This window comes from Gorilla gorilla, chromosome 8, assembly GCF_029281585.2.
Source record: "Gorilla gorilla gorilla isolate KB3781 chromosome 8, NHGRI_mGorGor1-v2.1_pri, whole genome shotgun sequence".
NCBI classification, from domain to species: Eukaryota; Metazoa; Chordata; class Mammalia; order Primates; family Hominidae; genus Gorilla; species Gorilla gorilla.
Window position 1 is genome coordinate 103,748,140 of NC_073232.2, and position 144,179 is coordinate 103,892,318.

A 144,179-nucleotide genomic window follows, 5' to 3' on the forward strand; every position below is an offset into this window, starting at 1 on the left:
GGGTCTCCAGAAGCACACTGATGGCAGTTGGGAATGTGTCTCTCAAGCACACCACGAGTTCCCCCAGAGCTATAACTCTACAGCTTTCCAGCAGGCCCCATTCCCATTCTCCAGCCCCCTCCTGGACTATGTATGAGGGAGGGATGAGGTGGTGGATTGAGGACATTCATTTAATAAGAAGTAAAAGGAAACATGAACAAATTATCATTTTTTACATGGAACTCACAAGCTAATTAATCAGAGAATTTGTTAAGAAATGGGTTATCTACTCTGGTGCAGTAGCAGAAATTAACATTTCTGACTTGCCTTGTTTTGCCAATATTTAAGCAGTTTGTTCTATTGAATGTGACTACATGTACAGACACACTTTTATTTAGTCTCACACATGAAAAAAGAAAGCAGAAGGCCTGTTATCCAAGTGGTTTCTCATCCAAACATTTTTATAGCAAATTACTAAATCTAGTTGAAAACAATAGGAAAGAGGATACTTTTCCCTCTAGTATTTGTTCTATCAACCTAGACTTAGCACAGAATATCTGGAATTGCAGTTAAAATAAAGGCTTCATTTTATAAAATAACATTTGAGTTGTTCCTGTATCCATGATCAGCATACAGACCTGCTAAAAGCAGAAAATAATGTTATGTTCCTCTCTATGGGATGAGTATTTCAGTAGTTTTAAGAAGGAAAGAAAATCCTGAAAAAGAATTTAAGAAAAATATTAATAGAAAGGAGGAGGATGCTTCAAAGTAATGCCGACATACATCATTTTCCCTCCAAGGCTATTAGCACTGAAATACTTTTTGCTGACTATATGGCACTTATTCTATACCTTTTGTTAATTAACAAGTAAATAGGTGGCAACAGCAACTATATTAAAGTAGAAAGCCTTTCTATAAATGAGTCAGAATTCAAAATTTAGAAGGCAACATTGTTTGCTTCAGATCTACTTGTTACAAATTGTGGGTTTGAAAACATGCAAACTTATGATGCACCATAACTAGTATTTAGTTATACTAATAACTCCAAATTATGTAAACAATAGATACCCCGAAATCATATTTGGGTTTGTTTCAGAGATATTTTTGGTTCTTATATTTGGACTTAGGTACTCTTGATCTAAAAATTCACTCAACCTCGAATAAAATAATGAAGGCACAGATAAAAAATCTGACAGAGCTGAATATCGAAATTCCTTGCTTTTAACAGGCGATACAGCGCATTCTTACTCCCTTTTCTCCTAGATCAGCAGGTGTTCCCGCCGCTCCAGTAGACTGAGAAAAAGGAAAAGGAGGGGGCGACAAGAAAGGAAAGGAAATTGTCTAGGTGTCCTGGTGGTGGAGGTGGGGGGTATTTTAATTTCATAATTAAAAGCTCTCTTCTTCGGCTTTCAAGTTTTTACTCCTATTTGTAATGATTTGATTGAGGACTGTGCAGCAGAGTTTGGGTATGTACATCTCTAACATAAACGGAAAGGAACAAGGAAGGGACGGATAGGAGACAGCAAAGGGTTGCGGGGAGAGAGCAAAACGTAGGCGCATGGGGACGGGAAGGGAGAGGCGGATTTGGCAGTCAAAGAGGGACGAGAGGAACAGGAATGGAAAGTGTGGACTGGCCGTCCAATCCTATGGGGGAAGGGGAAAGGGGGGGCCCACCACGTCGCACTCCTCCCCACCTCCAGGCTTTTCCTGTGTAGGCTGAGGCCATCCAGGCGTGTACAAAAGGGTCGGTTGCTGAGCCAGGAAGGCTGTCTCCCCGGGCTGCGCAAGCTCCGGGCCGCCTCTCCTGGGCTCAGGAGGGCGGGCAAGGATAAGAAGGCAGAAGCCCCAAGGCGGACAGCTTTGTGGGCGCCTGGAAGAAGGCGAAAGGCCACCAGCCCAGACCCCGAGGGCGCTTGCCCGCGGGACTCGGCGCCGCAGGCCAGGGCCGTCCGTGAAGGGTAGTCTGTGCCTACGTCCTGCCCTACTGGTACCACTCGGACACTCTATCCCCGTCCGACCCTTTGCAGGGCTCGACTTGTCTCCCCGACTGCCCGTCCCTAGTCCAGGTTCTCCTGCGCGGCCCGGGTGCGGGGTCTCCTCGTCATCTCGGGCGACACTCTGCAAACAATATGGCGGTCGGGCGTCGACCGTGTCGCCTTCTCTCCGGGCCCTCGGGGTTGACGAGGGGGGCTACCGCCGGCGCTCCCGACCCGCGACGCGCGAGCCCCGGGCGGGCGGGGGAGGCGAGAGCAAGAAACCTGTGGGACCTGTGGGGAGCCGCGTCCGCGGGGCTGGCGCGCGCGGGGGCGGCCTCGGGCTCGCGCGCAAAGGCGCGGGCGCGGGCGCGGGCGCGGGCGGGGGCGGAGTGGCGGCGGCAGCGGCGGCTAGAAGCGGCAGCCCAGAGCCCTCTCGCGGCCGCGGCGGCAGCAGCAGCGCCAGCCCCAGCAGCACTGAGGCCGCCGCCGCCGCCTGGCGCACCCGCCGCCCGGCCCGACATGAGTGAGGCGGTTCGGGTACCCTCGCCCGCCACTCCGCTGGTGGTGGCGGCGGCCGCGCCTGAGGAGAGGAAAGGGAAGGAGTCGGAGCGCGAGAAGCTGCCGCCCATCGTATCGGCGGGAGCCGGCGCGACCGCGGTAGGTGGTGGGCCGGGGCCGTCTGGCGCCCCGACGGCGGGAGTCGGGAGGGACGGCGGCCGGGCGAGGGCCGTCAGGAGGCCCGCGTTTACCCTGGGCACCCCCTGGCACTCCAGGGAGACGCACTCAGGCCGCCCTTCCTTGGGCAGAAATAAAAGAGTTGTGCCTCGTGGACAGCCCCGAACACTTCGCGAGGTACACCTACCACCCTCGGGAAATGTTGGGGGTGGTCGGTTCCGCTGGATGTTTGGGTTATTTTCTGGGGCTTGGGCCCTCACTTTCTCTAAGAGAATGACCTGCATCTTGAGTCGGCATGATCTGTTGGATGAGCATAGGTGTCAGCAGGCGGGAGTGGGTTTTCCACGGAGGTGCCTGCCTACCTGCCTTGGAGGCGCGCAGATTTTTGTCCTTTTCTTCGCTTTTCTTTCCCTTCCCCCTTCAGATTAAACAGGCTCTGCGGCGAGTTTCCACTTAATTGTGACCTTTCCGTTGCTGTCAGTGTAGTGGGAGGTAGATGCATCAGTGATGGTTTTATTTTTCATATGGTACAGACATGTGACTCAGGTGGGGGGAGGCTTTTTGAACCTTTTATTTAAACCCAAGTTATCTAAGCTTGACAGGGATGATTTCCCAGCTGTATCTTCGTAAGGGTTATTTGGAGAGCGCTGTCAGGCTTCAAACTGCATATTGCCAGATGATGTCATGGGACAGCCCCCTCCCCCTCTTTCCCTATTTTTACTGGTGGTTGTGACTGGTTAATTTGAAGCACAATTTAAAAAAAAAACCTCGGATTTTGCAATTTTTTATTTTGACATAATATTTAAGTACTTTTTGAAAGTTTGCTTTGATATATTTAAAGATCATGACTTGTCATGCAGCTGTGTGTGACAAAATAGTAAAAGTTTAGTGAACATTATACATTTTCTTTATTCCTACTTGCAATTCATTTCTTAAAACCTCCCTCTTAAATGACTAAGAACTTACTAAAATAGCTCACTCTTCGTTAAGTACTGTATTGGTGTTAGGAATAATTTTTGGATTCGGTAGGTTTTTCAAAAATGTCTGAGGGCCCTGATAACTGGAAATTGTTAAAACAAGCTCTTTAAATCAATGGAGCAAATTGCGAACAGTAATGATACACGTTTAAAAGCGTAGCTACAATTGATTGGTAGATTGGAGCTGGGGTTAGGGATTACCCTAGAAAATGCTTTGAAGGAATTTGTCACCCAGCTGCTTGGAGACCTGGTTCCTGCTGCTGGTACCTTAGGTTTTCAGATTTTATATAGGAAGTCTTTAACTCACAGAATTCCAGCAGTTCATTTCTAAGTTGGTTGTTTAAAACAGTAAATGTATGTACTTATAGAAACAGTTAAATGAGTGGGTTTAGGTCTTCAAGCAAACGCTCTCCCAAAAACCTATTCATCTCAGTGTAACTGAAAAATTGCCGTTTTGGAATAAAAATTTGCAAGTGTGGATACAAGTCTACAGTCTGCTTTGGGATTTCAAGTTTTTCAGATTTTAGAAAGGTGATTCGGTACATATATCATATATTATTTAATACCCACAGTAAGGTCCTAGCCAGTTCTCTCTAATCAACCATATTAATAACTGTAATGAAATTATGTGTTCATGCTAAAGGGAAAAAGTCAGTAGCGTCATGTCATTTCAGATTAGGTGCATGTTTTTGCCACCAAATGAGTTGCAAAGACACTTCAGTTTCAAGAATGTATAGGACTTTGAAATTGTAAATAGAGGATTATGGACTTGTACTACTAGACAAAGAGAAGAATATATTCAAGAAAAAATTTAAATCTTGAATTAAACTTTGAAAAGATATGAGTTGGAATAGAAGAGGATAAGGATAAATATACAAAACTTGAGGGTTTTTGTTTTTTTTTTTTTTTTTTGAGACGGAGTCTTGCTCTGTCGCCAGGCTGGAGTGCAGTAGCCTGATCTCGGCTCACTGCAATCTCCGCCTCTCGTGTTCAAGCCATTCTCCTGCCTCAGCCTTGCTTGTGCCTTATAAAGTCTTTCAGAGTCAGTACCATTGATTTCTTATTTTTTTTTAAAAAAAAACAGAATTTATGACAGGATCTGTGGCAGAATGTGTGTGTGTGTGTGTGTGTGTGTGTGTGTGTGTGTGTGTATTTGTCAAAGAGAGACTTCAAAGCTAGAATTCAGAGCTAATAGCAGTGAAAAGCTTAAGTGTACAAAATCTATGCTTGGTCCTTAGTCCATCCAAAGGATAAGAAATCCAGGAGAACTGGGGTGGTGATTGACTTTCACAGCAGCTAGGAAGGCCTTGGTATGTGTGGGGAGGGGAGGAGGTCTTGATGTGTGAGGTAGGTGGGCAGGGAAGTACAGCTTGTGGCCTCTTGAGTTGTTTTTCAGCCTCCTGTAGATTAAACAGAGCTCCTAGAGGTTTGCTTAGGAACCTAATTGTCATCAATAACTTTTTCTTTGAGACATTCCAGTGATTGTTCCTTTTTGCCCCAGCCTAATGGTTCTGCCTGTCTAGTTTGTGTCTATGACTCAATTCGTGACCCTACAATAGTGGCTTTTTCAGAAAATCATTGTACCGCATTTATAAATGAATATATATGAATAAAATAATATAAATATTATAAATAAGTAGAAGGTCAGTTTACAGTGGCCCTAAATAAGGTTGAAGAGTTAGGCTGTATCCTTTATGTTTACAAAAAGGTACAGGGGTGGGAGAAAGAATGCTGGAAAGGGCAGCCCTGAAGTGTTTTATCCTAAGACCATCTAAACGTGAAGGAAGTCCATTCCAGCTAGTAAGGAGGTGCCTAACACAGTGGTTTCAAGCCTGACTGACCACAGAGTTACCTTGGTAGCACATTAAAGTCCTCATTCCTACATCTCACCCTAGAGCACCTGTTTTCAACCTTAGATGCACAGTAGAATTAACTGAGAAACTTTTAAAGCCATCATTATCCAGGCCCAAATGCAGTATTGTTAAATCAGAATTTCTGGGGATGTTGCTCAGGCATCTTTTTTTAATTTAATTCCCTGAGTATACCAAGATTGAAACTTGACACTCTATATACTGAATTAAAAGCTCCATGGGCAAGGTGTAGGAATCTGTATTTTTTAATTACCATCTCCCAAATCTACTTAGTTTGTGGAGCAGCGTTTGAAATGGACTTGTGACAGGTATGGATTAAGTGAACAAGAGACAGTAGAAATCAGGCGTGGTGGGGAATTGAAAGAAATGGCAGTGGCAGTGGTTCCAGTTAGAAATGCTCAAGAGGCTCAAGATGGAGCCCTCAGAGACTTTCAGTGTTTGGGTCTTGGCCTTGCTGCTGTGGAGAGGTGATGCAAATCCATGGAGTCAAACAGAATAAAGAATTTGAAGTAATGTATGGATATGAAGGGCTGATGATGTGAATATTAAATTTACTGAGGTTGATGGATTGGAGTGGAATATTATAAATTAGTTACTGATGTATTACAGATGTTTAAAAAAGTGGTGAATGAGAAAGAAGAAAATGCTTAGAGGTGGGGCAGAAATAACAGTGGCAGTGAGGATGAATTTGACTGTCTACTTCTACACCTAATCAGGTGAACAGAAAAGAGAGGTTCTACATGGGGTAGAACCCTCTGGATAGGGTACCAGTACAGTGGGTTCAAGAAAGAGCTAGATTTGACTTAGATCAGAGAGGTGAAGAGAAATGGGAGGAATTTAGTTGAGAATTTTAAAGGGATGTTAGCCTATAATGGAAGACAAGGGGAAGAGCTTGAGGGTGAGCATAAGGTGTGTCGAGAGAATTTGATGGAAAGTTTAGTAACAAGAATGAGAAGTTTGCTTATCAGGTGTGTATAAATGGGGTTGATGGAGTCCCTGGGACAAAATGTAACTACCAATTATTGAACATCTGTTATGTTTAGCTTTGTGCTAGGTGCTACAAAAAATGCAAAAAGACAAGGTTTTAAAAAATGGTCTCTGCCTCAGGGTATGCAGGGTTAACACATGAAAAGCAAAGCAATATGTAAAAGCCACAATGAGCCATAGAAACAATTGGTACTATCAGAGATGAGAGAAAGGAGATCACTGTGTGCAGAACTGTGAAGAAAGGCCTTGAAGTAAAGGTAATTATTTAAGCTGGCTGGCCATTGAAAAATGATAGGATTTGGATAGGCAGAAGAAAGTGGGCAAAGTAATCCAGTGACGAAAACAGCATGAGCAAGGCTTAAAAGGAAAAATTAGTGAGTAATAAAGCGAGCCCAGTGGAAGCATGCTGGGAACTTGTGGGAGGTAAGAAAGATTGCATGGGGGCTGGAGCCAGATCACTAGGCAGAAAAGCTTAGACAGTTTTTTTTCCCCCTGCGGTTAGTGGGAAGCTATTGGAATTTCTGAAATAGAGGAACAACATAATGAAATCAGTGGTAGTGTATAGTTAAACTAGAGGAGGAAGAAAGTGAAGAAAAGAGCTTTGTAGCTCATGCCTGAGGCAATGAGTGCATCCACTAAGGTGGTGGCCACAGGACAGAGTGTAAGGGATGGGAGCATACACACCATATGGGACCTAAGTAGACAGCAGAAATGAAAGAGAAGAAAGATTAATAAAGGAAAAGGACTCAGGTTTCCAGATGAGGTCAATAGCATTCCAAATTAGAGAAAGTGTGTGTGTGTGTGTGTGTGTGTGTGTGTGTGTGTACTTAACAACAATATGCCCAGCTAGGTATTTGGAACAATCTTGTATGGAAAATGTTGTGCTCTTTGTTCATTATGTTCTAAACAAGAGGTGAGATGGGAAAGAATGAATGCTATGGTGATGATGTTTAAGTAATTGAATAAACTACAGATATTACAAATATACAAAATAAGTGTTTATAACAATAATAGCTACTTATTGAGTGCCTCTGTGCTAAGCATTTGCCATGTATTCTTTTATTTAGTTAAATAATGCAACCAAAAGCAATCACAACAACCCTGTGAGGAAGATATTTTTCCACTTCACAGAAAAAGAATCTGAGAGTCAGGTTATGTGTACCTTGCTAAGGAGTAAAATGGCTAGTCAGGGACAGTGGTTGCTTTATAACGGAGATGTTTCTGACTTATGTTCTTTGCCCAATTCTGAACACTCGGCATTTGTGGTCATAGGTAATAGGGACCATGTGGTACAAAGAAGCTGCACCTATGGCAGTATTTCTAGTTTGAAAAAGAGCATGTTGTCCAGTAACAAATTCGTTCAGATATTTGTTACTAGAGATAGAAAAATCATGGGAAAGATATGTTCTAGGATATCTAATTGCTTTTTTATGGTATGAATAGATCATTAAATTATGTGTAAAATCAATCTGATTGAAGCAAAATAGTCCAAGAGACTTAGTACATAAAAAGGGAGGGCTATGGCTTTATATACCCAGCATGTCTCTAAGTTTGAGTGGGTTGTAAAGTCTCTTTGTCAACTTTTTTTTTAAACCACAAAGCCATAATGTAGTGCTTGCTTATTTTCCCCTTCATGAATAACCCATTAGGACACAAATAATTTATGACTATATTTAACAATTGGAGAAAAGCGGTCATTATAAATTGTGAGCCAGAGAACCTCCAAAAAAGTCAAGTATGATTCTGCTTTGCTGTTTATAACTCTCCATCTATAAAATGGTGAAAATAATAATTGAACCTACTGCATAAGGTAGAAATGAAGTCTAAATTAACACACATAAAACATTTAGAAAAAAACCTTGTACAAAGTAAGCACTCAGTGTTAGATGAGATTATTAAAGTCGTGTGTCACGTAACAATGTTCTAGTCAATGACAGATCACATAATCTGAAGGCAGTCTAATGCCTTTTCTGTTTAAATATGTTTAGATGCATACTTAGTGTTACAGTTATCTACAGTATTCAGCATGGTAACATGCTCTATAGGTGTGTGTATCCTGTGAGTAATAGGCTATATCATATAACCTAGGTGTGTAGTAAGCTGTACTATCTAGATTTGTGTAAGTACACTCTGTGATGTTTGCACAGCTACAAAGTTGCCTAATGAAGCATTTCTCAGAAAATATCCTCATTGTTAAGTGACACATGATTGTGTTTATAAAGCAACATCTGTAGCTGAAAAGCTGTTTGTAAGCCAGCCAGCCCTTACTCCTCTACTCCTGTCCTGTGGATTTGGTACTTTCCTTAACAGCCTTCTGTATCAAGCCTCAGGCCCTGTATGTATTGCCTTTGCCTTTATAAACCTCCACCGTCCCCCTCACCTCCGAGTTATTATCCTTCCCACCACCCCACCACTCCCCAGAATTAAGGGATGTCATGCACTCTCTGAACTCTTTGGGGCTGGTATATGTCTCAGTTCATATTAATTTCTTTTGAAAGGGAAAAGAAAGAGCCTTCAAAAGGTGTACAGATACTATTGCCAGAGTAGCAACTTCTTTTGGCATAGTGTTTGGAAATTAACTATTTTTGGTTAAAGTTGAAGAAGAGTAGAGAAAGATCAACAGAAGATGAATGAGGAAGTAGGTGGAGATGAGAAAGCTCTGAGAGGCTTTGATTTCCCTATTTTTTCTCCTTTTTTTATAGTTTTGTAGTTAACTCTGAGTGAAGAATCCCTTCTTGAGTGGTAAAATGTTATACTGGTGAGCTATATGAATAACTACTTACTCTTAAGTTGATATTTGTAACTTGGAGGATATCTGTGTGACATTCTAGTGAGCCATCAAAAAACATGTTTTGAAATAATGAAATGAATGTGCCCTTTTTTTCTGCTTTAGAGACTGCATTTATTCATTTACTTTTTTCTTTTTTTTTATTACACTTTAAGTTTTAGGGTACATGTGCACAACGTGCAGTTTTGTTACATATGTATACATGTGCCATGTTGGTGTGCTGCACCCATTAACTCATCATTTAATATTAGGTATACCTCCTAATGCTATCCCTCCCCCCGCCCACCCCACAACAGGCCCAGGTGTGTGATGTTCCCTTTCCTGTGTCCATGTGTTCTCATTGTTCATTTCCCACCTATGAGTGAGAACATGCGGTGTTTGGTTTTTTTGTCCTTGTGATAGTTTGCTGAGAATGATGGTTTCCAGCTTCATCCATGTCCCTACAAAGGACATGAACTCATCCTTTTTTATGGCTGCATAGTATTCCATGGTGTATATGTGCCACATTTTCTTTATCCAGTCTATCATTGTTGGACATTTGGGTTGGTTCCAAGTCTTTGCTATTGTGAATAGTGCCGCAATAAACATACGTGTGCATGTGTCTTTATAGCAGCATAATTTATATTCCTTTGGGTATATACCCAGTAATGGGATGGCTGGGTCAAATGACATTTCTAGTTCTAGATCCCTGAGGAATCACCACACTGACTTCCACAATGGTTGAACTAGTTTACAGTCCCACCAACAGTGTAAAAGTGTTCCTGTTTCTCCACATCCTCTCCAGCACCTGTTGTTTCCTGACTTTTTAATGATCGCCAATGAATGTGCCTTTTAAAAATAGAAATTATTGAGATTTTACCAATTCAGCTGAATTGAAAAAGTCAGTCTGAAATTTGAGTCTGCTTAATGTATTTCAAAGTAACTTGGTTTTGTTCTAGATGTTTTTGTTAAAAAAAAGAACAAGACTCTTAATTGGTTGAGGAATTTTGACTGGATCAAATTGCATATTTTAAAAGTAGTATTTTACTGTATAACCATAATGTATTCATGTATTTTTATCTTTTCCTATATTATAAAATAAATGAATAAAATCTCTAATGCCACCTTGCCTTCCTAGTGATAAATGAACTGAAATTTCTGAGCTTCAGGACTAATGTTTGTAGGGCTAATTTTCAGTCATGTATATGATCAATTGCGTTGTTTTTTTTTTTGTGACAAAATTTTGTTTCAGAATCCACATCCTTATTTCCTAGTCTCCATTTAAAGATATGATTTATATCACTTAAACCAATTCTACTTGGGCTGGTGCTATTTAGGTTGGGAGGGAAGTTTGTACCTTGAAAGTAGCTGACTTTTCATATCTTAGTAGAAGGATGTAGAACAAAGTCAGCATTTCATGATTTTGTAACCCACCATCCTAATAGGGAACTGTGAAAAAAAAACATACAAAAAGAGAAACAAAATATCTTTACCCAGGATCAAGGCCTAAAATAGTCTCTTTGTAGACTGTAAATTATATCGTTGGCTCCAGGATGGCTCTGATTGGTAGTTTAGGTCAGTTTATTAAAAATTGGTAAAGTAGGGTATCTTAAATGTTTTCTATTTTAACTTGAAACCTATAAATATATGTTTATTTATCAGTCTTTTGTCATAATAACCTTTGCTCAGTATCTCAGGAAGCTACTCATTCTTTTGAAAAAGTAGTTTTTATATGCATCACAGATTCTTGGACTCATTGAGACTAAAGGATGAATTTTATAGACATAGACGTTCAATTTAAAATATTTTAATTCAGAAACTCTAAGATAGTGAGATACGGCTTTTAAAGCATTTCGTGATGGAACAGCCAGCACTTACTCCTTTTTTCAAGGATTGGGTTAGAATGTGAAGAAAAATGTTGATCTTCTAAGGCAACTTTTGGAGTATAGAGGATGATCAAAGTAAATTTTACCAGAATTTTGAATATAGTACCACTTGTTAGTCAATTCAGAAGCGATCATGGAAAACCATGGTTATTCTTCTTGTTGGCATTGGTAGAAAAATATGACGAAGAAATTGGAAATTTAAGATTCAGTCTGTTCCTCAGTAGAGGTTGAAAGTAGGAACTCATGTATTCAAATAAAATTTAAAATAAGGTTGAAAATATTTAACTATATGTTAATAGCAGAACAGGTACTCTAAGTATTTGTCTGTTTAAATATCTTGAGATTATTTTATATTATAATCTTACATATAATCTATGTGATTATATCATCAAAAAGACCATTGAAGCCCACATTAGGTACTTGTGAAATAAGATTTTTGATTAGTTATTGTAATTACTACGTTTTTCTGCTGTTTGCAACGTTTATTGAATTCGAGTTTAATAAATGTATGGTCAGCCTCTGCCTAGAGAGTCAGGTCTATTATTTATTAGGTTGAAATAAATAGATATCTGTTATTTAAAGGTTGAAATATTTTGGGTATTTCTTTCCCTCAAAGAATTCTTAGTGTTTTTCCCTGTGTTATCTATTTGTACTTATCTTCAATCTGGAACAGCTGGTTGAGTATCCCACTACTATTCCTCAACACCCCCAGCCCACTGTTTGTAGGCTGGCCACATTCCAGGCCGTCATCTTTAGTGTTCTCCTGTAGGACTCATAGATAACGTATACAAAACTCACGAAGCCAGGTGTAATAGCTGTGGTCCAAATTTCAGAAGGTTTGTAAAGTAATGTTCTTTAACGTTTAATTTAGTCTGGAGTTTGGTGTCGTATTAATACCCAGTAACTTCTTGATTTGATTCTCTAATATTAATTATTTTGCCATTGCACAAAATGATGCCCGTTTTTTTTCTCATGAAAGTCTTAGGTTGTAAGATTTCTCTTGTATGAGCTGATGTGGGGCAACCAGTGTTTTGAGGATTGACTTTTATTATTCTATCAATGTGTGAAAGTGTCTGATTAATTTCATGTCATCTCAAATATAACGTGTCAAGAGCACAATTATTTTACAAACAAGAGACTTATTAGACCAAGGAATTTTTTTCTATGTTGTTTAAGCTTTTATGATTACGAAAAAAAAAAAAAGAAAATCAGGCTGGGTGCAGTGGCTCACATTTGTAATCCCAGCACTTTGGGAGGCCAAGGCAGGTAGATCATGAGGTCAGGAATTCAAGACCAGCCTGATCAACATGGTGAAACCCCATCTCTACTAAGGATACAAAAAAAAAAAAGCTGGGCATGGTGGCATGTGCCTATAATCCCAGCTACTCAGGAGGCTGAGGCAGGAGAATCAGTAGAACCCAGGAGGCGGAGGTTGCAGTGAGCCGAGATCGTGCCACTGCACTCCAGCCTAGGCGACAGAGCAAGACTACATCTCAAAAGAAAAAAAAAAAGAAAAAAAGAAAATCAGTCTACTATGCCTCCTTTTGGCAAAAGAGAATTTATTGGAATGAGGCACATAGATTGGAAGCAGAAAGCAAAGGAAGAGAGACTGGCTGTTTTTTGTGCCTCTGCTATTCTCTTTTAGCTAGTCAGTCTTTTCTATATTCCTCTGTCTAAAATCTGGAAAGACCTCTGATTGACATACTAGGAAGCATCAATGTCCATCATTGCCAAGCCAGCTAATACATGGCTACCCTAATTGCAGATGGGTTGCCCCTTAGTTGAGTGCCTACCTCAGCTCTAGTCCACAGCCATTCCTGCACAAAGAATAACAGCAATGCTATGGGGACCATGAGTGGGGCAATTTAAATATAAGGGAACATTAGATGGCAGCCATGGTAATGTGCATAGTAGATCTTCCCTCAAACCTTTGCATTCTTCCCCCCTCAGGCTTTTTTCCCCTTCAGTAAAGCTTCTGAGTCATCCTTGCTCATTGCTTTCATTTTCTAACTTCCCATTCGTTTGTCAATTTATTTTGTATAGTCCCTGCCACCACCATTACCCTAAATCTGTTACCTCAGCTGTCCTCAAGATTCATAGTTGCCCATTTCAGTTAGGCACATTTTAGACCTAACCACTCTTCATTATTTAACATTATTGACCTTTTTTTTTTCTTGAAACTTTATCCTCCCATATTTTTAACACATCACTTTCTTCTGGATTTCTTTGGTCATTCATTCTTAATCTCCTTTGCCAGCTCACATCATACATGCCAATATTTCCCACAGTTCCGTCCTTATATTATCAGGTGTGTCCAATCTTTTGGCTTCCCTGGGCCACATTGGAAGAATTGTCTTGTGTCACACATAAAATACACTAACACAAACTATGGCTGATGATCTAAAAAGAAAAAATCACAAAAAAATATTTATAATGTTTTAAGAAAGTTTATGAATTTGTGTTGGGCCACATTCAAAGCCATCCTGGGCTGCATGCACCCTGGGGGCTGTGGGTTGGACAAGCTTGTTGTAGGTTTTCTGTTGCTATATTACAATAACCCTGTTATAAAAATTCATTATTTCATCATGCGAAGCATACTTTTGCCTAGTGAGCATTGGTTCCTTTAGTAGTTACTCACAAATCATGTTGATAAAACCCAGTCTAGAATTTTCTTCAAAGATGCCCTCTTCTATACAGTGAGGTGTCAAAATATGCCTATTCTTCTGAAATTTGAAGAAAGCATTTTACATTGTTTATTTCACTTACTTTATAATTTATGGGAGGGTTTGTTCATTTTCATTATGCTTCAGACTTACACCTGAAATCGCTGTTAACAATTTGGTCATTTCTTGGCCCAGGCTGTCATTCCTCTTCATTCCCTATTATTACTATCTCTATTCAAATTTCATGTCTTCCAGTAGGCCTGGTTTAGCTTCCAGTATTTCTGCCCTTTATTCTATTCCCTAGACTGCTACCATAGTGATTTTTTTCTAAAATACAGATATGATCATGTCATTTCTTGCTTAGAAGTCCTCAATGATTTTTCTCTATCTCTGTTCAGGATAGAATCTATACTCTGTAGCCTGAAGGCCTCATAATATGGCCACTACCTACCTTCCCAGTCATATCTTGCTGGACCATTCTCCCTTTCTGATTCTATATTCCAACTTCACTGCTCCCTAAATCCTACTGTTGCTTAGTCTTAGATAACGTTCATGACAGTTGTCAATGAAAAAATGCCTTCTATGTGTTAAATTATTGTAGATATTTACAGCTAAGTTAACAAAGGTCTGTTGCTGAGGGACCATTTATTATACAAGCACGGCTAACCTTATTTTACAAATTGGTTACTTTCTTATAACTGTCAAATTTGTGTGTCCAATTTGGCATTTGTTCGCACTATTATTAAGATTTTCTGACAACAAAATATACAAATAAGCAAACTTAGCCCCAGTCATTAATAAAATTCTTATTTAAGCATCCTAATACATATAAGGAATGATTTACTTTTTCAAATATGTAACCTGTTTATATTTCATTTTCCTAATCAACACACCAGTTTTGTGTACCTGAACAAATTGCTTTAATTTACCAATATTATGCAAATTACATAATTTACTGACTATTTTATGGAAAGGTATTGTGTATCACTGTCTTACCTCTCTTTTCAATTTTCTGTCTTATCTTTGAGACTGTAAATCCACTAGACATTAGAACTGATAGTTGTTGAATAACTGTTAATTGAATTCTTAATTTTTATTGTTTGGAGATCCCACAAGTGAACTAAGCAATATTCTTTGAGACTTCTTTTATTAAGAAGAGGTGAAGGAAGGGGGAAGAAAAGAAAATGTTAGTCTTTCCTAGATGGCTTAGGACATCGAAGTTTCCCTAAAGTACACTTAGTTGTTCTGCTTATGTAATATTCTCTGGTTAGGTGAATTGCTCCTAAAGCGATTAAATTTAACTCAACATACATCTATAAAAGTAGAGATTACATCAGCCACAAAGGGTTGTTGTGAAAATAGGCTGATGTGTTCAACACACCTACTGTCACATGCTAAACCCTTAATTAGTGACAGCTGCTATAGTGGGAGACTGTAATATAAGTGTTAAGAATACAGATTTCATGGTCATTCAAACTGGAGTTTGAATCCTGGCTTCCCATTTATCAGCTCTGTGAACATGGGCATGGAAATTCAATTTCCTCATCTATAAAATGGGGCGTAAATACATATAGGAATGTTATAATGTATTAAAGTAGGTACTGTATTAGTAGGTGTATAACAAGTACTCAACAAATGACTTGTTTCCTAACACAGAAATATTAACCCAGACATTACTGAGCTGAAATCTGGCCAAGAATCAAGGACCAAGCAAAAACAAATTACAATAAAATCTATGAACAGGCAAAAATGTCACACCAAAAAAATGCATATGTGTTTTTACTTTACTCATGGAAGTGTCCCTCAGGTTCCCATGTAGTGTCCATTACATCTCCATTGCTTGTTAGGTCACTTTAGGTGAGTCTCAGACAGTTCCACTTTCCTTTCTGTGAAATGAAGTAGTTAACTAATTTCTAGAAGTCTCTTAATTCTAGAGACTTTTTAATTCTATGTGTATAGTGTCTGAAATTTATTCTCTTTGGGCTCTTAGTTTCTTTAAAAAGTAAATTTAAAGTGTAGCACCTATGCACAAGATTCACTGTATGACAAGCTCTGTGATGAACTTCTAGTCCAGCATGAAGGGCCAACATTAAAATGATTATAATTTTAGTGGAACAATGTAAATAAATTACAAGAATAAATAAGAATGATTGGTTTTATAGAAATGGTGAACACTGGAAAAAGCTTCAGAAACAAGTTGTGATAGGCTATTCTGCAGTTACAAATTAGCCCCAAGTTTCAGTGTTTGAAAACTATTAAGGTTTATTATTGCTAATGATATAGTCTAACATTGGTCAGGATTGGCTCTGTTTCACATAGTCACTCAAGAACCCAAGCTAACAGATGCTCTAACATGTCAACTCAGCCTGGATGGTTGCCACAGTCGAGGAAAAGAGAGAAGAGCTAGAGTTTTGCCCCAGTCTTAAATGCATTGGTACTTTCTGACTCAGAAATGACAGACGTCATTTCCACTTGTGGCCTGTTAGAATGAATCAGATGGCTCTACCTAACTGTAAGAGAATGGGGAATTTAGTGAGCATAAATGCTTCTGCTATATTATATGAGTGAATTCTGAAAAGGTAAATGGCAATCAGTCTGGTGAATTAAGAAGGAGGAGATGAAAAAGAAACTCTTCCTCTACTGTGAAAGTGAAGACGTTACCTTTAGAATTTAAAAGTGGATGTTAAAGAAGTTAACTGCTGTATTCTCTTAAGCATCTGGAAATTGGAACATAGTATAAAAAGATCCCAGAGAGCTGAGAATAAGCCCTGAGGCAGCTCTATAGTTTAATCTTGCTCTTCAAAGTATGTGTGAAGATTTTTTATATAATTACAAAATACTGATTAATTAAATAAGTACTATGAATTTTATAGAGTTGTTATTTTGTAAAAGATGTGATAATTGTTAGATTCCATGTTTTAGAAGATTGCTATTACCTGTGCCTAAGGATCCCAAGTGCTTAGCACTACTTCTAAAAAAAAATGCTGGTATGCCCAATCACAGTGCTTAGAAAAACATAAACTCTAAAGGGTTATCTTTTTACCTGAACTTGTAAAGTTGCATCAAATGAGAGGATAGCCTTCAGTGAATCAGCCTGTAAGGTATCACATGCATCCTATTTATTAAAAATAATATTTATGGAGGTCACAAAAATAGTATTTAAATACACAGTTAAAATAGTAGTTAACATTAAAGGAGGGTGTATAATGTGCAAGGAACAATGCTAATTATGTGCATTATCTCTGTTAAATCTTACAGTAACTCTATAAGATAGGTACTGTTGTTATTCCCATTTCCAAACTTCTCAATTTGTAATTGGATACATAATAAGGCTGTTTTATATATGAGACAGTTAAGTCCTAGAAAAGGTAAGTCAAATTTATATACGTTTTTATCTATTATCTACTCGTCATCAAATTAAAATCTCTTATAAATGTTTGTGATTTTTGCAATAAAATAATTTATAGGTAGTAGGAAGTATACTGCAATGTTAACTTTTCTGTTTTTAGGGTTTGGACAGAGGAGCCAAAGGCCAAATTTCCACTTTCAGCAGTTTTATTTCAGCTGTTAGCCCGAAGAAAGAAGCTGCTGAAAACAGAAGTTCACCTGCACATCTTGTTTTCCCTAACATCAAGAATGGTAAATAATTTTTAAATATATTTTGGCTAAAAGTATATTTTTAAATTATTTTTAAAAGCAGACATTAATTATTCAGCATTGTTCTGATAGGTCTAGTTAATACAACAAAAAGAAGCTGTATACATATTTACCAGAAGCAGCAAAATCTTTATTTTTAGGTGAATGTTACCTAGAGTAAGAGAATGAAATACAAAACTCGTGAATAATAAGCAAATTTGATTAAAGAGGTGGCTACATTATAAATAAAATAATATACATATATTTTCTATATTATATAAATGTATGTATACAAATATGTAATGGACATCCCATATTTGAGCAATAATCAATTAGAAGACTTTATGGAAAATATATGAAATACATAAAAATAAACCTAAAAGGAAATGTATAAAATCTATTTGGAGAAAGCTATAAAACTGTTATCTAAAGACCAAAAGGTAGTTTGAATGGAAAAGCTTATAGATGTTATAAAGATATAACATAGGTAAAAAGATAAATGGAAAAAATATACATTATTTATAGTAGTGATATTGGAAGCAATCTATATTAGTTAACTAAATTATGTTAATCTATACTGCAAATACTATGCTTCTATTAAGAAGAATATGATATGTATGTAAAGTGACTAGGAGAAATGCCCACAATACATTGTAAAGTGAAAAAAGTAAGTTACATCATTATAGGTAGAATATGAATCCAACGTTTTTAAGTGCAGGGAATCCTTTTGTACTTTGAGCATAGAGGGGTGCTTACCGATCTGTTAATGGTTTCCTCAGGGAGGTAGAATTGTGTATATAGTATTAATGTTTCTTATGTAACTCTATATTGTTTTATCACGGGAAATGTACATTACTTAAATACTTCTAAGTGCCACTCACTTTGTAACAAGACAAAACAAACCTTTAAAGGTTTAAATGCCCCTCACACCCTAACCAAACAAAACAAACCTAGAAATATTTAAGGACATGGTTTCTGGTAAATCACCCATGTCCATAAGCTGCACGTGGTATAAATTATTCTTGCATAGAGATTTTCTGTTTGACACTCTAAGCCAGTGCTAGACCTATTCTACATTCTTATAGGTTAGTATTTATATTGCCTCATTTTTGAACATTTGCCTTTGATAACTTCTTTCTTTTATTTGCATACAAACACACACACACACACACACACACACACACAAGCACACACGCACCCCTCCGTCACGCCAATATTGCCGTAAGGAGGCACCTTTGAGTTCACACTCTGATTTCTATCTACTCCATTATTTCTATACTAATATCTTGATCTCTGAAGTCAGTTTGCCAACTCGTATGCCTACAAGTTTTTGATTGGCCTTATTGACTCTCAATATGGTCCACTTATTTGAGCTTCCATCAATGTGTGCTTCCCTCTCATCTGTGCCAGTCTTGTGGAATCTGGACTTAACCCAACTTGAACTTGGGGTATTTTTTTTTATTATTATACTTTAAGTTTTAGGGTACATGTGCACAATGTGCAGGTTAGTTATGTATACATGTGCCATGCTGGTGTGCTGTACCCATTAACTCGTCATCTAGCATTAGGTATATCTCCTAATGCTATCCCTCCCCCCTCCCCCCACCCCACAACAGTCCCCAGAGTGTGATGTTCCCCTTCCTGTGTCCATGTGTTCTCATTGTTCAATTCCCATCTATGAGTGAGAACATGCGGTGTTTGGTTTTTTGTCCTTGCGATAGTTTACTGAGAATGATGATTTCCAGTTTCATCCATGTCCCTACAAAGGACATGAACTCATCATTTTTTATGGCTGCATAGTATTCCATGGTGTATATATGCCACATTTTCTTAATCCAGTCTATCATTGTTGGACATTTGGGTTGGTTCCAAGTCTTTGCTATTGTGAATAGTGCTGCAATAAACATACGTGTGCATGTGTCTTTATAGCAGCATGATTTATAGTCCTTTGGGTATATACCCAGTAATGGGATGGCTGGGTCAAATGGTATTTCTAGTTCTAGATCCCTGAGGAATCGCCACACTGACTTCCACAATGACTGAACTAGTTTACAGTCCCACCAACAGTGTAAGAGTGTTCCTGTTTCTCCACATCCTCTCCAGCACCTGTTGTTTCCTGACTTTTTAATGATTGCCATTCTAACTGGTGTGAGATGGTATCTCATTGTGGTTTTGATTTGCATTTCTCTGATGGCCAGTGATGATCATTTTTTCATGTGTTTTTTGGCAGCGTAAATGTCTTCTTTTGAGAAGTGTCTGCTCATATCCTTTGCCCACTTTTTGATGGGGTTGTTTGTTTTTTTCTTGTAAATTTGTTTGAGTTCATTGTAGATTCTGGGTATTAGCCCTTTGTCAGATGAGTAGGTTGTGAAAATTTTCTCCCATTTTGTAGGTTGCGAAAATTTTCTCCCATTTTGTAGGTTGCCTGTTCACTCTGATGGTAGTTTCTTTTGCTGTGCAGAAGCTCTTTAGTTTAATTAGATCCCATTTGTCAATTTTGGCTTTTGTTGCCATTGCTTTTGGTGTTTTAGACATGAAGTCCTTGCCCATGCCTATGTCCTGAATGGTACTGCCTAGGTTTTCTTCTAGGGTTTTTATGGTTTTAGGTCTAACATTTAAGTCTTTAGTCCATCTCCAATTAATTTTTGTATAAGGTGTAAGGAAGGGATCCAGTTTCATCTTTCTACATATGGCTAACCAGTTTTCCCAGCACCATTTATTAAATAGGGAATCCTTTCCCCATTGCTTGTTTTTCTCAGGTTTGTCAAAGATCAGATAGTTGTAGATATGCGGTGTTATTTCTGAGGGCTCTGTTCCGTTCCATTGATCTATATCTCTGCTTTGGTACCAGTACCATGCTGTTTTGGTTACTGTAGCCTTGTAGTATAGTTTGAAGTCAGGTAGTGTGATGCCTCCAGCTTTGTTCTTTTGGCTTAGGATTGACTTGGCGATGCGGGCTCTTTTTTGGTTCCATATGAACTTTAAAGTAGTTTTTTCCAATTCTGTGAAGAAAGTCATTGGTAGCTTGATGGGGATGGCATTGAATCTGTAAATTACCTTGGGCAGTATGGCCATTTTCACAATATTGATTCTTCCTACCCATGAGCATGGAATGTTCTTCCATTTGTTTATATCCTCTTTTATTTCATTGAGCACTGGTTTGTAGTTCTCCTTGAAGAGTTCCTTCACATCCCTTGTAAGTTGGATTCCTAAGTATTTTATTCTCTTTGAAGCAATTGTGAATGGGAGTTCACTCATGATTTGGCTCTCTGTTTGTCTGTTATTGGTGTATAAGAATGCTTGTGATTTTTGTACATTGATTTTGTATCCTGAGACTTTGCTGAAGTTGCTTATCAGCTTAAGGAGATTTTGGGCTGAGACAATGGGGTTTTCTAGATATACAATCATGTCATCTGCAAACAGGGACCATTTGACTTCCTCTTTTCCTAATTGAATACCGTTTATGTCCTTCTCCTGTCTAATTGCCCTGGCCAGAACTTCCAACACTATGTTGAATAGGAGTGGTGAGAGAGGGCATCCCTGTCTTGTGCCAGTTTTCAAAGGGAATGCTTCCAGTTTTTGCCCATTCAGTATGATATTGGCTGTGGGTTTGTCATAGATAGCTCTTATTATTTTGAGATATGTCCCATCAATACCTAATTTATTGAGAGTTTTTAGCATTAAGCGTTGTTGAATTTTGTCAAAGGCCTTTTCTGCATCTATTGAGATAATCATGTGGTTTTTGTCTTTGGCTCTGTTTATATGCTGGATTACATTTATTGATTTGCATATATTGAACCAGGCTTGCATCCCAGGGATGAAGCCCACTTGATCATGGTGGAGAAGCTTTTTGATGTGCTGCTGGATTCGGTGTGCCAGTATTTTATTGAGGATTTTTGCATCAATGTTCATTGAGGATATTGGTCTAAAATTCTCTTTTTTGGTTGTGTCTCTGCCCGGCTTTGGTATCAGGATGATGCTGGCCTCATAAAATGAGTTAGGGAGGATTCCCTCTTTTTCTATTCATTGGAATAGTTTCAGAAGGAATGGTACCAGTTCCTCCTTGTACCTCTGGTAGAATTCGGCTGTGAATCCATCTGGTCCTGGACTCTTTTTGGTTGGTAAGCTATTGATTATTGCCACAATTTCAGATCCTGTTATTGGTCTATTCAGAGATTCAACTTCTTACTGGTTTAGTCTTGGCAGAGTGTATGTGTCGAGGAATTTATCCATTTCTTCTAGATTTTCTAGTTTATTTGCGTAGAGGTGTTTGTAGTATTCTCTGATGGTAGTTTGTATTTCTGTGGGATCAGTGGTGATATCCCCTTTATCATTTTTTATTGCATCTATTTGATTCTTCTCTCTTTTTTTCTTTATTAGTCTTGCTAGCGGTCTATCAATTTTGTTGATCCTTTCAAAAAACCAGCTCCTGGATTCATTAATTTTTTGAAGGGTTTTTTGTGTGTCTATTTCCTTCAGTTCTTCAGTTCTGCTCTGATTTTAGTTATTTCTTGCCTTCTGCTAGCTTTTGAATGTGTTTGCTCTTGTTTTTCTAGTTCTTTTAACTGTGATGTTAGGGTGTCAATTTTGGATCTTTCCTGCTTTCTCTTGTGGGCATTTAGTGCTATAAATTTCCCTCTACACACTGCTTTGAATGTGTCCCAGAGATTCTGGTATTTTGTGTCTTTGTTCTCGTTGGTTTCAAAGAACATCTTTATTTCTGCCTTCATTTCGTTATGTACCCAGTAGTCATTCAGGAGTAGGTTGTTCAGTTTCCATGTAGTTGAGCAGTTTTGAGTGAGATTCTTAATCCTGAGTTCTAGTTTGATTGCACTGTGGTCTGAGAGACAGTTTGTTATAATTTCTGTTCTTTTACATTTGCTGAGGAGAGCTTTACTTCCAAGTATGTGGTCAATTTTGGAATAGGTGTGGTGTGGTGTTGAAAAAAATGTATATTCTGTTGATTTGGGGTGGAGAGTTCTGTAGATGTCTATTAGGTCCGCTTGGTGCAGAGCTGAGTTCAATTCCTGGGTATCCTTGTTAACTTTCTGTCTCGTTGATCTGTCTAATGTTGACAGTGGGGTGTTAAAGTCTCCCATCATTATTGTGTGGGAGTCTTAAGTCTCTTTGTAGGTCACTCAGGACTTGCTTTATGAATCTGGGTGCTCCTGTATTGGGTGCATATATATTTAGGATAGTTAGCTCTTCTTGTTGAATTGATCCCTTTACCATTATGTAATGGCCTTCTTTGTTTCTTTTGATCTTTGTTGGTTTAAAGTCTGTTTTATCAGAGACTAGGATTGCAACCCCTGCCTTTTTTTGTTTTCCATTTGGTTGGTAGATCTTCCTCCCTCCTTTTATTTTGAGCCCATGTGTGTCTCTGCATGTGAAATGGGTTTCCTGAATACAGCACACTGATGGGTCTTGACTCTTTATCCAATTTGCCAGTCTGTGTCTTTTAATTGGAGTATTTAGTCTGTTTACATTTAAAGTTAATATTGTTATGTGTGAATTTGATCCTGTCATTATGATGTTAGCTGGTTATTTTGCTTGTTAGTTGATGCAGTTTCTTCCTAGTCTTGATGGTCTTTACATTTTGGCATGATTTTGCAGCGGCTGGTACCGGTTGTGCCTTTCCATGTTTAGTGCTTCCTTCAGGAGCTCTTTTAGGGCAGGCCTGGTGGTGACAGAATCTCTCAGCATTTGCTTGTCTGTAAAGTATTTTATTTCTCCTTCACTTATGAAGCTTAGTTTGGCTGGAGATGAAATTCTGGGTTGAAAATTCTTTTCTTTAAGAATGTTGAATATTGGCCCCCACTCTCTTCTGGCTTGTAGAGTTTCTGCTGAGAGATCTGCTGTTAGTCTGATGGGCTTCCCTTTGTGGGTAACCCAACGTTTCTCTCTGGCTTCCCTTAACATTTTTTCCTTCATTTCAACTTTGGTGAATCTGACAATTATGTGTCTTGGAGTTGCTCTTCTCGAGGAGTATCTTTGTGGAGTTCTCTGTATTTCCTGAATCTGAATGTTGGCCTGCCTTGCTAGATTGGGGAAGTTCTCCTGGATAATATCCTGCAGAGTGTTTTCCAACTTGGTTCCATTCTCCCCGTCACTTTCAGGTACACCAGTCAGACATAGATTTGGTCTTTTCACATAGTCCCATATTTCTTGGAGGCTTTGTTCGTTTCTTTTTATTCTTTTTTCTCTAAACTTCCCTTCTCGCTTCATTTCATTCATTTGATCTTCCATCACTGGAAAGATACCCATTCTTCCAGTTGATCGCATTGGCTCCTGAGGCTTCTGCATTCTTCACGTGATTCTCGAGCCTTGGCTTTCAGCTCCATCAGCTCCTTTAAGCACTTCTGTGTATTGCTTATTCTAGTTATACATTCGTCTAAAATTTTTTCAAAGTTTTTAACTTCTTTGCCTTTGGTTTGAATTTCCTCCTGTAGCTCGGAGTAGTTTGATTGTCTGAAGCCTTCTTCTCTCAACTCTTCAAAGTCATTCTCCGTCCAGCTTTGTTCCATTACTGGTGAGGAACTGCGAACTTGGGGTATTTGCATAAATGACCCTGACTCTTGATGAGTAGACCTTTTAGCAGACTTCCTTTATCTTATTAGAACTCCTGGTACTGAATTTTCCTAGCTGTTCTATCTGGATGCCACCTGAATTCAGGTGTGGCATGGAGTTTATTTGTTAAGGGCACTGCAGAGTAATTCTTTTATTGAATAGAAAGTTAGACTACATCTTCCAAATGTAAGCATGTTTATAGTTCCTTGATGTTTTGGGAAGCCTCTCTTACTTGCCAATAAGATTGTTTTTTCAAAGATGCCTCATTCTTGGCAGTTATTATAATTTTCCTCCCTCTTCTCTGGTAGTAGGACCTATGCTGGGTATTCTCTAACAGCTTGTTTCCCCGTCTGATCTTCAAGTGATATTAGGGAAACTGCAGAAACCCAGCGTGGGTTCACCTAACAGCTGAGGAATGCCTTTCCTCCCTGTGGATCACATGACTAGGTATGCCTGTCAAATTGGCTGTCCTTTTAAAAATAAGTGAGAAGTGTAGGAGTTTTACCTACTGTAACAGCTGCTAGTGATGATATCTCTTCAGAGAAACAACCTGGATGATAAATGATAGAGGAGAGGAGGTTAGCACTACATCCTCCCTTACTCTCTTGTGTCTTCCTTTTTAAAGTTATGATGCCCCTTTCACACTTAATTGAAACATTTTTAAGTAGCACAGAATATCTTTAAAAGAAATGAAGCAATTCTTCCCCAAACTTTTAAAAAAAAAATCTTTCCAGCCTAGGTAGTTCAGAAAAGAGTAGCTATGAACTCTGACATTTACCTTGAGAGCAAGCTCATAGCCAACTCAGCCCATTTCATGAGTTTAGTAGAACCTTGATATGACATAATGAATTCTGTAGTTTTTACACCCCCTGGAGAAAAGCATACTGTGATCTTTGTCACTCTGAAATAGCCAGGGAAGAACAAGTGGTCTTCAGCTGAAATCGCAATTGGATCTGTGTGTGAGTCCTGTGATCTTCACAGGTCAAGTACTCCAGAGTTTTACATTTTCTCTAAGAGCAACTTGAGGGGCAGGTGTTAGAAGAAGCATAGCACAGGGCTTGCTATTTGCAGAAAGCAAAGGACTTGCCACGTAAGGATTCCTACCTTAGAAGAAGTATTTTCAAGGCCCAAATAACTCCATCTACAGGTTTCCTTAAAGAATGAACTGATTTTAGACTAAATCTCTAAGATCTTTCCCTAGGTCAGAGTGGGTAACTTGGATTTGACTTTTCTTAACTCTTCCTATGGGAAGAGTTATTTTTTCTTTTTTATATTAAAGATAACTTTTTATTGAATAGGTAACACATCTATGTGTTTCAAAAGTCAAAACTATAAAAATAAATATGTTTCAGACATCTCACTTTCACTCTCTTTTCTGTTATCTCTTGTATTCTTTCCTGTGGTTTTTTATGCAAATGCAAGCAAATATAAATAAATATTCTCATTTTCCACCTTTGGTAGGTAACTATGTATGCATTGTCCAGAACCTTGCTTTTTGTCCAGTTCATGTATTCTAGATATCTTTCTGTATCAGTACATAGAAAACTTCTTTATTATTTTTTACAAATATATTCCATTGTATTGGATGTGCATTTGTATTGAAGTAAGTAAACTGGATTTATTTACTCAGATCCCTATTAAAATAAATGATTTGTGTTCATTATTTTGTTATTGCAGACAGTGCCACAATGAATGACTCTGTACATATGTCGCTTTGTTCATCTGCAGGTTTATCTATAGGATATTTCTAGATGTGGGGTTGTTGGGCCCAGGAGTAAATGCATGTACAGTCTCCTTGAGTTTGAATCCATCTGTTTGTTTCCAGGACCTAGCATTCGTGGTGCATGTAGTCTATACTTAGTTAATAATTTACTGAATAAGGTAATGAATGGAAGGCACTTTTTCTGGGTTTCTGGCATGCTTACCCTGTTGGAATGTCAAACCCATCTCAAGGCTGTAATAAATTCTGTAAGATATGTCCAGATTAAGACATCTGTTTCACTAAAGATAACTTTATAGAGAGGGGACTTTCAAATATTTCTATAACTAGGCTCATAAAAGAACATTTCACCCTTGCTTTTATTACAGTTTTATAAACACACATCATTGAACTTAGTAAAAAGTACATCTCTAAAATCTAATGAATGTATTTGCTTTATTTGGCTCTGATGGCTAAAGTCCTGTGAGTCAGACTTTTTTTTCCTGTCTTTCTTCCTTTCTCTCTCCCACCTTCAATTTTATTTTTTGCCAAATGTTCAGAAAAGTCATCCTATAGACAATGATGTAAAAACCACTTGTTATGACTAATCCATTCTGGTCTTTCCTTGTTTCAGCTGCCTGCCACTACTGAAGCAGTCATAAGCAGTACCAAAGTACTAAACTGATACAGGGATCCTTCAACTTGTAGCTCATTTATTATTACCTGGCTGGTACTCACACGTTGTCAGTTAAGAACTGAGTCTTTGACTCAACTACTACCTGTAACCACCAACGTGACCTTAAACAGATAACTTAGCCCTCTTGTTTTTTATTTTGTCAAAACATTTATAGAATGAGGAAATTGGGCATGTTGAGTCGTAAAGTGCCATTTTACACCTATGTTTTATTATTTAAATGGTTAATTTTCCACTATATTGATTTTGCTTGATGCTTGTTGAATTTTTTTTGTTCTTCTTTTTTTGGGACATCTTATAGTTTAATGGCTCCTACACCCATGTGAATTTAGTTTTCCATTTTATTATTTGTTTTTATACATAGTATAAGGTTTGGCATTGTTCAATAGTGGGAATAACATGAGTTTTGTAGCTTCTCAGGCTGGGTTTGAATTCTGGCTCTGTAACATACAAACTGTACAATCCTAGAAAATTTATTTAACCTCTCTGTGCTTATTTTCTCATCTGTAAAACTGGGTGATAAAGAAGCTACCTTATGAAGCTGTAAAGATATGTATGAAAGCATTTAAAAAGTATTTAATTCTATATCTTAGGAAGTTCAGTACATGTTATGACAATGTATGTAGATGAGCAGTTTAGTTGTGGAGGAAGGTATCATGGGGCAGGAACATTACTCTTAGCAACTGATGGCACACATTTTAAAAATCCAAAATGTGTTATACATGCAGAAGACTATAATCAACATTTCTATACATTTTAATAATAAAATTAAAACCCAAGAACTCAGCAATCAAGAGCACTACTGGCACTATAAAAGCCCCAGGGAACCCACCCCAATCACTTTGCCCTACACTTCTGTCCAGAGGTTAACTATTGTTCCCTTTTTTATAGTTCCCTCTGTGTGAATGAGTCCTGAGAAACAAAGGACACCTCTTGGGACATGTGGCAGAGCTGCAGTTGAGACTATTAGATGTCTGTCAGAAAGACTCCTCCAACTGTCAAGAGTACTATAGGTTCAATCTGTGAGGTGACCTGAGTGTCCTCAGCTGAGTCAGCAGAGAAAGAGGAGAGCAGGGACTTCATGACCCCGCTGGCAAGCCAGGAATAAGAAGTAGGCTCATCTGTACATTCTGTCTTCAGTTAAAAAAGAGTACAAAGGCAGTCAGGGTCTTGGTGATGACGAGTATCAACATTTCTAAATTTCAGGCCACTCAGTTCCAGTCTTTGTGGAGTGCAGCTCCCACCTCAGGCCGCTGTGATTCCTGTTCCTTTGAATCAGATGTCTCTCTACCTCTGTCTCTGTCTCTCTCGAAGCTTGTTGAGCCATCTCTTATCTTGGAAGTTTTGAAATTGCACAGTGTTGTGCCTTGGTGTGGGGTTTGTATTCATCCGTTGTGCTATATACTCGGTCTAGCAGCTTCATGTCCTTAAATTCCAGAAAATTTTCTTGAATTATTTTGTTGATGATTTTCTCTCCTCTGTTTTTTCTATCCTTTCTTTCTGGATCTCCTGTTATTCAAAAGCCAGACTTTCTGGACTCCTAAATTTTCTTTTTTACTTGCATTTCTCTTCTCTTTTGCTTTATGATTTAGGGAGTATTCTCAAAACTCTTCTATTGAGTATCTTACTTCTGCTATTATGCCTTTAATTGTGAAGAATTTTTTCCCCTCTGAATCTTTCTTTTTTATAGTACCCTTTTATTTCATGGGTATACTATCTTTTATTCCTCTGAGAAAGCTAGTAATAAGTTTAAAAATTTTTTTCTTTTCCCTGCATGGTGTCTGATTCTTCCACGTTGCTTTTGTCTGTTTGTTTTGGTCTCTGTCCTCCATATTGGAGGCTGTCATCAGAAGTTTGGTAGTCTTTGATTTTCTGCTCATGGTTAATGAGGGAACCAAGATGGATGATTGGAAGGTGAGGCATAAATAAGATTTGTTAACCATAAGCTTTATTATGAGGCGATTTGGGTAGCCTGTTGATTGAGGAACCCTGATGTCCACGTCTTTAGTTATTTCTTCTTAGCCTAATCAGATTCCCCACGAAAGTGTCTTCCAGTCTTCTGTCTGAGGGAGGGGCAGGGTAAGTATTCTGTTTGTGGGGAGAAGGAGATTGGGAGTCTTTCTTGATTGGTCAATCACTTAGTATTCAGTAATTAGTTGTTTACTGCCACTATGTCTTGGTATAGTTTTTATAACCTCATCTGTGTCTGGCATTCCCTAGTCCAAAGCACCTCTTTTTTACCCTCTCCAAATAATAGGAATTTCCAGACTTTTGCTTGGGTAGGGATGGAGGAGGGATAGTCATGTAGTGGCAAGGGAGAGATCTAGGGAGCTAACTTTTTATTCAGTTTTTACCATAGTTCTTATTTTTGCCTTCCCCCTTATATTCCCAGTTCCTGATTCTGTGCCCTTTAAGAATTCTGCAGTATAAATCAGTTACTTTGTGATTTCCTTATTGGGGCTTGGTATTTAGCTGTCTCAGGTCTACTAAACCAATTTTCACTGACATCTCTGCTTCCTAGTTTTTTTTTACCTTTGAGGCTATGGCTATTTCACCTGTTCTGTTTGTCCTTATAGACTTATATCTTTAAAACAACAACAGAATCTTTTACTGTAGTTAAAGTGGAATTTCGGGAGGAATTAAAATATGCTCAGTCTGACATCTTAACCTGAAAAACCTCCCTTTGTTTCTTTAACAGATAAGGAGTATGAGATTCTGAGAGATTATGTGATTTCTGTTTATACATGTTCCAGTATCTATTGAATATATAATAGTAAACCTCCCCTAAACTTAGTGGCTTAAAATACCAGCAATGTTTATTTTATTCACAAATACGTAATTTGTGTGGGGATCAGTGGGGAAAGCTCGTCTTGGTTCTCCTGAGCATTAGCTGAGGGGGCTTGAATACTGAGAGCTGGAATCACCTGAAGGCTTGATCATTCCCATGCCTGATGATTGATGCTGGTTGTAGGCTTGGACCTTAGATGAAACACCTACATATGGCCTTTTTCAGGTGGCTCTTGGCATCCTCACAGCATGGTGACGGAATTCCAAAGACAAACATCTCGAAAGAGAGAGCCAAGCACAAATGTTATTGCCTTTTAATAACCTACTCATGCAGCTTCACTTCTGCCACTTTTGTTGATTAGCAAGGAGTCATTAAGCCTGGCTTATATTCAAAAGGAGGCAAATTAGACTCCATCCTTTGTTGGGGGGAGTATAAAATAATGTACAGACATAATGTAGATCCAGAAAAAGAAAAAGAAGACAAGTTTGGTTGGATGGTTGTTCTTTTTTTTTTTTTTGGTTGTTTTGTTTTTTTGTTGTTGTTGTTTTCAGATATTTTCTTATACCGTGTTTAAGGTAGAAATTCATAATTAAAAATCAGTTTTTTATAATAGATGACGTATACATTGTAAGTTTCCATACTTCCTGAATTTCTCTATTACAGGCCGTTATCTAGGTCACACTATTAGAGAATTTTAAAACTTTTTGGTAGGTTTATGAGTCTTTTCCATTTTGTTCTTGAATAGTTGTAGAGATGAAAGTGATCTAAGAAATGATATAAACTAGTGGTTTTTAAACTTATTTTTGTTCTTGTTTTTGATTGTGACAAAACACTTTTTTTAAAAAAACAATTTATTAGAGCATAATTATATTAAGCAGAGTTGCTGTGAGTAAACCTATTCATTCAGCACCATTCCCCTCAGGTAGACCTTGAAGTTCTTTTTTGAAACCTTAGGAACAATTGACTTAAGCCATCTTTTTTTTTTTAAGTTCTGGGATACATGTGCAGAACGTGCAAGTTTGTTTCATAGGTATACACGTGCAATGGTGGTTGCCTGCACCCATCAACCCGTCATCTACATTAAGTATTTCTCCTAATGCTATCCCTTCCCTAGTCCCCCACTCACTGACAGGTCCTGGTGTGTGATGTTCCCCTTCCTGTGTCCATGTGTTCTCATTGTTCAACTGCCACTTATGAGTGAGAACATGCAGTGTTTGGTTTTCTATTCCTGTGTTAGTTTGCCGAGAATGATGGTTTCCAGCTTCATCCATGTCCCTGCAAAGGACATGAACTCATCCCTCTTTATGGCTGCATAGTATTCCATGGTGCATATGTGCCATATTTTCTTTATCCAGTCCATCATTGATGGGCATTTGGGTTGGTTCCCAGTCTTTGCTATTGCAAACAGTGCTGTAATAAACATATGTGTGTGTGTCTTGATAGTAGAATTATTTATCTTCCTTTGGGTATATACCCATTAATGGGATTGCTGGGTCAAATGGTATTTCTGGTTGTAGATCCTTGAGGAATCGCCACACTGTCTTCCACAATGGTTGAACTAATTTACACTCCCACCAGCAGTGTAAAAGCATTCTTGTTTCTCCACATCCTCTCCAGCATTTGTTGTTTCCTGACTTTTTACTGATCGCCATTCTAACTGGCACGAGATGGTATCTCATTGTGGTTTTGATTTGCATTTCTCTAATGACGAGTGATGATGAGCTTTTTTTCATATGTTTGTTGGCTACATAAATGTCTTCTTTTGAGAAGTGTCTGTTCATATCCTTTGCCCACTTTTTGATGGAGTAGGTTGATTTTTCTTGCAAATTTGTTTAAGTTCCTTGTAGATTTTGGATGTTAGCCCTTTGTCAGATGGATAGATTGCAAACATTTTCTCCATTCTGTAGGTTGCCTCTTCACTCTGATGATAGTTTCTTTTGCTGTGCAGGAGCTGTTTAGTTTAATTAGATGCCATTTGTCAATTTTGGCTTTTGTTAGCATTGCTTTTGATGTTTTAGTCATCAAGTCTTTGCCCACGCCTATGTCCTGAATGGTATTGCCTAGGTTTTCTTCTAGGGTTTTTATGGTTTTAGGTTTTATGTTTAAGTCTTTAATTCATCTTGAGTTAATTTTTGTATGAGGTGTAAGGAAGGATTCCAGTTTCAGTTTTCTGCATATGGCTAGCCAGTTTTCCCAGCACCATTTATTAAATAGGGAATCCTTTCCCCATTGGTTGTTTTTGTCAGATTTGTCAAAGATCAGATTATTGTAGATGTGTGGCATTATTTCTGAGACCTTTATCCGGTTCCATTGGTCTATATATATATCTGTTTTGGTACCAGTATCATGCTGTTTTGGTTACTGTAGCCTTGTAGTATAGTTTGCAGTCAGGTAGTGTGATGTCTCCAGCTTTGTTCTTTTTGCTTAGGATTGTCTTGGCTATACAGGCTCTTTTTGGTTCCACATGAAATGTAAAGTAGTTTTTTCCAATTCTGTGAAGAAAGTCAATGGTAGCTTGATGGGGATAGCATTGAATCTATAAATTACTTTGGGCAGTATGGCCATTTTCACAATATTGATTCTTCCTATCCATGAGGATGGAATGTTTTTCCCTTTGTGTCCTCTCTTCTTTCCTTGAGCAGTGGTTTGTAGTTCTCCTTGAAGAGGTGCTTCACATCCTTTGTAAGTTGTATTGCTAGGTATTTTATTCTCTTTGTAGCAGTTATGAATGGGAGTTCACTGATGATTTGGCTCTGTTTGTCTATTTTTGGTGTATAGGAATGCTTGTGATTTTTGCACACTGATTTTGTATCCTGAGACTTTGCTGAAGTTGCATATCAGCTTAAGGAGATTCTGGGTTGAGATGATGGGGTTTTCCAAATATATAATCATGTCATCTGCAAACAGAGACAATTTGACTTCCTCTCTTCCTATTTAAATGCCCTTTCTTTCTCTTGCCTGACTGCCCTGGCCAAAATTTCCAATAATATGTTGAATAAGAGTAGTGAGAGAGAGCATCCTTGTCTTGTGTCAGTTTTAAAAGGGAATGCTTCCAGCTTTTGCCCATTCAGTATGATATTAGCTGTGGCTTTGTCATAAATAGCTCTTATTAAGAGAAGCATTCCATCAATACCTAGTTTATTGAGAGTTTTTAGCATGAATGGGGTGTTGAATTTTATTGAAGGACTTTTTGGTAGTTATTGAGAAAATTGTGTGGTTTTTGTCATCGGTTCTTTTTAAGTGATAGGTTACATTTATTAACTTGTGTATGTTGAACTAGCCCTGCATTCCAGGGATGAAGCCAACTTGATCGTGGTGGATAAGCTTTTTGATGTGCTGCTACATTTGGTTTGTCAGTATTTTACTGAGGATTTTCATATCCACGTTCATCAGGGATATTGGCCTGAAATTTTCTTTTTTTGTTGTGTCTCTGCCAGGTTTTGGTATCAGGATGATGCTGACCTCATAAAGTGAGTTAGGGAGGAGTTCCTCTTTTTCTGTTGTTTAGAATAGTTTCAGAAGGAATGGTAACAGCTCCTCTTTGTATCTCTGGTAGAATTCACCTGTCAATCTGTCTGGTCCTGGGCTTTTTTTGGTTGGTAGGCTATTAATTACTGCCTCCATTTCAGAACTTGTTATTGGTCTATTCAGAGATTCAGCTTCTTCCTGGTTTAGTCTTGGGAGTGTGTATGTGTCCAGGAATTTATCCATTTCTTCTAGATTTTCTAGTTTATTTGCATAGAGGTGTTTATAGTATTCTCCGATGGTAGTTTGTATTTCTGTGGGATCAGTGGTGATATCCCCTTTATCGTTTTTTATTGTGTCTATTTGATTCTTCTCTCTTTTCTTCTTTATTCGTCTGGCTAGTGGTCTATCTAGTTTGTTAACCTTTACAAAAAACCAGCTCCTGGACTCATTGATATTTTTGAAGGGTTTTTCATGTCTCTATCTCCTTCAGTTCTGCTCTAAACTTAGTTATTTGTCTTCTGCTAGCTTTTGAATTTGTTTGCTCTTGCTTCCCTAGTTCTTTTAATTATGACGTTAGGGTGTCAATCTTAGATCTTTCCCACTTTCTCCTGTGGGCATTTGGTGCTATAAATTTCCCTCTGAACGCTGCTTTAGCTGTGTCCCAGAGATTCTGGTACGTTGTGTCTTTGTTCTCGTTGGTTTCAAATAACTTACTTATTTCTGCCTTAATTTCGTTAGGTACCCAGTAGTCACTCAGGAGCAGGTTGTTCAGTTTCCATGTAGTTGTGCGAGTTTCTGAATCCTGAGTTCTAATTTGATTGCACTGTGGTCTGAGAGACTGTTTATTATGATTTCCATTCTTTTGCATTTGCTGAGGAGTGTTTTACTTCCAATTATGTGGTCAATTTTAGTATAAGTGCAATGTGGTGCTGAGAAGAATTTATATTCTTTTGATTTGGGGTGGAGAGTTCTGTAGATGTCTATTAGGTCTGCTTGGTCCAGAGTTGAGTTCAGGTCCTGAATATCCTTGTTAATTTTCTGCCTTGTTGATCTAATATTGACAGTGTGATGTTAAGGTCTCCCACTATCATTATATGGGAGTCTAAGTCTCTTTGTAGGTCTCTAAGAATTGCTTTATGACTCTGGGTACTCCTGTATTGGGTGCATATGTATTTAGGATAGTTAATTCTTCTTGTTGCATTGATCCCTTTACCATTATGTAATGCCCTTCTTTGTCTTTTTGGATCTTTGTTGGTTTAAAGTCTGTTTCATCAGAGACTAGGATTGCAACCCTTGCTTTTTTTTTTTTTTTTTGCTTTCCATTTGTGTGGGAAATATTCCTCCATCCCTTTATTTTAGCCTGTGTGTGTCTTTGCACATGAGATGGGTCTCCTGAATACAGCACACCAATGGGTCTTGACTCTTTTTCCAATTTGCTAGTCTGTGTCTTTCAACTGGGGCATTTAGCCCGTTTACATTTAAGGTTAATATTGTTATGTGTGAATTTGATCGTGTCATTATGATGCTAGCTGTTTATTTTGCCCATTGGTTGATGCAGTTTCTTCATAGTGTCAATGGTCTTTACAATTTGGTATGTTTTTGCAGTGGCTGGTACCAGTTTTCCTTTCCATATTTAGTGCTTCCTTCAGGAGCTCTTGTAAGGCAGGCCTGGTGGTGACAGAATCTCTCAGCATTTGCTTGTCTGTAAAGGATTTTATTTGTCCTTTGCTTAGGAAGCTTAGTTTGGCTGGATATGAAATTCTGGGCTGAAAATTCTTTTCTTTAAGAATGTTGAATATTGGCCCCCACTCTCTTCTGGCTTGTAGGGTTTCTGCAGAGAGATATGCTGTTAGTCTGATGGGCTTCCCTTTGGGGGTAACCTGACCTTTCTCTCTGGCTGCCCTTAACATTTTTTGCTTCATTTCAACCTTGGTGAACCTGACAATTATGTGTCTTGGGGTAGCTCTTCTCAAGGAGTATCTTTGTGGCGTTCTCTGTATTTCCTGAATTTGAATGTTGGCCTGTCTTGCTTAGGTTTGCGGAAGTTCTCCTGGATAATATCCTGAAGGGTGTTTTCCAACTTGGTTCCATTCTCCCCGTCACTTTCAGATACACCAAAAAAACGTAGGTTTGGTCTCTTCACATAGTCCCACATTTCTTGGAGGCTTTGTTCGTTCCTTTTCATTCTTTTTTCTCTAATCTTGTCTTCACACTTTATTTCATTATGTTGATCTTCAATCTCTGATATCCTTTCTTCTGCTTGATCAATTCAGCTATTGATACTTGTGTATGCTTCATGAAGTTCTCATGCTGTTTTTCAGGTCCATCAGGTCATTTATGTTCTTCTCTAAACTCGTTATTTTGGTTAGCAATTCCTCTAACCTTTTATCAAGGTTCACAGCCTCCTTGCCTTGGGTTAGAACATGCTCCTTTAGCTCGGAAGAGTTTCTTACTACCCACCTTCCGAAGCCTACTTCTGTCAATTCGTCAAACTCATTCTCCATCCAGTTTGGTTCCCTTGCTAGTGAGGAGTTGTGATCCTTTGGAGGGGAAGAGGCGTTCTGGTTTTTGGAATTTTCAGCCTTTTTGCGCTGGTTTTTCTTCATCTTCGTGGATTTATCTATGTTTGGTCTTTGATGCTGGTGACCTTTGGATGGGGTTTTTGTGTGGACATCCTTTTTATTGATGTTGATGCTATTCCTTTCTGTTTGTTAGTTTTCCTTCTAACAGTTAGAAGGAAAGGTCTGCCGGAGTTTGCTGGAGGTCCACTCCAGACCCTGTTTGCCTGGGTATGGCACAGCAGAGGCTGCAGAACAGCAAAGGTTGCTGCCTGTTCCTTCCTCTGGAAGCTTTGTCCCAGAGGGGCACCTGCCAGATGCCAGCTGGAGCTCTCCTGTATGTGGTGTTGGTCAACCCCTGCTGGGAGGTATCTCCCAGTCAGGACACATGAGTGTCAGGGACCCACTTGAGGAGGCAGTCTGTCCCTTAAGAGAGCTTGAGCGCTGTGCTGGGAGATCCTCCTGCTCTCTTCACAGCTGGCAGGCAGGAATGCTTAAGTCTGCTGAAGCTGCACAAACAGTCGCCCCTTCCCCCAGGAAGAATTTGTATTTCTATATGTTCCCAGATGATGCTGATGTTGCTAGTCTGCACAAAATACTACGAAACACTCTTCCATGGTTTTAAATGAGAGAACAATGGTGCTGATGACACAGAAGAGTTTATTAAATCTACTTCAGTGTTACAATTTTATATCCTTTATTAAATATGGCAACATCCATTGTCTAGTAATTTCTACTGCAAACACTAATTGGACAGAGGTTCAATTTACAAATAAGTAAAGTTAGGTATCTCCACAAATGGCTTCTTATAGATTATATTTGGCAATCTTTATGAAAGGGAAAGAAAAGGGCATCTCAGCAGAAAATGAATAAATGATAGTCATCTCCTCTCTTCAACACCAGTCTTATTACTATTATTTTTTGTGGCTCCTATAGAGTTTTTCTTCCTCTTTACCAGGCTTACTTACCCTTTCTTATCCCTTCCCACACACTTTTTGCCAACCTGGCTATAAACGCCTACAATTAAATACAAACAGATTCATTCAAATATAAATTAACTTATTCACACACAGAGCATATATACACAGTTTTATATCCACTCATTTTATTAATACCATGTTGAGGTGGAAGAGTGAAATTTGAATTAGTAAAAGAACTGGATTTTGGCAGAGCCTGAGAGTGGAGAGATTCTTACATAAGAGAAATAGTAATGCCAAGGCCAAGAGGATTATAGGGTAAGTTTAGAAACCAGAAGCCCAGATGGGATTTATTTTTAGTTGAAAAGGTAACTTAAACTGAAGAGTCATGCAGAATGTTAACACACTATGTTAATGGAACTTGAATTAGAAAGAAAGGCAGAATCCTTTGCTCAGATTAGTGAATGAAAACCAAACTACAGGATGCAACATTCAGCTATTAAGAAAAGAAAAATAACAGACTGCAGCTGTTCTCAAGTCCCTGAATATCAAGACATTGTTTCCAGAGACAGGCTTTCTGCCTGTTCTCACAGATGGTTATTAAAATACAATTCAAAAAGAGAAAATCAATAACTATGGTGATGAGGGATTAATTAGACCTCAAACTGACATTATAAATAGAGGCAAATCTTTGTTCTATCATATGCAACTTTTTCTGCAATACAGAATATCATAATACAGTGAAAAAAGCCAAAATATATTTATCAGTGAAAATCTATCATTTAGGGTTCATTCAGCGAACTTATGAACACTGTGCTAAACTGATAAGCAGTAATCGTTTTCCCTTTCTTTTAATATACTGTTGCCAATTTTAGCTGGTTGCTTAGAAACATTAAGTAAAACACTAGAAGCCAATGTAAGAAGAATAAGGGCTGCGGTAGGGGTTGGCAGTATATTCAAAAATGTAAAGATCAGAATATAACTATGTGTAAGGGTGTGAGATTATCAGCCAAATTTTGCTAGTTCACTGTTTTCACAGACGTCACAACTCTCGTTGGAAACTTGGAAAATGCAGCTTTCTACAACTACACCCGACAAAACAAAGACTGACATTTTGAATTGGCCACATGATTAGGGGATTGATAACTGTTCCTGGCTAGCCAGCACAGATGGCAACAGCAGCATTGGAGGTAAAGAAGAGTCTCTATGAAGATTGGAGGTTCAGTAGGAAGAACCTGGGCTTCCCTTCCTTATCCCTCTGCCGCTAGAGAGGAAATAGTGATATAAAAAAGTTTCTGCTGGTTACACGCTCTTGCAAAATGCTGTGCCTTGAGTTTCAATATAAATAATTTTTAATTAAATAAGTAATAAGTAATGAAAAAGTCTTAGAAGTATGGGACTGGGTCATATTGCTGGCTGGGTTGTGAAATTTTTAACTTTAGATAAGCAATTAAAGTCCCTGGGCCTCAGTTTAGACATTATACAATGAAAGAAGAGGGAGTGGCTGGCAAGTCAGCCGAATAGGAACAGCTCCGGTCTGCAGCTCCCAGTGAGATCAACGCAGAAGGCAGGTGATTTCTGCATTTCCAACTGAGGTACCCAGCTCATCTCACTGGGACTGGTTAGACAGTGGGTGCAGACTGTGGGGGGCAAGCTGAAGCAGGGTGAGGCTTCGCCACATCCGGGAAGCACAAGGGATCAGAGAACTCCCTCCCCTAGCCAAGGGAAGTCGTGAGAGACTGTGCCCTGAGGAACAGTGCACTCCGGCCCAGATACTACACTTTTTCCATGGTCTTTACAACCTACAGACAAGGAGATTCTCTTCGGTGCCTGTGCCACCAGGGCCCTGGGATTCAAGCACAAAACTGGGTGGCCATTTGAGCAGACACCGAACTTGCTGCAGGAATTTTTTTTTTTTACAACCCAGTGGCGCCTAGAACACCAGTGACAGACTGCCTCCTCAAGTGGGTCCCTGACACCCATGTGTCCTGACTGGGAGATACCTCCCAGCAGGGGTTGACCAACACCACATACAGGAGAGCTCCAGCTGGCATCTGGCAGGTGCCCCTCTGGGACAAAGCTTCCAGAGGAAGGAACAGGCAGCAACCTTTGCTGTTCTGCAGCCTCTGCTGTGCCATACCCAGGCAAACAGGGTCTGGAGTGGACCTCCAGCAAACTCCGGCAGACCTTTCCTTCTAACTGTTAGAAGGAAAACTAACAAACAGAAAGGAATAGCATCAACATCAATAAAAAGGATGTCCACACAAAAACCCCATCCAAAGGTCACCAGCATCAAAGACCAAACATAGATAAATCCACGAAGATGAAGAAAAACCAGCGCAAAAAGGCTGAAAATTCCAAAAACCAGAACGCCTCTTCCCCTCCAAAGGATCACAACTCCTCACTAGCAAGGGAACCAAACTGGATGGAGAATGAGTTTGACGAATTGACAGAAGTAGGCTTCGGAAGGTGGGTAGTAAGAAACTCTTCCGAGCTAAAGGAGCATGTTCTAACCCAAGGCAAGGAGGCTGTGAACCTTGATAAAAGGTTAGAGGAATTGCTAACCAAAATAACGAGTTTAGAGAAGAACATAAATGACCTGATGGACCTGAAAAACAGCATGAGAACTTCATGAAGCATACACAAGTATCAATAGCTGAATTGATCAAGCAGAAGAAAGGATATCAGAGATTGAAGATCAACATAATGAAATAAAGTGTGAAGACAAGATTAGAGAAAAAAGAATGAAAAGGAACGAACAAAGCCTCCAAGAAATGTGGGACTATGTGAAGAGACCAAACCTACGTTTTTTTGGTGTATCTGAAAGTGACGGGGAGAATGGAACCAAGTTGGAAAACACCCTTCAGGATATTATCCAGGAGAACTTCCGCAAACCTAAGCAAGACAGGCCAACATTCAAATTCAGGAAATACAGAGAACGCCACAAAGATACTCCTTGAGAAGAGCTACCCCAAGACACATAATTGTCAGGTTCACCAAGGTTGAAATGAAGCAAAAAATGTTAAGGGCAGCCAGAGAGAAAGGTCAGGTTACCCCCAAAGGGAAGCCCATCAGACTAACAGCATATCTCTCTGCAGAAACCCTACAAGCCAGAAGAGAGTGGGGGCCAATATTCAACATTCTTAAAGAAAAGAATTTTCAGCCCAGAATTTCATATCCAGCCAAACTAAGCTTCCTAAGCAAAGGACAAATAAAATCCTTTACAGACAAGCAAATGCTGAGAGATTCTGTCACCACCAGGCCTGCCTTACAAGAGCTCCTGAAGGAAGCACTAAATATGGAAAGGAAAACTGGTACCAGCCACTGCAAAAACATACCAAATTGTAAAGACCATTGACACTATGAAGAAACTGCATCAACCAATGGGCAAAATAAACAGCTAGCATCATAATGACACGATCAAATTCACACATAACAATATTAACCTTAAATGTAAACGGGCTAAATGCCCCAGTTGAAAGACACAGACTAGCAAATTGGAAAAAGAGTCAAGACCCATTGGTGTGCTGTATTCAGGAGACCCATCTCATGTGCAAAGACACACACAGGCTAAAATAAAGGGATGGAGGAATATTTCCCACACAAATGGAAAGCAAAAAAAAAAAAAAAAAAGCAAGGGTTGCAATCCTAGTCTCTGATGAAACAGACTTTAAACCAACAAAGATCCAAAAAGACAAAGAAGGGCATTACATAATGGTAAAGGGATCAATGCAACAAGAAGAATTAACTATCCTAAATACATATGCACCCAATACAGGAGTACCCAGAGTCATAAAGCAATTCTTAGAGACCTACAAAGAGACTTAGACTCCCATATAATGATAGTGGGAGACTTTAACATCACACTGTCAATATTAGATCAACAAGGCAGAAAATTAACAAGGATATTCAGGACCTGAACTCAACTCTGGACCAAGCAGACCTAATAGACATCTACAGAACTCTCCACCCCAAATCAAAAGAATATAAATTCTTCTCAGCACCACATTGCACTTATACTAAAATTGACCACATAATTGGAAGTAAAACACTCCTCAGCAAATGCAAAAGAATGGAAATCATAATAAACAGTCTCTCAGACCACAGTGCAATCAAATTAGAACTCAGGATTCAGAAACTCGCACAACTACATGGAAACTGAACAACCTGCTCCTGAGTGACTACTGGGTACCTAACGAAATTAAGGCAGAAATAAGTAAGTTATTTGAAACCAACGAGAACAAAGACACAACGTACCAGAATCTCTGGGACACAGCTAAAGCAGCGTTCAGAGGGAAATTTATAGCACCAAATGCCCACAGGAGAAAGTGGGAAAGATCTAAGATTGACACCCTAATGTCATAATTAAAAGAACTAGGGAAGCAAGAGCAAACAAATTCAAAAGCTAGCAGAAGACAAATAACTAAGTTTAGAGCAGAACTGAAGGAGATAGAGACATGAAAAACCCTTCAAAAATATCAATGAGTCCAGGAGCTGGTTTTTTGTAAAGGTTAACAAACTAGATAGACCACTAGCCAGACGAATAAAGAAGAAAAGAGAGAAGAATCAAATAGACACAATAAAAAACGATAAAGGGGATATCACCACTGATCCCACAGAAATACAAACTACCATCGGAGAATACTATAAACACCTCTATGCAAATAAACTAGAAAATCTAGAAGAAATGGATAAATTCCTGGACACATACACACTCCCAAGACTAAACCAGGAAGAAGTTGAATCTCTGAATAGACCAATAACAAGTTCTGAAATGGAGGCAGTAATTAATAGCCTACCAACCAAAAAAAGCCCAGGACCAGACAGATTGACAGGTGAATTCTACCAGAGATACAAAGAGGAGCTGTTACCATTCCTTCTGAAACTATTCTAAACAACAGAAAAAGAGGAACTCCTCCCTAACTCACTTTATGAGGTCAGCATCATCCTGATACCAAAACCTGGCAGAGACACAACAAAAAAAGAAAATTTCAGGCCAATATCCCTGATGAACGTGGATATGAAAATCCTCAGTAAAATACTGGCAAACCAAATGTAGCAGCACATCAAAAAGCTTATCCACCACGATCAAGTTGGCTTCATCCCTGGAATGCAAGGCTGGTTCAACATACACAAATCAATAAACGTAATCCATTTAAACAGAACCAATGACAAAAAACACTTAATTACCTCAATAGATGTATAAAAGACCTCGATAAAATTCAACACTTTTTTATACTAAAATCTCTCAATAAATTAGGTATTGATGGAGTGTTTCTCAAAATAATAAGAACTATTTATGACAAACCCACAGTCAGTATCATACTGAATGGGTAAAAGCTGGAAGCATTCCCTTTAAGAACTGACACAAGACAAGGACGCCCTCTCTTACTAATCCTATAAACATATTATTGGAAATTTTGGCCAGGGCAATCAGGCAAGAGAGAGAAATAAAGGACATTTAAATAGGAAGAGAGGAAGTCAAATCATGTTTGTAGATGACATGATTGTATATTTAGAAAAGTCCATCCTCTCAGCCAGAAATCTCCTTAAGCTGATAAGCAACTTCAGCAAAGTCTCAGGATACAAAATCAATGTGGAAAAACCACAAGCATTCCTATATACAAATAAAAGACAGAGAGCCAAATCATGAGTGACCCCCATTCACAATTGCTGCAAAGATAATAAAATACCTAGCAATACAACTTACAAAGTATGTGAAGGACCTCTTCAAGGAGAACTACAAATCATTCCTCAAGGAAATAAGAGAGAACACAAACAAATGGAAAAACATTCTGTGCTCATGGATAGGAAGAATCAATATCATGAAAATGGCCATACCGCCCAAAGTAATTTATAGATTCAATGCTATCCCCATCAAGCTACCACTGACTTTCTTCACAGAATTAGAGAAAACTACTTTACATTTCATATGGAACCAAAAAAGAGCCCATATAGTCAAGACAATCCTAAGCAAAAAGAACAAAGCTGGAGGCATCATGCTACCTCACTTCAAACTACAAGGCTATAGTAACCAGAATAGCATGGTACTGGTACCAAAACAGATATATAAACCAATGGAACAGCATAGAGACCTCAGAAATAATGCCACACATCTACAGTAATCTGATCTTTGACAAACCTGATAAAAACAAGCAATGGGGAAAGGATTCCCTATTTAATAAATGGTGCTGGGGAAACTGGCTAGTCATATGCAGAAAACTGAAACTGGACCCCTTCCTTACACCTCATACAAAAATTAACTCAAGATGGATTAAAAACTTAAATGTAAAACCTAATACTGTGAAAACTCTAGAAGAAAACCTAGGCAGTACCATTCAGGACATAGGCGTGGGCAAAGACTTCATGGCTAAAACACCAAAAACAATGGCAACAAAAGCCAGAATTGACACATGGCATCTTATTAAACTAAAGAGCTTCTAAACAGTAAAAGAAACTATCATCAGAGTGAAGAGGCAGCCTACAGAATGAGAGAAAATGTTTGCAATCTATCCATCTGACAAAGGGCTAATATCCAGAATCTACAAGGAAGTTAAACAGATTTACAAGAAAAAAAAAACCATCAAAAAGTGGGCAAAGGATATGAACAGACACTTCCCAAAAGAAGACATTTATGCAGCCAACAAACATGAAAAAAAGTTCATCATCACTGGTCATTAGAAAAAATGCAAATCAAACCACAATGAGATACCATCTCATCATGCCAGTTAGAATGGTGATCAGTAAAAAGTCAGGAAATAGATGCTGGAGAGGATGTGGAGAAATAGGAATGCTTTTACACTGTTGGTGGGAGTGTAAATTCAACCATTGTGGAAGATGGTGTGGTGATTCTTCAAGAATCTAGAACCAGAAATACCATTTAACCTAGCAATCCCATTACTGGGTTTTATCCCTTTACCACCCAAAGGATGATAAATCATTCTGCTATAAAGACACATGCACACATATGTTTATGACAGCACTGTTCACAATAGCAAAGACTGGGAACCAACCCAAATGCCCGTCAATGATAGACTGCATAAAGAAAGTATGGCACATATGCACCATGTAATACTATGCAGCCATAAAGAAGGATGAGTTCATGTCCTTTGCAGGGACATGGACGAAGCTGGAAAGCATTATTCTCAGCAAACTATCACAGGAACAGAAAACCGAACACCGCATGTTCTCACTCATAAGTGGGAGTTGAACAATGAGAACACAGGTACACGGGGAGGGGAACATCACACACTGGGGCCTTTCGGTGGATTGGGGCTAGGGGAGGGATAGCATTAGGAGAAATACTTAATGTAGATGACAGGTTGATGGGTGCAGGAAACCACCATGGCATATGTATACCTATGTAACAAACCTGCACGTTCTGCACATGTATTCCAGAACTTAAAGTATAATAATAAAAAGATACAAATTCTTGTGCCCCACTCCAGACCTACTGAATCACAAAGTTTGGGGACGGCCCAGTAGTCCATGTTTTAACAAGCTTTCCAGGTTATTCTGATTTACAGTAAAGTTTGGAAACCATTGCTGTTGTATAAAAAAATTAGCATGTTTATACTATCTTCTAATATGGAAGTTTAAACCCCCACACTAATGAAATTTATCTTTGCTTATTAAAGTTGATGGTAGAGCCAAGGATAGATGCTTGAATAGGAGGGTAGGTAAAGAAGGAAGGAAGACCTTATTAGCTATGTTACTTCTGTGACTATTGATATGCCTGTGTTTGCATAGTTGAAAATATATCCTGATTACATTACAGCAGAATTAAATTCTATATATGTATATTTCATTATTATAGACCTTAAAATCTATAAGATATTAATCATTCTGTTGTTTTAGAAGTATTAATACTTGAGAAAATACAACAATCAAAGTAAAAAGCTTTGTAGATGAGCTCAACAACAGAATGGAGGGGATAGGAATCAATGAACTGGAAGACAGAACAATAGAAATTATCCAGTCTTAACAATAGAAAATAGACTGAAAAATCAACAGAATCTCAGGGACCTCAGATACTATAACAAAAGGTGTTACAGTCCTATTATCAGAGTCCCAGAAGGAGAGGAAAAGACAGTAGGGCTGAAAAAGTAACCAAGTAATGACTGAAAATTTTCTACATTTGGTGAAAGACATAAACCTGCAGATTCAAGAAGCTAAACAAACCTCATTCAGAAGAAATCCAAAGAAATCCACAGCAAGAAACATCATAATTAAACTTGTCAAAACTGAAGACCAACAAAAAGATCTTGAAAGCAGCCAGGAAAAAATGACACATTATAGAAAATGCTGTAGTTTGAGTATTTATTTCCACCAAAATTCATGTTGAAATATAATCCCCAGTGTAGCAGTGTTGAGAGTTGGGACCTTTAAGAGGTAATTGAGTCATGAGGGCTCTGCTCTTTTGAATAGATTAATCCATTCATGGGTTTATGGATTCATGGGTTATCATGGGAATAGGACTGGTGGCTTTATAAGAAGAGGAGGAGATATTTGAGCTAGCATACTCAGCCCCCTCACCATGTGATGCCCTGCACCCCCTCAGGACTTTGCAGAGTCCCTGTTAGCAAGAAGGCTTTCACCAGATGCAGCACCTCAAAAAAAAGGCATTGAAATAACAGATTTCTCATCAGTAACCATGGAGGCCACCAGAAGGATATGCCACTAAATTTTTCAAATGCTAAAAGGACTGTCAATGCAGAATCCTATACCTGATGAAAATATTTTTCAGGAATGGAGGGAAGGGAAATCAAGACATTTTCAGATGAAGAAAATCTAAGAATTTGTTGCCACTACATTTACTCTAAAAGAATAAAGGAGTTCTCTAAACAGAAAGGAAACAAAAGAAGGAAGCTTGAGATGTGAGGAAAGGGGAAAGAAGGTGATAAACAGAAGTATTGATAAATACAATAGACTTTTCTTCTCCTCTTATGTTTTCTAAATTATATTTGGTAGTTGAAACAAAAATTATAACACCAGCGTGGTTCTAAATGTATGTAAAGGAAGTACTTAAGAAAATTATGGCCGAGTGCAGTGACTCACACCTGTAATCCCAGTGTTTTGGGAGGCCAAGACAGGAGGATGGCCTGAGGCCAAGAGTTTGAGGCCAGCTTGGGGAACATAGCGAGAATTTGTCTCCATAAAAAAATTTAAAAATTAGTCAGGCTTTTGGTGCATGCCTGTAGTCCTAGCTACTCAGGAGGCTGACATGGGAAAATCACTTGAGCCCAGATGTTTGAGGCTGCAGTTAGCTATGGTCACACCACCACACCCCATCCTGAGTGAAAGAGCAAGACCCTGTCACACACACAAAAAGAAAATTATAAACAGGGGATGGTAAAGGAGGTAGGATTTCTGCCCTTCATTCCAACTGGTAAAATAACGATATGAGTAGCATGTGATAAATTAGTATAAGTAATGTAATATCTAGAGAAACCTCTCAGAAACGCTATATATAAATCAAAAGAGAATTCTAAAACATGTTTAACCTGCAGAAAGGCAGGGAAAATAACAGAAATGATAAGCAGAGACAGCACATAGAAAATAAAATCACAGACTTAAGTTCTACCTTATTAAAAATTACGTTAAATGTAAATGGTCTAAATAAAAGATATTGTCAGAGTAAACAAAAAACATGACCCAACTGTTTTCTATTTATAAATTCGCTTCAAATATAACAGTATAAGCAAGTTGGAAGTAAATGGGTAGAGGAAGACATTTTATGCAAACATCAATTGAAGGAAACAGAAATGACTGCATTAATATCAGATAAAGTGGACTTAGAACAAAGAAAATTCATGGAGACAGAGGGGAACATTATATAATGATAAAAGGGATAATCATCCAAAATATATAGTCATCACAAGTGTGTACGCACCAAACAGCAGAGTTGTAAAAACTGCAGGAGAAAAACTGGTAGACCTGAACCCAGAAACAAAAAAATCCACAATTAGGTATTGAAGTCTCCAACTGTAAGTGTGTATTTGATGGAACTAGCTAGAAAATCAACAAGTATGTAGAATATAGAATAACTCAGTGCCACCATCAACCAACAGCACATTTACAGCACGCTCTACTCAACAACAGAATACACGTGGCATTTCAAGTGCCAGTGGGACATATAGCAAAATGGATCATATTCTGGGCCATAAAACAACTGAAATTTTGAAGAATTGAGATAATGTAAAGTGTGTTTTCTGACTGTAGTCAAATTAGAAATCAGTAACAGAAAATAACAGGAGCATCTCCAAAATACTTGGAAATTAAACAACTTCCAAATAATTCATTGGTCAAAGATGAAGTCTCAAGGGAGGTTAAAAAATCGATGAGATGGAATGAAAATAAAAACATAATACAACATACCAAAAGTTGTGGGATACTGCTATAGCAGTGCTGAGAGGGAAATTTATAGCAGTAATGCATACATTAGAAAGGCAGAAAGTGTCTTTTTTTTTTTTTAATACTTTAAGTTCCAGGGTACATGTGTACAACATGCAGGTTTGTTACATATGTATACATGTGCCATGTTGGTGTGCTGCACCCATTAACTCGTCATTTACATTAGGTATATCTCCTAATGCTATCGCTCCCCCCTCCCCCACCCCACAACAGGCCCCGGTGTGTAATGTTCCCCTTCCTGTGTCCAAGTGTTCTCATTGTTCAATTTCCACCTGTGAGTGAGAACATGTGTTTGGTTTTTTGTCCTTGTGATAGTTTGCTGAGAATGATGGTTTCCAGCTTCATCCGTGTCCCTACAAAGGACATGAACTCATCCTTTTTATGGCTGCATAGTATTCCATGGTGTATATGTGCCACATTTTCTTAATCCAGTCTATCATTGATGGACATTTGGGTTAGTTCCAAGTCTTAGCTATTGTGAATAGTGCCGCAATAAACATACGTGTGCATGTGTCTTTATAGCAGCATGATTTAAAATCCTTTGGATATATACCCAGTAATGGGATGGCTGGGTCAAATGGTATTTCTAGTTCTAGATCCTTGAGGAATCGCCACACTGTCTTCCACAATGGTTGAACTAGTTTACAGTCCCACAAACAGGGTAAAAGTGTTCCTATTTCTCTACATCCTCTCCAGCACCTGTTGTTCCCTGACTTTTTAATGATTGCCATTCTAACTGGGTGTGAGATGGTATCTCATTGTGGTTTTGATTTGCATTTCTCTGATGGCCAATGATGATGAGCATTTTTTCATGTGTCTATTGGCTGCATAAATGTCTTCTTTTGAGAAGTGTCTGTTCATATCCTTCACCCACTTGTTGATGGGGTTGTTTGTTTTTTTCTTGTAAATGTGTTTGAGTTCTTTGTAGATTCTGGATATGAGCCCTTTGTCAGATGAGCAGATTGCAAAAATGTTCTCCCATTCTGTAGGTTGCCTGTTCACTCTGATGGTAGTTTCTTTTGCTGTGCAGAAGCTCTTTAGTTTAATTAGATCCCATTTGTCAATTTTGGCTTTTGTTGCCATTGCTTTTGGTGTTTTAGACATGAAGTCCTTGCCCATGCCTATGTCCTGAATGGTATTGCCTACGTTTTCTTCTAGGGTTTTTATGGTTTTAGATCTAACATTTAAGTCTTTAATCCACCTTGAATTAATTTTTGTATAAGGTGAAAGGAAGGGATCCAGTTTTAGCTTTCTACATATGGCTAGCCAGTTTTCCCAGCACCATTTATTAAATAGGGAATCCTTTCCCTATTTCTTGTTTTTGTCAGGTTTGTCAAAGATCAGATGGTTGTAGATGTGTGGTATTATTTCTGAGGGCTCTGTTCTGTTCCATTGGTGTATATCTCTGTTTTGGTACCAGTACCATGCTGTTTTGGTTACTGTAGCCTTGTAGTATAGTTTGAAGTCAGGTAGCGTGATGCCTCCAGCTTTGTTCTTTTGGCTTAGGATTGACTTAGCAATGCAGGCTGTTTTTTGGTTCCATATGAACTTTAAAGTAGTTTTTTCCAATTCTGTGAAGAAAGCCATTGGTAGCCTGATGGGGGGGGGTGGCATTGAATCTATAAATTACCTTGGGCAGTATGGCCATTTTCACAATATTGATTCTTCCTATCCATGAGCATGGAATGTTCTTCCATTTGTTTATGTCCTCTTTTATTTCGTTGAGCAGTGGTTTGTAGTTCTCCTTGAAGAGTTCCTTCACATCCCTTGTAAGTTGGATTCCTAGGTATTTTATTCTCTTTGAAGCAATTGTGAATGGGAGTTCACTCATGATTTGGCTCTCTGTCTGTTATTGGTGTATAAGAATGCTTGTGATTTTTGCACATTGATTTTTGTATCCTGAGACTTTGCTGAAGTTGCTTATCAGCTTAAGGAGATTTTGGGCTGAGACGATGGGGTTTTCTAGATGTACAATCATGTCATCTGCAAACACGGACAATTTGACTTCTTCTTTTCCTAATTGAATGCCCTTTATTTCTTTCTCCTGCCTGATTGCCCTGGCCAGAACTTCCAACACTATGTTGAATGGGAGTGGTGAGAGAGGGCATCCCTGTCTTGTGCCAGTTTTCAAAGGGAATGCTTCCAGTTTTTGCCCATTCAGTATGATATTGGCTGTGGGTTTGTCATAAATAGCTCTTATTATTTTGAGATATGTCAAAAAGGGGGAAAGTTTCAAAACAAATATCTAAGCCTTTAGCTCACGGACATAGGAAAAGAAGAGAAAATCAACCGAAAGCAAGCAGGAAGGAGGAAATATAAAATCAGTGAAACTGAAAACAGAAAAATTGAGAAAATCAATGAAACAAAGAGATGGCTCTTTGATAAGATCAATAAAATTGATAAACCTCTAGGAAGACTGACAGAAAAAGGTAGATTGTCAGTATCATAAACGAAATAGGAGATATTACAACAGACCCTGTAAACATCAGAAAAAATAGTAAGGGAACACTGCAAACTCTACACACATAAATTACAGATGAAGTGGACCAATTCCTCAAAAAACAAAAGCTATTGCAGCTCATCCAGTTTGAAATAGTTAATTTGCCTCGTTTTATAACCACTAAAGATTTCTAGTTTTAAAACTTTAAAAAAGGAATATTCACATCCGGATGGTCTCACAAGAGAATTCTACCAAATGTTTAAAGAATTAACACCATTTCTGTACAATCTCTACCAGAAAATAGACGAAAAGGGAACACTTCTTTTTCGTTTTACAAAGCTGGTATTACACTGATAACAAAACCAGAGAAAGATAGTTTAAAAAAAATAAAAGAAGAAATTACAGACCAATATCCCTCATGAATATAGATGGCAGAAGTCCTTGACAAAATATTAGCAAATAAAATTCAGCAATATGTAAAAAGAGTTATACACCATGACCAAAAGGTCACTCCAGGGATGCTAGATGGTTCAGTTTTAAAAATATCAACTAATGTAATCCACCATACTAACATGCTAAGAATGATTCCATGCAGTAAAATAATTTGACAAAATCCAACACCTATTCATAATGAAAAAAAAACTCCCAGAAAAATAGGAAAAGAGACTATTTTCTTTTACTTGATAAACAGCATCTAGAAAAAACCTGCAATTAACATTTTATGTAGTTGTGAAAGACTGAATGCTTTTTACCTTAAGTTTGGGAACAAGGCAAGGATGTCTGCTCTCAGCACTCTTATTCAACATGGTAAGAATCAAAGGGAGTACCCTTATATTGGTAAAGCTTACCCTTTTTCTTAATGGCTAAAGACTTAGTGCTTTCCCTTTTAATAGTGGGAATAATGCAAGGATGTTTGCTCTTACTCTTATTCATCTCAGTGCTGCAAATTTTAGCCGATACAAGAAGGCAAAAAGAAGAAAAAAGACATACAGATTAGAAAATAAGAAATAAGACTTTCCCTATTTGCAGATGGCATAATTGTCTATGCAAAAAAAAAAAAAAAACCCATGAAATCTCAAAAAAAAACCCTCCTAAAATTAATAAGTGAGTTCAGTAAGGTTGAAGAATACACGATAAACATACAAAAATCAGTTATATTTCTTTATGTTAACAGTGAACACATGGACACTAAAATAAAAATGCATATCATTTGTAATCACTTAAAAAAGAATAAAAGGTTTAAATCTAGCAAACATTACAGAATATGTATGCTTAGAATTATACCATGCTGGTGAAAGAAATTAAGATCTAAGTAAGTGTAAAGGCATACTGTGTTCATGGATTAGAACACTTAGTGTAGTAAAGATGCCAATTCTCCCCAAATTGATACAAAAAGGAACTTTATGCATTTCCTGTCAAAATTCCCGTATGTTTTTTGTTGTTGATATAGATAAGATTATTTTCAGATTTACCTGGAAAGGCGGAAGAACTGGAATGGGTAAAACTGTTTTTTAAAAGAATAAAGTTGAAAGAATCAGTCTACCTGGTTTTTATTATATAGCTACAATAATCATACTGAGATAACCATGGAGGAAGAGATACAAGGATTGATGGAATATGCCCAGTTATAATTTGACAAAGGTCCAAAAGCAATTCAATGAAGGAAAATAACCTTTTCAATAAATGGTGCCAGAGTGATTGGACATCTATAAACAAAAAATAATAAACATTAACCCCAAACTCACACCTTATACAAAAATTAAGTTAAAATGGATAATAGACTTAAATGTTAAATTATTGGACTTTTAGAAAAAAAATGAAACGATCTTTGGGCTCTAGAACTGGAAAATAGTTCTTAGACTTGACACCAAAAGTACAATCCATAAGAGAAAAATTTATCAATTTGACTTCATCAAAATTTAAAAGTTTTGCTCTGAGAAAGACCCTGTGCAGAGGATGAAAAGACAGGCTACAAAGTGGAGAAAACATTTGCAAACTATTTTAGTGACAAGGGACTGTTATCTAAACTATATAAGGAGCTTTCAGTACTTAACAGCAAAAAAGTAATCCAGTCAGAACACAGGCAAAAGATGTAAAGAGACATTTCACTGAAGAAGATATATGGATGGAAAATAAGCACATTAAAAGCTGTTCAACCTCATTAACCATTAGGAAAATGAAAATTAAAATCACACAGAAATATTACACAACTATCAAAAATAATGACAACACCAAATGCTGGTGAGTATGTAGAGAAACTGGATCACTAATATATTGCTGGTGGGAATGTGAAATGGTACACCCACTCTGGAAAACAAGTTTGGCAGTCTGTTAGAAAACTAAACATGCAACTGCCATATATTTACCTCAAAGAAATGAGGAATTATTTTACCCAATAACCTCTACACAAATGTTTCTAGCAGCTTTATTTACAATAACCTAAAAACAGATGTCCTTCAGTGGTTGAATAGTTAACCATATAGCAGTACACCCAAATAGTGGAATACTATTAAGCAATAAAAATGAACTATCTGTATATGCAACAACTTGGATGAATCTCCAGAAAATTATGCTAACTAAAAGCCAGTATGAAAAGGTTACATAGGTGTGATTTCTTCCATATAACATTCTTGAAATGACAACATTTTATAAGTGGAGAATCTAATAATGTACTTTTCTGTTTCCAGAAATAAAAATTAAAAGACTTATAGAGGACATAAGTGCATATACAGTCATGACATTTCAGTCAAGAATAGACCACATGTATGACAGTAGTCCCCTAGATTATAATACTATATTTTTACTATACCTTTTCTGTATTTACATATGTTTAAATAAACAAATGCTTATCATTGTATTACAGTTGTCTACAGCATTCAGTACATTAAAATGCTATACAGATATGTGGCCTGGGAGCAATAGGCTATATTATATAGCCTAGGTGTGTAGTGTGTAGTAGGCTATACCATCTAGGTTTGTGTAAGTACATTGTATGATGGTCACACAGTGACAAAATTGCCTACTGGCATGTTTCTTAGAATGTGTCTCCATCATTAAGCAATGTGTGACTATGTTCAAAAAGCTAATAAACATTAAAAACATTGAGCCTCATTGAAATATCCCCGGAAAGATGACTTTTGGGAAGAGGGGAGAGGAAAGAAATGCTAAATTACATTAACAAACAATTTTGAGGGTGAAGGGAAAAAGGGAAGAAGCTATATGTTAAGTATGCACATCCATGTAAGATACAGCCTAATATGTGTTGTGAGTGAAGTGGGGGAATAAGCCCTCCAGTAAATGTCCTTCACTATGGTTGGTTTTTCTTTAATCTCAAAGTGAATGTAATACAAAATAATTCATTTGTTTTCTGTTCATGTTGAATTAATCTTGTATTTTATAATTTTGAAAAGTTTAATGATTCATTATTTTGAATGTGTTTTTATGCTTAACAGTGAGAGAACAACCACCAGTTTGCGTTGATGTTAGACAAAAACAGCGTACATCTATGGATGCATCATCATCCGAAATGAAGGCCCCAGTCCTTCCAGAACCTATTCTTCCTATCCAGCCCAAAACTGTGAAAGACTTTCAGTAAGTTTCAGCTATTATATGTAAATGTATAGTCATCTGCATGTCAGCACTTTACATAATTTAATATCTTTATTTGAGAAATTAACTTTTGGATCACTATAAGATATTAGCCAAGAGGACCTCAAAAGACTATATGTCTCAAGTTGAAGGTGAAAGAAAACAAATATATAAATAACAGGAAGAGTTAGATAGGCTGCAGCAAAATAAAGGAAACAGTAAGAGTCTATGAGTCAAAACAGGCAAAAAGAGATAAAGGTGGTAATTAAATAATAGACTGTTACCATTTTTAAAAATAAGGGTTCATTTATGATGTGACACATACTATAAAAGTTATGTCACCATTCAAAAAATCCAGATGCATATTTGAAGGACTAAGTGGGAATGATAAAGATAGAATGTAAACAAAGTCTCCAGAAGTTTAGCTATGAAGGGAAGGAAGGAGCGATAATTGAGCAACATGTTAAGGATGATCTTTTTTAAAAATAAGTAAATGGGAAAGTTGAAGCTAGATTAATATCTTAATCCAATTAAGAATTATAAATCCATAAACTGTATTAACTGGGACATATTTCTTTATTTGGCTTCAGTATTTTGTATTGCATGTTTGGTGACATTAAAAAGTAATACTAGTTTATCTGAATAATATTTCTATATGTATATACGGTTAATGTGTTTTCATTTTAGGGAAGATGTAGAAAAAGTTAAGTCATCAGGAGATTGGAAAGCAGTACATGATTTTTATCTAACAACATTTGATTCTTTCCCAGAATTAAATGCTGCATTTAAGGTAATTATACATAAAACACACTTTTCATTTCACTTTTAGTTTTAAATTTTCCAAAAATGATAAATTTACCTCATTTTCTACCCAATATTGATTTAAACATGCATATATTATGTATTGATTTCAGAAATTATATAATACATACAATTATGTAATATTATAAATATTATATAAGTATATGGGTTTTTTGAGGGGGTTGTTTTGTTTTGTTTTGAGATGGAGTCTCACTCTGTTGCCCAGGCTGGAATGCAGTGGTGCAGTCTCAGCTCACTGCAACCTCTGCCTCCTGGGTTCATGCAATTCTTGTGCCTCAGCCTCCTGAGTAGCTGGGATTACAGGTGCCTGCCACCACACCTGGCTAATTTTTGTATTTTTAGTAGAAACGGGGTTTCACCATGTTGGCCAGGCTGGTCTTGAACTCCCGACCTCAGGTGATCCTCCCATGTCAGCCTTCCAAAGTGCTGGGATTACAGATATAAGCCATCACACCCAGCCCTTAAATGTTGTTTTTACTTGCTCTAATGTTCATGTTTAACTCCATTCCTTCACTTTTAAAAAAGAAAGTTATTAAAATAATCTTTGTACATTTCTTTTTATTTTCAGAAATTTTGCCCTAACAGTTCTTTTTTATTATCAGACTAAAAAATAATCAAAATTATGAAGGAATAGTATGGTTCAAATTTTACTAAGAATAGTCTTTAAAATGTTGAATATACTTAATTCTTAAATTGAATTTGCAGAAAGATGCCACTGCCTCATTTAACACCATTGAAGACTCTGGGATTAATGCTAAATTTGTGAATGCTGTGTATGATACCTTACTTAATACTGTAAGTATTATGACATGCAAGTAATATTATTCTGTGTCTCTTCTGTATTTCAAAAGCAGCCACACAAATATTGTAAAAATCACCTTATAATTACCTTAGAAACTCTGATACAATTTTATAGTAAATGTAGCTGGAATTCTCATAAAGTTAGATTATTTTATTCTTTTATTTTTTAATTATGAATTAAGCAGCAAATACTTTTATATCCAATCCTTTTTTAGAAAGACTTGCTAAAATCATGCTTTACTTACTCAGCAAAAGGAGGTAAGTTATTTAATTATATTGGAATTACACCGAATCTGTAGATCAGTGGTTCTTAAACATTAGCCTGTATCAGAATCACAAGAAGGGCTTGTTAAAATACAGAATTTCAGATTCAGTAGGTCTTGGGTGAAGCCCAAGAATTTTCATTTGTAACAAGTTCCCAGGATATGTTGATTTATGAGTTCATTTATGATGTGACACATACTATAAAAATTATGGCACCATTCAAAAAATCCAGATGCATATTTGAAGGACTAAGTGGGAATGATAAAGACAGAATGTAAACAAAGTCTCCAGAAGTTTAGCTATGAAGTGAAAGACATGTTAAGAATGACCACATTTTGAGAACCATACTGCTATAGATCAATTTGTGAAAAATTGACATCTTTTCAATTCGTAAGCATACTGTATCCTTTTAGGTACCTAGGTCTTCTTTAATTTCTCTTGGTAATGTTTTGTAGTTTTCTGGGTAGAGGTGTTACACATTTCTCATTACATGTATTTCTAGGTACTTCATTTTTTTATCCTATTATAATTTTATTTTCCAATTGTGACTAATATATGGAAATACTTTCATATATTTATCTTTATCTAAATACAGTTGACCCTTGAACAATGCGAGGGTTAGGGGCGCTAACCCCCTATGCAGTAAAAAAAAAAATCTGTGTATAACTTTTGACTCCTCAGAAGCTTAACTACTAATAACCTATTGTTGACCAGAAGTCTTACTGATAACATAAACAGTCAACGTATATTTTATGTTATATGTATTCTATACTATATTGTTACAATAAAGTAAGCTAAGGAAAAGGCAATGTTATTAAGAAAAAATAAGGAAGATAAAATATATTTACTATATATTAAGTGGAAGTGGACTGTCATAAAGGTCTTCATCCTTATTGAGTAGGCTGAGGAAGAGGAGGGGTTGGTCTTGCTGTCTCAGGTGACAGAGGTGAAAGAAAATAATGTATATAAGCAGACTTGCACAATTCAAACCTGTATTCAAGAGTCAACTGTACTTTGCTATATTCATCCATTAATTCTAATAGTACATCAGTAAATTAACTTGGATTTTCTGTGTACACAATCTTGTCATTTGTGAAAAAGGAGAGTTTTATCTCCTTCTAATCCTGTATCTTATATGGATGTATGTATGTGTTTGCATTGACTGGGACCTCTTTCACAATTGTGAATAAAAGAAGTAATAGCAGACCTCTTTGTCTTATTCCCAATCTGAGTACTTCACTATTAAATATAAACATCCTTTGTCATTGGAGAAATGAAAATAACATTACGCATCCATCAAAATTAATAAAATTGTTTCAAAAACCTTACCAAATATTGGCAATATTGTGGAACAGTTGGAACTTTCATCCCTTGATGGTGTAAGTATAAATTGGTACAACCACTTTGGAAAAATACTTGGCATGATCTCCTAACATGAAGCATATGCATATTCTGTAACCCAACAATTCCATTCCTAGGTACACTTCTCTGAACTTGATTTTTTTTTGACATTTTAATTTCTTTTGAATTTAAGTCGTGTTTTGCAAACTAAGAAACAGAATTAACCTAAGGCAATCTAGTCCTCGAGGGATCCAGGCTGAGTCTTATGATCTTCAGCAGAATGACATCATAATACAAGATGCTAGCAATAGGGTATAAATTCTAAATGATAACCACTTCCCTACATTTTTTATTAGGAAACAGCCAAAAGTCCAATTCTTAAAGGGATGACATACAAAACATCTTAATCTACAAAGGCCAGAATGACCCAGTTATGTACTGAACAACCTATTGGTGAACCAAATCAGAGCTGGCCAAGGATTGGTAAACAGAGAATGTGTTTACATTTTGAACAGTTTCTCTGTGGCTTAAAAAATTCCTGGTTGCTGTCAATAAGAAAGCAAGTAAAAAATATTGCAGATGGACCCACCCTGATACTTGATTTTACCAAGGTATTTCACTGGAACATGACGGTAGAAATAAGTATAAGGTATAAGATAATTATCCCTTATCTCACTATGTTGCCCAGGCTGGTCTCAGACTCCTGGCCTCAAGCAGTCCTCCTGCCTTGGCCTCTGAAAGTGTTGGGATTATAGATGTCAGCCACCGAGACTGGCCAGGAGGACTTTCCTTAAACTAAAGGTCAATGTAGCCATCAACTGTGCTGCAGAGCCTTGAGTATTTCTCTTTACTATTGGGGATTCTGGTAGCCAGGTTGGTACTGGATGCCATCATAACATGCTGACACAGCTACAGTTGGAGCACACACCATGCTACCTGTGCACCAAGGGCTTGGCCATGGTTGGCCTGAGGCCCCATGACACAGCCCACCTCACAGCCACTCAGCCTACCCCAGCATGGACCAGTCCTCTCTGAGTTCTTTTGACTTGGAATATTAATATGTTATATATGTTAAAAAATGAAATATACAGATATGAGGGAAAAAACCCTAAAAGGGAAAACAAACAGAAAATAAACCTAACTGTATTTTGAACGAATACTATAACCATATTTTCCAAAACTCACTAAAAAACTTTCATACATAGTAGTTTAACTATATAATCCTAACTAAAAAAAACACATGCAAAGACTGTAAACAAATCTTTAACTTTTAGTAGTTTGGGTTTTTTTCCCCCCTCAGGGGTATAGACAAATAATTCTGAAATTACATTCTATGTATTGTTGAACCAAACAAACGAGTAAATATATCAATGTTGCTGGGAGTCAGGTTTCTCATTTTAGAAAAGGGAGATATAAATATGGGATGAGAGAGGCTAAAAACAGTTCTGGGAATTGAATTAGAATTGGAGGCATTGTAATGATCTCATGGTTTTTAATAGATGTAGATACATGTGTGTGCATGCAAGTGTGTATGTTCTAGCCCTGTGCACTGAAAGGGCCTACAGCAATAACATCCCTTCACTATACTGAGCACTTCACTATGCTTATCTTGGTTTCTAAATACCATGTCACACTAAAAGAACCACAGCTCCCTAGAGAAATGGCTAATTCTAAGACCAAGGCAGGGAAAGTACCAAATGAACCTGGATCATCTAGTATCTCACCATTAATTATGATGTTAGCTGTAGGGTTTTTTTTTTAGATGTTCTTCATCAAGTTGAGGAAGTTCTCCTCTATTACTTGTTCACTGATAATTTTTATCATGAATGGGTATTGGATTTCATCAACTGTTTCTTTTGCATCTATTGCTATGATCCCATGATTTTTCTTTTTTAGCTTGTCGATGTGATGAATTACATTAGTTGATTTTCAGGTGTTGAACCAGACTTGCATAACCTGAAATAAATCACACTTGGTTGTGTTGTATAATTCTTTTTATGTATTTTTTGGTTCAATTTGCTAATATTTTGTTGAGGAATTTTTTGCATCTGTGTTCATGAGAGGTATTGATCTATACTTTTCCTTTCTTGTAATATCTTTCTCTTTTGAGTATTAGGTTAATGCTGGCCTCACAGAAGGACTTAGAAAGTATTCTCTCTGCTTCTGTTTTCTGGAAGAAATTTTACAGAATTGGTATCATTTATTTTTTAAATATTTGGTAGAGTTTACCATTAAAGCCATCTGGGCCTGGTGCTTTCTGTTTTAGAAGGTTAACAATTATTGATTCGGTTCCTTTAGTAGACACAGGCTTATTCAGATTATCTGTTTCTCCTTATATTAATTTTGGTAGATTGTGTTTTTCAGTAACATATCTAGGTTATCAAATTTGTGAGCATAGAGTTGTTCATAAGTCATAAATTATCCTTTTAATGTCTATAGAATCAGTGTGAGAATGATCTTTCGTTTAGTAATGAGTATTTTCTCACTTCCTTTTGTGATTAGTCTGGCTAGAGGCTTATCACTTTTATTGTTCTCTTCAAAAAAAAATCAGCATTTTGTTGTGTTGATTTTCCCTGTTCCCTTTTTTAAATTTCATTAACTTCTCTAATTTTTATATCTTGTCTTCTACTTACCTTGGATTTAATTTGCTCTTTTGTTTTAGTTTCCTAAGGTGGACACTTAAATGATTAATTTCAGATTTTTTTGCTAATATATTCATTCAGTGCTATACATTTCCCTCTACACACTGCTTTTGCTATATCTCACAAATTTTGATAGGTTGTATTTTTCATTTGTTTTCCAAAGCTAAACATAGGCTTACCATATGATCCCTCACTTACACTCATATGTATTTGCCCAAATGAGTTAACAATTTATGTTCACCCAAAAACCTGCACACAAATGGTTACAACAGCCTTAATAATTACCAAAAATGTCCTTCCATAGGTGAAGGGATAAACAAACTGTGGTACATTCCATATCATGGAAATTATTCAATGATAAGAAGAAATGAGATACCAAGTCACAAAAAGACATGGAGAAACCTTAAATACATATTGCTAAGTGAAGGAAGCTAGTCTTAAAAGGCTGTTAAAAATAACAGTAATGGAGATTTGGAGCCAAGATGGCCAACTAGATGCAGCCAGGAGGAACATCTGCCGCTGAGAGACTGGACATCAGGAAGACTGGCACACTCCAAGCGGATCTTCAGAGGGAAGGCATTGAGATTGGACAGATGGAGGACATAGAAGCTGGGCTGAAGGGAGCTGGGAAACCTGGGTGGGGCTACCAAGTAATGGGATTCATTCATGACCCCCAGCAGCTCCTGTGGAAAGGGTGAGTTGAACAGGCAAGGAGCAGCCTGCTCTTGCCACGGGCCTCCGGAATCCTGGCAACAGGAGATTCCATGACCCCATGGACACTTGAGCTGGCAGGGTGAACTGCTTACACATGTGGGAGGAGTAGGACTCCAGCCTGTGTGGCGCCCAGATGGTTTGGTATGGGAACATCTGCAGTGGAGCATGGCCAGGGTTGCCCATCCCTCAAGGCTCACTGTGCTCCTCCTGGAGACTTTGGCCTTGAGAAGACTGTCAGACCTGGACAGAGTAGGGCGGTCTTGCCTGTGAGATGGTGCCAGACCAATGTGAGTGTCCCCCTGACTGCTGGCCTCTCCCAGGGCCCCAGCCTCGCCACACTCACTTGCAGTGCACCCTCGATGCCCAACCAAGGTACTTCCTGGGGCATAGCTCACCAGCAGACCACTCCTGGCCATCATAGGGTCCAGCAGAGTGGCCCCCACCAACACACACCAGCCTACCTGCAACTTCCCCCCATCAGAACCTCCCCTCCGTAGCTTTGCCAGCATGCATTTGTCCACAGCCACCTTCCCACTGCTTTGCCAAGGTTTGCGAGTGAGTGGACCTCACTTCTCCCCACCAGTATGTGTGCGTACCCCACCAGGCTACTGCTGCATGAGTACATGCTTGCTGCCCCCACTGGCATGTGGGCACCCAATCATGCCACCATTGCTGCTGCAAAAATGCACACGGACACTAGCAACTTGCCCCCCCCACCATGCTGACACCACTGTTGGTGCAAATGCATGTGCACAGAGTCCAGCATTCCTGCCCCCCACCAGCACCCCACACCTACCACACCACCACTGCTGCCAGCTCAAGAGCATGGAGCAATGCCACAAGCCCACTCTCACTAGTACCTTGCCCCAGCAGATGTGTGTGCATCCCATCACATGGCTCTGAGTGGCTGCTGGCACATGCAAGCAAGCATGGATCCAACTGCCACTACCCCAGTCAAGTGTTTTGGCTGACACCACCCATCAGAATGTTAGTGCCAGTGGACCAAGAAGACCTCAGCCCTTTTGGCACAGCAGGTTCCTAACCTTGAGGGGCCAGAGAACAAAGCCAGGGGCTCGGTACCAGCACCCCCCAGAGTTAGAGCATGCAGCCCAGGAGTGCTGAGCTGAGCCTTGGCCCACTAAAATTTTCCAGAAACAAAGCCATTCAGCTGAACCCACTTTATACCACAATCAAACCCACAAATGCATCAAAGAAGATAAAAGCCAAAAACAAAATCCCATTCAAAGGATAGCAACTCCAGAAACTGAAGGAATGTCAACTCACTCAGATGAGAAAGAACCAGCACAAGAACTCCGGCAACTCAAAAAGCCACTGTCTTCTCACCTCCAAATGACCACACTAGTTCCCAGCAATGGTTCTTAACCAGGCTGAAATGACAGAAGTAGAATTCAGAATATGGATAGGAACAAAGATCATTGAGATTCAGGAGAAAGTAGAAGCCCAATATAAGGAATCTAAAGAATACAATAAAATAATACAGGAGATAAAAGATGAAATGGGTTGTTTTAAGAAAGAACCAAATTGATCTGACAAAGCTGAAAAACTCACTTCACAAATTTTACCCCATCTCTACAAAAAAAAAAATTTTTAAGTTAGCTGGGTGTAGTGGTGCATGCTTATAGTCCCAGGTACTTGGGAGGCTTTAGTGGGAGGATCACTTGAGCCCAGGAGTTCAAAACTGTGGTGAGCTACGATTGTACCATCACACTGCAGTCTGAACAACAGAGTTAGACACTGTCTCACTAAAAAAAAAAAAAAACAATCAGAGTACAGTTGCGAACATTAACAGCAGAATTGACTAAGCTAAAGAAAGAATTTCAGAGCTCAAAGACTGATTCTCCTAAATAGCTCAGTCAGACAAAAATAAAAAATAAAGAAGAATGAACAAAGGCTCCAAGAAATATAGGATTATGTAAAGAGACCAAATCTACAACTCATTGACATCTCAGAAAGAGAGGGAGAGAAAGCAAGCAATTTGGAAAGCATATTTGAGGATATCATCCATGAATATTTCCCCAACCTCACTAGAGAAGCCAACATTCAAATTCAGGAAATTCAGAGAACCCCTGCAATATGCAAGATGACCATCCCCAAGACACACAGTCCTCAGATTCTCCAAAGTCAAAATGAATGAAAAAATGTTAAAGGCAGCTACAGAGAAGGAGCAGATCACCTCTAGTGAGAACCCTATCAGGCTAACAGCAGACCTTTGAGCAGAAACCCTTCAAGACAGAAGAGATTGGGAGCCTATATTCAGCATTCTTAACAAAAAGATATTCCAACCAAGAATTTCATATACAGCCAAACAAAGCTTCATAATTGAAGGCGAAATAAGATACTTTTCTGATAAGTAAATGCTAAGGAAATTCGTTACCACCAAACCTGCCTTACAAGAAATCCTTAAGGGAGTACTAAATATGGAAAGGAAAGACTGTTACCGGCCGCCACAAAAATACACTTAAGCACATAAACCATTGACACTATAAAGCAACCACAAAATCAAGTCTGCGTAATAACCAGCTTAACAACATGATGACAGGAATGTAAAAAGGCTAAATGTCTACTTAAAAGGCACAGAGTGGCAAGTTGTATAAGAAGAAAGACCAAACTATATACTGTCTTCAAGAGACCCATCTCACATACAGTGACATCCATAGGCTCAAAGTAAAGCAATGGAGAAAGCTCTAGCAAGAACAATAGAAAAGAAAAAAGAGCAGGGATTGTTATTGCAACTTTAGACAAAACAGACTTCTAAACCAACAACAATCAAAAAAGACAAGAGCATTACATAATGGTATAGAGTTCAGTTCAACAAGAAGACTTAACTATCCCAAATATATATGTACCTAATACAGGAGCACCTGGATTTATAAAGGAACTTCTTAGAGATCTACAAAGAGACTTAGATAACCACACAATAATAGTGGGAGACTTCAACACCCCACTGACAATATTAGATGATTGAGGAAGAAACTAACAAAGATACATGGGACCTGAACTTGTCATTTGACCAAATGGACCTAACAGATATCTGCAGAACTCTCAACCCCAAAACAACAGAATACACATTCTTCTGAACTGTACATGACACATACTTTAAGATCGACCACACAATCATAAAACAATTCTCAGCAAACTTTTAAAAAATGAATTCATATCAACCACCATTGCACAATAAAAATAGAAATCCATACTGAGAAAACCACTCAAAAGCATACAATTATAAGGAAATTAAAACAGTCTGCTCCTGAATGACTTTTGGGTAAGCAGTGAAATTAAAGCAGAAATCAAGAAATGTATCGAAACTAATGAGAACAAAGATAAAACATACCAGAATCTCTGGGACCCAGCACTGTGAAAGGAAATTTTATAAATCTAAATGCCTACATCAAAATGTTAGAAAGATCTTAAGTAAACATAATATCACACCTAGAAAATCTACAGAAACAAGCACAAACTAACCCCAAAGCTAGCAGAAGACAAGAAATAACCAAAATCGGAGTTGAACTGAAAGAGTTCCATCCCAAGATGGAACCAGGAAGAAATGGAAACCCTAAACAGACCAATAATGAGCTCTGAAATTGAATCAGTAAGAAACAGCTTACCAACCCCAAAAAAAGCCCAGAACCAAGTGGATTCACGGCCGAATTCTACCAGATGTACAAAGAGCTGGCACCATTTCTACTGAAACTATTCCAAAAAATTGAAGAGGAGGGACTCTTCCCTAATTCATTTTGTGAGGCCAGCATCATCTTGATATCATCTTTTCTGTGTGGCAGAGACACACACACACGCATGCACACACACACACAGACACACACACACACACACAAAGAAATACCTCGGGCCAATATTCCTGATGAACATTGATGCAAAAACCCCTGCAAAATACTAGCAAACTGAATCTAAAAGCACATCAACAAGCTAATCCACCATGATCAAGTAACCATTATCCCTAGGATGCAAGGTTGGTTCATCCTACACATATCAATAAATGTGATTCATCACGTAACAGAACTAAACACAAAAACCACATGATTATCTCAATAGATGCAGAAAAGGCTTTTGATAAAATTCAGCTTCCCTGCATGTTAAAAACCCTGAATAACTAGGCATTGAAGGAACACGCCTCAAAATAATAGGAATCGTCTGTGACAAACCCACAGCCAACATCATACTGAATGAGCAAAAGCTACAAGTCTTCCTCTTGACAACAGCACAAGACAAGGATGCCCACTCTTAGCACTCCTATTCAACATAGTACTGGGAGTCTTAGCCAGAGCAGTTGGGCAAGAGAAAGAAATAGAAGGCACCAAAATAGGACGAGAGGAAGTCAAATCTTTGCAGATGATATTATTCTATACCTAGAAAACCCCAAACCCTCTGCCCAAAAGCTCCTAGACATGAAGAACAATTTCAGCAAAGTTTCTGAATGCAAAATCAATATATAAAAATCAGTAGCATTTCTATACACCAACATCTAAGCTGAGAGCCAAATCAAGAACGCAATTCCACTCACAATAGCCACAAAAAGAATAAAATACCTGTGAGTATTGCTAACCAATGAGGTAAGAGAGCATTAACAATGAGAATTACAAAACACTGCTCCAAAAAATTACAGATGAACAAACAAATGGTAAAACATTCCATGCTCAAGGATAGGAAGAATCAATATCATTAAAGTGGCCATACTGCCCAAAGCAATTTACAGTTGCAGTGATATTGCAATCAAACAACCAATGGCATTCTTCACAGAATTAGGAAAAAACTATTTTAAAATTCATATGAAACTAGAAAAGAGTTTGATTAGCCAAGGCAATCCTAAAAAAAAGATAACAAAGCTGGAGGCATCACATTACCTGGCTTCAAACTATGCTACAAGCCACAGCAACCAAAACACCATGGTACTGGTTCAGAAACAGACACATAGACCAATGGAACAGAATAGAGAGCCTAGAACTGATGACACACACCTATAACCATCTGATCTTTGACAGAGTCCACAAAATAATAGGGAAAAGATTATCTGTTCAATAAATAGTGCTGGGATAACTCGCTTGCTATATGTAAAAGATTGAAAGTGGACCCATTTCTTTCACAATATACAAAAATCAACTCGACAAATTAAAGACTTTAATGTAAAAACTGAAAGTATAAAAAGCCTGGAAGATAACCTAGGAAATGTCATTCTGGACATAGGCCCTAGCAAAGATTTCATGAAAAAGATGCCAAAAGCAATTGCAACAAAAACAAAAATTGATGAATGTGACCTAATTAAACTGAAGAGCTTCTGCACAGCAAAAGAAACTATCAACACAGTAAGTAGACAACCTGCAGACTAGGAGAAAATATTTGCAAACTATGCATCCAACAGAGGTCTAATATCCAGAATCTATAAAGAACTGAAATAATAAGCAAAAGCAAACGACTTCATTAAAAAGTGGGCAAAGAACATGAGCAGACACTTCAAAAGAAGACATACATGTGTCCAACCAGCATATGAAGAAATGTTCAGCATTACTGATCATTAGAGAATTGCAAATCAAAACCACAGTGACATAACATCTCACACCAGTCAGAATGGCTGTTACAGATATTGAGATTATGAACATGAGACTGTCTAAAATATCTTTGATACCAAATAAATTTTTAGAAGTAGAGAAATTAATAGATTAAACAGCAGATTGGAGACTGCTGGAAAAAGAATTAGTAAACTGGAAGGTAGAAGTGAAGAAGAAATTTCTCAGAGTAGAACTCAGGGAAAAAGAGATAAACTATAAAAATAATAAAGATGTATAGAGGATAGAATAAGAAAGACTAAACTTCATTGTATTTGGAGCCTAAAAATTATGGCACAGAAAGAATGGGGGTGTATATTTAATACCTGGGAGTTTCCCATAACTGATGTAAGACGTGAATCCACAAATAACAGGGGAAACAAAATATATACTAAGCAAGATAAAAGACATGCAGACAAAGTAGTGAAATTGGAACATCGTAATAAAGATACCTTATAAGTAATCAAAGGGAAAAGACAAATCATTCATAAAGGAAAATTATTTGGCTGTCAGCAGACTGCTCCACAGCAATCTGGGAGCCAAAAACCTGAAGTAATATTTTCAAAATACTAAAAGAAAAGAATATAAACATTGATTGATGTAGCCGGAGAAACTGACTTTCAAGAATGAGGGTGACTTAAAGATATTTAAAATAAACAAAAACTGCCCTTACCACCAACAGACGTATACTTAAACTTTAAAAGATATATTTTAGAGAGAAGAGGAAGGATCTGAGATATAAGAAAGAATGATGAAAAAGAAATTCATAAATACAGTTGACCCTTACACATCATGGGTTTGAACTGCATGAGTTCACTCACACACAGATTTTATTCCGCCTCTGCCATGTCTGAGACAGGAAGACCAACTCCTCCTCTTCAGCCTCCTCCTTAGCCTACTTAATGTGAAGATAAAGAGGATAAAGACCTTTATGATAATTGCTTCCACTTAATAAATAGTAGATATCTTTTCTCATGATTTTCTTAATAACATTATCTTTTCTCTATTTTATCATAAGAATTCAGTGTATAATACATAATACATATAAAATATGTGTTAATAAACTATATTATTGGTGAGGTTCTGATCAACGGTAGGCTATTGATAGTTAAGTTTTGGGGGAGTCAAAAGTTATACATGGATTTTTCTACTGCATTGGGGGTCAGCATTCCTAACTCTCATGTTGTTCAAGGGTCAACTGTATTTATGTGTCACCCTAAAAAATGCCTGCATAAAATTGATGTCTAATGTGTGTGATTAAGAAGAAAAAGCCAAAAGATGGGAGAATAACAACACATAAGTAGAGGAAGCTTATTGGAATTAAAAGTATTCTAAGATGCTCTAAAGAAAGAGTAGGATATTAACTTTAGGCTTGTTAACTATGAATAATAAGAAATCGAAAGTAACCTCTAAAACAGTGCAAGTGGAGCAAATAACTTTCTTAACTGGAGAGTAGGGGAATGGGAAGAAGAAGCATTAAAAAGTGAGTTGAATGAAAACAAAAAATAAGATTGCAGAAACAAGTCCAAATATAGGAATAAGTAATTGAATAACGAATATAAATGCACTAAACTCACTGGTTAGAAGAGACTATCACTTTGGATTTTTAAAAATTATATTCCATGCTAAGCACAAGAGATACCTAAAAAGGTTGAAAGTAAGGGTATATAGAATATATACCAGACACCTTCTAAACCAAAGGAAGTTGAAATCGTTGTTACTAACTTCAGAAGATACGGCCTTTAGGAAAGTAAATACTACAGATGATCAGATGAGGGAGAAATCACTGGAGTTGGGAAGGTTATACAGAAGAGGTTGATTTTTATTTGCACCTTGGAAGGATTCAACTTAAGTATACAAAGAGTTGAGCAGTTAGTCAGTGAGTATGTATTGTCTTGGCGTTGGAGATACAGTGTTAAACAAAAATGCATGTCATATACAGCTCTAAGTAGCTTATATTCTAATTTCTACTGGGGGCAGGTTACAGATAGAAAATAAATGTGAAAACAAATGTGAAGAAAGATAATTTCAGATACTGATAAGTGCTTCGAGAAGATAGGACGATGTAATAAGGAGTGATTAGTGGTTGCTTTTAGCTAGGAAGCTCAGGGAGGGCCTCTGTAAGGCAACAGTTGAGGTCTTAATGATGAAAATAACTCAAACCATGAGAAGATCTGTGAGAGCAGCACACTAACAGAAGTGACAGCTAATAAAAAGGCCCTGAGAAGGGAACACAATTGGCAAATTCAGAAATAAGGCTTGTGAGACTAAAGCTTGGTGAATTTGGGAGAAAGGAGAAGACTAGGTTGGTAAGAGATGAGACTGCATATGACCATGCAAGTTTAATTGTATTGTAATGGAAAGTCATTGAGTGTTTTAGGCAGGGATCATTTATAGTTAAGAAAGATCTCTCTAGATGCTTAGCAGAAAATGGTCTGTAGTGTGTCAAGAGAAAGGAGTTAGGAAGGCCTTGTAGTAGTTGAAGCAAAAGTTGATATTTGGATTAGCAATTTTGGCAATGAAAATCGAAATGTTCAGACTCATATATTATGGAGTAGAGCTAGTAAAACTTCCAGTACATTGGATGTGGCACTCAAAGGCAAGAAAGACAGGAAACTGAGTGGATGCTGTTGCCATTTAATTAGATGGATAAGGCATTCGTGAAGAGAGATCAAAGTGTTTAAAAAAGAAGAGTATTCCACCTTGTCAGATGTTGCTGAGACATTTTGTAAGGTTTGGACAGAGAATTGACCATTGTCTTTCATAAGCTATAGATAATTGATGACTTTAATAAGAGTCTAGTAAGACTTTAATACGCCTATTTGGAATGAGTTGACAATGAGAAGAGATAGTACAGATAATTCTTGAGAGCTTTCACTATGAAGGGAAGCAGAGAAATGAGGCGGTAGCTAGAAGATGGCCCAAACAAGATGTTTTAAATAAAGGCAATACATCAGTCAGGGTCCTGGTAGTAAACAGACAACACACTCAAATTGGTAAATTGGGTTATTTACAAAGTTGTTAGCAGAGTAAGTGAGACCATAAGGACAGCACAGTGCCCAGGGGAGAATCTAGAGATGAACTGTGGGTGAGAGGGCTGCTTTACAGGAGATGGGACTTTCACTCTAGGGACACAGCCGACCCATGACAACCATCCCATGGTGACCCTGGAGGTGGGGACCTGAGGGAACAAATACCCCAACTTCACTCTCTTTTCTTTTCTGCTAGTGCTTTCTATTAGCTGAGCCCAATAAGAAGGCAAAGGAGTCTAGTTGATACAGTCCTTCAGAATTGGCCTCTGAGGGCATAGAGCAAAGTGGAGAAGAACAGCAAATCAGTGCCAGTGATGTTAGTCTGCGTTGTTATACTGATAGGAATGTTTTAGTAGAGAGGGAGAAACGGATGATACAGGAGAGATAAGAAAAAACTTTAATAACCATGTCCTTGACAAGATTATGAGAGGGGATGGGATGTAGGACTCAAATGAAGGGATTGGCCTTGGTCAAGTGCAGTTGCAGGCAAATTGGTAGAATTTACATAGGGACAGTGAATCTGTTATCTGGGTGCATCTGAGACCTAGAAAGCTTCCCTGTCCCAGACAGGTATGGAAGCCCAGAGCTCCAGGATCACCACACCTGCCCAATCACCCAGAAATAGGTTTGGAGAGGGAAACAATCATGACACGGACCCCCACGAAGTTTCTCCCTGATGGACTGGGAAGTCTTCTTTGTTGAAGACATTGAGCCAGACTAAGAAGCCCCTAGGCTTCTCAGAAACAGGGCAGACAGAGCAAGAGGGAGGACAGAACAGAGGCCAGAGCCCAGGCAGGATATGGCGCAATGCCACCACCGCAGGCATCCGGGGAGGAGTGCCAAACAGGGGACTTGGCCAGGAAGGCCAGCATTTGAGTGACAGAGATGCTTGCCCTATCCTGTTGCTGGCTTCTTTCTCCGTCCCTGTGTCAAGCTGTGGCTAGATTTCTCAATGAGGGCAAAGGGCGAGAGGAGTGAGAACCGCCTTCTTGAAGTTCTTTGGGCACCTGCCTGCCCTGTGAGCACCTGTGAGGCCTTTGTCCTTGGCTGGGGTGTGGTCGTCTTGATCCTAGCAAAGAGGCTGCTCAGGATGGGGAGGGGATGAAAACCCCTGCGGGTCCAATGCAGATGCCAAGTGTGTAGCAAGGTAATAGCTAGGAATGATGCTGGGAAGGAGGTGTTATAGATTTGAGGAATAAGAAGGTTTGAAATATAGTTGTCTTGAAGTGTAGAGAAGTAAGTGAACTATAGAAATGTTGTGGGACTGTCAGTGGTATTGAGTGTCCTTTTGAGATTTGTGGTCATAAACTTAAAGTATGTCCAGTCAGCACATTTGTTTGGTTTTTCTCCTGCAGCTTTTGTTGCTCAGGGGCAAACACTAAGTGGTTGAGCAGGGATACTCTCTGGGTGTGCGGGGTTACTGTAAGCAGAGGAAGAGAAAGGAATGCTATATTAAATATATATACGTATATGTGTATATGACATAAGAGCTAGGCTGAATGAGTGCTGATAGACATGTCTTGGAAGTAATGGTCGTGGTTTTAAATAAAAGCATAATATATGTGTATTGGCATTTGCCTCTTTCATGTAACATGACACAAATTTTACTGATTATTTGAAGTTTCTTGTTAATGAAGCTTCTATTCTCTTATAAACTAAAGTATTATCTAGATGTATTTTATTTTCATTTATTCTTGGGATGTTTGATAGTAAATAAGATTTTTAGTATTTGGATTATTAAACTAGAATGGTAATATTATGTTAATAAACATGTTACGCTTGGATTCATGTTCATTACTCTGTCCTGTCAGGTCAAGGAAAGTGAAATTGTTTTCCAGTTATATAAAAATTCTGTTGGTCATCAACCACCACCATATATGTTTGTGCATGTTGTATGCTACACATACCAGGGATATTCTCATTGTAATCTTATGTCATTGATGCTCTCTAGAGTTCTTAAATGTAAAATCAGTACTACTGTAAGTGTCAGTCCTGAGTCATCAAGTCTGATTTTAACTATTGAAACAGATCTGTAAATATAATTAACATACATCACCTAATTTGGTAATCCTAATTACCTTACTGTTTTCTTTTGCCTACAGCCTCAAGACGTTCAGAAGACAGTATTAAAGGGAATCATTAACAGCCTGTTACGAGAATGGAAAGGGTAAACTAATATTTTCAATATTTAGCTAATCAGTATAGATGTCTAACTTACACATCATATATCTTTAACATATGTGTATGTATTTTACTCTCAGAAAAGATTTTAGTTGAGTTATAATAACATAGATGAGAAAAGAATTATAAGCCATTTACAACAAAGCTGTATAACTTGAGATTTGTGACCTCTCAATAAGATCTGTAGATGGGCATAAAAAGATCTGTGAATTCTTTTAAATTGTATGTAAAGTTTTTTCTATGCAGATATATATGCTTTACAAAAATGGAATGGGTACTTACATCAGTAACCTAACTGAAATAATGAGCATTAAATTTAGCCTTGGGCTTCCTGGTAGCCAGAGTGAAATTTTTCTTATTTCTATTATAGGGACGCCTAAGGCCAGCTACTAAAATATTTTTTTCTCTCAGAACTAAATATTAGATTCTTATATAAGGAATCATGGGCAATTTAATTGGTAATGTTTTGAACCATGAATATGCATAATATAAAAATGTACTTTTAAAAATACATATTTAAATTTATATTAAAAGTATATTATTTAAATAATAACTTCTATTAAAGCCAAAGGAATGCCAAGTCTAGTTTAAAAGTAATACCTAAGTAGAATTCTTAAATGTAATGTTACATGTACCATATATATTTTAATATTTTAATTGTTCTGATTTTGAAAGAAATTCATGCTTATTATAGAAAATATAGAGAAGGCAGAGAAGTATAAAGAAGAAAGTGTCAGTCTGGCCAACATGGTGAAACCCCATTTCTACTAAAAATACAAAAATTAGCCAGATGTGGTTGCACAGTCCTGTAATCCCAGCTTACTCAGGAGGCTGAGGCAGGAGAATCGTTCGAATCCTGGAGGCAGAGGTTGCAGTGAGCCAAGATCATGTCACTGCACTCCAGCCTGTTGAGCTGTTGAGAATTTCTGTCTACTGCCTTCACTTTTTATATAGCACATTCCTATTACTGTTTTTTTATATATCTCAAAGATGGTGACTGGATTTGCTTGGACACTACTATTTTAATGTATGTCTTTTTAGTTTCTATCTGTAACATAAATTTCAGAATCAATAGAGTGAGACTGTCTCAAAAAAAGAAAGTAAAAAATGTTTACTTTTTACAGTGTTTTTCTAGTCATCTTTTAAAAACAAAATAGTCACATGTATAGTTTCATGTGACTTTTAACTTAATGATCTTTTTCTTAGTTTATTACTCTAGTAATTTGTTTGCATTTTCCTTCTTAAACCACACTTTTAATGTCTGACTAATAACTTAGAATAGGAATGTACTGTAATTTACCTAACCATTCTCCAAGAATGGTTGTTTATGTGAATAATTCCACAGTGAACATTTTGTACAAAAATCTTCTTTTCTGAGCATTTATGTAAAAATTTTTTTAGAAATATAATTACTGCATCAGAGTATAAACATTTTAAGACAATACATTTTGTCAGATTTATTTACAAAGCAGTTATGATAATGTATACTTCTAACAGCAGAGGGCCTGAGACTTCATTGGTATCTTCTTTTAACAAAACTTGGCCTAATTTAATAAATGAAAAGTGGATCTCATTTTTATGTACTTTTCCTTAATACTAATAAGCTTAACATTTTATCATTTGTTGCTATTTTTATTTATCCTTTTATAAGTTTTCCACCTACTTTTGCCATTTTTTATTGCAGATTTGCCTGATTTTCTGTTAGAAACTCTTGCTTGTTATAAGAAAATTGACCTTTTTGTATTATATTTTCCTATATCTCACGTTTCAGAAAATCAGTTACTAGCCTCAAAAAGATGAAACTCCTGTTACATCTCAGTTAAGTGTCTGAGGACTGAAGGGTTAAGGCCAAACTGGGAGTTAGCTGCTTCCTGAATATTATAGTAAAAATATCATTAAAAAAATTCTAAGAAATCAAACCTACTCATACAATTTATTGTGCATGCCTGATAATTTATGCAGGCATAAATGACCTTGCCAAGATTATGAAGCTCTAGGTAGGATAGGAAAGGACTTGGAGGAATAGGTGATATATACAAATAGATCTTGAGCAGGCAAGAAAGAAACACTTGTCAGCATAGAGAATGACAAAAGCTTTAATATCTGGGTTTTGTTTTTCAATCCAGGACCCAGTTAGGAATCATGAATTGCATCTGGTTGTCATAGAGGTGAACCATTTTCAGTTGAAGAAGTTACTTCCAGATATCTGTGAGAATGTACCAAATAGATCTTGAGCAGGCAAGAAACACTCATTAGCCTTGAGAATAACAAAAGCTCTTGGTCAAATCTCATACTATGAGAATTCATATTAAGATGGAAAAAATTACTTACTTTTCATGATTCTTTCCGTTAGAAGCATACTGGATGTATTTAAAGTATGATTTGATTTACAGACATTTCTACATCACTTTAGGAATGAACCTAGAAACACAAGCATATTTTCTTTCTTTAATACATAAATGTTCTTAAGTAAAGATTATCCTTTATTAAAACAAAAACATAAGTATTCTAAAATTGATGATTTTTTTATTACACACCTAACTACTTCCAGAGTTAATCATATTTACCTCACAAAATGTTATAGCCTAGTTAGCTCAGTCTTTAGTTATCTTCAGAATCAGCCTAGGAGAGGCACAGAAGCACTTGTATTTTCAGCATATTATGGACCGTCTCAATAATAATGCATATTAATCCTAGTTTTTGGCTATTCTCAACTCAATCTTCATAGAAAAGTTTATTGGTCTTTTTCATTAGATGCTATGAGATTAAACATTCATCCATAATAAATTATTCTTGTTTCTTTTTCAGTCCACGAACAAAAGATGATCTTAGAGCATATTTTATACTTTTACAGGTAAGAGAACCAGAACCTAGTTGAAGTTGTCTAAGTCAGATCTCAATCCCTACATGTGTATGTGAAATGATATTAAATATTAAATATCATTTTGGGCAACATTATTGATTCTTTTTAGAATTATAGTTACCTGTAACCAGAAGATTTTTTTAAAAGTAGGATTAGTAAGATTAAAAGTAAGATTTTAAAAAGTAAGAAAAATAAGATTAAAGCCATAACAAATAAATAATCAGAAGCTAAATTACATGTGAGATTAAAATTTTGATTTAGTTCCTGCCAGAGTATTCAGGAACAAACAGAATGGAAGCACTTCTTCCTCCTCCATTCAAACCTGTTTCTTGTAACTAGTTTTAACAGGCTTCAGGATTTTCTTTTATTTTCCCATCTAGTAGGTTTTCACTTCACTATGTATTTTTCAATAACTTCAATTAGAATTCTTATGGAAAGATAAAAGGTTTTTTTTAATTTGTTATAAAGCGAAGATGATGAACTTTTTCCTCTTGATAGATACAGATTAATAGATACAAAAAGAAATTAAGATCCAGACAAATGAAAAGCAATTTTTACTTTTTATTATTTTTTGAGGAAGAAATACATTATTACCATAGCTAGCATACTATTAATACATTTGCATTATTCTTTACAATTTATAAAAGTTGTCCATGTATATTATCTCATTTAAAAGTAAGGAAAACTGTATTAAATAAGTATAGTGTATAGTATAATATTATGATATTATAATATCAATATGTCTAATGAAAGAACATATACAGGGTAGGGATAAAGTGAGGAAAGAGGAAAAAGTGGAAAAGGGGGGAAAATGACCAAGAGGTAGTTAAGAAGAGAAATGTAAGGAGGGAAAATAGAGAGGTAAGAGGAGAAAGAGCCAAAACTCAAGAATAAACATATGTAGAGATAGTAAAAGCTAGAAAGATGACACGAAGCTCAGATTTTAGGTGAGTATATTGGTCAGCCATAAGCTCTGCTCGTATTTTGTTCTTCTCAAGAGCCATTACCAGATGAAGTTATCAGCTGAGGTCAGTCCCAGATTTTGAGTTGTTCTGTCAATAAGTCAGTTTTGAAAAACACATGGTGCTCTCTTATTTTTCACAATTTCAGGAGGTTTTTTTCAATAATATTTATTTTTTCCATGATGTGCTGAAATGTACATTGTGCTAGAATTTTATATTTTGGAAACATTAACTAAAGGTTTTTCTTAGTTCACAAGTATTCCTTCAGTGTCCCTTTATCATTTAAAAGTTGTCAGAAGCTGTATGTGGTTCTCCCCTTGTTCTTTGTGATATATGAGGCTAACTCATTTTACAATGGCAAAAGTTTCACAGCCAGCTTTTACTTCGTTTTTCTAGCTTTTAATCAAGGAACACCCAGGTTTTTTGCTTTTAATTGGATGATAGTGATTGGTACCATTTATGAAGGCACTTTTTATGAAGGTGCTTTATATACATTTTCTTTTTCGATACTCAAAACAACCCTTAAGATAGAGAATATCATTCCCATTTTACAGATAAGGACACTGAGAATCAAAGTGTAAGGAACATGCCTAAGGGCATATAGCTAGTAAGTGGTAGAATTAGCCCTCAGACCCAGATCTGTCTTAACTCCAAAGCCCATGCTTTTTTCACTCTATAGCCGCAGTGTAAATGAAAGTCTCTGTTAATTAAGTAACAAATAGGTTATTGTTATTTTATAATCTCAAATTTTGTTTCCTGAATTTACCACGTACTTATTAAGCTTAGTGTCTTTCCTTTTACGTGTTAACAGAATTTTAACACAATTATCTTTAATATCTTTTTCAGAATCCTCAGTTTAATAACACATCTACGTATGTCATCTATGCTCACTTGCTACGACAGATAGCTACCTTAGTGGAAGCTGACCATCATTTCCTAGTTCACTGGTTTAAAAAGTAAATCATTCTATGATATTAAGAACTTTTATAGTCTCACAGTTTTAAGTTTGGTATTAGTAATTTTACAATAAAATATATTTAAATATTTTCAGGTCTTTAGAAATGATGCTTATATTCACAATGCTTCAAAAGCCAGTTACAAAAATCTACTTTAGTACTACATAAAGGATAATTAAAAATCTGTTTTTAATGTAAGTAACCAATTTGTTTGCACAAGCTGTTGAGAATTTCTGTCTACTGCCTTCACTTTTTATATAGCACATTCCTATTATTGGTTTTTTACGTATCTCAAAGATGGTGACTGGATTTGCTCAGACACTACTATTTTAATGTGTGTCTTTTTATTTTCTATCTGTAAATTCATAAATTTCACCATTATTTAAATGGCGCTTTCTCCTTACCTAAAAATGTCATTGTAAAATATAGGCTAGCCATCAATATCAATTTGTAAAAGCATAATACTTTTTTCACAGAACTATACCCACATGAACAATGACTTCTCCATGACTGATAAAAGTAGAAAGGCAAAATATTTCCAAAAGAAATTTTAAATGCAGTAAATTATCATTATTCATAGTAGTTATATTCTATAATGCCACCACAAACATGGAATTAATAAATACAGAACCATTGCTTCAAGGGGAAATACAGGGTTAGGTTCCTGTGAGCCTCTGATCACATTTTTGTCAGCCAATCAGTATATAACTTTGTTTTATGAGTGATTTTTTTAAAGACACACTTCATTTAATAGAAGTAATTGATTCATTATCATTGAACTCACGGCTAGCAGCACTGTAACTCATGCCTGAATGAAGCTTCTCTAACATACATATTTTCTCTGTAGGGCACATCACAACCTTCTTGTTAGGAACACTAGACAGCATTTTAGCACTACACTTGGCCATTTTGAAATTGCAAAATCACCAACAAAAAGCACCAAAATGTGAAAAACATGAAGCTAAATGGATTGCATAAAGGACACTTGCAAAGAGAGAGTATTGAGCTAAAACAAGGCAGAACATCGCTTTGACCTCAGCTGGAAATGTGCATGTCAGGAGACTAACATCTTTCACATGTCCCCAAATGACCATGAAAACACAAGTATTGATTTGGGGATTAACAATTAAATTTTACCAAGTAGGCAAATTTGGAAATATAGAATCTGTGAATAACGAAGACTGAATATTGAAAGTCTTTAAAATGTTTGTTACTAACTTTATAGTAATTTTGGTGTTTATTTCTCATTTAACTAAGACAGTATTCAAGGTAAGATTTTGTATCTTTTCAAATGTTTGGCAATTTAAGAAATAGAATTTGGGGGAATAGTCTAAAATTTTGTGGCTTAGGATGTAGTTTAATATCTAACAGATAATTTTGGAAATAGAAAATGTGAATTTTGATTGCAATTATTTTGAAATCTTTACCAGATTGTCCCAGAAGAGGTTCAAACAATTGGTAGAGAGATTGCTGCAATTTATTTCTTTACGCCTGTTTCCTGCAAAGCCTGAAGAATTTCCACCTATAACAAAGTGTTCCTGGTGGATTCCATCAGCCGCTAAAGTGTTGGCTTTACTTAGTAGGTTTTTATTATTCTATCATTTTTTACTTTTCTTTTGTTACATATTAGGGATATTTCTTAAGGATTTCAGAACACTATAGAGGCATTCTTAAATTTTAAACCATTTCTGTGAAGGAAAGAGTTGTAATTTATTTTCTACTTTGATAATAGATTTTATAATTTATAAGCATGAAAAAAGCTTTATGTCTTTTAGTGGACAGTGTTCTGTATTATGGCAATTAAGTGCATATGAGCTAGGACCCCTAAGAGAGAACACACAGAAATAGGAGTAAATGGCCATCTGCATATTCCCTTTAATACTATTATAATCCTCACCACAAGTTTTCTTTTTTAAGCAAGAAACTATTGGCTGCATTTTAACCACAATTTTTAAATTACCCCTTTCAGTTGGAGCTACATTTATTTAAAATAGGAGTTTCTAGGTCAAGGCTGTCTTGTAGACATTAAAATGATGTTTTTATTATTAGAATGAATCTTGTACATGTTGGAAAAAGTCTTTATGTTAGAATTTATCTTTACAGATACTGCAAACAATTTAGTTCACCCTCCCCTTATTCCTTATACTGATTTCTATAATTCTACATTGGATCACATTGATCTCATGGAAGAATATCATACTTGGCAAAACTTTGGAAACTCTCACAGGTATGAACAAAAGTTCCTTTGATTATCCACCTAAATGAAATACTATTCAAAAGAATGACTAGATTTTAAGTTTATATGAAGTTTACACATACGTTTACATATAAATGTATAAATATAGTTCAGATAGCCTTGAAATATCATATTTATTAAAGTATTTTCTTTTTCTGCTACATTTTGAATTTATGTACATGTTAATTTTGTTTTGGTTTGGTTAATAGCATCTTTTCAAGAAGGGAGAGGTTCTATCTTAATATGCAGTCTCTTATCTCTTACTATTCTATGCACAGGGGTCAGCAAAACTTTTTCTGTAAAGAACTAGATGGTGAATATTTTCAACACTATAGGTTACACAGATTCTATTTTGCTATTTTAGCACAAAAGTAGCCTTAGACAGGATGTAAATGAATAGATATGTCTGTGTCCCAAATGACTTTATTTACAAAAACAGGTTGTAGGCCATATTTGTCTTAGGCCCATGGTTTGCAGATGCATGATCTAATATATTGATCACACACAGACACACACATACATTCATTTCTCATTTCTTCTGTAAGAAAAAGTGGCTGTCCATTAGGTGCAATATAAAAAGAGTAGATGTTACAGAGAAAGGGCCTTACCACAGCTTATTTATTATAATAATTAATAGATTTGTAAAACAGTCACCAAATTATTTAATACACTGCACTTTATATCCACACTTCTAGTTTGGATTAAACTAGCAAGACTATTCCAAACATAATTTATCCTCAGGTCATGAGATGTTCAGGAGATTGCATTTAATTGTAGAGGAATCTGAGTAAAGAGATACGGTGTGGATATAAGTAACCTCAAAACCCCAGATTAGTTTGTAAATTGGTTAAACTTTCCAGGGACCCTCTTTATCAGAATTGGCCTGAAACATAGAATGGGCTTCTGGACACATCTCAGTTCACATCTGAACACTCAGAACTGAAAAAGAATAAGAATTTAAGTTCTGGGCACCCTAGTCCAAGATGGATATTTTCTTGCAACGTTTACTTTACAAAGATACTTTTTCCTTCCATTTTAATATAATTGTAATGTGTTGTAGATACAACCACAAAACAACGCCAAGAATTATTATGCATATTTCACTGACAACAACATCTTTTAATATAGAGCTTCCTCTAACAACTGTGCCACAACACTGGTGTACCAAGAATGAGTTACATTAGGGTTTTAATCCTAGGATCCCGTCAACCCTTGGGTAGCCAGCCTGAACCTAGAGGGGAACAGGAGCCCTATGGCAAGTGACCTCTGGCCATGAGCAGCTTCATCTGTTCATTTCAGTGTATCATTCACAAAGTATCATTTCTCTTGTGCATAACAAGGGAAAGGTTGAGAACCCCTGTCCTAAAGTACATAGTAAAACTAATATATATCTTACTGAGTTCATTGCATTTTCTTTTTATTTCCAATTTTTTTGTTAGCATTAATGATTCAAAATAATTATATACCAGTACTGAAGAACTCTCAACTTTTATTAACAATTTTGTCCCATGGTAAAAGCCATCTCACTTTCAGTTTACACTAAGGCTATATCCATTTTCCTAATAATGCCTTTTTTCTCAGTGGTCACAGTTGTACCACCTGACTATGCTCAGAGGGATTCCAGCTGTAACTGATAGATTCACTGTAGTCACTTTGAATGGCAGTCTAACTCCAGAAGTGTCATTGCTGCCATATTCATTCTTTCTAAATGCATTTATCTCTGTGTAGTTTGTGGCTTTTGTGCATAGCATAGAATGTTCTAGCCCAGGAGGGGTTATTTTCATAACCTTTGATTATAATGTGTAATTACAAATACATACCATTTCCTATTACCACACCATTAAATATAATACTAAATGTAACATACATTTCTGATTTCTTTTTATTGGTCTTAAATATATTACTTTACTTTTTACATACTGTAGTTATTGTTAGATTTTTTCATTTCTGGAACTCACACATCAGAAGTCACCATATAATGATGGATTCTTATATTAATTTTGAGCACCTGGGTTTTCTGTACTACTTAACCAACACTTCTCCCTCCTGGTTCTGGTGTTGGCCATGTTGTTCACAGGTGATGATATACAATGAAATTATTTGTATAGACAATGTAAGTGGTTAGCACACATTCAGAACCTTTGATGTAGCTTCTGCAGAGAATAAAGGCATTGCACATCTAGTAATGATACATTCTTCACATGGCTGTGAGAATTAAAAGAAATTATACACATACAATCATTTTGTATATGGTAAAACACAATCCAAAAGTAATGTTTTATATTGCTACAAGGGGTACCTTAGATTCCCTTAGTATAATTTTGTTAAAAATACACCATTTTGCTTTTTCTTTTTTCACTTGTTGAGCAGGTTTTCCTTCTGTCAGTACCCATTCGTTATTTCTGTAGCTGCAAAAAAAATCATTATTCAAAGAGACTCAGAGCAACAGATGATAAACATCGCAAGGGTAAGTCAGCTATAAAAACATATTTATGCTGACTATAATCAGTATAGTAAATAATTTAATAAATAATTTAAATGTCTTGTGAATTGTTCTAGCATAATCAGGAATGTTAAAAGCAAAATTCGTGTTATACTCACCCAAAAAGTGCTTAAAAACTATTTACAATTTGGGAGACAAGATAATTCTCATCTCTTCTGATCAACTTCTCATTATATTATAAATATAGTAGGAAGAGTAAATGCTTCTCACAGATTCAAATTACTGAGAGCTTGTTGGACCTCGTTTTGCAGATACCATACCACCAACCTTAGATAACCAGCAGAGCATTGAGAACTGCGGTGAGGCAGAGTGTCATTAGGCAAACCACTCAAACTACTGAAACATTTTCTAGGTTTTATGAAAATCAGAAACAACCAAAAAATTAGAAAATGTAACAAAAAGTGTGTCTTGGAGAACTGAGAAATATGCCCAAAGAAGGTGAAAGATGTTTTATTGGTTCTTAGGAAACCAAAATGCATGGAGACCCAAAGAGGCTGGGGATAGCAAGCAGACTGAGTTTAGGCAAATTGTAGAGCAGTATGAAGTTATCTCTCAGTCTGTCCTTACCACTTCCTATCCCTTGTGTTTCAGCTCAGCACAGTAATGTACTTTATCTAATAAATATCAGATTCAGTGAGGTTTTTCTGTTAGAGCTCTAAACTATTTGTTTAAGTGCTTATGTATTTCAAACATCTGCTTGTGTTACATGATTGCTCACAATTTTAAAAGAGGGAAGCTTGGCTGTGGTCTTCTTAATTGAAAAAGGAATATAGAGTAAAAAGAAATGATTTCCATCTTGTTCAAGAGTATAAAAAGAATCCTAAAGCATAAATTGTAATACTTCAAAATGCTATAAAAAATAAGAATGTTTATTCTTCAGTAATTCAGTTCCCAGAAGGTGAGTATTTCTTTCTATCACAGAGAAGGACAAAAGATTTGAGTAACTGGTGACATCCCAAAGTCATCTTATACTGAATATGGGAATATTAGAAGAAATTTTATTGCCTATGCCCATCAAGGGAATTCCAAAGCCACACTACCCCCCTGAAGAATGAGTTTAAACAGGTATATTCAGCACCAGAATTGTTACTTGATCTTGGGTAGATACTGGCTCAATGATTAGCTGTATAGCTACTCATTCTGACATTTTCTGTTAGTTGTACTCGTACAATGTCATGTGCCTTTTTAGTATTTTTTCACCTTGGTCTATGATTTTTTTATATTTGTAAGACAAAATCTACAGTGCTTTTGTACGTAACAGAATGAGCTAGTTTGTATTAAACTAGCAAGACTAAACATTTTTTTCTGTGTCACTCACAGGATATCAAATATCTTTTTGTGGAATTTTTCTTCTACTTTAAAGAAGGAGAATGGCAGGTGTAGACTCTGTGACAGGCTAAGTTTTCTACAGAGCATGCAAACGAATGAGTAGACACTTGACATTGAGAACTAAGTGGCATTATCAGTTTTTTATGGGTGTTTCCCAACATTTTATCTCATAAATTGCCATATCACTTGGAATTAATGACTGATGACTATTTTGACACAAGGACAATCTTACATATAGTCAGTGTAAGCAAGAGCTTATATGGTACAATCTAAATATACAAAATTGGTTTCCTAACCTAAAATAAGTTCCTCAGTCACACTGTCGAGAATTGTATCATAGTTGGGTTATTTTTTCATTTGGAGCATTTTCCAGTAAATATGAATTCCTGATGGGAGGAGTAGCTACTAATCTTGTTTGCCATTAGCATCCTAGCATAAATTTGTTTATTAGTTATTTCCAATGTGACAGCTGCCCAAGAGCTAGACTGGGAACAGAAGATAGGAAAAGGTAGGAAAAAATGGTCTGTAACATAGGACACTATGCTAGGAATGCAGACTTCCTTGATAAGTGAGGACACAGAAATAAAAGGCTGTTAATAGCATTTAGCATTGTATATGGGAGAAATGGAGAAGGCTCCAAATTAGTGTTTTATTATAGTAATCTTCAAAATCATAAGTAGCCTTAAATTGTAGATTTGTGATACTAAAATTTTATCTATTAAAGCAAATTGCTGCATGTATTTAAAATGTCTGAAATTATCTTTAATCTGCACAATAGTTTTCATTGTTACCAAAAAAAGATATAGTCTAATAAAGACTATTTAGATAAATATATAAGCATGTGGATTTTATATGACAAATGACATATTCCTTATAGATCTTTTTAAATATATTGTTTTTTACCTATTCAGTGCTTATATTTTGAAAAACGGTGACAAAAGAATTTTGAGTCACTCATATCTCTATCCCCCAAGCAAAGCCATTAACATTTTAGTAAATTTTCTTTTGATATTTGTTCTATATTATCTTTAAAAGACAACAGAGTTGAAATAGTACTGTAAACACAATTTTATTTCCTACTTTCTTCAGGTGTACCTTCCTTGTACTATTTACATAGTTTTTATGACCATCCTTTTTTTCATTAGTTGTATATGTACTTAAGATATTTCTAAAGTTTTGTTTTTATAGATAATGCTGTGATAAACATTGTACTGTATAAAATATGTTTTAAGTTAGAATTCTCAGTGGAAGGATTATTGGGATAAAGGATATGAATATTGTGATGGTCTTTGATACATGTTGACAAGTCACTTTTGTAAAGTAGACTAATTGTACCTTTAAAGAAAATTCAATATCTAAAAAATCCTAAGTCCAGGTTTATCGTCAGGAATATATACCTTGTTTTGAATGTTCCCATTTGTATTTATTAAACAGAAAACTTTGCTATTTAAGAGATGAGACATATGGAAACTGTGATGCAACATTTTTTATTATAGAAGGTGAATTATTTTTGGTCCTCCACTTTGGATCCCCTTTGGTTATCATTGTTACAAAATGAAATAATAATAAGCCATTTTCACAAATCAAAATGTGTATAATTGATTTTTATAAAATTGTTTATATAAGAAATGGCATAGATAATAATTGTTATTTTTACTAAAGTGTTTAAATGTTTTAAATGAAATTATAGTCTAAGTAAAAGCAAAACTGTTTACTTTCTTATTTAATCAGCAAAGTCTGGTGGATAAAGTATCTCGAAGACAGAGACCTGATATGAATATATTATTTCTAAATATGAAAGTAAGACGGACACATCTGGTTAGCGATTCACTTGATGAGGTATAATTTATTCCAAAATGATATTAATTAAAGCTTAAAATTCTATAATATGATTTATTATAAAAATCATAGTAAACTTTTTTATTTCTGTATGCCAATAAGTGTGCTTCCTTAAATTCTTTTGAAGATCTTGTTGCATACCAAGCTTCTGTAAAGTTTGATACCATAGTTAAAATCAGATCTGTATTCATAATTGTCTTATATTCACGTTGGTATGTTTATTAATAGTTTGTTAATTCCCTAGAAAAGGATTTGATGTAGAACACTTAAATGAGTAATTCATGTTTCTTAGTATATAACCTAGATTCCAGACCCACCTTTGTTCCTGGTTATGTGTGTAACAAGTCATTTAACTTCTCCAGGTCTCAGACTACACATCTATAAAATTAGAGGTCTGACCTACAGGGTATATTGGGTCTATACAGGTTCTAACATACTTTGATTGCATTTTCATGTATTATCATGAAAAATGCTTCAGCTAGATCTTAATATGGTTATTAGAAGATAATGGCTGATTCCGCTATGTGATTGATTGATTGATTGATTTTGTGACAAGTTTTATTTTGTCACCTGGGCTGGAATGTAGTGGTACAATCAAAGCTCACTGCCGCCTCAAACTCCTGGTCTCAGGGTCTCAAGCCATACTCCTACCTCAGCCTCCCAAATAGTTGGGATTACCAGCTCATGCTACCACACCCAGCCCTAGCTATGTGATTTTTTTAAAGTTTAGCATTGAAGGGGAGTTTTTTTAAAAAAAGAAATGAATTATATTGTGCTAAATTAAAAATTTGAAGGCAGTAGATACCAGGAGGTAGTACTTTGGGTGAAGTACCTGACCTCTCTAATTCTGTTTCCTGATCTATAATACATAGTAAACACCTAGCTCACACAGTGTCTGGCAGATTTATTGGATAAATGGAGGGATGGAGTTTTGTAGCATTGCAAATAAGTTAAAGACTGCCTAACACATTTCCCAGAATTAAAAATGTTAATTCTCTTTTCACTGCTCTTTGTTCTCCTCTACTGTATAATATCTTCAAATAGCTAACCCGGAAAAGAGCCGATTTGAAAAAGAAGTTAAAAGTTACATTTGTAGGGGAAGCTGGTTTGGATATGGGTGGTTTGACTAAAGAATGGTTCCTTCTTCTAATTCGCCAAATTTTTCATCCAGATTATGGTAAGTATGTAATCTAATTTTTATAAACTGTGTTTCTTCATAATTGTTAGAGTCAAGTAGTCACCCTTATTTTTAACCTATTCTATGATTTTACAGACTTTTTGTCCATCATAAATGTTGAATAATTGTTTAAGGACTGTTATTTACATTTTAAAAACTTGTTTGACCGAATTGTTGATCAGTTGATTCTCTTACTGGGAATCCTACACAAAATGTATCAAGATTAAAAGTAAACATTTATGAGGAAACATCCATATCTTTTCTGAATAAGTCAAATGCATGAAAATTTAATTTGTCATTGAAATAAAAAACATTTGAAATTAAAACACAAAACTATAGTTTGCTCTATAGTAACATTTAAAGCCTCTTTCATTAATGGGTCATTTTAATAAATAAGAATTCATGAATTAATTTTTTAAGAAAAAATAAGCCTTTGAAATTTTTTATTTTACAGAAACTACCCGTATAATCCTTACTATCTGTTAAACTTTTCAAAGGAGAATTTTCAGTGTTTTCCTTATTCTTTAGTTTTCTTTTCTATATGTGTATGTGATGGGAAATAGGGATGACAGTGATAAATTGAAGTCTCCAGATATCCTCAAAATTAATTTTGATCATAATTTATAATCTATGAAACTATACTTTTTATAAAGTTATCTGATTCATTTAGTTTCTATCTTTTTACCCTGTTTCTACCCTTGGTTCAGGAAAATAAAATGTTCTCTGTATATATTTAATATATATATTTATATTTGCTGAGATTTGCAAATATATAGTCCCATAAATAATCCAAAATTTTTAACTTGAAAGACGGTTTGTAACAGAATTATTGTTGAATTGATTAGCTTCTAATAGATGAGATGTCATGTACATGTTTACCACTTTGATTTTTTTAAGTCAATCATGTTAATAATAACATTATTTGTGTGTTTTTTTAGGCATGTTTACATATCACAAGGATTCACACTGCCATTGGTTTAGCAGCTTTAAATGTGATAACTATTCTGAATTCCGATTGGTTGGAATTGTATCCTTTAAACTTTCCACTAGGAGGTGCTAATAGATTAGAGATTTTTAAAGATTTTATCTGTATTTTAGAAAACTGTTTTCTTTAGCCATTTTATCCAAATTAAATGTTATTGTCAAATGTACTATTAGATTTTCAGTAATCTTCATTATGTGTAATATATGTCAGTAGACTTAATTAATTGAAAGAAATGAGAGTTTGATTTTTTTCTGAAAACCTTATCTCAAAATAAAAATAGTTCTTTCCTGTTTCACATATAATTGAAGTTATCACTAATTTAAGGCATTTTTTTAAAAAAATCAAAGTATTTCCCATTTATAATGAAGTATTTTTTTTCTGTTCTTTCACTTTGTGCTCATTTCCCTCAGTTTACTCAATTGAAATGGGGGAATTAAATCTAGCTCTTTAATATGCCTCCAAATCCTGAAACATAAAGGAAGCATCCATAAAAATTGAATGGAATGGGAATATTTAAAGCATATAGTATTATTTTGTAGTATTTTTAAAAATTTTATAAGTCCATCTGCAATCCTATGATTCCTATCAGGTATATTGTAGAGGGCATTTCTGCATTGGGTAGGAGATTGGACAAGATGCCTTCTACATTAGCTTTTTAGATTCCAAGAAATGTAATTGTTTGTGGAAGAAAGGAGGGAAGAGTAAATAAATAAGCACTGGAGATAAGAAAGTATAAAAGGGGTGGGGGGGAATTCTTAATGTGTTCTCAGAGTCAAGTGACCATATGGCAGTAAGTACTAAGGAGTTCTGAGAAGGAAAATATACAATGTATTTCTCCCAGAGAGGATAGAGATTTAAAAAATGGAACAATTACATTTGATTAACATATGGCTGGTGAGAGTGGTGGGACATTATAAGCTGAGAGAATGGTGAGAATAAAAAAGGCTTAATTGTGCTGGGCTTGGTAGAGAGCAGCAGCAAGCGCACTGAAAGTTATGGAAAATACCATCAGAAAATGAATGAAGAGCCATCATTGAATGTCTGTCTTTGTTACATCTGTTGGAATAAATTATGAGACATATATATGGAAACTGAGAGACCAGATTAATAAAAGAAAGGGTAGTAGGGAACAAACTACACATTAAGATAGTAAACTCAACTTGAAATTTTGTATATATTGTTGTGTCTAAAGGTCCAAAGTGCTAAATTCCACAAAATGAATAACGCTTAACAATTCTGAGACTCCTGTTTATATTCTAGTATCTGCAGTAATCATTTGTTGAATGTTTCATCTTCATTGAAGGGCCTAATCATTGATGCTTGTCACTATACTATGAGCTATTTATACGTTCATACATATATGTTTGTCATGCTTTATATTCATATATCACAATTTAGATTTGGATGGTATTTTGACTCTAATATTTACACTAAAGTATTATAGCTTAGTTACATTTTTAAGTGATACTATACATAAAATCATGAAATTGCTCATTGTTTTTTTGCAATAGATATTAGTTTCTATTTAGTCATTACCCAAAAGAGCATATTAAGCATGTTTAGATATTCTATATTTCAAGTTAAACAATTAAATCTAAAAATTATAATTGCTACTCTCATTATTATGTGTGTTTATCACACACACAGATATAAAACCTATAGAAAGCTAAATTGATGCTGTAAAAAGCATAATACTATATAGGAGAAATGTGAGATGAGAGTGGATTGTGGTCAGGTAAGCGGTTGGGAACTGAAATTTGAGAAAGAACAGGTATGAACATTGAGAAAATATAGTTGGTTTCATATATATCTCCAGTTTTAAAATTTCAGGACCAAAGATGTGTTGTTCTAGTAGTTCTGACAGTATTGTGTTTCTAATACAATTATTTTGAAGTATAAGGCCTTATTATCAGCCTTCATTACACCTTAGCAAATTGAAATTTTGGTGGTCTTCCAATTTTTAAAAGTTATTTTCAGTAATTTACCCAGCTCATATGTTTAGATTTCCTTATGATCCTATAAAATGAATTACTTCCTTAATAACTTTATATAATAATTGACTGTTGAAATACTATGAAATTTGATCTAAAACCTCTCTTTCCGTAAATGGATAAGTTACATTCCACCATATGACTAATAAATAATCCTGAGCAAAATTTGTAACATCTGTAGCTTTTTAACTTTGACACTGAAACTCCAAGTAACATAAGTCTTTCAAGTTTTACTGTTGGAAATTACCTATCCTATTAGCTTATCAATAGCATGTTTATATCCATATGTTTATTCAGTTTAGCTCTGTTCTTCACACATAGTCTGTTTTTAATTTTAAAATAAATAAAATGGCTATCTCCAAAATCAGTATTCTACAGTGAGATCTACTGAATAAACCATTGCTGCTGCTTATAAAATTGCCAGCATCTTTGTTTAAATTTAGAAAATGTTTTCTGTAAAATAATTACAGGCAAGTCTTAAGTTGCTGCCTGTTGTGATCTTAGATAAACTTTTCTAGGGAAATCATTGAATACTATCAACTAAACCACTCCTTTTTACATGACTTTTTGTAATCAAGGAATTATATTATGTAAAATAAAGGGGAAATAAATGAAAGAGGGGAAAGGAAATATGTGATACTAATTAGAAAGTCAGTGTTAAATCTGAAAGAAGTATGCAAAAAATAGACTGATGCATAATTCAGAACTCATTTGTTGTCATGGATTTTATGTTAATGCTTAACATTTAGTATGCATAGCTTATGGGACTAGCTGTTTATAACAGCATCACCTTGGATATTCGTTTCCCTCCCTGCTGTTACAAGAAATTATTGAGCCCTCCCATCATTCCTAGTGATCAAAATATACCAGTAGGCATCTGCAATGTTACCGTTGACGACTTATGTCAAATTATGCCTGTAAGTATAAAGTTATTAATATCTTGTCCTTTAATGCGAAATCATCTTTTTTCTACCTGCACAGTCTCTCTCCTCCTAATGCTATTCTTACTTTTAAATATGGTTTCCTTCTACCTTTATAACTCATCTCCTTTTTTCATCTAGCTTTTTCTTTCCTTAGAGACACATGTCACCCACTTTGCAGTGCTCCTAAGCTTTTACAACATAGTCAGAGAGGCAGTAATTCGAATCCAGGCTCTGCCACTTACTAGCTCTGTGAATTTGGATAAGTTATTTAACCCTTCAATTTAGTTTCTTTATGTGAACAATGGGATAGTTTTTATTAATAATTTTTAAATGATGACAATTATATCAAATCTGTGCCAGCCTAGATTTGTATGAAAATTTGTGGTTTTAAAGGAATAGAACATTTATTATATAAAATATAGAAAATCATTCTAATCATGCTATTATTTACCTTTTTCTAATAATTTAAAATAAAACTTTAATTTTTTCATAAAAATTAAATTGAAAATTTTGAAATATTGGATCAATTTCTCTATTTTTAAATCTTTATTTATGGATAATTTCAATTATAATATAATGTAAGAAAATCTTTCTTTTTTTTTGAGACAGAATCTCACTCTGTCACCCAGGCTGGAGTGCAGTGGCTCCACCTTGGCTCACTGCAACCTCCGCCTCCTGGGTTCAAGTGATTCTCATGCCTCAGCCTCCTGAGTATCTGGGATTTTAGGCACGTGCCACCATGCCTGGCAAAATTTTTTTTTTTTTTTAGCAGAGACGGGGTTTTGCCATGTTGGCCAGGCTGGTCTCGAACTCATGGCCTCAAGTGATCCGCCTGCCTCAGCCTCCCAAAGTGCTGGGATTACAGGCATGAGCCACTGTGCCCAGCCAGAAAATGTTTCTTTTTTTTTTTTTTTCTGCCCAAGACAGAGTCTTGCTCTGTTGTCCAGGCTGGAGCGCAGTGGAACAATCTCAGCTGACTGCAACCTCCACCTCCCAGGTCCGAGCAATTCTCCTGCCTCAGGCTCCCGAATAGCTGGGATTACAGGTGTGAGCCACCACACCTGGCTTTTTTTTTTTTTTTTTTTTTTTTTTTTTTTTTTTTTTGTATTTTTAGTAGAGACAGGGTTTCACCATGTTGGCCAGGCTGGTCTTGAACTCCTGACCTTGTGATCTGCCCACCTCGGCCTCCCAAAGTGCTGGGATTACAGGCATGAGCCACCGTGCCCGGCTAACCAGAAAATGTTTCTTTCAGTATACTTAACTTTTTCTTGGGAGGGGAGGGCACTGTGCATGTATGAACTGTATATTCATGAACGCACATGAATGAACTGTGTGTTTTATGTTTAAAATATGAATCCAAAAACATTAGCAGATTTTCATAGGAATATAAATTGAAAGTGAGAAATACTACAAATTCATAAACAGTAATGTGGCAGATAGCAGTGAATTATGACAGACACATTAGAGGTATGCTTAGCTTGCTGCTTAAGAGTAGACCCCAGAGTTATGCCCCTGTAGTTTGAACTGGATAGTTTCCCCATCTATGACCTATAATGATTTTTTTCTTAGCCTCTGGATGGTAGAAATCATTAACCATTTTGTGCCCTGGAAAATACATGTCAAATATGATCTTTATATACATATGCATGAGCTATAGAAAAGCCACTTCATTATCCTAGCTAATGCTATTCTATTGAAAAAATCATTAACAGATTTCTTTTTATAGGAGTTGGCCCATGGATTAAGTGAACTCTTATCACATGAAGGCAATGTTGAAGAAGATTTCTATTCAACATTTCAGGTACTATTAAGGGCAAGTAGTTATCTGTTAATCATATATTTCATATATGAACAGTGCAATTTGTTATTAAATACCCACTGTTAGAAAAGATGAACAAGGATTAACGAATACATACAATCCTCTGTTCTAAAGGACCTTAACCTGATAAAGTAGACATGTGTAGATGAGCAGTCAATGAAAGTGCTTAATGAAATTCACTAAGGGTTCAGAGTACTCTCTAGGCAATTACATATCCCCTTGAGTTGGTTACTTTCTCAGAGCTTTTTAGTTTCTAAAAATAAGCCTCTCCTGTAACTTCAACATTAGAAGTTAGGAGTAAAAACTAATGAGTCAGACCAAAACTCTCTCATTTCCACTCCTTTTACAGTATTTGGGAAATGGACATTACAGTGATCTGCAGAGCTCCAGGGACCCGCTGTGTATTATCTAGATGTCCACACAGTTTTGTGGACTTCATTAAAGTATTTAACTGTATTAGGCAGGGTTAAGTTAAGGCACTATTTTTTAACCCCATAATTCTTTTATGATCCCCCGTTCTTAATACAAATATTGCAAGAGCTTAGCCTTTTATAGTTTATGTGTTTAGAAGGAAGGGGAAAAAAACTGTTTTTTAAATTTTACAAACCTGTTCACCAAAGTATGTTATTATATCAACCATATTAATATGTGTAATGGCATCTCCCATCAGGTTTTTCAAGAAGAATTTGGAATAATCAAGTCCTATAATTTAAAGCCCGGTGGTGATAAAATTTCAGTTACCAATCAAAATAGAAAAGGTAAGTTAATACCCTTTTTAATTAAAATGTATTAGTATTTGCCATTTACTTTTACTATTTAAGAGATGTAAAATTGCTTTTCAGAATATGTACAGCTTTATACTGACTTCCTTCTGAACAAATCCATCTATAAGCAGTTTGCTGCATTTTATTATGGATTTCATAGTGTGTGTGCTTCAAATGCCCTAATGGTGAGTTTATAACTTTAAATCAAGCTTTCAGTTAGCTTTTGTAGTACTATCATGTTAACAAATAATTAATAAATATTTTAGTAGATAAGCTTTTAAAATAGAAAATATTTTCTACTTTTTAAAAGTAGAAGTAAAAACAAAAATAGTTCTCTCATTTCAGTCTTAATTCTTTAGAGGGGAAAAACACCCCAGTCAGTTCATTTTCTCTCCCCTTCTACTAAGTCTTTTAGAGCTTTACAAACTTTCTCCAAGTAGAGTGGATGAATGGATCCATGGACTCAGGATCTTAATACTGAAGGACAAGGCACACAACGCAGTTAACATGTAGCTCCAGGGTAAAAGTTACAACTTCTTAATGATTAAGGAACATATGTATAGCTGCTTCCTGCTACCTCAGGGCTCCCTCAGCAACTCTGCATTGCCTTTTACCCTTAGCAAGTAGTTTATCTCTAGAGTTATGGTGGACTCAGTTTGGTCTGACTTGCCTTAGCCATGTGAATATGGATCAGCTACTATTTAGAATACCATGTCAGAAGTATCATAGGATACCTTTCAGTCACCCCAGCTACCCAGCACACACTTCATCATGCCATTTGTATCTCCCTTAGTTTCATTATGAGGGATTGGAGTAAGGTCTTCCATTTGAATTATTTTTCATGGGAGAGAGAAATGGACTATAGAAGTTGCTTTGGGGCAAAACCAAGTGGCTTACATTTTATTGCCAGCTTGTTTTAGAGAAACCTTTGTAATATGTTTGTTGTCGAAAATACCTTTGAAAGAGAAACACTTTATTGAACTCTAGTTAAGTTTTGTTTATGACACTCTGGTAATTGTGGGAGTGGACAGAGGGAAAATAAGAATTAAATAGCATAGCATGGTCTCTGTGTTTTAGAGCTTTAATCTCTGTAGGCGGTAGACTAACCCACCTGAAAGCTGAAAAAAACAAGAGACACAAGACAGACTATAACCAAGTACCCAAACTCTACAGTGCACACAGGAGGTGTTATGGGATATTGGAAGGAGATATTAGGATACGGGATATTAGGTGGATCAGTAGATGTTGGAGCTTCATGCTGGGTTTTGGAGAAGAGTAATTTGGATTTGTGCAAAGTCATTTGCTTGTTTTTCTGGAAAACGGCTAATTACTATTTTACAAGATCTATAAACTTCGGAAGCAAAAATATCTTGCCTTGGTAGGAAAAATATACCCAAAGTAGATTTTTCTTCAACAAAAATGGTTTGATTTACTATGAGAAATCATGACTTTTGTGATTTGATCCAGTGAAAATAGTTCCAGTTTCACTTAAAACCATCACTCTTTAATTATTGTTTTTGATAAATAATTATTGGCAGCTGCTTCGTCCAGAAGAGGTTGAAATTTTGGTCTGTGGAAGTCCTGACCTGGATATGCATGCTCTGCAGAGAAGTACTCAGTATGATGGCTATGCAAAAACGGACTTAACTATAAAGTGAGCTCTTTATACTTCTGATAGTGGGGGATGTGGAGAGGGAACAGCAGACAGTGTGGTTCATTTATTTGCATAACTTACAATCTTTGAATCAATTAAGTTAGTCAAAATATTAGAGAGTCCCACAGTCTTATTTTATCTCTGGAAAGTCTATGAGAATTTTAATATGAAATCACTCCCTTTGGGAGAAAATTCTATAAACAAGTTTCTACAAAAGTGTAGAGATTTTACTTTTAAAAAAATGACTTTGCTTCTAGAATTCCATGGATGCTATCCTTGTAAATAACAGTTTAATAGCACTATATTGAAAAATAAGACTTGAAAGTTATGCAGGAGAAAAATGGTTCCTGTACTATCCACTGCTGAACTTAATACTTTTATAAAAATATTATTTTATAATGTTAGTCAAAAGTCTAATACGTATATAGAAGCTCTCCATTCCTTAATTTTACAGAAATTCAGGATATTATGTATGCTTAAGGAAAGTCCTTTCCTTAGAGCTTCCTTTATATTACTTTATTATAGGATTTTTGTCAAGACATTTGATGTTAATTTCCTTTGGTATTCTCTAGATACTTTTGGGATGTTGTGCTTGGATTTCCTCTTGATCTTCAAAAGAAGTTGCTACATTTTACTACAGGGAGTGACAGAGTACCTGTAGGAGGGATGGCTGATTTGAACTTTAAAATCTCAAAGAATGAAACTTCTACTAACTGGTAAATTTCTGGATCTAATTTTATTTTAAATCTAAAGGTTACTGCTAATACTGCTAATAATAATACATTTGGAATCAGGATATTTACTCCGTTTGAAGTTATTTTCATAGAAAAATCTTCAGAGTAAACATGGCCTTGAAATGTAAGAGATTTTGATTAAAAGTTCTCTTACTAGTTTTTGAGACATACTAACTAATAATTCATTTCTAACAACTTTTTACTTTGCTAGGTCATATAAGTGCTTTGTAGACTCTTTTAGAACCTAGTTACTTTGTAGTAGTATATTGTCTAATGTTCATTTTTATTTAAATGTGAAATGTGTTTTTTATTTTTAGGAAAATCATTAAGTTGGGATATCTGGTTTGTTTGTGGAGTTTTCTTTCTTTTCTAGGGGGTTGGGGGATACTATAATTATTATCAGAAGTACCTCTAATACTAATCCTCTTTTTTTTTTTAATCTCATGCTTTTTGTATATGAAGTGATGGTGATGATGGATTTAAATTATTTTCTAGCAGTGTTAATGCATTAATGCTTATCAACTTACTCCTTTTCCCAAATAACTTATAATTTCTAAAGCTAACTTGAATAGACATAACTTTGATTATAATCATTTTTGTCTCCTGCCCCATACATTGAACATTCCCTAAGTGCTCTTAGTTCTTCCTTTCATTTTAAAGCTGGAATCTGTTCTTTGCTTTTCCACTGCCTCTACCTTGGTAAAGTTACTTTTTATCTTCATTACTAGCTTATTTTATCCTATTAAACTCATGTGCTTTAACACTATTTAGATCATATTTCCATGGGAAATAACTTTATTGCCAGTTTAAGTTCTAGAATCCAGAGACTGTAAAATAAAGCTGTAGTCTTCTACCCCAGGCTATCTACCAGTTTTCATTTCTTTCCATGCTTTAGTCAACAGGCTGTTTGCTGGTTCCTTAGATATATTTTATGCCTTTCTTTCTCCATGCTTTCAAGTTGTTCCCTTTACATGTGACGTGCCAGCTACGACTATTAAAGACACAGTTTAATGTTGAATTCCTCTGTAAAGCCAAAAGTCATTATGTATTGAGTTTCTCAAATATCTTGTAGAAGTTATGTGCTAGTTAACCATGTTGCACTTTATATCTGAGTCATTTAGTTCTTCAAGAAAGAGGTTATGCCTTATACATATTTGTATGCTCCAAGTAATCACACATGGTAAGTGCCCAATAGCTATTTCTTGAATAGTATTTATGTCATCATCAAGATTATATTTAAAACACAAAATAAATATTTACATATATAATTAAATTTCTAAACAAAATTTACAATTAAAGTCCTAAAATGAAAAAATTCAAGAGGATTTTTTTAGATTATAGATTTTTTGCTTAACAGAAGTTAATTTTTCAGAATATTTTATTTTATATTAAAAACATTTCCAATTTCAAAAGAGTAATCTGAGCAATCTGTTTTAATACAAAGGTGACATTACTTCTAAACTTTCCCAATAATTATTATTATTTCAAGAATATGTGAGCTAACATGGCTTCAACATGAATCTAGAACCTCTAGGATTCCCAGTGGAATCTCACATATATTAAATAAAGCTGACTATCAAAGACATACAACATTTCAATTTGACATAATAATGGTATGCCTCAAAAGACAAGGACAACACTCCAGCTGAAAGAGGAGTTTCCATTCATCTTATAAGGTCCACCATTGAAGATTCACTAGATTTTTGTTAAATAAGAATGGTAATTCCATTAAAAGGTGGGCAAAGGACATGAACAGACACTTTTCAAAAGAAGGCAACATGCAGCCAATAAGCATATGAAAAAATGCTCAACATCACTAATCATTAGAGAAATGCAAATCAAAACCACAATGAGATACCATCTCACAGCAGTCAGAATGGCTATTGTTATATTAAAAAGTCAAAAAATGAGGGAGGAGCCAAGATGGCCGAATAGGAACAGCTCCAGTCTACAGCTCCCAGCCTGAGCGACGCAGAAGACGGGTGATTTCTGCATTTCCATCTGAGGTACCGGGTTCATCTCACTAGGGAGCGCCAGACAGTGGGCGCAAGTCAGTGGGTGCGCACACTGTGTGCGAGCCGAAGCAGGGCGAGGCATTGCCTCACTCGGGAAGCGCAAGGGGTCAGGGAGTTCCCTTTCCTAATCAAAGAAAGGGGTGACGGACGGCACCTGGAAAATCGGGTCACTCCCACCAGAATACTGCACTTTTCCAACGGGCTTAAAAAACGGCACATCACGAGATTATATCCCGCACCTGGCTCGGAGGGTCCTACCCCACGGAGTCTCACTGATTGCTAGCACAGCAGTCTGAGATCAAACTGCAAGGCGGCAGCGAGGCTGGGGGAGGGGCGCCCACCATTGCCCAAGCTTGCTTAGGTAAACAAAGCAGCCAGGAAGTTCGAACTGGGTGGAGCCCACCACAGCTCAAGGAGGCCTGCCAGCCTCTGTAGGCTCCACCTCTGGGGGAAGAGCACAGACAAACAAAAAGACAGCAGTAACCTCTGCAGACTTAAATGTCCCTGTCTGACAGCTTTGAAGAGAGCAGGGGTTCTCCCAGTATGCAGCTGGAGATCTGAGAACAGGCAGACTGCCGCCTCAAGTGGGTCCCTGACCCCTGACCCCCGAGCAGCCTAACTGGAAGGCACCCTCCAGCAGGGGCACACTGACACCTCACACGGCTGGGTACTCCAACAGACCTGCAGCTGAGGGTCCTGTCTGTTAGAAGGAAAACTAACAAACAGAAACGACATCCACACCAAAAACCCATCTGTACATCACCATCATCAAAGACCAAAAGTAGATAAAACCACAAAGATGGGGAAAAAAACAGAACAGAAAAACTGGAAACTCTAAAAATCAGAGCGCCTCTCCTCCTCCAAAGGAACGCAGCTCCTCACCAGCAACAGAACAAAGCTGGACGGAGAATGACTTTGACGAGCTGAGAGAAGAAGGCTTCAGACGACCAAATTACTCTGAGCTACGGGAGGACATTGAAACCAAAGGCAAAGAAGTTGAAAACTTTGAAAAAAATTTAGAAGAATGTATAACTAGAATAACCAATACAGAGAAGTGCTTAAAGGAGCTGATGGAGCTGAAAACCAAGGCTCGAGAACTACGTGAAGAATGCAGAAGCCTCAGGAGCCAATGCGATCAACTGGAAGAAATGGTATCAGCAATGGAAGATGAAATGAATGAAATGAAGTGAGAAGGAAAGTTTAGAGAAAAAAGACTAAAAAGAAACGAGCAAAGCCTCCAAGAAATATGGGACTATGTGAAAAGACCAAATCTACGTCAGATTGGTGTACCTGAAAGTGATGGGGAGAATGGAACCAAGTTGGAAAACACTCTGCAGGATATTATCCAGGAGAATTTCCCCAATCTAGCAAGGCAGGCCAACGTTCAGATTCAGGAAATACAGAGAATGCCACAAAGATACTCCTCGAGAAGAGCAACTCCAAGACACATAATTGTCAGATTCACCAAAGTTGAAATGAAGGAAAAAATGTTAAGGGCAGCCAGAGAGAAAGGTCGGGTTACCCTCAAAGGGAAGCCCATCAGACTAACAGCTGATCTCTCGGCAGAAACCCTACAAGCCAGAAGAAAGTGGGGACCAATATTCAACATTCTTAAAGAAAAGAATTTTCAACCCAGAATTTCATAGCCAGCCAAACTAAGCTTCATAAGTGAAGGAGAAATAAAATACTTTACAGACAAGCAAATGCTGAGAGATTTTGTCACCACCAGGCCTGCCCTAAAAGAGCTCCTGAAGGAAGCGCTAAACATGGAAAGGAACAACCGGTACCAGCCACTGCAAAATCATGCCAAAATGTAAAGACCATCAAGACTAGGAAGAAACTGCATCAACTAACAAGCAAAATAACCAGCTAACATCATAATGACAGGATCAAATTCACACATAACACTATTAACTTTAAATGTAAATGGACTAAATGCTCCAATTAAAAGACACAGACTGGCAAATTGGATAAAGAGTCAAGACCCATCAGTGTGCTGTATTCAGGAAACCCATCTCACGTGCAGAGACACACATAGGCTCAAAATAAAGGGATGGAGGAAGATCTACCAAGTAAATGGAAAACAAAAAAAGGCAGGGGTTGCAATCCTAGTCTCTGATAAAACAGACTTTAAACCAACAAAGATCAAAAGAGACAAAGAAGGCCATTACATAATGGTAAAGGGATCAATTCAACAAGAAGAGCTAACTATCCTAAATATATATGCACCCAATACAGCAGCACCCAGATTCATAAAGCAAGTCCCGAGTGACCTACAAAGAGATTTAGACTCCCACACATTAATAATGGGAGACTTTAACACCCCACTGTCAACATTAGACAGATCAACAAGACAGAAAGTCAACAAGGATACCCAGGAATTGAACTCAGCTCCGCACCAAGCGGACCTAATAGACATCTACAGAACTCTCCACCCCAGATCAACAGAATATACATTTTTTTCAGCACCACACCACACCTATTCCAAAATTGACCACATAGTTGGAAGTAAAGCTCTCCTCAGCAACTATAAAAGAACAGACACTATAACAAACTACCTCTAGACCACAGTGCAATCAAACTAGAACTCAGGATTAAGGATCTCACTCAAAACCGCTCAACTACATGGAAACTGAACAACCTGCTCCTGAATGACTACTGGGTACATAACGAAATGAAGGCAGAAATAAAGATGTTCTTTGAAACCAACGAGAACAAAGATACAACATACCAGAATCTCTGGGACACATTCAAAGCAGTGTGTAGAGGGAAATTTATAGCACTAAATGCCCACAAGAGAAAGCAGGAAAGATCCAAAATTGACACCCTAACATCACAATTAAAAGAACTAGAAAAGCAAGAGCAAACACATTCAAAAGCTAGCAGAAGGCAAGAAATAACTAAAATCAGAGCAGAACTGAAGGAAATAGAGACACAGAAAACCCTTCAAAAAACTAATGAATCCAGGAGCTGGTTTTTTCAAAGGATCAGCAAAATTGATAGACCGCTAGCAAGACTAATAAAGAAAAAAAGAGAGAAGAATCAAATAGATGCAATAAAAAATGATAAAGGGGATATCACCACTGATCCCACAGAAATACAAACTACCATCAGAGAATACTAAAAACACCTCTACGCAAATAAACTAGAAAATCTAGAAGAAATGGATAAATTCCTCGATACATACACTCTCCCAAGACTAAACCAGGAAGAAGTTGAATCTCTGAATAGACCAATAACAGGATCTGAAATTGTGGCAATAATCAATAGCTTACCAACCAAAAAGAGTCCAGGACCAGATGGATTCACAGCCGAATTCTACCAGAGGTACAAGGAGGAACTGGTACCATTCCTTCTGAAACTATTCCAATGAATAGAAAAAGAGGGAATCCTCCCTAACTCATTTTATGAGGCCAACATCATTCTGATACCAAAGCCGGGCAGAGACACAACCAAAAAAGAGAATTTTAGACCAATATCCTTGATGAACATTGATGCAAAAATCCTCAATAAAATACTGGCAAACTGAATCCAGCAGCACATCAAAAAGCTTCTCCACCATGATCAAGTGGGCTTCATCCCTGGGATGCAAGGCTGGTTCAATATATGCAAATCAATAAATGTAATCCAGCATATAAACAGAGCCAAAGACAAAAACCACATGATTATCTCAACAGATGCAGAAAAGGCCTTTGACAAAATTCAATAACCCTTCATGCTAAAAACTCTCAATAAATTAGGTATTGATGGGACATATTTCAAAATAATAAGAGCTATCTATGACAAACTCACAGCCAATATCATACTGAATGGGCAAAAACTGGAAGCATTCCCTTTGAAAACTGGCACAAGACAGGGATGCCCTCTCTCACCACTCCTGTTCAACATAGTGTTAGAAGTTCTGGCCAGGGAAATTAGGCAGGAGAAGGAAATAAAGGGTATTCAATTAGGAAAAGAGGAAGTCAAATTGTCCCTGTTTGCAGATGACATGATTGTATATCTAGAAAACCCCATTGTCTCAGCCCAAAATCTCCTTAAGCTGATAAGCAACTTCAGCAAAGTCTCAGGATACAAAATCAGTGTGCAAAAATCACAAGCATTCTTATACACCAATAACAGACAAACAGAGAGCCAAATCATGAGTGAACTCCCATTCACAATTGCTTCAAAGAGAATAAAATACCTAGGAATCCAACTTACAAGGGATGTGAAGGACCTCTTCAAGGAGAACTACAAACCGCTGCTCAAGGAAATAAAAGAGGATACAAACAAATGGAAGAACATTCCATGCTCATGGGTAGGAAGAATCAATATCGTGAAAATGGCCATACTGCCCAAGGTGATTTACAGATTCAATGCCATCCCCATCAAGCTACCAATGACTTTCTTCACAGAATTGGAAAAAACTACTTTAAAGTTCATATGGAACCAAAAAAGAGCCCGCATCACCAAGTCAATCCTAAGCCAAAAGAACAAAGCTGGAGGCATCACGCTACCTGACTTCAAGCTATACTACAAGGCTACAGTAACCAAAAGAGCATGGTACTGGTACCAAAACAGAGATATAGATCAATGGAACAGAACACAGCCCTCAGAAATAACACCGCATATCTACAACTATCTGACCTTTGACAAACCTGAGAAAAACAAGCAACGGGGAAAGGATTCCCTGTTTAATAAATGGTGCTGGGAAAACTGGCTAGCCGTATGTAGAAAGCTGAAACTGGATCCCTTCCTTACACCTTATACAAAAATCAATTCAAGATGGATTAAAGACTTAAACGTTAGACCTAAAACCATAAAAACCCTAGAAGAAAACCTAGGCATTACCATTCAGGACATAGGCATGGGCAAGGACTTCATGTCTAAAACACCAAAAGCAATGGCAACAAAAGCCAAAATTGACAAATGGGATCTAATTAAACTAAAGAGCTTCTGCACAGCAAAAGAAACTACCATCAGAGTGAACAGGCAACCTACAAAATGGGAGAACATTTTTGCAACCTACTCATCTGACAAAGGGCTAATATCCAGAATCTACAAAGAACTCAAACACATTTACAAGAAAAAAACAAACAACCCCATCAAAAAGTGGGCGAAGGACATGAACAGACACTTCTCAAAAGAAGACATTTATGCAGCCAAAAAACACAGGAAAAAATGCTCACCATCACTGGCCATCAGAGAAATGCAAATCAAAACCACAATGAGATACCATCTCACACCAGTTAGAATGGCAATCATTAAAAAGTCAGGAAACAACAGGTGCTGGAGAGGATGTGGAGAAATAGGAACACTTTTACACTGTTGGTGGGACTGTAAACTAGTTCAACCATCGTGGAAGTCAGTGTGGCGATTCCTCAGGGATCTAGAACTAGAAATACCATTTGACCCAGCCATCCCATTACTGGGTATATACCCAAAGGACTATAAATCATGCTGCTATAAAGACACATGCACACGTATGTTTATTGCGGCATTATTCACAATAGCAAAGACTTGGAACCAACCCAAATGTCCAACAATGATAGACTGGATTAAGAAAATGTGGCACATATACACCATGGAATACTATGCAGCCATAAAAAATGATGAGTTCATGTTCTTTGTAGGGACATGGATGAAATTGGAAATCATCATTCTCAGTAAACTATTGCACGAACAAAAAACCAAACACCGCATATTCTCACTCATAGGTGGGAATTGAACAATGAGATCACATGGACACAGGAAGGGGAACATCACACTCTGGGGACTGTTGTGGGGTGGGGGGAGGGGGGAGGGATAGCACTGGGAGATATACCTAATGCTAGATGACGGGTTAGTGGGTGCAGCACACCAGCATGGCACATGTATACGTATGTAACTAACCTGCACAATGTGCACATGTACCCTAAAACTTAAAGTATAATTTAAAAAAAAAATTTAAAAAAAAAAGTCAAAAAATAGCAGATGCTGAGAAGGTTGCAGAGAAAAGGGAATGCTTATACACTGCTGGTGAGAATGTAAATTATTTTAGCCATTGTGGAAAGCAGTATGGAGGTTTCCTAAAGAACTTAGAACTATCATTCAACCCAGCAATGCCATTATTGGGTATGTACCCAAAGGAATATAAATTATTCTGTCATAAAGACACATGCATGCATATGTTCATTGTTCACTGCAGCACTACTCACAATAGCAAAGACTGGATAAAGAAAATGTGGTACATATATACCATGGAATACTATGCAGCCATTAAAAAAAGATCATGTCCTTTGCAGCAACATGGATGAAGCTAGAGGCTCCATCCTAAGCAAACTAACACAGGAACAGAAAACCAAAAACCGCATATTCTTACTTGTAAGTGAGAGCTAAATATTGAGTACATGTGAACACAAGGAAGGGAATGACAAACACTGGGACCTACTTAAGGGGGTAGGGTGGGAGGAGGGTAAAGATAAAAGAAACTAACTACCTATCAGTTACTTACTTATTACCTGGGTGATGAGATAATCTGTACACCAAACCCCCATGACATGCAGTTTACCTTATATAACAAACCTGCACATGTACCCCTGAACCTAAAATAAAAGGTAGAGGAAAAACATGTTGTATTGTATCTCAACTCATTAGCAGTTAATGAAGAAGAGGATAACAGGAGTCCAGAAAAAGACAGTGAATAGTATCAGTGAAAAGGGCCAAAAAATGAAGACATATAATGGGCACAATAAGCCAGTGCAGGATTTCAATTTTAAATTCATAGATAAGACCAGATGCCTTCTCCCAGTGCCTCTTAGAATAAAGTCCATGGAGAAAATAATCTTCAGTCATTAATTGTATTCAGAATGCTTTTTTCCCCTAAAAGGGCATGAACCCTTGGCAATATTTTGTGGTTATCCTGATTCTTTAGTACAGAGTGTAATGTAGAATGGCCAAGATTGCAAAGCAAATTTCAAATTACATCCTTTTCCATCTCTGGTTGTCCTTAAGCAGCTTCCTTTACAAATCATCCAAAGAGTCAGGCTTAAAAGATATACATAATTTGGTCCTGCACCTCATCAAATACATGTTATTGAAGCCCCTGATGGATTAAGAAAATCCTGGACACATTTTTTCTTCAACAAACATTTTCATAAGATATTCTTCTGGTAGAATATTGCTATTGTTTTCTTTCAGTTTTAAGAGACCTTGTATCTAGGTAGATGAGTATTAAATAAACTTGGAAAGCTCAGCCTTAACAGAATGAAGAGAAAACAAATGTTTTAAATAACTCGGGAAATGTTATTGAATGGATGCATGAAACACTGGCATAAAAATAAGTTGTTGTGTAGCTTAGGACCTTGTAAACAGCAGAGCACTTTAGAAAAAAATATATTAAATATATTAAAAAACTGAGTTGGCATTTTCATTTTTTTCTTTGCTTTGTTATTTGATGATATTTTTAATTTTTAATTCATACAAATGTATGTCTGATGCATAAAAAATTAAGAATGTTAAATCTTACATATGAACAACACTGGTTTTTTAAGTTGAATATTGGGCCTGAATATTGGGCCTACATCTTTACCAGCTCTCTATCCCTGAACAGGTTACTTGTATATTTACATGTCTGTTTTTCCTCACCAGTAAAATGAGAACAACCACTTTTAAGTTGCTTTGAGGCTGAAATTAAAGGAAACAATGCATGTAAATGCACTCAGCACAGTGATTATCATAGACCAAACACTGAGTAAATGCTGATTCTAGTAGTTTTAAGTCTTTTAATACAGGGGGCTCTCAAAATTTAGTTGTAAATCTTACAAACTTCTTTAAAAATGTTTTCCTTTTCTGTAGTGTATTCACATTTTTATTCATTGATTTCTCTGACAGCTGTTCTGATGCTGTGAAGTTCATAAAGACTGAAGGAAAGAGTCTTAAGATAGCTGTAAGAATCCTAAATGATGATAACAACATTATCAGATAGTAGGTGGGGGAGATGACACCAAAAGGATTCAGAAGATAATTTTTACATGTGCATCAAGGGGCATCTACTGTCCCCAAAATGCTCTTTTTTAAATTACTTTTTAATACTAAAAACCGGAATAATAGTATCATTCATTATATTATCTACTCCTCGGCTGCTAGATGTTTTGTGTATATCACTCTTTTAATCTTTTTAACCATCAGTCCTCAACCTTTCTGACACCAGGGATCGGTTTTGTGGAAGACAGTTTTTCCACAGAACCAGGGAGGAGTGGGGAGAGTGGGAGGTGGTGGTAGTTTTGGATGAAACTGTTCCACCTCGGGTCATCAGGCATTAGATTCTCATAAGGGGCATGCAACCTAGATTCCTTGCACGTGCAGTTCACAATAGGGTCCTTGTTCCTATGAGAGTCTAATACTGCCGCTTATGTGACAGGAGGCAGAGCTCAGGCAGTAATGCTTGCCTGCCACTCACCTCCTGTTGTGCAGCCCAGTTCCTAACAGGCCACCAACAACCATACCCATCTCTGGCCCTGGGGTTGGGAACTCCTGGTTATTAAACAACCTGATTAGGTTATTAAACAGCCTAATTGGATGGTTTACCCTATATTGTTGATGAGAAAACTGGGATTTGGGGATATTATGCAACTCGAACAAGACCCTACAGCTAGTAAGTGGGGAAAGCAGAATTCAAATTCATATCTGTCTGACTCCAACAAAATGCTTCTTAAATGAGTTTCATGAAAGTGGTAACATTGGTTGTCTTGTCTGTAACCATAGCCTTAGTGTCTAGAGTGGTGTCTGATACAAAGTGAGGTACTCAGTAAATATCTGTTCAGTGAAGGAATGGATGAGTCATCTCTTAACAGAGTGAAATAGATTTGAATGTGTGTGTCCTGGTATTTTTTAAAGTTGCATAGCAGTCATTTTGTGTGTGTTTCAAGACTTAGTATTTTTTTTTAAATTTTTTTCCCTAGCTTACCTGTGGCCCATACCTGCTTCAATCAACTTTGCCTTCCCCCCTACAAGAGCAAAAAGGATCTGAAACAGAAATTGATCATTGGAATTTCAAATTCAGAAGGTTTTGGACTTGAGTAACCTAGAAGACTTGAAATATAATCTTTTATATGTAGCATTCACTTCCCTCTTACTGTGCCTTTAGCCTTTTCATGTTGCTGTCTCAAAACACTTTGACAAAGCTCACCAACTTTAAAATATTAAGTTTTTAAAAAATCAAATATGAAGTATGTTCAGCAAAGGCATAATTTTCTAAAAACACAGAAATCGCTTGAGTGAGGAAAAGTCCACATGGCAGAGACAGGTATGGTCCAGTTCCTCTTTTTTATAGCACTTTATCATTCTCCACAAGTAGTTTGTCACAGGCATTCCACTGGGAAAGCAAAGTACAGTGAAGAATGAATTTATGGTATAGTTGAACCCAGTGGCAGATTGTACACTGCTAGCACTGCTAGCACACAGTAGCAAAGCAAACAGCTACATTATCTTTAACATAAGGCATGTAGCCATATTTTCATATAGTGGTATACAACACAGTATCATTGCAAATGCAGTTTACAGGGATTTTTGATATACTGGCTTGGGACCTATAAGATTCTTCTCAGCAGTTGCTGAAAAGCATGTAAATAACTACATAATAGCCTGAGAATAATGGGATTTTGATAGTGCCATTTATTGTTAAAGATTTATTTTTACAAAGTAAATTCAGGGTTTTAGATGTGTACACAGCTTTTACAAATCAATAAAGATGATTGTACAAGAGTATTTTCAGACTAATTGGATTCAAGGTTATATTCTTTTAAGTGTTGTTAGTCTGCATGCACATTGGCAGTAAACTAGTTACTTGTGTACTCTGTAATATTTGTATAATGATCATTTCTTCTTAAGGCTCAAGATATTAGAAAAGAAATCAGACCTAAATAATCATTGATGAAGTATGTCAGTTACAAGCACAAAAGAATATAACTGCTTTTATAAATCTTTTGAATCATGTACAAGACTTATATCTACATTTTTTGATCACCAGTTGTACCAAAACACTAATTTTTGAAAAAGATAGGTTAAAGTATTTGACAAAAGTGAATACAATAATAACATTTGTGTCAAAATGATATAGCTTGGTATAAAAATAAAATTCAACGTTTTGGCCAAAATGTTTGTTTTTCACTGGATTCTGAATATAATAAATTCAAAGTACCCTTTTTTTAAAGTTTCTAATAAAGTAGTATGTAAAAAGAAACCGCATTTTAAGTCAGACAGTAAATGTTTTTTTTTAATTTACAGCAAATGAAGCAGTTTTATTAGCACGTTACAAATATTGCCAAACCAAGACTTCTCTACCATACTTTAACAGCTTTCCTTCAGAAAACTCTGAAGTTATATTTGCAATAATAATGAAACCAGCATTTAGTACCAGCATATGGTTCATATGCAAATAATACTTTCCCCAAAATCTTTCTGGGCTAGGCTATTTTCTTGCTATGCTTCCTGCACCCAACCAGCAGAATTCTTCCAGGGTGGAGGAACCAATCAGCTTGTTCTCCAACAGTTCTGAAGCCAACCCACAAATCTTTGAGGAAAAGGGGTCACTTTGTTTACTATTCTCTTTGAGATGGAAGTGATTCTGCTCTTCCATTTGGGTATATTATTTCAAGGGTATTTCTTCTTAAAAATCTTGGAAAGCCTAAGAGAGTTAAAGGCATCCTGGTTTTGTTTCATTTTGCTCTGTTTTAAATCCGTATGCAAATAAAACTGCTTCTCTCTTACACTGCTTGAACTAGAAAATCTGCTTTTTAATGTAGGTTACCACTTATAAGCACAAAAGAAACATGTATAAGAAACCAGATTTAAGTGTTTTAAATAAAATGTAAACAGTTTTTATTTGGTAGAGATGACTCATGGAAAAATTGTGTTGGCTTGGTCTGCATGTTTAATGATGTGCTTGTATATCGATTAGCTGTGTCACTTTTAAATAAGAAGTCCACACAAGCAAGCCAAATTTTTAGATGACGAAGTCCATAAATAACTAGAGAATTTTTGTTATCTGTTGTTAAGTTGAAATGTATAATCATTTATCACTAAATTGCACATTGCCTTTATTTATTTGTGCTCTGTTTTTGGTTTACAGTGTAATAATACCTCATTTAAAAAATGAAAACCACTACTGTTACATTTTGTTAATTTAAAAAGCTAGAAAATTCATGTAGTTACTTTTTTTACATATATAATCTGTTGATGAATTCTTGATTTTTGTATCTGCCACAGTAAATTAAAGCATTACACAGTATTTATCAGTATTTTTTAAATGTCCTGTCCTTTTTTAAAATCTTTGCTTAGTCATATTTTTGTCTGTATGATTAGAAGTTTTTACGTCCTTCGTTTTTTGTACAAATCTGTATTGTATTAATTTCTGGATGCAATTTTTCAAATATTAAAATTATACAGTCAGTCAGGCTTCAGTTTATTTTTTGAACACTGGGCAATTAATTAAAGCCATGTTTAAAATATTTTATAAATGCAAGCTATTCTTTGCATTATACTGTCTCAATCTAGTGCTTAGGAAAATTGCTGACACATAACTTCAAAAGATGTATGTTGTTGACATTAAGTATTACCAACCTCTTTAGCATACTTTCAGCATGAAATGTATATCCAATATTTGAAAGATCACACAGCTATTCCATCAAATGAATGTATAATACCATTTGGAGTACACCCAGAAGTGAACCAAGTGTAACATTTCATTGGCCGTAGATAGATAGATAGATAACTTCAGCTCTTAAGTATTCCTTTCCAAAACCATTCATTTGGCCCTTTTCCCCTTGTCCACATATCTCATGCTTAAGGAAGGAAGAGTGGAGATTATAAGAATGTAAGAGAGAATGTTATGGGTGATTAATGAAAGAAAATAGGTAGCTGGATGGAAAAAAGACCAGGATGGGTTTTCGCAGGAGGGGACACAAGATCAGTTCACCCAGATGGCCGCAAATCGTTTAGTCTAGTGCCTAGGTTTTGGAACCAGACTGCCTGGGTTCACCATTTACTAGCTGGGCAAGTTAACTTCCTCATTCCTCAAATGTACAATGGAAATAATTTGTAAAATGGAAATAACCTACCTACCTCATAGAGTTGTAGTGAAGATTAAATGAACTAATGTGTAAAGCACTTATACAGTGCCTGGCACATGAAAAGCAACAAAAAGTGATGCAAGACAAATTATGGTACTGATGTAGAAACATCCTACAACCACTGCTTCTGACGCCTTCTGGAGGCTTTTGACTTAAATGTCGGGTTCAACCACAGATTAAAGAACGCAAAGTGCTTTTGAAGCCTTAAAATTGTGTTGGGAGAATCTTTCTTATTCTAGAAACAGTACTGTAGGATTTATCCTTATAGCTGTCTCATGATGCAAGGGTTTTAAATACAATTTTATAGCTGTGTAACAAGATACAATTCTATTTTTAATGAAATAGTTCAAGTAAACAGAAAAATTTCAGGATTAACATAATGAAATACCATGATCCCACACTCAGACCTAAAAAATGATAATATGTGTTAATATTACCAGTTTTTTAAAAATAATTTTGCAAATGGGATTGAAGCCCCTTTTGTGCCCATCTCCAATCCCCCTCTACTCCCTGTCTGTTCTCTGTTAACCTGTAGTTCGTGTGAATCTTTCCCATGCTGTCTTTACATATATGTACCTGTGTGTAAACACTATGTAATATTGTTACAGTTGCATACATCTCATGCTCTCTATCTTTCCAAAACTTTTTTTCACTTAATATTGTCTTTTATAGATTTATTTACATTTAGATATAATGTATTTTTAACTGCAGAATAGAATCATGAAATGAATGTACCACTTTCTGGATCCATCCTCCCACACACTAACATTGAGTTGTTTTCCAGTGTGAACCTGGCTCTCTAGACTATAGCCCAGATGTAGAATTGCTGGATCACAGGCTGTACATCTCCGGCTTTACCAGATATTTTCCACTTGCTCTCCAGAGTGGTGGTTCCGGCATTAATTTCCATCAGCATTATAAAGAGTTGTCGTTTGTCCACATTCTCCCCAACACCTGGCTTTAGCAGACCTTTCTTGGCTTATTTAACTAGTGTGATTTAATTTCTATTTCCATAATTGTTAATGGCATTGAACACCTTTGTGTATATTTACAGGCTCTTCAGATTTCTTCTGTGAATGGCCAGTTCAATATTCTTAGCCTGTGTTTTCCTATTTTTTTTCCCTATTGGTGTTTAGGAGTTTTTTCCTTATTCTGGATATTGATCTTTTGTTAACAGGAGCTACATTGCTTCAGTTGAATTCCAGATCTGCCAATGACTAAGTGACTTGGAACAAATTACTTCAAATTACTTAATGTTTCTTTGTCTCAGTTTACTCATCTAGAAACTAAAGAAAATAATACTTAGCTCACAGGGTTGTTAAATAAGTTTACATACAGGTATATTTGTATATATGTACATATGTATGTATATGTGTATATTATATATAAGTTTATAAGTGTATCAGATATATGCATATGTATAGACTTACATACTTATACATAAACTTACAGAACATATATATGAAGGGCTTACATTTGTGCCTGACCCATAAGTGTTCTCTAAATGTTTGGTATTATTACTGTTGTTATTACCTGTATTCTAATTCTTATTGTGCTTGCATTACAAATATTTTCTAATATGTGGCCTAATTTTTAACTTTATTTACCTCATCTTTTATACTATGAATTTTTAATGTTAATATAGTCCATAAAATAAGGTGCCATTATTATCATTTTATGTAGATAATGTTTAGATTTAACCACACATTTACAATTTCTTCAAACACCATTCCCTCTTCTATGGTCCTTCACCTACCTCTGGAATCAAATTTCCTCCTCATAAAGAACATCTATTAGAAATTATTTTAATGAGGGTTGGTTGGTAGCAAATTATTTTAAATAACTGTCACCTTTATTCATGAAAGATTTATTAAGCATACATTTGTAGGTTGATAATTGTTTTATAGTTTTTAATATATTAATCCATTACCTTTGATTTCATTGTTGACATAAAGTTAGCTATTAGTATAATTGTATGCCTTGGTAATCTCTCTTTTTTCTCTGGCTACTTTTAAGATTTTTTTTTTTTCAAAAAATGGTAGAACATCAAAGACAACATGTGTATGTGTATTTTTTCTCCCACTTGAGATTCATTATGGTTCTTGAATCTATAGATTTGTATCTTTCATCAATTATGGAAAAATTCTTAAGCTGTTTCCTCTTTGGCTATTGCTTTTTCCTGTTCTAATTTTTCCTGTTGAACATATGTTGGACCATCTCATTCAACCATTCCATCTCTTTCTCTGTACCTAATGTGCTGTTTAACCAACCCACTGAGATTAAAAACTCAGTTTTAATCAGTGGCTGCATTTTTTGATTTCTAGAAACTTCTTTGGCTTCTTTTCAAATTCACATGCTCTTTTTCCATACCATTTCTTCATATGGTTTTCTTTAATAATTTTGGCATACTTGTTTAATGTTCTCTTTTAAATTGTTCTCTTTAGTCCTTAAAGCACTCATTTTTCTATTTGTTCATCCATTGTCTCACAGTGGTTTATTTCCTTATGTGATCTGTAATTTTTGATTTTGCATTTCTACTTAAAGGATGATCTTTTCCACTGGACATCCTGTGTGTCCTGAATACTGTAAGTAGCCTAGCAAAGCAGTTTTACGTTGTTCTCAACCAAGAACTTACAGGTTTCCCACAGATTTTTATGTTAACTTCTTCAATTAGAGTTCCTTCTCCACCACTTGTGTAAATTTGGACCCCACACTTACAGTGGCACAGTTGGGATTTATGAGTAGGGTTCTTCTATCTTCTTTTCATAGACAGAGCAACCCTTTTAAGGTCTAGGATTTATGCAAGAGAATTCGTTTTGGCTCCTCACCTTAAAGAGGCCTACAGCATGTCTGTTGAGCTCATGTGGACATTAACATCCATTAGAGAGCTCATCCTCATGAGTCACCCTAATATCAGCACCTGCTTCCTACTTCCGGCTTTTCATTTCTTCCTTGTTTCCTATATCTAATTATTTCCCTTCCTTTCAAGCTTGGATATATATTTTTTATAGATATATGTTGTCCAAAATTTATAAAAGTTTATGGTACTAGATGGCCTCTTCCATTTCAGCTTGGTCTATAGAAGCATACCCATTGCACTAATGTTTGTGAATTTGTTCAACACTTGTTTATTGAGTGCCCATTATATTTCAGCAGGAGGCTAATCCTCAGCTTCATACTCACTTATTCTTTATAAACATAAGCAGCAAATGTAATTCTGACTATCTTATGAAACCTTAAATGTGTATCATAGCAAGAAAATTTCTTATGGGTTTTCATGAAAATTATGCAGCTCAATGTTTTCATGCCCTTTAGAGATTATGACTGAACACATGGGCATACATACAATAGAAGCATTAGTTGCCACTGAGTTAAGCTGGTAGGTTTTTGTGGGTTTTTTGTTTTTTTGTTTTTTTTTTTTTTTGAGATAGAGTCTCACTGTGTTGCCCAGGCTGGAATGTAGTGGTGTGATCTTGGCTCACTGCAAGCTCCGCCTCTCGGGTTCACGCCATTCTCTTGCCTCAGCCTCCCGAGTAACTGGGACTACAGGTGCCAGCCACCACGCCCAGCTGATTTTTTTGTATTTTTATTAGAGACAGGGTTTCACCGTGTTAGCCAGGATGGTCTCAATCTCCTGACCTTGTGATCTGCCTGCCTCGGCCTCCCAAAGTGCTGGGATTACAGGCATGAGCCACCATGCCCGGCCGCTGGTAGGTTTTTCTGTAACCAGACTAGTTTTCGTATGTGTACTTGCACACACACAAATTACAATGAAAAAATACAGAATTATTTCAGGAGTTTCTCAAGCACAATCTTGTGCTGTGTTTCCAACCATATAGGCCACCTCCACTTATAAGACTTTCAATATGGCTGCCTTGTCTATTTCTGTCACTGGCAATCTTATTCTTCTGATTTCCTTAGCTTGTAAACGTTAATCTCATTTTGACTTTACTTTCTCTTTAACGTCCATGTCAGCAAGCTTTATCTTTACATTGTCCTTCTGCTCAATTTCTACAGCCTCCTCCGTGGTTTAGATGGACACTCAACCCTTCATAACTAACTTACTTCCTTGTCTGTAGACTTACTCTTTTCCCAGTTTTCCTAAGGCCCCTACAGTTAATCTTTATAAAATTCTGTTTTTATTCTGTGCCTCCTTATTACAAATCAAAGATGTATCTGGTGCTTATTTGGCCACCTTCTAACTGCAAAGCATAGCATAAGTTCGACTTTTATTTTGCATAATTTATTTTTGTTCCCTAATACCAGCTTCCAAAAGGATAGGTCCTTTACTGTCTCCTTAACCCATCCTGTTCAGTCCTATCTCTGCCTGCTCAGCCTAGTGCCTTCTGTGGTCTTCTTTCTGTTCCTTTCTTCTCCCTGTCTATCCCAACTTAGCTGAGTCTCCTGCCCTCCACAGCCTCCTAAAACAAGAATTTCCTCTCCCCTGCCAAACCTTATCCTGAACCATCACCAACCCCTGAAACAAACAAACAAAATCCAGCTGAAAAGCAAATCTTTTTTATACCCCTGACACAAATCTTCATTTCTCAGATGTCAGTATTTTCACACTGGTCTGTGGTTAAATGTGTGCATATCAGCAGCTCAAGAGCAGAGGTATTTCTTATGTCCCTGCCTAGCACCTGGCACAGTGCTGGGACAGTAAACTCAGGTAAAATCCTGCCTGACTTCTTAACTTGACTGGGCAGGTGAAACACCTACCAAATCAGCATAGTGAACCAGAGGCCTGCATGGATAAGTAGTTTCATCTTGAATTCATAGCCTGTTTCCCTGACTCACACAAACCTGCTCACACCCTGACCATCAACCTCCGGGAAACGCCTCCGAACCCCCACCCCAGGCCCTGTGTTCCCATCAGTCTTGGGCTGCCTTTCCACTCCAAACTACACAGAGCCTCAGCCTGCCCATCTCCAATTACCAAGTTGCTCATTCACCGAAGGAAGCAGCAGTGAGTGGCAGTGGCCACTGTACATTAACTGAGAAGGGAAAAAACAAACAACAAAACAGGTTACAGGGTAGCTTTATGGTACAATCCAAATTTTGAGTGTGTGTCTGTGCATGAGAGCATGCATGTTTGAATGCGTGTATACATATGTGTATGTTCTAAAAGATATTGCACTTTGTTAACCGTTGTTATCACTGAGATTATGCATGCTTTTACTTTAATTTTTATCCAGTACCTTGGGCATCTATAGGATATTAATTAAAGGAACAGAGATAAATATTTATGGATCACTTATGGTGCATGTGGCATTTTATGCACACAATTTTACATTTCATTTAATCTTTACAACAGCAGCATAAAATTCATGTTATTTTCTCCATATTACAGACAAGGAAGTTGAAACTCAGGCCTAGAGCCTGTCCAAGGTCACACAGCTGTCAAGGAGCCAAGGCAGAAGTTGAAGTCACATCTGTCTGACTCAAAACATGATTTTCCATTTCACATGCTCCCCCAGCTAGTGAGGCTTTCCAGAAACTCCCAAGCTTGAACCATTCCACTGGAAGTGGAGAAGACATTTTCTTGCTGATTAGACTAGAAGTCAGTCAATGTGGATTCTAGTCCTAAATATGACACTTAATGGTTGTGTAACCTTGTGTAATATACTTCCCTTTGCTTCCCTTTCTGCCTTCCAAAAACAAATTATGTATATTCTTGGAATTTTAAAATATACAAAATAATTTCTTCTGGGTCAAGAGAGAAATTCTGTCTATAATAATGACTACTTATAAAACCATGACAGTGAGTGCCTATATATCCGACTACCTGGGATATAGGCAAAGCAGTTTTTGTGGGGACATTTATAGCTCGAAATGTTTTTATTACCAAAAGATAAAATTAATGGATCAACAAAAAAATTAAAAATTCAAGGGAAGGGGTAGCAAAGAAAAATAAAAAGAGATAAAAGCATCAATAAATAAATGAGGAAACATAAAAACAGCATAATTGAGACATAAGCCCAAGAGCAGTTTTCTTGAAAAGACTGAAAAATCAATACATTTCCAGCAAATATTAATCACGAAAAAGGGAAAACACACAAAAGTGGAATCAAATGCAGTTGCAAACAGCAGGGGAAAGAAGCCATGGAGCCCAGGATTCTCCTGCTCTTCAGGGGCTGCAATTTTGTCACTTCCTAGAAGAAAACAAGTTTGGTAGGGCAGAATTTCAGAGGCTGATTTCACAATGCCTTCTAGAAAATGACTAAGGCTTTCCCTTTAGAAAGAATCTATATTGGACATATTCAACACACTTAGGGACTATTTCCAATTCTACTCTGTCCCTCACCTTAACCTCTCCTCTGAACTCTAGTTCCAGATTTCAGCAGCCTCTGGGCAGCTCCACCAGCTCCTCAAAAATGCAGCCACTCAGATCTCATATTCTCCCATTCTATTCTCCTCCCCTCCCCATCCTGTTCCCCTTTTCTCTTCCTCATCTACTCTTTCTCTGGCTCTACAAATGACACCATCTACCTGCTCACCCCAGGTTAACCCAAGGCATTGTTGTTTAACAACTCCTTCTCTTTTGTCCTTGTCCCTTTGTACCCAAGCAGTTGCTAAGTCCCATCAATTCTGTATCCACAGTGTACCTGTACATCAAGTGCCACATACGCCTGTTTACAGGCCTTGACCACCTAATCACTGCAGTAGCTCTAATCTGGTCTCCCTGTGACAGGTCTCTTCCACCTCAAATTCATCTACATACAACCCACCACCACATTGCTCAGAAACTCTCAATGATCTAACAAAGGTCTCATATCCAGAGTCTACAAGGAACTCCAACAAATTTACAAGAAAAAAACAACCCCATTAAAAAGTGGGCAAAGGACATGAACAGACACTTCTCAAAAGAAGACATTCATGTAGCCAACAAACATGAAAAAAAACTCAACATCACTGATCATTAGAGAAATGCAAATCAAAACCACAATGAGCCCAGGCGCAGTGGCTCATGCCTGTAATCCCAGCACTTTGGGAGGCCGAGGCAGGTGGATCACCAGAGGTCAGGAGTTCACGACCAACCTGCCCAACATGGTGAAACCCCATCTCTACTAAAAATACAAAAAAAAAAAAAAAAAAAAAATAGCCAGGCATGGTGGCAGACACCTGTAACCCCAGGTACTTGGGAGGCTGAGGCAGGAGAATTGCTTGAACCTGGGAGGTGGAGGCTGTAGTAAGCCAAGATCATGCCACTGCACTCCATCCTGGGAGACAGAGCAAGACGCCGTCGAAAAAAAAAAAAAAGAAAAGAAAAACCACAAGAGATGCCATCTCACACACACCAGTCAGAATGGCTATTATTAAAAAGTCAAGACACAACAGATGCTGGTGAGGTTTCAGAGAAAAAGGAATGCTTTTACACTGTTGGTGGGAATGTAAATTAGTTCAATCATTGTGGAAAACAGTGTGGCGATTCCTCAAAGATCTAGAAGCAGAAATAACATTTCACTCAGCAATCCCATTACTAGGTATGTACCCAAAGGAATATAAATCATTCTTTTATAAAGATACATGCATGTGTATGTTCACTGTAGCACAATAGCAAAGACATGAAATCAATCCAAATGCCCATCAATGATAGACTGGACAAAGAAAATATGGTACATATATACCATGGAATACTATCCAGCCATAAAAAGGAATGAGATTATGTCCTTTTCAGGGACAAGGATGGAGCTGGAAGCTGTTATCCTCAACAAACTAACGCAGGAACAGAAAACCAAATGTCACATATTCTCACTTATAAGTGGAAGCCGAATGATGAAAACATATGGATACATGGGAGGAACAACACACAATGGGGTCTGTCGAGGCAAGGGGCATAGGGAGGGAGAGCATCAGGAAGAATAGCTAATGGATGCTAGCTTAATACCTAGGTGATGGGTTAATCTGTGCAGCAAATCACCATGGCACGTGTTTACCTATGTAACAAACCTACACATCCTGCACATGTACCCTGGAACTTAAAGTTGATGAAAAAAATAATATGAAAAGAAAAGAAAAGAAGCTCTCAATGGCTGTCTATTGCCAACAACAGCAAGTCAAAACACATTGGCCAGGGATGAAAGGCTTTCCATTGTTCAACCCAATTTGTTCAACCTTAGCTCTCATGCATTTCCTTCAGATATTCCATAATTTTCCCAAACAGCAAGAAAACTTGTCATAAACCCATGACAAGAGTTCTGAGAAAAGGGGTTACTAAGAAATTGTGCACCAACCTGAGTTGTCCTTCAAATAAAAAAGTAAAAAATATGTTTGAACATGCATGAATTTAGAGAATGCAGCCCTTAAATGCTCACCTGAAACAAACAAACAAAACCTACTAGATGACAAAATTCAAGCTACAAGTAGATGAATTCTTAACATAATAAAATAGAACAAAAGCAAACAAAACATCATGTCAGGCAAATGAAACCCTGTGTATGGAGCAAACGAAACACGTTCTTTGCCATCCTCAGCAGAAGAAATGATATGGAGCTGGGTTTTGCACACCTGCCCACTTTTTTTTTTTTTTTTTTTTTTTGAGACGGAGTCTGGCTCTGTAGCCCAGGCTGGGGTGCAGTGGTGCAATCTAAGCTCACTGCAACCTCCGCCTCCCAGGTTCAAGCAATTATCCTGCTTCAGCCTCCCCAGTAGTTGGGACTACAGACGTGTGCCACCACACCTGGCTAATTTTTTTGTATTTTTAGTAGAGATGGGGTTTCAGCATGTTGGCCAAACTAGTCTCAAACTCCTGACCTCAAATGGTCCACCCGCCTCAGCCTCCCAAAGTGCTGGGATTACAGGGGTGAGCCACCACGCCCAGCCTGAATCCCACTTCTGAGTCAAACTAGACCTAAAGTTGAATCCTCTTCTGTCACATACTAGTTATATGACCATAAGAACCTACCTCAATATCTCTGAGCCTCGATTTCCTACCTACTTACCTATCCAGCTACCAACCTATCATCTCTCTACATATCAACCTATCATTTATCTGTCTCTATCATCCTTATCTGTCTACCATCTCTATTACCTATGTATAATCTATCTATTGATATATACCATCTATCCATCCACATTATGTATCTCTTTATAAATTGTTGAAAGAATTGAATTTTTCCATTCTTGGGGAAATGGCTCCTCTTCCTGCATACCAACCTTCCTACAGAAAACACAGGACTTTGATTTTCCTCTCCCTCAAGGAGAGTTAGAATGAGAACTTATTTTCTCTCCACTCTGACTGCTGCCCCCAAGGGAGGGCAGTTGCTTCTTTATTGAGGAGAGCCTGGTAGCAATTGGCCACATTTTGATGAAGTATGGATCTCTCTGCACAGAAAAGGCACTTCAAGCCTTGTTCTTCTGTCTCGTTCTCTGGGAATCTCTGGCCTGCCTGAGCCTAGGTATAGTGGGTACTTGAGCTTCCAGGCAGTTCTGATCAGTGCCCCACCCCCACCCCGAAAGACCTGCCATTGCATCTGGAGAGGTAAGTGAGGAGAGGAGAGAAGCTTCAGTAGGCCAACTAAAGTAACAGATGCCCAAATTTCAGCGGCTTTGTATAGTAGAAGTTCATTTCTAACTCACTTAACAGTTCTGGAAAGATGTTCAGGTCAGCGAGGCATCTCTCCTTCTCAGGATCACCAGGCTCCTTCCATGTGGTGGCTCCACCATCCCCTAGGGCACCGTTGGAGTCCATATTCAGCGGGCTGAAGGAGAAAGCAAGATGGATTCACTCCAAGTATTAGGAGTCAATACTTGTGAATGGAAAGGGAGAAGAAACAGAATTGGGCAGAAGGAGAAGTCAAGCCGTGACACAGTCCTGACAAACCAATGGCCAACCCAGTGGGGACCTCTACAGTGGATGTTACCCATTGGTGGTGTCCTTTATTGGGCCAAAATAGCCGTGCCTCATGTGGTCCCCAGAGGTAGTAGGCTCCTGGAAGAGTGTGACATTAGGCAAAGCGGATAAGGCTCTGTAGCTGAGGCCGGCCCTGACGGAGGTGATGGCAGGAGACTGTCTACTGACTGCACTTGCTGCAGCAAGGCCCATCTGGAGGCATACCTGCACATCTACCACACACAGCCACACCTCACTGTGAAGGAGTCTGGAAAATTAGTCCAGCTGTGTATCTAAGAGGAGGGGAAAGAGATTTGAGTGACAGCTAGCAGTCAGGCAAGATCTTCTCCAAACTGGTTTGACCAAAGAGCCCTGTACTTGGGAGTTGAATGCTATAGAAGACAGTTTGCTCTTCAGTTAGCCTTGTGTTGACTCCATCTATTAGAACCCTGCGCGGAGCAGGGGTGATGGATACCAGGTACCTAACCCTAGCAACACTGCCTGTGAAGTGCCTAGAGAGAAGGTGCCTGATCAACGTGGCTTCTGTCTCCAGATTTTGTTGCTGAATTGGGCTTCTTTGAGAGTACGAACAGCCCCAACCAGAGCCCACCTAATCAGTGCTCAGTGATTTATTAAGTAAAAGTTACACAACGGCCCTTGTTTATTATTCATTGACCTCTGAGGTGCCGAGAGCCTATGATCACTTTCCTGGTCCAAGGAGATCTAGGAATAAATCCCCCACTTTGTACCAAGTGACCTACTTCTCCTACTCAACTGTCACTTCTGAGGTTCCAGTGGTCAAATGAAAAGTTGGGAAGCTCTCTGTGCACGTCACAGCTGAGGATGCAGCTGCCAAGCTCTCCCTGCTCTGACCCTTCAAAGGAGGGCATTGGGAAATTCAAACCAAACACAAATCGTGGCCACCCAGGGAGACTGCCTGGGTTATCGCTCTGTTATCTAGAACCACAAGGGACCAAGATTGGGGTACCAAACCCCACACTGGGGATTCTGAGCAGGGAGCTTGGCAGGCTGCCAGCTGAGGTGGATGAGGAGCAAGCAGGTTGCAAAGGAAGTCCCCCCCAGGATGGGCAAATCTGGGCCCACCCATCTTCTGCCTGCCACCCCTCAGTGGAAGCCTGGCAGAGAGTGGATGGCTGTCAGAAGATGCCGATGGCCCTGGGGCAAGCCCCAGCATGTTTCTGTTAAAGATCAAAGGAACCATCACAGAACTGGAGAGAGAAGACCATCTTTTGCTCAGGCCCTAGCTCACTCTGTGACCTTGGACAAGTAACCTCACAGAGCCTCCATGATTCATCCATTAAGTAGGGTGAGTATATGTAGTCTACCTCCTTTCTGGCACTTTAAATCCTTGGGTCCATGGGCTTCCAGGGTCTGTGTACATCCTCCTGGAAGTCAATAGCTTTTCCTGTCGTTTTTCTTTTTGATTTCAATAATCTAAAAAGATTTCCACACACCAACTTTGGCTCCCCCAGAGGACCACGTTATATGGAGAACTGGATTAGTTAGTTCCTGGTCACCCAGAATCACAACATGTGTCGTGGTTTCACGGTTTCAGACGCAGCATTTGTAAGCATGCCAAATGAATGAATGAAGGTGGGCTTGTTTCCTACGGCTGCTATAACAAATTACTACAAATTCAGAGGCTTAAAACCATACAAATTTATTATCCCACAGTTCTGGAGATGAAAAGTGCAAAATAGGCCTTACTGGGCTAAAATCATGGTGTCAGAAGGGCTGCGTCCCTTTTGGAGGCTCTAGGGGAGGAAGAGCTTCCTGCCTTTTCCAGCTTCCAGATGCTGCCCACTGGCCTTGGCTGGTGACCCCTTTCCTCATCTTCAAAGCCACAGGGTGTCATCAACTCTCCTGCCTCCCTCTTTCACTCACAAGGGCCTCTGTGATTACCTGGGGCCCACTCAGATAATCCAGAATAATTTACCTATCTCAAAATCCTTCATTCAATCATATCGGCAAAGTCCCACTTGCCATGTAAGGTAATAGTCACAGCTTCGTGAGACTGGGGCATGAACATCTTTGGAGGCCAGTATTTTGCCTACCACAGAAAGTTTTTTATTATCTGAATAGTTGAATTGAAGACAAAATGGACATAATAATAAGGAATGGTCAGAATGGCATACTGAGTCTTTCCCATGTATTCACTGATTTTCTACAACAGTACAACTATCATTCCTGTGATTTTTAAAATGTAAATGCTATTTAAAGTATTTGAAAACAATTTCAGATGTTCTGCTCTTCCCAATACAGAAATAATATTTAAAATGAAAGAAAAGCTTTATATGCTTCATGGTTTCTTCCCTTTTCTAGATTTCCCAATGCATTAAGATGTCTTATTAAAAGGAATAAAGTAGATCACATGTACAGACGTGGACAAATGTCCAAAATACACAGTTAAGTATAAAAAGCAACCTGCAAATCAGCATGTGTACTGTGATCTTATCTTCATAAGATAATAGATTTATATGTTTGTTTCTATGGAGAAAATACCCACAAGAATATAAGCCAAACTGTTAACCACGTTATCCTGGGAGCTGAGGAAGCAGGGGGAAGGCAGCAGTAGGCTTCCTGAGCCATCATGCCTGCAATGTAATATATAGAATAAGCTCATATTATTTTTTATAACCAGGAAAATATTAGGACAGTGCTTCTCTGTGTTTAAAGACTAAGGGGATCTTCCAAAATCCCCTTTTCGTTGATGGAGAATAGCATCAACCAGAATTTCAGAATTCTGCCCAACCAATACAAGCCTTAGGGCCTCACCTCTGAGTGCTTCCTATTAGCTCCTTTCCAGCTCCTCCTTAGAAATGTGCAGATATGCCACCTGCCATTGCAATCACAGGGAATGTAGGTCAGGTAATTAGTAACCAGACTTTGTTTTGGAAAACACTCAGTACATGCCAGTAAAATAGGTCAGTTCCTACTCCTCGGGGCAGAACCCCCGAGCTTTTGAGAGGGAGGGACCCTGGAGGTCACTGAACATAAGCCCCCGTTGTCATACCCTGAGGCCCAGAACTAGGTCACCAGATAGCAAGCAGCAGAGCTTGGATTCAAGGCAGATGCGTGGGACTCCCAAAGTCACATTCTTCCCACTCGGCTATTCTGTGGTCAACTACTGAATAAGATCCTTCCTGGGATTCCAATCTGGATTCCTCAGAGTTTGCTGGGCCCACATGTGCAGTAATGGCCCGCTCATGCCTCTCTTCACCTTGGGCTGGGACACTGGGGATTGTGGGGAGTGATGGGGAGCATTTAGCGGTTAGCTCAGAGATGCATGTGTAACAAATGGATCAAAAGTTTGAGGGGCTGGGCTGTTCCCATTGCAAAGCCACTTCATCTTTGTTAATGCTGTAGTCTTGACAATTTCTTAGGGAGCCTTGGTTCCCTAAAGTTTTGCAACCAGGCCTTTCTCCTGACAGAACTGAATGTGATATGATTCATGGACCTCAGAGTGGTTCTGGCCAATGAGAACATGGGTGCAGACAAATCACTGAGGTTGTTTACTTCACCCACCCAGCACCAGGTGAGCTGGAAGGGTCACAAAAAAAGCCCGAGATCCACCCAGAGTCTCAGGATAGGGCATTTGCCTGGGGCTCACAAAGACCTGGAGTCTGTGCAGAAAGGCAGTCCAGCTGATAACCAGCCTGGAGGCACCACCTGGCACTTTCTTATCATACCCTTTGCTGGTGTTGGTGCAGCCACCATACTCTCCCCCAACCATGAAAGGGCATCCAGCACAGGATGATGGGGACACAGAGCATTAGTGAGCAGCACAGTATTGCTTCTGTGTGACACCCCAAGGGGCCAGAAAAAAGAACAGGCTTTCACTACCTATGAACAAAGTCTGTCCCCAGGAAGTCACCAAGCTTTGTCTCCAATGAACTCGAATCCCAGTGACACCATATGGATCCAGCCACTGCACTGCTTCATTATCTTGAAAGCTGGAAGCATGTGCTTTCTTCTACAGGGGTGAAATGAATAAGAACCAGAGCACCTATTCAGATTCAGCCTCCCCTCACAACCAAAGCACCTCCTCCAGAGCTGTCTAGAGTTTTGCTCTCAACAGTTCCAACTTTCAAGGACACAACAATGGGGGAAACAATCAGATCATCTCTGTACCAAAAGGCTGGTCCTTCCATCCCACCCAAGAGCACAGAGAAGGCCTTGAAAAAGGAGGCCTCCCACTCCCTCACTGGCTAAAAAGCCAGTTTTGATAAACGGGGAGACAGTCCCCACCCAGGTCTTCTACCTAAAATCCTATTTGTGATGGCAGTGTTGGAGTGTTGGGAGGATACAAGACCAGGTCTGGGACTTCAGGAGGTGTTATTTTTCAATGGAAGGATTGTGTTCCTTCTGAGCTTCTATATGCAGATGCAAAGGGGCTATGGCGAAGTCATTTTTGTGCCACTGAAAGTTGATTTGTTGAAGGCCTTCTCTTTCTTGCCTCTTACTGTGGCTCGCTTTGAGGAAGGATGGAACCCATAGAACCAGACACCCTCTAGGCTGAGTTAGAACTCAGGGACCACCCAGGAGGGAACATTCACACCACCAGAAACTTTGTAAGCAAGATTGCAAAGGAGATGGATGATCTTAGGGCAAATAAAGCCCATAAAGATCTGGTCACCTTTTCAGGAGAGTAACTGCTTTTGCTGCACCAGATTTTCCATTTAGCCATCCAGGATATGCGAGAAAACACAAAAAGGCAAGTGGTTCCCTGGGTCTCCAGCCACCTTGCCAGCCTTCCCCCTCCCTCTCCAGCCCTGGAGTGGGATGAAGCATCACAGCATTCCCTTCCCTTCCCTTCCATTCCCAAGGTTTGAAGATGACCTGGTCTAGGGGAGTGGACTACGGGATGAACTAAACTAGTCCAGGGCCCTGAGTAGGTGCAGAGAAGGGTGTGTAGAAGAGAAGCGGGAGCCTGGGGAACACTGCTTGACTGACTCACCTGAGGCATCCCAGTGCACTAGCAGACAGGCCCCATGCTGATGGAACTGTCCTCAAATGAGGCCTCTAGACACAGAGCCTTTCATTCCTTTCTGTAGTCTGAATTTTCTTTTTTTTTGAGACGGAGTTTTGCTCTTGTTGCCCAGGCTGGAGTGCAATGATATGATCTTGGCTCACTGCAACCTCCGCCTCCAGGGTTCAAGCGATTCTTCTGTCTCAGCCTCCTGAGTAGCTGGGATTATAGGCACGGGCCACCACGCCTGGCTGATTTTTGTATTTTTAGTGGAGATGGGGTTTCATCATGTTGGCCAGGCTGGTCTCAAACTCCTGACCTCAAGAGATCCGCCCACCTCAGCCTCCCAAAGTGCTGGGATTACAGGCGTGAGCCACTGTACCCGGCTGAACTTTCTAATACATCACTGTGAGCCTACAGTAGAGAACTGAGTGAATTTTCTTTGTGACTTTGTGTATACGTGCATTATCCACAGAAGGAGAATAGAGAAGAAGATTGCTCAGCCCTCACGTCAGTTTTATGAATGGCACAGGCAGGAAGAAAGAGTCTTTCTGGGACCGTGATCAGCTAAACACAGAAAGCAGGTGGGAGAGGAGCTGCTTCATTGAAATGAGGGTGAGGGTTTCAGGGCTCCTACCACCCAGCTTCTCGCTTCTCTCATGGCCTCTTTGCAGAACTTCAGAGCTTCTAGAGCCCTAATAAGTAGAAAAAGTCCCCCATCTAATCCAGCTCCTCAGTGTGAGGCTGCAGGAGGAGCCTAAGGGGAGGAGAGCATGACCTGCCCCATCACACACCTGACAAGGGCCACACTAGGCTCCACCCAATTTCCCCAGGAAGCTTGACCTTTACAAAGCTGCTCTTCCTCAAATGGAACCAAGTTGGAAAACACTCTGCAGGATATTATCCAGGAGAACTTCCCCAACCTAGCAAGGCAGGCCAACATTCAAATTCAGGAAATACAGAGAACACCACAAAGATACTCCTCGAGAAGAGCAACCCCAAGACACCTAATTGTCAGATTCACCAAGGTTGAAACGAAGGAAAAAATGTTAAGGGCAGCTAGAGAGAAAGGTCGGGTTACCCTCAAAGGGAAGCCCATCAGACTAACAGCTGATCTCTCGGCAGAAACTCTACAAGCCAGAAGAGAGTGGGGGCCAATATTCAACGTTCTTAGAGAAAAGAATTTTCAACCCAGAATTTCGTATCCAGCCAAACTAAGCTTCATAAGTGAAGGAGAAATAAAATACTTTACAGACAAGCAAATGCTGAGAGATTTTGTCACCACCAGGACTGCCCTACAAGAGCTCCTGAAGGAAGCACTAAACATGGAAAGGAACAACTGGTACCAGCCACTGCAAAAACATGCCAAACTGTAAAGACCATTGATGCTAGGAAGAAACTGCATCAACTAACGAGCAAAATAACCAGCTAACATCATACCGACAGGATCAAATTCACACACAATATTAACTTTAAATGTAAATGGGCTAAATGCTCCAAATAAAAGACACAGACTGGCAAATTGGATAAAGAGTCAAGACTCATCAGTGTGCTGTATTCAGGAAACCCATCTCACATGCAGAGACACACATAGGCTCAAAATAAAGGGATGGAGGAAGATCTACCAAGCAAATGGAAGACAAAAAAAGGCAGGGGTTGCAATCCTAGTCTCTGATAAAACAGACTTTAAACCAACAAATACCAAAAGAGACAAAGAAGTCCATTAGATAATAGTAAAGGGATCAATTCAACAAGAAGAGCTAACTATCCTAAATATATATGCACCCAATACAGGAGCACCCAGATTCATAAAGCAAGTCCTTAGAGACCTACAAAGAGACTTAGATTCCCACACAATAATAATGGGAGACTTTAACACCCCACTGTCAACATTAGACAGATCAACGAGACAGAAAGTTAACAAGGATATCCAGGAATTGAACTCAGCTCTGCACCAAGAGGACCTAATAGACATCTACAGAACTCTCCACCCCAAATCAACAGAATATACATTCTTCTCAGCACCACACGGCACCTATTCCAAAACTGACCACATAGCTGGAAGTAAAGCACTCCTCAGCAAATGTAAAAGAACAGAAATTATAACTGTCTCTCAGACCACAGTGCAATCAAACTAGAACTCAGGATCAAGAAACTCACTCAAAACCACTGAACTACATGGAAACTGAACAACCTACTCCTGAATGACTACTGGGTACATAACGAAATGAAGGCAGAAATAAAGATGTTCTTTGAAACCAATGAAAATAAAGACACAACATACCAGAATCTCTGGGACACATTTAAAGCAGTGTGTAGAGGGAAATTTATAGCACTAAATGCCCACAGGAGAAAGCAGGAAAGATCTAAAATTGACACCCTAACATCACAATTAAAAGAACAAGAGAAGCAAGAGCAAACACATTCAAAAGCTAGCAGGAGGCAAGAAATAACTAAGATCAGAGCAGAACTGAAGGAAATAGAGACACAAAAAACCCTTCAAAAAATCAATGAATCCAGGAGCTGGTTTTTTGAAAAGATCAACAAAATTGATAGACCGCTAGCGAGACTAATAAAGAAGAAAAGAGAGAAGAATCAAATAGACACAATAAAAAATGATAAAGGGGATATCACCACCGATCCCACAGAAATACGAACTACCATCAGAGAATACTATAAACACCTCTACGCAAATAAACTAGAAAATCTAGAAGAAATGGATAAATTCCTGGACACATACACCCTCCCAAGACTAAACTAGGAAGAAGTTGAATCTCTGAATAGACCAATAACAGGCTCTGAAATTGAGGCCATACTTAATAGCTTACCAACCAAAAAAAATCCAGGACCAGACAGATTCACAGCTGAATTCTACCAGAGGTACAAGTAGGAGCTGGTACCATACCTTCTGAAACTATTCCAATCAATACGAAAAGAGGAAATCCTCCCTAACTCATTTTATGAGGCCAGCATCATCCTGATACCAAAGCCTGGCAGAGACACAAGAAAAAAAGAGAATTTTAGACCAATATCCCTGATGAACATCGATGCAAAAATCCTCAATAAAATACTGGCAAACCGAATCCAGCAGCACATCAAAAAGCTTATCCACCATGATCAAGTGGGCTTCATCCCTGGGATGCAAGGCTGGTTCAACATACACAAATCAATAAACATAATCCAGCATATAAACAGAACCAAAGACAAAAGCCACATGATTATCTCAATAGATGCAGAAAAGGCCTTTGACAAAATTCAACAACCTTCATGCTAAAAATTCTCAATAAATTAGGTATTGATGGGACATATCTCAAAATAATAAGAGCTATTTATGACAAACCCACAGCCAATATCATACTGAATGGGCAAAAATTAGAAGCATTCCCTTTGAAAACTGGCATAAGACAGGGATGCCCTCTCTCACCACTCCTATTCAACATAGTGTTGGAAGTTCTGGCCAGGGCAATCAGGCAGGAGAAAGAAATAAAGGGTATTCAATTGGGAAAAGAGGAAGTCAAATTGTCCCTGTTTGCAGATGACATGATTGTATATTTAGAAAACCCCATCATCTCAGCCCCAAATCTCCTTAAGCTGATAAGCAACTTCAGCAAAGTCTCAGGATACAAAATCAATGTACAAAAATCACAAGCATTCCTATACACCAATAACAGACAAACAGAGAGCCAAATCATGAGTGAACTCCCATTCACAATTGCTTCAAAGAGAATAAAATACCTAGGAATCCAACTTACAAGGGATGTGGAGGAACTCTTCAAGGAGAACTACAAACCACTGCTCAATGAAATAAAAGAGGAAACAAAGAAATGCCAGAACATTCCATGCTCATGGATAGGAAGAATAAATATTGTGAAAATTGTCATACTGCCCAAGGTAATTTATAGATTCAATGCCATCCCATCAAGCTACCAATGACTTTCTTCACAGAATTGGAAAAAACTACTTTAAAGTTCATATGGAACCAAAAAAGAGCCCACATTCCCAAGTCAATCCTAAGCCAAAAGAACAAAGCTGGAGGCATCACGCTACCTGACTTCAAACTATACTACAAGGCTACAGTAACCAAAACAGCATGGTACTGGTACCAAAACAGAGATATAGACAAATGGAACAGAACAGAGCCCTCAGAAATAATACCACACATCTACAACTATCTGATCTTTGACAAACCTGACAAAAACAAGCAATGGGGAAAGGATTCCCTATTTAATAAATGGTGCTGGGAAAACTGGCTAGCCATATGTAGAAAGCTGAAACTGGATCCCTTCCTTACACCTTATACAAAAATTAATTCAAGGTGGATTAAAGACTTAAATGTTAGACCTAAAACCATAAAAACCCTAGAAGAAAACGTAGGCAATACCATTCAGGACAAAGGCATGGGCAAGGACTTCATGGCTAAAGCACCAAAAGCAATGGCAACAAAAAGTCAAAATTGACAAATAGGATCTAAGTAAACTAAAGAGCTTCTGCACAGCAAAAGAAACTACCATCAGAGTGATCTACAGAATGGGAGAAAATTTTTGCAGTCTATTCATCTGACAAAGGGCTCATATCCAGAATCTATAAAGAACTCAAACACATTTACAAGAAAAAACAACCAACCCCATCAACAAGTGGGTAAAGGATATGAACAGACACTTCTCAAAAGAAGATATTTATGCAGCCAACAGACACATGAAAAGATGCTCATCATCACTGGCCATCAGAGAAATGCAAATCAAAACCACAATGAGATATCATCTCACACCAGTTAGAATGGCGATCATTAAAAAGTCAGGAAACAACAGGTGCTGGAGAGGATGTGGAGAAATAGGAACACTTTTACACTGTTGGTGGGACTGTAAACTAGTTCAACCATTGTGGAAGTTGGTGTGGCGATTCCTCAGGGATCTAGAACTAGAAATACCATTTGACCCAGCCATCCCATTACTGGGTATATACCCAAAGGAATATAAATTATGCTGCTATAAAGACACATGCACACGTATGTTTATTGCAACACTATTCACGATAGCAAAGACTTGGAACCAACCCAAATGTCCAACAATGATAGACTGGATTAAGAAAATGTGGCACATATACACCATGGAATACTATGCAGCCATAAAAAAGGATGAGTTCATGTCCTTTGTAGGGACATGGATGAAGCTGGAAACCATCATTCTCAGCAAACTATCATAAGGACAAAAAACCAAACACCGCATGTTCTCACTCACAGGTGGAAACTGAACAATGAGAACACTTGGACACAGGAAGGGGAACATCACACACCGGGGCCTGTTGTGGGGTGGGGGCAGGGGGGAGGGATAGCATTAGGAGATATACCTAATATAAATGACGAGTTAATGGGTGCAGCACACCAACATGGCACATGTATACATATGTAACAAACCTGCAAGTTGTGCACACGTACCCTAGAACTGAAAGTATAATAAAATATATATATATGAATTAAAAAAAGATGTTAAGGAGATGAGCAAATCCTTAACCAATATAAGTATGCTTTATGCTCCTCTAGCAATGTATAAGGTGTATTTAACCTCACGATTCTTAAAGTTTTATTTTATTTTTAAGTGATAAATGATAATTGTATATATTAATGGGGTACAATATTACATTTTGATACATGTATACATTGTGAATTGATCATATCAGGGTAATTAGCATATCCATCATCTCAAATATTTGTCATTTCTTTGTAGTGAGAACATTTAAAATCCTCTCTTTTTTAGCTGTTTTGAAATATACATAATAATAGCCAATCTGAGAGTTGTGATGTGATGTCTCATTGTGGTTTTGACTTGCATTTCTCTGATGATTAAATTTGTTGAGTATTTTAAAAAAAAAAATTAAAAAAAAACAAAGCTGCTTTTCCTCTTTTCAAGATCTCTTGGAGCCATGTCAACTTGCAACAGCTTGGCCTGCAGTTGTATCATTACTGGCCCTAGACAGTTTGCCAGATGGCTTTGCAGCCCTGGCTCCTCAGTGTGGGGCGGCCAGCGCTGCATCACGTGATTAGGATGGCCTCTGCCTTTTCTTTCTCCATGATCCACCTTCTGCCTCTGCTCAGTATGCCTGAAGCCTCCAGCCAAGCCTCTGCACAGCACTGAGGGAAAACCATGTGGACAGAGGAGTGACAGTGGGGTGAAGCCACAGTCCTCCTGGTGTCTCTGAAAGGGCAGTCCAAAGAGGAAAGAATGTGAGAGTGGTGGGTCTCTACGAAGCACGTCACACTACGATTATTGGTTGGCATCACCTGTTCGAGCCTCTTCCATGTCTTTTCCCTGCACCCCCATCCCTACTACTTTTCCCTATTTCTTCCAAAGTACTTGTCCAGGCCATTAATCACCAAAGCACTAGAATTCCTACTGCCCTCCCTCCAACAGAGATCTTTGTCCGAATTCACTACCCTCTGCCAATAAGATCTCAGGATCCTTCTTGGTAGTCTCGACCCCCCAAAATTCTTCCCAAGAACTCTACAACCAGATTCTCTATAGTCCAGCTCTGAACCCCATGCAACTTAGCATGTCTTCTCTGCTCCCTTGGCCTGGGGACAAAGAAAACACAAGATGAAATAACCCTAGCCTTACCCTTTCAAAGCTCTCCACCTAGTAGGAAGATAGGATTTATATGTACTGGTTCACATAGAGTTCATAGCTGTATGCCCTGTAGGAGAGACTAAAAGAGCCACAGAGCCCAAGAAGGGAGGAATCGTTTCTAAGTGAAGGCTCAGGGAGGATCAGGAGGGCAGAGGGATGAAGAGCAAGGACTCCTGGGCTAGGCCAAGCAGATTAAAAATGTTCACTTCCTGTGTGTGACTTTGTACTTGTTAACATCTCTGGACCCAGTTTCACCTATAAAGCAAGGATAACAATACCCACCTGAACCTCACAGGGCCTGAAGATCTAGGGATTGTGCATTTGGTGCTTGCCTCCTTGTGGATGCTCAATAGGCATTATTTCCATGGTGGAGGCAACAGTGTAAACTCTCTGAGGCCAAGGGCTACAGGAGGATCTAGGACATGAGCTATGGAGTCAGAAGATGTGGATTCAAATCTTAGCAAAGTATGTGCCCTTTCTGAACTTCAGTTTATTCACCTATACAATGGGAATGATAATAGGACCCAACTCAGAGGGCCATTAGGAGGGCTAAATGGAACAAGCTTGTAAGACATTAGCATAGTCCCTGACATTTAGTAAGCACTTAATAAACACTGGCAACTGTCACTGCATGGGAGCTCACACAGCCTGGGCTGACTGGCAGGTGGCACTCACTGGCCAAATCCCAAATGTTCTATATGGGTTCACAAGATAAGGGTCTCATAGGGACCACAGACAGGACAGCCACAACCATCTGCTCCCTTTCATCGGGAGAACATTCCACCCAATGTTGCAAAAGCTTTGTGGAAATTTCTGTTTGCTGAACTGATTTCAACAACCATCTCCATCCCATGAATTCCAGCCTGTTTGTCTAAAAGTTTCTCCCTAAAAGACTGTTCACAAGTTCAAGTAATCAATGGTATCATCAATAGTACACCCACTCCTCAACTCAATCATGCCAAAGACAAGTTAGACTATGACCTTGCCTTAGAGCTGTTATGGTAACACAATAATAAATCATCTCTGTCCAGTTTACACAGCATCTTTGCCATACACTGTCACACTGGTTCCTCACAACAACCTCATGTGACTGATGGGCAAGAGTAAATGGACCTTCAGTGACGACTCTAGGTCTTCTAAATTGGTGTTGCTTAGGGTCAGTGATCTGGAAGGGGAATTGTCTTGATGTGTGGTATGCATGACAAGCACGCTGCTGTGGGTTGATTTGGGGTTGTTTTAGGGAACTGATAGCTGCCCTGGAGACCACCAGACCTTTGAGGTCATCTAACTCAACTCTCTCACTTTACAAATGTCAGAAAATGAGGCCCAAAGAAGGGAAGCAACTTGCCCAAGGTCATGAGATGGTCAATGCAGAGCTGGGAACAGGACTCTGGTCTCTAATTTCCACTTTTGAGATTTTCCCACTAAATCACTACATCACCCAGAACATTTTTGTTTGGTAAATTTTTAATAAAGTTTAAGTAATCTGCACCCATATCAAGAAAGAGAACATCACCCTAGAAGCACCACTATACCTCCTTGCAGATGCTAGACCCCGAAGATAACTACCGTCCTTATTTCTCACGTCTGAAATTGAGGTATTTTTCTGTGTTTGGATCTTTATATAAATGGAATCATGTAGTATTAATATTTGTACCTTTTTTTCTCAACACCGTGTCTGTGAGATTCTTCCAGTGATCTTGCATATAATTGTAGCTCACAGCTTTTTCACTGTTACATAGCATTTCACTGTCTGAATATAGTACAACATATTTATCCATTCACAGTAAATGGACATTCAGGTAATTTCCAGTCTGGTGCTATTACAAAAGTGCTGCTCTGCACATTCTTGTAGGTGTCTTTTGGAATTTCTGAGTCATGGGGTGTGCAGATGCTCACCCCATCTTTATGAGGTACCACACTATTTTCAAAAGTTAAACTAATCCATCATCTGTGTGTCAAAGTCCTGCCCCAGCACTATTTTAAGGTGAGGAAAACTGAGGCCCAGTGAGGGCAGGTGACTTGCCCTGGGTCAACACCAAGGAAGGGGCAAAGTTGGACAGGTATCCAGGTATCCTGGGCCAGATTTGTGTTCTTTCTCCTGCCCGGTTACTCCTGCCCCATGTATCAGCTCGAGCCTTAAAGCTCAGCTCCAGGTGTGCCCTGCAGACCCTCCTCTCACCCCGCCATATTGTTTGTATGTGTGGCAGTCTCCCTGGTTGCCTGTTTCCCTGGAAAACCAGGGCCCCTTGGTGGGGATGAACCCAGCTGTGACATAGCATAGCAAGGCTGCAGCTCCTGCTCAGAGGAGGCGGGGAAAGCGCTCTGGGGCCTAAGGAGTAGGTGTGGGGGGATGTGAAGCAGATGGAATTAAGCACCTTCCACTCCACAATTTCCTTTCATTAGGTATCTTGTCTTCACAAAATGGTCCCACTTACTTGGTGAGACTTCACGAAGGTAGGCTATTCGAAGAAGAGTGGCATTTGTGGATCTTTCCTCAGTCTAGGCATGTGGTGCTATACAAGGTGCAGGCTGGGTTTCTCACACCTGGGTCAGTGGGGTACATGAGGCGAGTGGGAGTGGAGAAAGAATACAGAGGAGGAAACTGCAGCTTTCTGTTCATTGTGAAGGCCTGGGGAAGAATGAAGGGGCAGTTGATTTCCTGTAAAAAGAAGCCAGAACAGCTTAATAATGCTAATAAGAGCTACCATTTGCTGGGCATCTTTTACAAGTGACGTTATTCTAAAGAGACATTCAAATCACACCTTATAGATGAAGAAATCAAGGCCCAGAAAGCCCCAATTCATCAGAGATCATGCCGGGGTGGAAATAAATATTTTGTTGACCACCCAGTAGGTATCAAAATTAAATAAAATTGAAAGATTTCTTTACTGCCAGAATTCTTAGAGTCTTTATGATAATAATGTGCATTAATTTCTAAGGGGAAAGTATCATTTATAAAGCTTTTTCCAAACTTTTTACCCTTTGTTGCCAAGGTGCATGTATTAGTCTGTTTTCACACTGCTGATAAAGACATACCCGAGACTGGGCAATTTACAAAAGAAAGAGGTTTAATGGACTTATAGTTTCAAGTGGCTGGGGAGGCCTCACAGTCACGGTGGAAGGCAAGGAGTAGCAAGTCATGTCTTACATGGATAGTGGCAGGCAAAGACAGAGCTTGTGCAGGGAAACTCCCATTTTTAAAACCACCAGATCTTGTGAGACTCATTCACTATCACAGGAACAGCGCAGGAAAGACCCGCGCCCATAAGGCAATCACCTCCCACTGGGTTCCTCCCACAATACGTGAGAATTGTGGAGTTACAATTCAAGATGAGATTTGGGTGGGGACACAGCCAAACCATATCAGTACATTTATTAAAGTCTTAGTAAATAACACAGGTGGGAAATATTGGTTTCATCTCGCCTACGTATTTGCATTAAAAACATCATTTTCTAAGCCAAAATCAATCATGATTAAGAAGAAAAAGACAGGGACTCTTTCTTGAAAAGAAAAACATAACCCTCCCCACACCCCACAGAGATTCAGAATGAGCCTGGCATTACCTTGACTGCAGGTGATTTAGGTGATTTGAATGTCTCATCCCCCAGTGTCTGACACATAGAAGTTGGTTACCCACCTATCAGCAGGTGAAGCTTGAGAGAGTGGGCCAGATTGTATTTTCCAAAGATGGCTACAAAAATATCACCCATCCTACATTCTCTTCTACAATGTGACTTGCCATGACCCCATCGGGAGGCGGTGTCAGTTTCCCTTCCCTTTGAATCTCAGTGGCCCTGGAACTGCTTTGACTAATAGAGTATGGCAGGAAATGACCAGTGTGACATCTGGAGCCGAGTCATAAAAAGTGATGCAGCTTCTGTCTTGCTACTGGAACAGTTCCAGCCGTGTAAGAAGTCCAGCTACCCTGAGGCTGCTATGTTATGAGGAAGCCCAAGCCACACAGAGAGGTCATACACAGGTACTCTCATCAGCAGTCCTGGTCTTCAAGTCATAGCAGCCTAGAAGCCTCAGGATGATTCCAGCCCCACCTGTCGAGTCACCTAAGCCTTTGAGTCTTCCCATCTGAGGTCCCGGATATCATGCAGCAGAGGCATGCCACACCCTTTGTGCCCTGTCTAAGGCCTTTGAGTCTTCCCAGCTGAGGTCCCGGATATCATGCAGCAGAGGCATGCCACACCCTTTGTGCCCTGTCTGTGTGCCCTGACCCATAGAATCTATGACCATAATTAAAAAAAAAAGGTTGTTGTTTTAAGCCACTAAGTTTTGGGGTGGTTTGTTAAGCAGCAACATTAGCTGGAACAGGGTGTGTGTGTAATACGGGCATGAGTGAGTGTATTTAAGTGAAGGGTTTAGGTTGATATTAGTCTTCTTTTTTATATCAATGGGTGATTCTTTCTCATATGCTTTTTTGATTAGTATGCAAGCTTTTGATCAGGAACTCATTAATTCAAGAATATATATTAAGATCCAGCTATTTTCACCCAAAGAGACAAAGCCCCGATGTGGCACCACCTCCATGGAGCTTATATTCTATGTGGACACTTAGTCAAATGCTAGTATCACACAACTGAAAATAATCAACAGGAAGGAGCAGCCCGGGGGAGGAAAAAGGCAGAGAAACCCCTGGCAACGAGGAGACAAATGAAGTTCTGGGTGCTTGAAGCCATGGAGACAGTAACTCAAATGGTTTGAAGCCGGAAATGATTTCCTAACCAGCTGTAAATTTGAAAATCCCATATGTGGTACAACATTAAGCTGCTATTTTGGAAATTCTTTCATCTTTTTCAGAGGCATCTCAGGAGCCCTTCCTTCCTCTTGGAAGGCAGCCAGTTCTCTGCAGAAATCACTTCATCAGCAGGAGCTGAGGCATTTCGCATGCAACTATATAATTCTGGAAACGTGGCTTAAAAAAATATTTTCTCCTGGGTAGAGAAAGAAACATCTCAAAGCAGTGTTTCTGTAAGCACCAGCTGGGTAGCTCTGAATGCACTTTTTTTTTTCTTTTTCCCCTTTGAAATAGCAGGATCCTGGCACCTGCATTTGAATGTAATGCAGCATTTATTTATTTATAAGATGGAGTTTCACTCTGTCACCCAGGCTGGAGTGCAGTGGTGCGGTTCACTGCAACATCCACCTCCCAAGTTCAAGCCATTCTCCTGCGTCAGCCTCCCAAGTAGCTGAGATTAGAGGTGCCCACAACCACACCCAGCTAATTTTTGTATTTTTAATAGAGATGGAGTTTCACCATGTTGGCCAGGCTGGTCTCCAACTCCCGACCTCAGGTGATCCGTCCTCCTTGGCCTCCCAAAGTGCTGGGATTACAGGGGTGAGCTACCACGCCCAGCCTAATGCAGCATTATTGATTTCATTAAAAGAGTGACGACTCCATTTCTGAGTTACTGGGATTTTCTCATTATCATCAGTGTCCATGGCACCGTGGGCAGCCACAGCATTCTTTTAAGATGTTCAATTCCATTTATAATTACTTATTGAGTATTTGTGCCAGACGCTGTATCAGGAGTTGGAGATCATAAACAAGACAGTAACAGTCTTGTTGAACAGTCCCTCCCTCACAGAGCTCACACACTAGCAGAGGAAGCAGACATTAGACAAAAACTGTAAGTATTGTAAGTGCTGCACCGGGAGAGGAAAGTACAGGGAACACGGAGAGCAGACATTCTCCTGAAGCAGACACTTGAAGGGGGAGTGGGAGGTGGCCAGAGGAAAGGAGGGAGGAAAGAAGGGCTGGTGGGAGACAGCACAACCACCAGCCCCTGGTCTGGTCTAGCCACTAGAGAGAACCGGGGACACTGGAGCAAAAGGAAAATCAGTATGGATGGCAAGAGCAAGAGAGAGCCCTGATGAGATGAGGATGCGGAGCAGGCGGGGCTGGACTCAGGCAGAGCCTTCCTTGAGAGCACATTGAGGGTTTGGGCTCTTATCTAAAGGACACTCGGGTACCACTGATTTATTTTATTTTATTTTATTTTTATTTTATTTTATTTTTATTTTACTTTATTTATTTTTTGCGACTGAGTCTCGTTCTGTTACCCAGGCTGGAGTGCAGTGGCACAATCTCGGCTCACTACAACTTCCACTTCCCAGGTTCAAACAATTCTCCTGCCTGAGCCTCCTGAGTACCTGAGATTACACGCGCCTGCCACCACGCCCAGCTAACTTTTGTATTTTTAGTAGAGATGGGGTTTCACCATGTTGGCCAGGCTGGTCTCAAACTCCTAACCTCAAGTGATCCTCCCTCCTCAACCTCCCAAAGTGCTGGGATTACAGGCGTGAGCCACTGTGCCCAGCCCCACTGATGCATTTTTAGCAGGGAAGTGGTGTGATGACATGATCATCTTGGAAAGAACGCTCTGGCTGGAGAGTATGGGCTGAAGAAAGCCAAGCATGGCATCCGGGAGGCAGGTATAAGGCCATTGTAATGGGCCAGGTGAACAATTGTGCTGGCCTGGAACAGGACGGTGGCAGAGCAATAGAGGATATAGAAATGGGAGTTTGGGGAAGTGAGGAACTCTGACTTAAACAAAACACTCTGATGAGTCTTTTCACAGCAGTAAGAAGTCATAGAGCATGGTGCTGAGGCAAAGTAGTCAGACTTAAGGAACTAGGTTCCTTGCCTAATGATGTAAGACGTTGAAGTTTCCATAGGCAATCCCAGAAGAAGGCAACAAGGAGCACAGGAATGGGGAGACATTGCTGCAAGGGGAAGATGGGGGACCCGACAAGATGGCAAGAGGCCAGGATTCCTAGGCATAGCAAAGAGCAGTGAAAAGTCTCAAGTGACAGAGTGTTGGAGGGACGTTTAAGAAGCAGGATGTGGCTGGGTGATGGTGGCTCATGCCTTAATTCCAGCACTTTGGGAGGCCAAATGTGAGAACTGCTTGAGGCCAGGTGTTTGACACTAGCCTGGGCAACCTAGCAAGACCCCAACTCGCAACAGTGAGACTCCAACTCTACACAAAATTTCTTTAAAAATTAGCTGGGCATGGTGACGTGAACCTGTAGTCCCAGCTACTCTGGAGGCTGAGGCAGGAGGATCGCTTGAGGCCAGGAGATCAAGGCTGCAATGAGTTATGATCGTGCCACTGCACCCCAGCCTGGGTGACAGTGCAAGAACCCATCCCAAATAATAATAATAAAGAACCACAATGTGTTTGTCTGCTGCATGTTGCTACAGTTCAATGAGTTCTCTGCCCATACCACCCCTGCTTCCAATTTCCCCTAAATGCCCTGAAAGCCCTGTACAAGTAGTGGTTTGAGAAATGAAGGGATATAGGACAGGAAGGAAGGAAGGGAGGGAGGGAGGGAGGGAGGGAAAGAACTAAAAATTTGATTCCTTCGTACCAACCAAATTATTTTTCAGTTAAAAAGCTAACAGTCAAGTGGTTTTGAACATGTAAAAACAAGAAATATTGTTCTCATGAGCCCTCTTGAGGAACATACTGGAGGACTAACTTATGTGAATCACACAGTGAGCACAAAAATTGTATAAAAGGACGGGCAGTGAATATAGTAGATTTCATTTAACCACAGGTCTATGAAGAAAACACAGTGGGGATTAAGCTGACAGAAAAGAAGGCAAACACTATATGTTCCAATAATGTAGAAAAGATATAACTAACCAAAGGAGAGAAAAGGGAAAGCAACGTGGTAGGTAATAGAGAAATACACGGATGCCCTTTTCATTACAATACAATGAGTCAAAGGATGTCATTAAAAGCTGACAAGCCAAGTAAGAGAGAGAGGTAAAGCACACTTCACAGCACAAAGATTAAAAACTAAGAATAATAATATTATTGACTAAAATTTGGTGGTAAAAGAAGATGAGAAGTTTATAAAGGAAAAGGAATACATTGAAATATACTGATTTTATTATTGCTCATATTTGGAAATTAATAGGGACTATAATGGAGGATTAAGAATTAAGAATAGAAAACTGTAAGTGCAAGATTAAGAACATTAAACTAAGTTATAAAAGTAAACCGGGACGGGCACGGTGGCTCGTGCCTGTAATCCCAGTATTCTGGTAGACCAAGGAGGGCAGATCAGGAGTTCGAGGCCAGCCTGGCCAACATGGCAAAACCCCATCTCTACTAAAAAAATACAAAAATTAACTGGGCCCAGTGGTGCATGCCTGTAGTCCCAGCTATTCGGGAGGCTGAGGCAGGAGAATCACTTGAACCGAGGAGGCAGAGGTTGCAGTGAGTTGAGATCACACCACTGCATTCCAGCCTGGGCGACAGAGTGAGACTCCATCTCAAAAAAAGGAAAACAAAATCATAAATGTGGAAAATACACATAAACATTTCATTAATGAAAGAAGAAAATCACCATTATGTAACTTCTAATTAAATGATCTAGAGAACAATCTTCAGTGGCTGAATGTTTTTTATGAACTTTAAACAAACAGATCAGGTTGGCAATATCTGAACCCACTAATCAAGTGCCAAAAATAAAACAACCAGATATTATGTGCCTGCTGATATAACTCAGCACTACCTTTGAAGTATTTTCACACAAAAAATTAACAAGAATATGAATCTAATGGATCAATTTGCAGGAGATGCAGAAGATAGAAGATAAATTACACAACACTGTGCGAAAACAATCAGCCCATTCCAGAAGGGAGAAATTTTACAGGACAAATGATTCATGGAAAAAGATCAGAGAAAAGGACATAATCATCGATTGAAAGTGAATTGGGAAAAAATATAAAATAGCTACAATGTGTGGACTTGCTTTTGATTCTGAATTGAAAACTAACTATAAAAAGTAATTGAGCTTTCAAGCTATGATGATGTCTCCACGAGAATAAGGCTCTTGAAAAAGATCACCTTCATCCCTCTCAGGTAGAGAAGAAGGAACCCAAGAAGCACTCAGGGTTAAGCCCCAATTCCTACTGCATAGACGTAAGATGCCCAGGATGCGACACAGTTGCCTCGGTCTTCAGCCACGCACACACTGCGGTTTTGGGTGTTGAGTGCTCTGCTACTCTTAGCCAGTTTGCAGAAGGAAAAGCAAGGCTTACAGAAGGATGCTTCTCTGACAGAGCAGCACTGAAGGCACCCTGAATCAACAAGAGTGGGAAACCATCCCAATAAACATGTTTTGGATACAAAAAATTGAGAAAGTCAGGAAAATTTGAATAAGGACTTGATATTAGTGGTATTTAGGAATTATTAATTATATATGTAATAATGGCATTCTTTATTGGTGGGTTTTGCTTTTTTCCTTTTCTATTACAGGCATATATTGAAATATTTGCAATATACAGGCATATATTGCATATATTATGAGTGAAAGAAGATGCTGTCTGGGATCTGACTTTAAATGTCCAGGAAAAACCTACCCACCCATTCTCTCACACACACATACAAAGGCCCTACACCCAGATGGCTTCCCAGGAGTATTCTACCAACCCTTGAATTTAATGTAATGGGTAATCACAATGCTATTGAATGTGTTCCAGAATACTCGGAATGCATTCACTCACTTAATCCTCATGCCAACCCTCTGAGGCAGGGATCATCCTCACTCTACATATGAGACCACTGGGTAACAGGCTCAGTGAAGAATCTAGCCTACGGTCACACAGTCGGAGGTGGTGGAGACTAATTGTAAACCAGGAAATGCAATCTTAGAGCAAGTGCCCTCACTTAGGGCTGCTCTGTACCATCCTTGTGAACCACACCCCTGACGTTGTGCAGAACACACAGAACAACCTTGAAGAATGTACTTGTGGGCCTACCTTAAAAACTATGCAATTCAGTCTTTCATAAATAAATTAATGGATTAATATATAATAAATGAATGAATTTTCTTCATTTAGCCTTACAAGTTTCACCCTCAGCAAATGGACTCCCTAAATCTTGCCTTGTTCTCAAAAAGGCTGAATGCAGAGGTAGCCATGCCAAGACCACACTGACTGAGTTCCAGCAACCTCACTGCTAACTCTGCTTTACTGGTTGGGAACAAATCAGTTGTCAAAATTGCTTGATAGGAAATGAAGTGACATTGGCCTAGTTCCTTTTGGCTACTCTGGCTTTCTCCAACCGAGAGGGACAGCAGTCGGCCTCCCTGTCAGAAACTCTGGCCTGAGATAAAGAAAAAAACCACCAACACAGCAAGATGCAAAAGAAGCCAGAGGCCCACCTGCCCCAAATCATTCATCTCCTTGGACTGCTTCTGAGTGTGAAACTCCTGCCATTGGCTTCTCTTCCCTGGATTAAAGACCAGTTAAAATATGGATCTGTAAACTCAAGGTAAGAGCACAAAGGTAACTCTTGGTAACACTTTTCACATGAACACAGATTCCTTTATCAGTGAGCTAAAAGAAAGTAGGACCAAGAGGAATTTGGGTACAGATGGGAACGTTGAGGGGAGAAAGGAATCATAAAAAGGCTCAAATGTGGAGCTATTGGTTGAGAAAAATCTGTCTTTGTCTGGTGCCATTTTGAAAGAAGGGATGGCTTGGGAAGATGGAGCCAGGTGGCATGTGGGCATTGGGTGACCAGCAGAGGAGGATCTGGGAGACCAGGAGCTGTAAAAGAAAAGACTGAGAGAGGTTGTGATTCTTTGGGGAGTTCCTCTCCGTTTCATATGATACCTGGTGAGGCTGTCAGTCACAGGGTTAGACCACGTGTTCCAGGCTAACCAATTAGACTCTTTCCTGAGATTGATACATGGATGGTAAGAGACAGAGGTCTGCCGTCAACACCTTTTTAAAATAAATTTAAATGTAAAATAATTCAAGCATGAAGGCCGGGCACGGTGGCTCATGCCTGTAATCCCAGCACTTTGGAAGGCTGAGGCAGACAGATCACTTGAGGTCAGGAGTTTGAGACCAGCCTGGCCAACATGGTGAAACCCTGCCTCTAGTAAAAAAAAAAAAAATACAAAAATTAGTTGGGCATGGTGGTGGTGCCTGTAATCCCAGCTATTTGGGAGGCTGAGGCAGGATAATCACTTGAACTGAGGAGGCAGAGGTTGCAGTGAGTTGAGATCATGCCACTGCACTCCAGTCTGGGTGACAGAGAGAGACTCTATCTCAAAAAATAAATAAATAAATATTCAACCATGAAAAAGTAGCAATAATCATATAATGATTTTAGTATGCCCTTCACCTAGATTAACATTTGGCTATATTTTTTTTATCAATCACTTTCTCTCTCTCACCTTCTCTGTTCATATTACTTTATTACATTACATAATATAGGATTTTTGTTGTCATGACTGAGCTATTTGAGAGCATATTGTAGACATCATGATCCTTTATCCTTAAATACTTAGCATTTACCTCTTAGGAACAAGGATACTCTTTTACATAATCACAATACAATGACCAAATTCAGCAAATTTGACATTGAAACAATCTTCTTATCTAATACACAGTGCATTTTAAAGTTCTACTAATTGTCTTAATAATGTCTGTTATAATGGATTTTTCCCATCTATCTCATCGAGGATCCAGGATGGCATATTGCATTTAGTTTTCATATCTCTTTAGTCTTATTTAACTTGAAGAGCACTTTAGCCTTTCTATGTCTTTTATGACATTGACTTTTTTAAAAAAAAGATAGGCCAGTTGTTTTGTAAAATGTTTCTTGGTGTAGGTTTGTTGGTTCTTCCTCATAGTTAGATTCCATTTACACACTTTTGGCAGGAGTACCAGCAGCTTTCTTGACAGTCATGGAGGGAGAGCCAGTCAAAGGAGTGAAGCCATATAGAGGAAAGACGAACACAGAGTCAGAGGAAGAAAACCAACCCGGATGAGCCCCTTGATCCAGTGAAACTCGACCTGCTAGTTACACAAGCCAATAAATTCCTCTTTTTTGCTTCAATTAATCTGAGTTGGTTTTGTGGCTACTCTGCCTCACTCACACCTTAGCCAACATGTGGGACCAGATAGTGTCCTTCAAAAAGCCCCAAATTAGTAGGACCAACTCAGGTCTGACCAGAAGGACATATCCAAGGCAGCCCACATGAAATTGGCCATCTTCCCTAGTAATGAGTCAAAAGCCACACAGTAGTAACTGCTTTCACTTGATTCTTACCTTAGAACCGTGCCTCCACAGAAAGCCCATAACCTGTTGTGGCTTATCCAAGCCCCAGTGACACAAAGAGAAATCTGATTTATCAACATTTCCAGGAATACAGACTTTTTCTTCTCTCTGCCTTTGTCCCTTCACTAGGGCCTCCCCCTTCTCTCTTCTGTGCATTAACTATGGTCACCAGATATCCTATCTCCATTTACCATTTACCTCAAGCTTGTCCAGTCCACAGCCTGCAGGCTGCATGCAGCCTGGGACAGCTTTGAATGTAAACTTTCTGAAAACATTAAGAGATATTTTTGACAATATATTTTTTTAGCTCATCAGTTATCGTTAGTGTATTTTATGTGTGTCCCAAGACAATTCTTTTTCCAGTGTGGCTCAGGGAAACCGAAAGACTGGACACCCCTGAACCTGCTGCCTCTTTACTATCTCATTACAATTAGTACAGTTGTGTAGCAGCTTTAGCCTCTGGAAGATGAGAGATTGAGTGGGTGCAGCCGGCTCTCCTGTGGGGGCATCTGGCCAGTCCATTCTCTTGGCTCCCCCGCCTGGATCCTTTTCTTGCCTGGGTGTTGTATGTGACCACCAGATCTGACCATTTCATGTATGTTTCCACTTTTGTCAGTTATAATTTGCTATGCTTGCCCTTTCCATATCTACACATGGAGAGCACATTAGGTTGCTAGAATTCACAAAATAAAATGCCACAAACTGGGTGTCTTAAACAACAGAAGTTGATTTTCTTACAGTTCTGGAGGTGAGAAGTCTAAGACGAAGGTGTTGGCAGGTTTGGTTTTTAATGAGTCTCTTGCCTTGGCTTGTAGGTGGCCTTCTTCTTGCCGTGCCCTCACAGGGTCTTTGTTCTGAGCACGCACATGTGTGACTCCTAATTTTCTTTCCTTATAAGGACACTAGTCAGATTGGAGTAGAGCCCTACCCCAACAGCCTCACTTTAACTTAATCACCTCTTCAAAGGCCTGATCTCCAAATACAGTCACATTCAGAGATATTGGAAGTTAGGGCTTCAAAATACCAATTTCGGGGGCAGGGGCCACAAGGCAGTCCATAATAGAGAGGAACACATTATGTCAGGAGCGCATCTGACCTGCATTCAACTTAACCCCACTCAAAATTACTCAAGCAATAAATACATTTAATTATCTCACATAACAACAACAACAAAAAAGTGTGGCAATATTTTGTCCCTGGAACGGTGCATTGACTTAAAGATATTACCAAAGACCCCATTTCTTTTCACCTTTCCCTATGCTGCCTTTGATATATTGGGGTTTTGTCCTTGCACTTGTCATAAGATGACTGCCAGGATTCCAGATATTATCACAACACTTTCCCCTTGGAATTTATTGGCTACAATTGAGTCATGTGGCCACTCATAGATGCAAGGGAGGCTGAGTAAGCAAGTGTCAGACATAAAATTGATTGCATGCAGGCCGGGCACTGGGATTACACCTGTAATCCCAGGACTTTGGGAGGCCAACGTGGGTGAATCACTTGAGGTCACGAGTTCAAGACCAGCCTAGCCAACATGGCGAAACCCATCTCTACAAAAAAATACAAAAATTGGACAAGTATGGTGGCACACACCTGTAATCCCAGCTACTTAGGAGGCTGAGGCACAAGAATCAGTTGAACCCGGGAGGTGGAGGTTGCAGTGAGCCAAGATCATGCCACTGAACTCCAGGCTGGGCAACAGAGCAAGACTCTGTATCAAAAAAAAAAAAAGCATTGATTGTATGCAGAAAAGAGTTAACATAATAGGCCTGAGACAGCTATTCTTAGGAAGGCCTGCTTACGAGGTTGGCCCTTGGTTGGCATCTGGGAACTTGGATTTTGGGAGGGGCCCCACTATTGTCAAAACTGATAACCATGGTTCACTGTGCTGAAACTGTGCATGCAAACAATATGGTATGTGCTGAACACCTGCTTGTTTTTTCTGGAGGTCTGGAATGTTGGTATATACTAAGTAAAGGGTGCCTGTGTGACCAGCCCCCGTTAGAAACCCTGGGCACTGAGTCTCTAATGAGCTTCACTGAGAGACAACATTTCACATGTACTGTCACACCTCCCTGGAGAAATGAAGCATGGCCTGCATGACTCCAATAGGAGAGAACTCTTAGAAGCTTGTGTCTGATTTCCTGTAGACCTTGCTCCATGCACGTTTCCCCTTTGCTGATTTTGCTTTGAGTGTGTCATTTTATTGTAATAAATCTTAGCCATGAGTGTGACTATATGCTGAGTCCTGTGAGTCTTCCTAGCAAATCACTGGCCTTGGGGTGATCTTGGGGACCCTGACGCAGATAGACACCATGGTCTTAGACCAAGCATGATTCATCTTCTGGGGACTGGTCACCTTGGGGTTCTGTCAGTGGAGAGGAAGAGTGGTATGGCTGTGGGAAGTGACACAGTGTCTGCCACACAAATTGGTATTTCACTGAAAGATGTACTTATCAGAACAATGAGGACACCTAAAGATATCTGTAGGGGTTTTGTCACTTGCAACCAGATTCTCTGACTCATTATGATAAAGATGCTTATTACAATTTGAACAGAAATTCAAATGGTAAAACATTTTACTGATAATCTCATTCAAATCTACCCTCCTTGACCTCTTATTCGGTGGGAAAAAGATACTGTAATACCATGGAGAGAAAGTATGGGGAGGACAATTCCAAATGCCAGTGGCAGGATGGCCAGCATGATGCCTCCGGCCGGTAAGCTTGCCCTCTGAAGAAGGGTGAATGCTCCTGTGTTTGTAAATACTGGAGGCTCAGTGGATTGTCTTGAGAGGAGGGAGTCCTGATCAGTTTAGTGATTGGTTCTTTTGTTTGTTTGTTTCATTTTGAGACAAAGTCTCACTCTGTTGTCACCCAGGCTGGAGCGCAGTGGTGCAATCTCGGTGCACTCCAACCTCCGCCTACCAGGTTCAAGTGATTCTCCCATCCTCACACCACAGCCTCTCAAGTAGCTGGGACTACAGGCACACACCACCACACCCAGTTAATTTTTGTACTTTTAGTAGAGACGGGGTTTCACCATGTTGCCCAGGCTGGTCTCAAACTCCTGACCTTAGTGATCCACCCACCTTTGCCTCCCAAAGTGCTGGGATTACAGGTATGAGCCATGGTGCCCAGCCTCAACTGATTTGTTCTTACATTAGAAAATGAGCAGGAGAGCTGAGCCACAAATCCGTTTCCATGCTGATGTTTTCCCATCCTGAATAATCATCTGCCTGCCTGTGGAAAGGGAAAATGCAAACGTCTCCATGCAACTGAACACCCAAGTGTTTGCCATAGTATTAGCAAAACACAGCATGGCCAAACATGGAAAATAGCTCAGAGAATGCCATTTTGCTCAAGAAGACCTTGGAGGAATATCTGGCCTGTTCAAGCACTTTCCCTACTCTGAATCTCTTTGGCTATAATTTGCCCATTTTTAATCAATCAATAATCACATTTCTGGGTTCTGGGGCTGAGACAGAGATCGAAGAAAGTGAAAGGCATGGTCCATGCCCTTATAGAGACTACATATAGCTAGACCGAAAACAGTGAGAAGCAAAACTGTGGGTGCTTTGAACTGTACATGCAGTGGGAATTAAGGAATGATGTAGTCAGGCTGAAGTGACCAGGGACGTTTCCTGGGGACAGGACTTGAAGATGAGTTGGCTTTAGACTAATGCTGGGGAGTGGGAACTGACCTGGGCAGCAAAGCAAGGCACAGAGGCAGAGATGAACTCTGAATGTTCAGGGCTCACCAGGGAGACTGGCTGGGGGCTTCCATGGGGAAGGAGAGGGAAGCCTGGTCAGAGAATAGGACAAGACCAGGGAGAGAAGATCTTGAGAACAGATGAAGGGCACAG

The 144,179-nt window shown here is 38.2% G+C and overlaps 1 protein-coding gene across 3 annotated transcripts; it reads left to right on the forward strand.

The window, feature by feature from the left end:
- The first annotated feature begins 1,720 nt into the window (after positions 1–1,720).
- Positions 1,721–106,143, forward strand: HECTD2 (HECT domain E3 ubiquitin protein ligase 2). Of its 3 annotated transcripts, none has more exons than XM_063710319.1 (21): positions 1,721–1,966; positions 17,291–17,420; positions 52,414–52,552; positions 53,237–53,339; positions 54,077–54,166; positions 69,847–69,911; positions 72,734–72,779; positions 74,597–74,706; positions 76,137–76,285; positions 76,810–76,933; positions 79,313–79,409; positions 82,506–82,613; positions 83,658–83,790; positions 84,729–84,817; positions 87,525–87,683; positions 89,416–89,490; positions 90,179–90,266; positions 90,351–90,457; positions 91,811–91,926; positions 92,499–92,642; positions 103,597–106,143. In XM_063710319.1, exons 3-21 carry the CDS (start codon positions 52,467–52,469, stop codon positions 103,715–103,717), a joined length of 2,010 nt encoding a protein of 669 aa, XP_063566389.1. In that variant the 5' UTR covers positions 1,721–1,966; positions 17,291–17,420; positions 52,414–52,466; the 3' UTR covers positions 103,718–106,143. The 3 variants fall into 3 exon arrangements, with proteins under 3 accessions (XP_063566389.1, XP_004049834.3, XP_063566390.1); XM_004049786.5 differs by lacking the exon at positions 1,721–1,966 and adding an exon at positions 2,339–2,612; XM_063710320.1 differs by lacking the exons at positions 1,721–1,966; positions 17,291–17,420 and adding an exon at positions 37,173–37,298.
- Positions 106,144–144,179: the final 38,036 nt, after the last annotated feature.

Excerpts from the sequence above, each read along its gene's own strand:
- HECTD2 (XM_004049786.5), top strand. The coding sequence starts at position 2,475 with ATGAGTGAGGCGGTTCGGGTACCCTCGCCCGCCACTCCGCTGGTGGTG. Across the intron at positions 82,614-83,657 it reads TTAGCGATTCACTTGATGAG|CTAACCCGGAAAAGAGCCGA; the intron begins GTATAATTTATT and ends ATCTTCAAATAG. Across the intron at positions 83,791-84,728 it reads AATTTTTCATCCAGATTATG|GCATGTTTACATATCACAAG; the intron begins GTAAGTATGTAA and ends GTGTTTTTTTAG.